The sequence below is a fragment of the Neospora caninum genome, chromosome VI, assembly GCF_000208865.1.
Source record: "Neospora caninum Liverpool complete genome, chromosome VI".
Lineage (NCBI taxonomy): Eukaryota > Apicomplexa > Conoidasida > Eucoccidiorida > Sarcocystidae > Neospora > Neospora caninum.
In genome coordinates, this window is record NC_018392.1 from 1522491 (window position 1) to 1641931 (window position 119441).

General features: G+C 54.8%; 13 protein-coding genes across 13 annotated transcripts; 7 read left to right on the forward strand and 6 right to left on the reverse strand.

Moving 5' to 3' along the window:
• Positions 1-2930: 2930 nt before the first annotated feature.
• On the reverse strand, positions 2931-9643 carry NCLIV_017280 (putative phosphatidylinositolglycan class A protein; the record flags this gene model as incomplete). Its single annotated transcript, XM_003881920.1, has 12 exons — positions 2931-3102; positions 3732-4228; positions 4768-4809; positions 5159-5275; positions 5643-5698; positions 6402-6497; positions 6834-6911; positions 7445-7604; positions 7892-8077; positions 8163-8355; positions 8886-9036; positions 9490-9643. 12 exons carry the CDS (start codon positions 9641-9643, stop codon positions 2931-2933), a joined length of 1902 nt encoding a protein of 633 aa, XP_003881969.1.
• Positions 9644-10823: 1180 nt separating this feature from the next.
• NCLIV_017290 (putative glutamyl-tRNA synthetase) lies at positions 10824-18330 on the forward strand (the record flags this gene model as incomplete). Its single annotated transcript, XM_003881921.1, has 10 exons — positions 10824-11053; positions 11360-11527; positions 12348-12434; positions 12909-12993; positions 13515-13636; positions 14119-14505; positions 15024-15566; positions 15898-16003; positions 16289-17410; positions 17929-18330. The coding sequence occupies 10 exons, from the start codon at positions 10824-10826 to the stop codon at positions 18328-18330; spliced, it is 3252 nt and encodes a 1083-aa protein (XP_003881970.1).
• A 1959-nt stretch (positions 18331-20289) lies between these two features.
• NCLIV_017300 (putative 3', 5'-cyclic nucleotide phosphodiesterase) lies at positions 20290-32713 on the reverse strand (the record flags this gene model as incomplete). Its single annotated transcript, XM_003881922.1, has 19 exons — positions 20290-20944; positions 21103-21235; positions 21761-21891; positions 22322-22458; positions 23511-23774; positions 24337-24442; positions 25055-25165; positions 25385-25491; positions 25825-25878; positions 26042-26235; positions 26568-26742; positions 27072-27123; positions 27711-27796; positions 28312-28404; positions 29112-29214; positions 29834-29926; positions 30145-30356; positions 30642-31057; positions 31756-32713. The coding sequence occupies 19 exons, from the start codon at positions 32711-32713 to the stop codon at positions 20290-20292; spliced, it is 4080 nt and encodes a 1359-aa protein (XP_003881971.1).
• A 5382-nt stretch (positions 32714-38095) lies between these two features.
• NCLIV_017310 (conserved hypothetical protein) lies at positions 38096-41793 on the forward strand (the record flags this gene model as incomplete). The annotated part of the gene is made up of 7 exons (XM_003881923.1): positions 38096-38132; positions 38420-38569; positions 39245-39278; positions 39735-39764; positions 40261-40327; positions 40918-40998; positions 41662-41793. 7 exons carry the CDS (start codon positions 38096-38098, stop codon positions 41791-41793), a joined length of 531 nt encoding a protein of 176 aa, XP_003881972.1.
• Positions 41794-45617: 3824 nt separating this feature from the next.
• Positions 45618-49338, reverse strand: NCLIV_017320 (Similar to uniprot|Q12012 Saccharomyces cerevisiae YOR289w, related; the record flags this gene model as incomplete). The annotated part of the gene is made up of 7 exons (XM_003881924.1): positions 45618-45782; positions 46352-46424; positions 46997-47073; positions 47619-47725; positions 48302-48482; positions 48585-48658; positions 49209-49338. 7 exons carry the CDS (start codon positions 49336-49338, stop codon positions 45618-45620), a joined length of 807 nt encoding a protein of 268 aa, XP_003881973.1.
• A 5053-nt stretch (positions 49339-54391) lies between these two features.
• NCLIV_017330 (tRNA uridine 5-carboxymethylaminomethyl modification enzyme GidA, related) lies at positions 54392-58933 on the reverse strand (the record flags this gene model as incomplete). Its single annotated transcript, XM_003881925.1, has 4 exons — positions 54392-54530; positions 54856-55736; positions 56037-57438; positions 58896-58933. The coding sequence occupies 4 exons, from the start codon at positions 58931-58933 to the stop codon at positions 54392-54394; spliced, it is 2460 nt and encodes an 819-aa protein (XP_003881974.1).
• Positions 58934-59676: 743 nt separating this feature from the next.
• On the forward strand, positions 59677-65317 carry NCLIV_017340 (hypothetical protein; the record flags this gene model as incomplete). Its single annotated transcript, XM_003881926.1, has 4 exons — positions 59677-61889; positions 62332-63182; positions 63784-64066; positions 64555-65317. The coding sequence occupies 4 exons, from the start codon at positions 59677-59679 to the stop codon at positions 65315-65317; spliced, it is 4110 nt and encodes a 1369-aa protein (XP_003881975.1).
• A 1280-nt stretch (positions 65318-66597) lies between these two features.
• NCLIV_017350 (conserved hypothetical protein) lies at positions 66598-76535 on the reverse strand (the record flags this gene model as incomplete). The annotated part of the gene is made up of 13 exons (XM_003881927.1): positions 66598-67398; positions 68010-68472; positions 69038-69123; positions 69803-69988; positions 71275-71412; positions 71803-71907; positions 72652-72872; positions 73262-73442; positions 73775-74171; positions 74702-75067; positions 75307-75401; positions 75644-75802; positions 76191-76535. 13 exons carry the CDS (start codon positions 76533-76535, stop codon positions 66598-66600), a joined length of 3543 nt encoding a protein of 1180 aa, XP_003881976.1.
• A 1948-nt stretch (positions 76536-78483) lies between these two features.
• NCLIV_017360 (hypothetical protein) lies at positions 78484-94151 on the forward strand (the record flags this gene model as incomplete). Its single annotated transcript, XM_003881928.1, has 10 exons — positions 78484-83199; positions 83594-84508; positions 84993-87602; positions 88167-88334; positions 88820-89296; positions 89381-89915; positions 90285-92065; positions 92441-92707; positions 93047-93216; positions 93821-94151. 10 exons carry the CDS (start codon positions 78484-78486, stop codon positions 94149-94151), a joined length of 11970 nt encoding a protein of 3989 aa, XP_003881977.1.
• Positions 94152-96561: 2410 nt separating this feature from the next.
• NCLIV_017370 (putative CAMP-dependent protein kinase regulatory subunit) lies at positions 96562-101781 on the reverse strand (the record flags this gene model as incomplete). Its single annotated transcript, XM_003881929.1, has 7 exons — positions 96562-96957; positions 97586-97942; positions 98266-98334; positions 98945-99040; positions 99434-99498; positions 100607-100761; positions 101762-101781. 7 exons carry the CDS (start codon positions 101779-101781, stop codon positions 96562-96564), a joined length of 1158 nt encoding a protein of 385 aa, XP_003881978.1.
• Positions 101782-107809: 6028 nt separating this feature from the next.
• NCLIV_017380 (Vesicle transport v-SNARE domain-containing protein, related) lies at positions 107810-111109 on the forward strand (the record flags this gene model as incomplete). The annotated part of the gene is made up of 6 exons (XM_003881930.1): positions 107810-108020; positions 108404-108456; positions 109115-109174; positions 109494-109622; positions 110336-110563; positions 110942-111109. 6 exons carry the CDS (start codon positions 107810-107812, stop codon positions 111107-111109), a joined length of 849 nt encoding a protein of 282 aa, XP_003881979.1.
• A 3842-nt stretch (positions 111110-114951) lies between these two features.
• Positions 114952-115986, forward strand: NCLIV_017390 (putative zinc finger (CCCH type) protein; the record flags this gene model as incomplete). Its single annotated transcript, XM_003881931.1, has 1 exon — positions 114952-115986. The coding sequence occupies one exon, from the start codon at positions 114952-114954 to the stop codon at positions 115984-115986; it is 1035 nt and encodes a 344-aa protein (XP_003881980.1).
• A 1093-nt stretch (positions 115987-117079) lies between these two features.
• Positions 117080-118021, forward strand: NCLIV_017400 (conserved hypothetical protein; the record flags this gene model as incomplete). The annotated part of the gene is made up of 1 exon (XM_003881932.1): positions 117080-118021. The coding sequence occupies one exon, from the start codon at positions 117080-117082 to the stop codon at positions 118019-118021; it is 942 nt and encodes a 313-aa protein (XP_003881981.1).
• Between the last annotated feature and the right edge of the window lie 1420 nt (positions 118022-119441).

Genomic DNA, 119441 nt, shown 5'->3' on the forward strand with positions numbered 1-119441 from the left:
CTTCCAAGCGCATGCACCGAGCACCCGCGGAAGCCCTAGACGGGAAAGTCGCGTTTTTGCCCGAGAAAAAAGGCAAGTGCGAGGCCGAAACACAGCGGAAAGAATGAGCGCGTCGCCTTTTGAGAAACACGTAAAAGGCGCTACGCGAGAAGACGAGATGCCAGCGAAAAGGAGTTGCGATGCCGGACGCAAACATCTTGCGCTGGCCTCCAACGCTGCGCGGGGTGACCTGGCCGTGCCCCGCTGGAAGGAGGCGGTGAAGCGCTCGGTAACTTTTTCCCGCGTTCAAAGAAGTGGAAACCACGAGTTAAGGACAACGGAAGTGTGTGGTTCTTTTGCGTCTCCTTCACGAAATGACGCGCGAGAGGATGCCCCAAAACGCGGCCCCGGAGCCGAGAAGCGAGGCAGTGTGTAGCTTGTTTTTCGAGTTAGATGGCCTTTCCGCCCCAGGTCCACCGAGGGACTGCGCGTCTGTCCCCGTTGTTTTTCTTTCTGCGATTTCTGCCACGCTTCGCTCTATGCGCATTGCTCTCCCGCAAAGTGGGCATGCAAAAGGGTAGCTCCGCGAGCACCTAGCCGCGCACGTGTGTGTGTGTGTGCGTGCGTTAGCTTCACTGGAGACGACAGCGAATCACGACGTCTCTCCCACACGAGAGAAAAGACATGAATATGTGTGCTGAGAGCGTGAAAGCAAAGAATCCAACCAAGAGAAGAGGCACACAAAACGTGAGGCTGACAAGAATTCAACGCTCTTCACCGTCCCCTTGTGCCAAGCCACGCCTATCTACACATCTCTTCCCAGACGCAAAAACTCTGTATACAAGCATAAATGCGTAAGCATGCACATGGATGTAGTGGCGCAGTGAGTAACGCAGTCGAAGGAGAGTCGCAAACGCACTGGAACTAAAGACCGACTGGTTGTTCCTTCCTCAGACTGTCTGCCTCCGTGGTCGAACATTTCGGAAGAGAACAATCGAATGCAGCCTCGAAAGCTCCAGTCACCGCTGCTCCGTTCTTTGCTTTCCTACTAAGCGGATTCAAACGCAAGCAGCCGTGGGAACGAACCTCACACCCAGTTACAGGAATCCTGTCAGTGGGTCTTCTTACAAGTGAAAAGTACAGACAATATACGCGTATATACGTCGCTGTTCAGAGTATGCCTGTGCACGGCGGCTCATTCCTCTCAGCTACTTCTATCCTCACCGGATTGTGTGGCAGGCGAAACAGGAGGAAGGCAGTAATGTCATTTTCATTTTCTTAAAGATTCCATAAAGCAATCCTGTAATATTTACATATATATATATATATATATATATATATATGACAGTATGGAAGTGTTACCTGCCTGTTACTTGGTGTCAAGGCTGTATGTGTGCTTCCGCCATAAATGCGCGCCTCTGTTTTTTAGGGTTCTTCTCGGGAGCAGTTGAACCCTCCTTTGTTCCTTCGCTCTAAACGATGAGAAGGCGAAAACAAACAGGCATTGACTGTCTCAGATTGCCGACGCAATCACGCGAGGAAGCACAACACCCAATTTTCTTCTCTCTACCTCTGTTGCCCATTTGCTCCGCCTCTACGCCACCTGCTCTCGTTGAGCGTCTCAAAAAAACGCTATGAAAAGCGCAGGTGCGACGGGCGAGATGAGAGAAGGCAGGCGGCTACCAACATCCGTGCCTTACTTGGCTGTACCCGCAGGTGCACGCATCGGAACACCATGATGTGTCCTATCTGCACGCACGCTTGCGAAGCCGCACATGTGTTTGCAACTGCTACACGCAATTCGCTGGAGAAAAAGGTTCACTGCATTGCGGTTTCCTCTTCATTCGTTCGTAACCGCACAACGCACGAAGCCGCCACAATTTGCCATTTGTCTCTATACATGCATGCCCAGACGGATACAAATGTACACACAGCTACGCAGCAGTCCATGTTTTTTCATCTTTAGGCGAGAAATCGGTGGAGACATTTACAAACCGAGAAGTTAGGCGAAGCTTCTCGCGTCTCTAGATTACGTCTGAAGTCACAAAACGCCCGTCTCTCACAACGCTGGCGGTGGAAAACACAAGACGAATTCTCGGCAGACCAGCGTTTCTAGAATCGAAACGGGGTCTGCGTTTGCACAAAAGGGTACCTCACACACGAAGTGCACAAACACCCGTGTCTCTCCAGATGTGAATGCATGTGGACTTGTGTCTATGCGAGCGGGCGTCTCCCTGTACATCCCTGTCTGCTTCCTTCTTCACCTGCCTATGTGTTTCTGTACAAATATATAAACAAATATGTAAAAATATTTGTATGGAAGTACACCTAGCAGGCGGCTACCTTCCTACAGACAGGGGTTTGTTTCTCCACGCGAACTGCGATGGCGAAATGTGTGCGCCCCGTAGTGCCGACAGGGTCCCGCAAACGGCAGAGACAAGAGAACGGAAACGCCAAAGAACCCTTTTCGACTGGAAAACGCCCGCACAGCATTTCCAGAAACGGAACGGACAAACCCGACACAAAAAACACTGCCTAGGCATGCAACCTTGGAACATTCCGCGAATGTCACCAAAGAGCCAGCTGAGAGTGGAACGATGTGAGAGCACCGAAAGCTTGACGCGACGGCTCTCACTTTTGAGTGCCAAAAGAAGCCCCAAGCGTGAACATGCGCCCCAACTTTGTTCCCGCACAGGACAGCCATTCCGGGAAAAAAGGAGACGGCAGGGACACTGCAAAGGCAATGAATGGACGCTGCGATTCCCCGTTCGCCTCTCGGCACCGGCGGGCACCCCTCCGCATCTTGCCCAGTCCCCTGGCATGTGGCTGTGTGCGTCTCTCTGTCTCGCCTCTGTCGCCTCTCCTCTCTTTGCTCCCTTCCCTCCGATGCAGTGAGGACATCTTCCTGTGCGCGCCACCAAGACGGAGAGAACGACGCGTTGCTCTTGTCCTCATGCATGCGCCCTCGGCCCTCTGCTGGCCCATTCGGCTGCATCTTTCCTCTCGAGTTCCTCGTTTCTTGTCGTTCTCTCTCTCGCCTGTCCATCGTCATCGTCTCCACCTTCACCGCTCAAGTGGAGGAGCAAGTCACAGGGAAAGGCTGGAGCCTCCTCAATCTCGGCACTGAACAAGCAAACCCGAAAACGCGCGCACGCATCTGCTCCAGCAGACGGCACCCTCCGGCACACATCGTTGCATGCAAAGGGCAAGACAAACAAAAAAAAGGTCGACGTGTCCGAACCCGCACCGCGAGTGCCGGGAACAAAAGAACGCGCTGCTGCTCGCGCGACACACGCAAAGGGAACGGCCCAGAAGAAAAACGACAGACTTTTTCGACAATCCCTGGCCGCCGCTCAAACAACCCGGGTCACCGAGCCTCTGACAATATGCCGTTTAAGGTCTTCTCCGTCTCCTGTTCTCCCTCAGTTCCCCCGTGAAGAAAACACTCGCCTCGGTCGAGGCTTATATTCGAGACCTCAGTTCTTCCAGCAACACCACGCACGTGGTATACCTATGCATGCGTACCTCTCCATCCTTATATACATATATACATATGTGTTGGGGTATTGAATATGTATGCATTCGTTTGTATGTGCAGCTGGATCTCCATTGCCATATGAAAGTGAGAAAGGAAATGCACCGCGACACCTACTGCATTTTCCCGGACGAAACAAATGGTGTACACAGACCTCGGCAAAGTGAAAGAAAGCGTCTCTGGTTCCTGGCTCGGTTGGGTTTTGCTGATGGATTACCTTGGCGAGAAGAACTCGAGGATGCGAATGTACACCCAGGTGATGATCGCCACGATGCAGAAGATTTTTCCGCTGACCGGTCCGAGGTCGTAGATTTTCCGCAGCCTCTGCACGACGATGAACGGCGAGGGAAGCGGCGGGGGCGAAGGAGGCAGGGAGAGACACCCGCAACACAGCGGCGGTTTTCGACAGCATTGACACAGACTGTCTTCGTAAAAGCTGTTACCCGGTCGAGAGGCAGGAATCCACGAACAAGGGAGGCTGCGCGTCTCCCCATCTCTGGTAGTCGGCCGCTCCAGTTGTCGCCCGTCTGTCCTCTGTCTCTCCACACATTCCAGGTAGCCTTCTCCAACCGTCTCCGACTCGGCTGGACTCCCGGCGTCTTCGCTGAGGTCGTCCTCCAACGAGAGAGGCGCGTGGCAGCTGCAGGGCGGCGAGGCCGAGCAACACGGCGGATAGGAATGCTCGGGAAAGAGAAGAGAGAAGTAAACCCGCTCCTGAGGTCGAGAAACACAACGCAGGAGAACTCAGCCAAGGCCTCGGACCAGGTGTCTCCCGCACCCAAACGCGAAACGCCCCAGACACGCACTGCCATCCAAACCCTGAAGGGAGACACCGAGACAGACTCGGCATGCATCGATGCAGCGACACGTGCATGCACAACGTCTACCTAGATATACACACAAACATTCACATTCATGAATAGACATAGATATGCTCATATATATATATATATATATATATATACGGCTTATATATATATATATATATATATATATACGTATATATATATATATATATATATTTAGATATGCATATATGTGCAGATATGGAGGGATAATGCGCGTGGGTGCGCAGGTCATGCAAATCCTTGGGTAAAAATGTCTCTGTCTCGCTGGCCTTATCGGAAAGGTGTGCGTCGGAAACTAACTGGAGCGCTAGGCAGAGCGGCGAAGGGCGAGGAAAAACGCCCGTGAGGAAGGCGAAGGACAGAGACAACAGCGGGAAACGACGGGGCAGAAAAAGAGAAACTGACCGTTCGAGCGGCAACGTCGTGCCAGGAGTAATACTCCCTTATCTGCGAAAAAAGCGACAGACGAAAATGGATCTAAAGCGAGACTCGAGGCACACCGCAGTCACTCAGGAAAACAGTGACCGGAAGCAAACATAAACACAAGTATATATATATACATATATATCCGACGTCCTAGTATGCACAAATCTCTCAATATGTGTACGTGTCTTTGTACGAATATCTATACACATCTGCATGCATGCATATATATATATACATACACGTATCGCTTCTCTACATCTGTATGCGTATATACGTATGTACATATATATAAATAACGTTTGATATAGATATATATACGATCGAGAGACGCTTGTCGATTTGCCTGTGGAATGTGTTCTTTTGGGCCTACTTCTTCATGGAAGCGAAACGGATCGACAGTGTGAACAATGGCGATTGCCTCCTCGAGTCGGCGAGTCACCTGGACGTCGTCAGGTTCACTGAGCAAGACCATGTGGGGCGGCAGAACCTGGGAAGAAAATACGCCACACGCCTTCGCTTTCGACCCCACAAAAACACGGAAGAAAAAGGCACCATGCACATGCTCCTGTAATCGTATTTATACGTATATACCCATACATACAAGTAACCATATACATGTATATATATGTATATATACCTTGCACATACATGTATATGCATGTATACGTCTGCATGCGACAGCTAGTCAGACCAGCTGTCGGGAAAAAGTCGGAAACGTGTAGACGGGCCCACGTGGGAAAGAGACGAAAAACGGAAGCACAAACGCCCGTATATGCCTTTCTCTATGATCTTGCATGCGCATGCACTGTGGTGTTTGATAGAAAAAAAAGCCGGACTGCCTGTGTCACACTCACCTCAGGGATGCCTCCGACATTCGTCGAAACAACGAGCATTCCACACGCGGCTGCTTCTGAGACGGACGCAAACCAAAGAAACGAAAACGCACGAGCGTACGCGTAAGGATGCCCACGGGAGAGAATTCCGCATGCGGGCATGACAATATTGACGTGGGCGACGTTTGACTGCGTCGGCGACATGCAGTCGCACACGGATTCATATAAATATGTTTATACGCCTGTGCATACAAGCAAAAATATATATGTATAAATAAAAAAGTGTATACATGTAAATATACACATGCATGTAAATAATGCATATATAAATGCATATATATATATATATATATATGATAGCAAGCGGCATGTGTTGTACGCCCAACTGCAGTTTTTGGAAGCACGCAGTGGGGCGAGTCGATTGGGCAGCAGTACTGACCTTTGCTGTACAATCCAATTTGCACACGTGTCTATCAACCTATTCTATCTCTCTATCAATCTACCCCCCCTATCTCTATTCGTCAGTTTATGTATATCTATGTCTGTTTATCAACCTCTCTGTGTCGATCTCTCTTTGGACATCTATACGTTTTTATAGATGGGCGAGTATGCGAAGCTACGCATGTGCTTTGTCCCGGCGTCGGCCGCGCGCCAGGCGTGCGGGAAATGCGAGGAAGATAGTGTTTGAGTCCACAACACATGCAGATGCCTCGCCATCGCGGCTGCAACCGCTGCCTGCGAGAGAGAAGGCCCACGCTCCGCACAGACCGCAACACTCACCAACAATCGCGATGCAGAAAGACTCCGTGAGTGACGTGTTGAGGAATATGTGCCCAGACTGAAGCAGCGAACAAACTTTGTCGTGGGAGACGGCGCCTGTGAAGAGTGATAGGAGACAGACGCAGGCATAGCCTCAAAAGCTGCGCCGGACCTCGAAGAGGCGCTGTGCACACCCTCCTGCCCACTTCTCCACAGACGACTTCCAGGCGCATATTCACCAGAGACCGATCAGCGCAGCCGCAACAGACGCGTGTCCGGAGTGTCTGCGGCCCCGCGAGAACCAGCATTTCTTTCACCATCTGGACTCTCGCGATGGGGCGAGAAGAACCTGCGCACTGGTTTGAGGGACGCGGCGCCGCAAGCTGCCGGACGAACCGGGATGAAAATGTTCTTTCCCATGTCGCCGGAGAATCCCGAAGAAGGCAGACCTACCGATTAACTCGACGCGGTCCTGCAGTCTGTGCTTTTCGCGCATTTCCTCCAGAATGATGCGCTTGGGCCCGTAGCCCCCTGCAGGCGAGCAACACAGGTGCGAGGAAACAGTGAGGATACGAGTCGCACAAAAACGCCACGCGCAGCTCGTGAGAGTCGACGGCGCCCGAGAGTACCCTGGAAGATGGCGGCGTCGGTAAAAACGCCGCCCCGCATGCAAACAAGTCTCTTCTGCCCTTCGTGGTCCAGCAGCCGCAAGACGGAAAGCCTCCAGAATGGGAGCAGAAGACCACGGCAGCCGCCTGGTTTCGGCTTTGTGCAAGACGGCGCCGCCTGGAAAGCCTTCGCGTGTTTCAGACGATGGCCAACACCCCGCGTCTTCGGCTGCGTGCATCTTCCTCCCTTTAATTCTCGCAGTTCCCGGACCTAAACAAGGCGCTATCGTCCGTCTACGCAACTGCGACTCCAATTCGCAACGCCGCGAATTTCCACAAGTATAAAAGACGATCGGGCGCAACAGAGAGCAGCGAAGAGCTCATGGGTGAGAGACAGCCCCAGTTCCGCGATGACTCGTGGAGCCAGGCTTTTTCGTCGCTCCTCTCGCATCTCACCGATGACAAAGTTGACGTTCGGGAGTTTCTTGCAGATGGGCGGGATGACGGTGACCAGGAGATCGATTCCTTTCCGGTACGTCAGCCGCGAGAGAACAACGACGCGGATCTCCGGAGGCTTCGGACGCTTGGAAGGGTCGGGGACCAACGTGCTGGCGTCCTAGACACGGGACCCGAGGGAAAAAGGGAAAGGGAAACGAGGAAAGATCGAAAAGAGCGAGAAACGAGGGAACCCCACAGGAGAGACAGGTTGAAAGGAAGAAGAAAAGAGAGAACACCAGGGGAGAGAGAAAGAGATCGAAAGGTGAGATGAAAGGAAAAAGACCTGAAACGGACAAACCGAGGACTGCTGTGCCCTACCAGATTTCCGGAGATCGCATAAAGAGGAGATAGCAGACAGTTTCTGTGGCGCCTTCTCGCTCTGTGAAGTTTGGTCTCTCGCCTTACGACTGCATTGTTGATGACGTAAACGCGAGAGGGAGGGACGCCTGCGCGAAGAACGAAGTTTTCCCGGTGCGTGTGCGAGACGCAGATGCATGCGTCGAGGTCGTGGAGAGCAAAGCGGAGGACTTTGTTCAAATGGATGCATGCCATGTCGGCGAAGCCAAACAGGCTGTGGTCCGTGTAGACAACCTGAGAGGCGAGGGCAGAAAAACGCGGGGAAAAGCGACGCGTCACACGCGAGGCCAAGAACCTACACGGCGGCAGCGAACATTACCAGAAAGAGCTGTCCCATTCCCGGCGGCGAGTCGAAGCGCAGAAAAACGAGATAAGAGTTCAGCATCCGAGCGAACGGGAGGATTCCTACATGCATGCCGAGAGCGCGAGCGACGAGGGAGGTCTCGTGCGCCAGCGGACTGGTGGCTTGGTGGCCGTGGACGATGTCGGCTCTCTCCCGCAAGAGGATGTTTCTGGAAAAACGGCAGAGAGTGGAGCCAGGGGAGGCAGCCGCGACAGAGCAGAGAGAAGCGGAGAGACGAAGATGACAGACGCCGAGAGCGACACGAAGAGGAGACAGACCCCACACACACACACACACACACACACACACAGCGGCTGAGTGAAGAAGCGAACAGGCCAGAGCAGGCGAAGAAAGAGACGAGAGGAAAGGGGGAGAGAAGGAAGCAAGAGACAGAAAGAGAAGAAAACGAAAACCAGAAAAAGAAATGCAAACCAGAAACAGAAGCAAATGCAAAGAAGAGGAGCGGAAGAAAGAGGAGGGAGGCAGAAGTAGGAGCCCGAGGAGGAAGAGAAGAGGAAGTGAAGGAGACGCACAAGAGAGAAGAATCAAAAGGACGATTGCGTGCGGTTTGCAACATGACAAGAGCCACAAACGGGAAGCGAGGCAGAAGATGGAAAGGAAGGACTGGAGCAGCAGAGCAATGTCAGAAGAGGCAGCGACTCTGGCGACACAGGCGATGCAGAGGTTTTGAGTGCTCACCGGATAAGAGGGAAAAACGAAAAGAAGGTCGGCAAAGTGGCGTTGTCCAAAACGGGGAGGAAAGGAAGATAGTACACTTTCAGACCGTTTGAGAGGTAGCGGACGCCGTGGCGCTTGTCGGTGTAGTGGGTGATCGCCACAACTTTGTAGCCTGGCGAAACGGAGCGGAGAGAGAAGCGCGCGTGAGAAGGGAGCACTGGGAAAGAGAGGCCGAAGAAACACGGCGCACGAAAGACAGAAAGCACGGGAGAGGCATCAACGCCACACACGGGCACGGCGGAACGAAGGGGCGGGAAGACGCGAGAGAAAAGGCGAGACGAGAAGAGCAATCCGAGAACACGCGCTCTCGAGAAAGCAGACGGAAAGAAGCAGAGGCAAAAAGAGAGAGGAAGACAAACACAAGGAAAGGCCTGAGAGACACAGAGAGACGAAAAGAGGGAAGGAAGGGGCCCGGGACGCAGAAAGAAAGAGACAGACAAGGAGGGAGAGGAAATGAAGGGACACAGAACGGGAGCGACAGGAAGAGACGAAGAGACAGGCAAAGAACGGCAGGAGACGGCATTCATCTGCGGATTGGGAAGGCGAGCTTGGATTTGATCCGTACCTCGTTGAATAAGACACTGGGAGAGGTGGTATATGTGCGTTTCGATTCCACCGAGAGAGGGGAAGAAGAAGTCGCTGACCATGCATATGCAGATCTGTCTCCGCCTCCTCGTCGGGGCTGCGTTCATCGTATCCCCCCCCCGAGCCTCCATCATTGTGGAAAACGGCTTTCCGTGCCAAGAGCCTCGTCTCGATCTCTGCCCGACGTGGTGCGTCTAGATGCGCCTATCCCTGCGTAGGTTTGCCATACTCCAGATAATTTTCCAAAGGCACGTATTTCCACGTGCATGGCTGTGCGGATGCATTTACGCTCATGCGTGTATATATGCACGCACATCAGGACGTTCGTCACGTGCATGCAAAGGCGTTAAGAAAAGACAAGGGGGAACGAGACGAGGCAGACGGACGGCGAGAAAAGGTCGGCAAGGCCTCGTTCTCGACAGACTGAGGCCTGCGTCTCTCCCTCTCCGAGGAGCGAGGCGAGAGCCTCACAGGAAGGAGGCGAGCGCAAAGAGCGCACAGAGAAGCAGAAGAAAAAGAGAGAGGGGCGGAGACTCTACGGGCGAAGAGAAACTGGACAGCGCCTGACTGGATGCGAGGCAAATGCAGGCGCCGCGACGCGTTTTGTCTCACAATCCGAGGGCGAGGCAGCAACGGAGACGAAGAGATGGGCAGGGAGCGCGGCCACGGAAGGGAGCGAAGGGGAAACGCAAAAAAAGATTCTCTTTGGTGGCTCTGAAGAGGAAACGAATCCAGGTGGAGAACGGAGGGAGTCGGGTCTCTCTCCGGTGCAGAAGACTGCAGAGTTTTCGCGCATGCAGCCCCGAAAGCCACCCGATGCATGCCCAGAAAAGATGAGTTTCTCCGAGAAAAGCGGTTCGCCGAATCGCCGGTTTCTTTCTCCTCTTTTTCTCCCTCGTCTTCGCTTCTCCGAAAAGCTCCAGGCGACCACTCGGCTGTTCACGGTCTTCACCCTCGGCGCGCTCGCACTGCAACACACACAAGACACCGCAAAGACCTCGCCACAGCTTTCTCAGACTTGAGCGACGAAGATGGAGAGCGTCTGCGTGGAAAGCCCGCAACAGGAGACAGGGGAGAAAGAGAAGACTGAGAAGACATACAGGAGAGACTGAGAAGACATGCAGGAGAGACTGAGAAGAGGTACAGGATAGATTGAGAAGACATACAGGAGAGACTGAGAAGAGGTACAGTCGACGGGAAGGCGGGGCAGTCGAGGCGGGTGTCTTCTCGGTTCGCGGCGTCTCTGCGGCGATTTTCGTAGGAGACTTGCGACTCGCACAGAAGGTTCACGGCGTCGCTGTCGTCTTTTCCAAGATGAAGAGCATTCGCCTGCTCGTGCTCCTCGTTTCCGCGTGGTCCGGCTGGCTTTTCGAGGCCGGGAGGCAGTCTGAAAACCTCACTGAGACGGGCTCGGACCGGCCGTGGTTTCTGGCCGAGGCCTCGCCACTTCCCTCTCGGCGAGTCTCCTTCTGGAATCTTCCTCTCGAGGCGAACGCGTTCCTCGACTCTCGACATTCTGTCGTTGCCTCTCAGCCTTCGCCGTTGTCAGGTCCACTCCGTTTTTCTTCCGATTCATCTCGCCTCTCCTGGCCTTCTCTCTCTGCTTCCTCTCCCCTTTCTCTGCCGCTCTCCCAGTCTCCCTGTGGAAGATTGGGATCCCGGCTGCCTTCTTTCGTCTTTTTGCGCCCGTCTCTCGCTCTCCAACCGTCGCCGCTCCCTCCGAGCAAGCGACAGGACTCTTTGAGGCCCACCACAAGACACGACAGGAGCCCTTCTCCTCACTGTCTGTCTTCTTCTGGTTGGTATTTTTTGGTCTTTTCGTCTCTCGCTCGCTCTCGGTGTCTCGCAAGCTCGTCTTCCTCCTCGCTCCTTCCACCGTCTTCTTCGGCTTGTTCTTCTGCTCCTGTGCGTCGCGGGTCTGTGGATTCCTCGCCGGATGGCGGATCGGAAGGCCAAGCGTTCTCGCGACAAGGGGGGGAACAGAAAAGGAAGTCGGAAGAAGAAATTCTCGTCACCAGGTTCGCCCCAAGCCCCACCGGTCCCCTGCACGTTGGGGGTGCGCGCGTTGCTCTGTTCAATTTTCTTCTTGCCAGAAAAAGACAGAAGGAAGAGAGGGAAAAAAACAGAGCGTCGGTGCATGAAACCACGCCTAAATCGATGTCGCCTTCCCCAGACTCACTGGCGACGCCTCCCTCATCTTCTCGATCCTCTTCTTCCTCTACCGCCTCTTCTTCCTCTACCTCCTCTTCTTCTGTTTCTCCTTCTCTCTCTCCTTCTCTTGCTTCTTCTCCTGTCTCTTCTTTTCCTTTGCGCACTCGCTCTTCCTTCCTTCTTCGCATCGAAGACACAGACGAGAAACGAAACGCGCAGGCAGCCTCATTCGCGGCTGCTCTTTTGGCAGATCTTCGGTGAGCTCGGGCGCACGGATCGGAGCCGTGTTGACCTGGCACCTGTTTCTCAACTGGAGGAACTCGCATGACGCGTGGAATAGTTGGTCCTCGACTCTTCGAGAGTTTAACCGCTGCTGCTGGGAATGAGAGGCTCTTTCGAAAGCCCTCCGTTTCCTGAGGGCTGTAGTTTCCCTCGGGTATAGTTTTGTCTGACTCTGGTTTCTGCGAGAGAGACAGTCTGCCTTGGCGGGTGCTGTCTCGCGACGCGCAAAAACGCCCTCCACCCCCCCTCCACAGGGGTTTTAGGCGAAGGCCTTTTCTCGTTGAAAGACGACCGGATGTGCGCCACCCGTTCTACTCGATTCTTCTCTCCCGTTCTCTCCTGCTTTACGCCTCAAACTTTCCAGCGCTTAACCTTCGTCTCCTTTGTCTCCTTTTCCGCTTTCAGGTGGCTCGGCATCATGTGGGACGAGGGCCCGGACGTCGGCGGCCCCGCAGGGCCGTATACCCAGTCCCTACGGACGGCCTTCTACGCGTGCGTCTCGAAGACAGAAACGGAAGGCGAAGCGAAAAAGAAGAAACGGGACAGAGGCTGGCCGAAAAAACCTGAGCGGAAAGGCGCGAATGGGAGACACCGCTCAGGGAAAGTGGAAAAGAGAACGGAGACTTCTGAGACGGAGCGATGGCCACGTGGAAGCGAGAACACGTAAAGGGAACATGAAGAAGATGTAGCACACAGAGAGAAAAGAAAGGAAAGACCAGAGAGGGAGAGGAGAGACAGGGATGAAAGAGAAAGGAGAGAGAGAAGGGAACAGAAAGAGAAAGACGAGATGGTTGGGTGAACGAAAACGGAGACATCAGGGAGAAAGACCAGACCGAACAGCAAACAGATGATCCCAGACCGTGGGTGAGTAGCGCCACAGGGGTGACGCATCGATCGTCCCGTGCCTCTGTGCATTTTGTCTCTTTCTCTACACTCTCTCTGCCTGATGTTTGATGTCTCTCCCAGCGACGTCGGCAAGCAGCTGGTAACCGAGGGCTGTCTCTATCCCTGCTTCTGCACGAGAGACGACCTCCTCCGTCTCCGCCGCGCGGTAGGGCTCCAATTCTCGTTTTCACTCGTTGCGTCTCTTCTTCTGTTCGGCTTCTCGACACCTCTAAACTACCGCTGCTCTACCACTGTACACGCGTCTCTGCGGACTCCTCGCCCTCAGTCGCCTCCACGTCTGCCTCGCGTCCTCTTTCCTCTCTTTCTCTCCTCTCTCTCTTTCCTCGCGTCCTCTCTTCTCTCTCTCCTCTATCTCTCTCTCTTCTCTCTCTCCTCTCTCTCTTTCCTCGCGTCCTCTCTTTCCTCTCTCTTCTCTCTCTTTCCTCTCTCTTCTCTCTCTCCTCTCTTTCTCTCCTCTCTTTCTCTCCTCTCTTTCGCTTTTCCTTTTTTTCCTCTTCTCTTGCGTGTTTCCTTCTCACTTCCTTCTCTCTTTCATCTTTCTCTTTCTCGTCCTCTCGCCTTCTGGACTTCTCTCCTTGTCCGCGTCGCCTCCTGTGTCTGTCGGCGGTCTCGTTTTGTTCTGCACGCCGCGCAAACTTCGCTTCTCCTTCCTCTCTCTCTTCACAGGCAGTTGCAGCTGGAGAAAGGCCGCGCTACAACGGGGCGTGTCGGGCGCTGTCTCCTGCGGAACAGGCGCGGCAGCTGGAAGAGGCCCGCGAGAAAAACGCCGCGTTCACGCTTCGGTTCAAGTACGCGAGTGTCTGAGTCACCCGTCTGGACACAGAGCGGACGCCGGCTCCCCAGCCCCCGAACCGCTGCATGCGCGATCTTTCTCTTTGCTTCACGCGCGGGCAGCGAAGGTGCAGAAAAACGAGGCCTTTCCTCTCGGTCCACTTCAAGCTCCCTCGGCGCAACTGCTCGATCTGGAGCGGGGCGGGGGCACCACGGAGACGGTCTGGTGTTTTTCGCATCGTCGACTGGTGTTACGCGAGCGTTCTACTTCTGAAACACTGCGCTCCTGTCTAGACGCCTGAAAGTCGCGCGACAGTCTTCCTTCTCAGCTGCAAGCTCTCGAGAAGACGCGGGGGGAGTGCACTGCGTCGCTCCATCTCGTCAAGATAGGCAGACGCTTTTCTCTCCACAAAAAAACGCTTTACGGGAAGCAGGCGCAGTCGAAACGCTTGACGCCCGGCGCCGTCTCCCGTGTGACGTCTGCTCTTTACCCCTGCAGAGTCCCAGAAAGCCTCGAGTTTGTCCAGATCAACGACGCGCTGCGAGGCCCTGTGCGGTTGCCAAAGAACGCTTTAAGCGATTTCCTCTGCTTTCGTCGTGTCTACTTCAAAACGAAGGAGCCCGGCGTCCGATGCCCGAGTTCAACAACCAATCGATCTGGAATCACCGCTAGTGTTGCACACATTCCGTCCCCTCTGTCGCCCGATTTCTCTTCTCCCTCCGCTTCTTCGCCCTCGTCTTTTGCTTCCCTTTCTCCTCCCTCGTGGATTCATGACTCTGTGGAACTGGAGGCTCCGGTCTACAACTTTTGCGTCGCTCTCGACGACTGGGCCATGGGCGTCACGCACGTCGTGCGGGGCTGCGATCATCTCATCAACGCTGCCAGGTAAAACGCGTGTGCCCCGTAACTTTGCCGCTCCGTGCAGAGTCCCCTATACTTATCCATACCACGAAACACATGCACGTCCACGAATGACATATTTGATTACATACAAATATACCTGCATGCGTATATATATATATATATTGGTATGTCATGGACGTATGCATGGACACTTGTCAGGTGTCCCGTGTGCGTGTGTGTTCCTTGGCGTCGTTCCTTCTAAGGCAAAGTAGCTGTTTTGTTCGTGTCTCCACAGACGCTTTTTCCCGCGTGTGGCTGTTGCGCTTCTGTCTCGTGAAGGCCCTTTGACGGAGACTCCGTCTGCGTCGAACCCCGAAACCGTTGGTGGCCGTGTATCTGGAGAGTGTGGTGCAGCAGGCTGTCTTTTCAGCTGGCTCCGCTTCTCCTGCAGGGAGACGCGTGCGGATGAGAGGCGTTGTGTGCGTGGGGTTGAAAAACGCGGTTGCGGTCGATTGGGCTTCCCTTTGCGGTCTTCTTGTCTTTCCAATCTGTGTTCTCAGCCAAGTTCTGCTCCTGCGCGCCCTGAACGCAACTGTGCCTGTATACGTCCACAGCGGTCTTCTCTGTTCTCCCACCGGAGCGAAAATAAGCAAGCGCAGCGTGGGCGGTCTCAACGGCGCAGGCGGAGAGCAGCCAATTGCGGACCGCAGAGAAGAAGCGGGCGAGGACGGAGACAGGAGACAGAAAGCGACTCGGGCCCATCCTGTGGGCGCACTCTTCGATTTGAGACGTGCACCGCGCCGCCACGAAGAGGGAAGCGAGGAGAACTGCGAAGCCAGAGACGTTGGAGACGAAGAACGGTGTGGACCACACCACGAAGAAGGAGAGGACGGAAAGCAGGAAGGCGAAAGGGTGCGAGGCACAGGTCGATTTCTACATGCAGAGGAGTCTGAAGAGGAAGGCGAGGAGGAACAGGCAGCGCAAGGACGAGCCAGCGAAGTGTGGCGCTTTTCTCCGTACACAGTTGAGGGACTGAGACGGAGAGGCTTCCTGCCGGAGGCAGTGCTTCTTTTTCTCTCGGGTGCTCACGACAAAGTGTCGAGGTGCGTTCGAAAATCGCTGAGAATCTGGAAAGAGTAGAGACAGGCGAGTACGTGTGGACGGGCGCAGACACTGAAGGCAGCCACAGCGGGATTTGACGCCAGCGAAGAACCAAGCGAGTGCGAGGCGGGCCCCGGTGGCCACAGAAAGGACAAGATCCCAGGAAGGATTCTCCTTTAGCGCTGCACACTTAAGCCTGTCTGGAGGGGCGGGGTGGAGACGAGAGCTATAGAAACCATATTTCGTTTTCGTTCACGTGAGATGCGTCTGGCTCTTTTCCGCCCCGCTCCGTCACTCTCGGGGTCCTCGGTCGCCGTTTGCCTGCCGGTGCAGAGTGTCGGACTTGCTCGAGACGTTTTCGGTCGAGGATGTGGGCGCGTCCAACCTCGTCTTTGACGAGGCGTTGCTTCTGCATCTTCACTTCAAATTGATTCGCCAGGTAGACGCCACACGCGGCCGTTCTGCGTCCTTCGCTCTCTCGCGTCTTCCCATCTCCACCTTTCTCCAGTTTGTCTCCTGGTTCCCGCCGTCGTCCGTTGCCACTTCCGCCTACCTCAGCCCCGCAGTGCACGCCTTGTTTGTTTCCTTCGGTGTGTTTTCTCCCGTGACCGGCGCTCTCTCTCTCTCGTGCACGCTTTCTTTCTTTTCTTGTCTCCCCTTTCGTCTCTCTGACTCCTCTCTGGGGTGCGCCCTCCCTCGGTCCGGTTTGCGTCGCTCCGCACAGGCGCTCCAGGAGGGCGATCGCTGTCTCCTCACCCGGCACCTCTGGACTCTCCTGCGTCTGGCGACGACGCCGCCCGAGCAGCCGCGGGCGAAGGCGCAGAAAGGAGCCCTCGAGGCGCGGAGCTGCGAAGCCTCGACGCGACGCGGAGACCGAGAGAAGCGAGCGCCAGGCGCTGGCGGGCCGCCGCAGTCGCCAGCCGCCGCACAAAGAACCTGGGATGGGGACCAGTGCGGAGTGGAGAGAAGAGAACTCAGCGAACGCGCGACAGAGACAGGCGGCGCAACCCCAGACGCACACGACGCCGCTGAAGAACGGAACGAACCAGAAGGAAGAGAACAAGGGAAAGAAGAAGAGGGGTGTGCGATTTCGACGGCTGCTGTCGCAGAGCTTCTGTCGGGCCTCTTTGGACAGCCAATTGAGGCGGTTTCCGATGGGGCAAATCGACCGGAACGGCTTGTGGCGAAGCGCCGAAAATCGAGCAGGCCTGCGCTGAGGCACTTTTTTCTCCTTGCCGCCTCCTTGCTGCTTCCCCAGTACGTCTCCCCCCCAGAGACGCTGAGGGCGTTGTCGCGCCTCCTGCGAACAGCGCTGCCCGCGCCCCGCGCCGGGGGAGAAGAAGTCCGCGAGGAGAGGAGACATGCAACGCGGCGCGAGGAGGCAGGGAAGACCGAGGAGAGACCCCGGGAAGACGCGGTTCCCCAGAGAGTGCTCGACAACATCGAGGCGTTCAAGCGTCTCGCACGCTATCTGTTTCCAGATGAGGCCTCGTATGCGTCGTTTGGAGGCGGACTTCTCCAAGTTGTCGAGGAAATGAAGGCCATCGAGTTCGCGTCCTCCCCAGGGTCGTCTTCTCCGCGCTCGTCTGCTTCGGCTCATTCCCCGTGCGCAGATTCTTCTCGTTCTACCAGCCGAATCGGGTCTTCTTCTCGCGTCTCGCTTGCCGTCGCCGAAGAACGGAACCGCGAGGAAGGCTCGCAAGACAGTCACGACCGCGCCCGTAGACTGTTTGACCACTGGATCACCAGAAGCCTGGAAGCCTGCAAGCTCTCCAAAAAACTGTTTCTCTACCTCCTCCGGTTCGCCCTCACCGGGCGAGAAGAAGGCGCGCCGCTCCGACAGCTGGTAAGGGTCTGTTTTCGGCGTGCGTTCCTCTGCCTGCTTGTCTCTCCACATTCTTCCGTCTTGCGCCACGAAAGGTTTCGTCGGGGGAAGCGCGGATCGAAAAAGGCGAACGCGATTCCTTTGTACCCGAGGCATCTCTGCCAAAAACGCGATGCTTTCCAGACATCCCCCCGTTTCCGCTCATCGTCAGGGTGGTGTGTTTCTTTTCCCCGGCCTTGTGGATGTTTTTCGCCATCTCTCGCTCTTTGCGTGGTTCGTGGACCATATCGTGCTCGAACGCCTCGCTTTTCGACTTGCTCCTGCGTCTCCCGCTTCCTCTGGAGGACACGTGTCTGGATCTCTTTCGCGAGGCGTTTCGCGTCTCCTTGCCTCCTTGCTTGAGAAAAAATGATGCGGCGCCCTGTGCGTCTCCTGGCACTTGAGCCATCTCTTCTCGCCACGAGGCTGGGCCCCCCTTTTTTTGCTCTTGGAGGCTCGTGCGTCATCTGGAGATTGACGTCTGCGTTGCGCGCCTGCAGCTTCTCCTTCTCAGCCTCGCCGAGCAAGCGGGTCTGAGGTCGAGGCCTTCCGTGAGTCTGCGCGCGGCGTCGGCAGAGGAGCAGAAAGTGCCCACGTTTTGTGAGGAAAAGAGAGACAGAGCCGACCGAAGGGACAGAGCCAAACCGAATCGTCGGGAGGCAGCGCGAGAAATGAGAGAGGACGGAGTCGACCTTGGAAGCGAAGAGAAGACTGAACGAGGCCACCAAGAAGCGCAGAAAGGGGAACCTTTGGAAGTCGCAAACGGTGGAGAGAACACGACAGAGAGAAGCCAGTGGTATTCAGAGCCTGCTGCTTCACTTCCCCTTCGCTTTGATACCTTAACGGATAGGCTGAACGCCTTGAAAGACTTCGTGAACAGTTTGGAGAACCGGAATCAATAACTGACTCATCGTGGGAGGGAAACGAGCAAGGCCTCCTTTCGATCTCCTAGTTGGTCTTCGCCTTCTCTTCCTTCTCTACATGCTACAAAGAAGACTTTCCGGTTCTCTCTCTCTCTCTCTCTCTATATATATATATATATGTATATATTGAGTGATATGTAGACGGACATACTCAAGCAGGGCTGTGCCGCTCATGCACTTTTCTCATTTGCCGTTATTCAAACGTAGCTACGAGGGAATACAACGTAACTCGGCCAATTAAAATGTCTTTGTGGGCCTCTTTCTGCATATCTGTAAAGAGACCCATATATATATATATATATATATATATATATGCCTTTGTGTCAGTATGTGTACGTGGATATCATCTCGATGTATATATATATATATATATATATGTAGATATATGCAGACGGATGGGTGCCTTTTCAGGTACGTGCGGGATGTTGGTGCGCAAGGGCGTCGATGGTGTTATTTGGTCAGTTCCCTTTTCGAGGGAGAGACTGTAGATTTGGCTACTCATTCACGACCAATTCACTTGTCAAGTCTTCTCCAACGCATAGCAAGAAGGCGCGAATGCAGCGCCACTGAGAAGCGTGAAGCGTCAGTCGAACAGAGGAAATCGATTTTCAATCGGCGCTGAATCTCAGCGACTTCTTTAAGGTGTACCCACGAAGTGCTAATGCCAGTTTCATTCTAACATGTTTGCTTTTTTCTAAAAACAGGTGCACGTTTCCAGATAGTTTGTAGCTATATTTTACAGTCTGGTTTGAGCCTATAAAAGCATTTTTGTCAGGAAACGAATTTGTTCGCGCACGGCACTAACATGGACACTTGCATTCATTGTTCTCTCGGAGAGAACACCCTCCTCCGTGCCGTAGGTTGAGCCCTCTGCTTGCTGCTTGTACCGTTTATAAGGAAATTCCCCGGCTCAGAGCACAGAGGGAGATGAAAGTCCGCGCCTAGTTGTGCATGCAAACGCGTTCTCGTGGCCGCTCTGCTTCAGGATGGTGGTAGGGGCACAGCCTCTGTGTGAGCGTGGGGGCGGGTGCTGCCTACTGCGTCTGGGCTGAAACGGCGATTCGCATCAGGAGCGAAACGCGAACGCGGCGAGGACGCCCAGCCAGCAAAGCGGAGGACTCGCCGAGGGAAGAAGCCTCGGATACGAGGTGAAAGAGAGGGCTAGCGACCGCACAGGGACGGGGACACTGGGAAAAGTGGAAACGAACTCGACGCGCAAATCGAACAAAGCTGGAGCAGCAGCGGGGTTCGGGTGGAGATTCGAAAAACTTTGGCGAAGCGCAAATACAAGGGCGCGGTAGCAGTCGCCGATCCCGGAAAAAAGTGCTCCAAATCGAACGGCGCTCGGCCCCGCGAAGGGCGACTTCCTCGCCTCTGGCTCCAGCCCTCGCTCGTCTGGTTAACACCAAAATGTCTCCTCTGCCCGGAAGCCCCAGGAAATCAAATCGGGAGACCTCGGCAAAACAATTCTGTAACAACGGGGTAAAAGCCCCGCGCCACGCAAAGGAGAAAAGACAGCCAGGAAGCAAGACAGAGAGGCAACAGGGAGGCAGTCTGGTCCTGTCGACGGACGCGCAAATGCCCTAAAGCCACTCTCCCCCTCTCGGAGAAGTTCGCACTTCTTATCCGAAGACAAACCCGCCACACTGCCTTCTCGCGTTTGCTCTCCCCTGAACTGTGTACACTATATACAAGGCGGTCGACACCCTGGACCCTGGACGCAGGCAGACGGAGTCCGAGAGTCCCCGAGCGCCGCTACTTCGGAGTTTTTGCACGCTCTCCGGGTCCACTCGAGAAGCGTCGCTGAACCTGACTCGTCTGAAACGGAGGTTCTTCTGGCTCTTCTTGAAGTTTCCCTCGCGAGTGCAGCCGCGCGACACTGTTAGCGGCCTCGTCCATCTACGCGTCAAAGTGAACTGTCAAGAGACCCGAAGGACATCAGATGGCGACCCGGGATTCGACATCCAACAGGTCGAACGGGGATTTCTGCTGCGTCCCTCGCTCCCCTGGGCCCCCACCGCCCACTCTGCCTTCGGAATCTGGGGCCTCGTCTCCTCGCGCCGCCTCTCGGCTTGTGCGGTCTTCGGAGCTCTTCGGCGCGTACTCGACGCCGCCCTGCGTGGCGACCGGCTTCCGGTCCAGCGGCGTAGCGCCTTCGCGAGGGCCCTCGCCGCCTTCCCCCCTGGAAGCGCCTTGCCATGTGTCTCCCTGACGCTCTTCTCTGGGCTCGACAGCGCCTGGCGAATCTGCACTGGATTCGCGGGCTGCGTCGCGGGAGACAGTCGACGCGACGCTGTCTCGCTTCTTCTCGGAAGCGACAGCGCGAGGGGCGAACTTGTCGACGGGCGCATGGGCCGCCTCGGGCGTCGGGTAGAAGGCGGCCGGGCCCGCACGCACTGGGTTCTCTGCGCAGGCTGCGCGCAGCAGGCGCTGGGTCGGCGCGATGTTCTTCTGCACGCGCCACTCGAGCCGGTCTTTCAGCACGCAAATGATCGCCTGGTGTTTCGCGTCGATCGCCTCAAACTCCTCAGGCGCGTTCTGGAGCTGCCGCCAGCGCTCGCTGTTTGCGAACGCGTTCTGGAGGCAACGCCCTCTGCACGCAAAAAGACGCAAAAACGCCTTTCTCGCCCATCTCCCGAAAGCAGAGGAATCCGCAGCCCGCAGGAAAAAAGTGTGCGGCCCATGCAAGCTTCTCGAGAAAGCAACGGGGCGAGAGAAAGCGGGCGCGAATCGAGATGTCGGATCGCTTACTGAATCTCGTCAGTTGTGTCGACTGCAGCGATTTCTTCGTAGAGAGGAATGATGATGAAGCGAAGAAAACCTTCTTGGCCCTTGGGAAAGTCGGCGTGTTTCCTCCGGTCAAACATTGGCGTGATGGTGCGGCCTAGCCACGAAACACCGCGGAAAGCCGGAGCGAACAGATCCAGGAAGAAAGCACCGAACGCAAAACCTTCACACCCCACCACGTCATGGCTTTACCTAGATTGCAAACAAGCATTTAGATATATTATTGTTTTTTGCATGTAGGTTCCTTCCCGATGTACAGAGAGTAGTGCACATACGGAGTAAACGCGCGTTCTCCCTGGACACAGGCACGTCGGTGGGTCTCTGTATCTTGAGGGACACACAGGTGGATACTGAAATCTAAGAAAGGAAGACAGAGAAAGACAGACACATATAAACACCTATGCATCATACATACCTATATGCATCCAGAAATATGCATATCCGTATCTGTGTGTATCGGATGGAGAAAGGTACCCCACGTGGCCGCGTTCCCTGGGAGGAAAAGTTCCTACATATGTGCAGTCGCCGTCACGCACAGAACTCGCATCCCGCGAGCTCTGCCCTCTTTGTGTGCACAGAGCAGCGAAGGGGACAAAGTGAAACATCCCTCGAGAAGACGAACCTTGCGCGAGTTCGATGTCGCCCTGTTCGTAGAACTCGGAGGCTGCGCGGTACGACCAGCTGACATGGCTCTCCCACGAGAGCAGGCCGTGGCTGACATCGCCGCCTTTGATGCACATTCGCAGCAGCATCCTGAAGAGGAGAAAAAGCTCGACAAGGAAGTTCGTGGAAAGACGCGAAAAGCAGGCGCCTCCCCACGACGTGTCTTCCGCCAAAGTTCCTTGTCACCCAGCCGGTTGAGAGCCGAGCAGAGGGGGGGGGGGATACCGCGAGAAACTACTCGGAGCAAAATCCTTTCCACGGCCTCTTCTCTCAGTGTCTCCTTCGTTTCTCGCTCTCGTTTCTTCCCCCCTCACGCCTCATGCAGATGCCGAGGGCCCCATCTACCCCCGGAAACGTGGGAAATGGAAATGAGGTAGGCGAGGCGTCCGGGTCTTGTCAAAAGGTTTGAAGGAACTTGTAACAAATAGTGCAACCGTTTTTCCTGCTGTACATACATATCGTTTTTAGTTTTGTTTTGGACTCTAGGCAACGCTTTACAACGGGGACAGCAGTTCCTTACGACACGTCGTCGTCGTTCGTTCGGCAGAACTCCGGCGAATTCCGACGAAGACGGAACTTGGAGAGCGTCTCGAAGTGCATCTTCATGTCGGTCGCGAGAATGAGATCGATCATGCGGTTTCGGACAATCTGAAATTCCTGGAAAACACAATTCCACGCCAGAGAACAGACAGGAGCAACACAAAACGTGACACAGACACCGCGCGCAGAGAGTCGAGAGCCCAGACGGGAAAGGGGGAGGGCGCGAGAGTGTGCTCGAGAAAATGTGGAGATCTTCGACTTGTTGAATTCAAAAGAAACTGTCGAGCTGTACACACCTGCCTGTCGCCGGCTTCTAAGATATCAGTTCTGAGAAAGGGTGAAGTGCAAAACCGGAAAGACCACCGACGGAGCAAGTCGGGACGAGTCATAAAAATACAAGCAGCATATATACAGGCACATCTACGTAGTACACCCTGCGCTCAAACGTCCATTTACACGCAAATCTACATACTTAGGGATAGACAGAGGTAGGCAGATCGATCGAGAGACACACGAGCCTCGCACGCCGGGCGGTTTAAAGCTGCCGACCACAGAAACCGAACGGCTTTGAATCGACAGCGTCGTCGAAGACAATCACAAGATCGTTCGCCTCCCTCAAAGAGCGCATGCAGCTGCATGCACGCATCTATGAATATGCAAGAATACGCGGTTCTATAGGGTGTGCGTCTCCTGTGTGATGGCGTATTCTCTTTAGAAGGGAAAAGAACACAGATTCTTCGTTTCCTTGGCACTCACTTCCGGTGAGAGATGCATGAACAGATTACACTCCGGCCTGAAGAGCAGAAAAAAAACACCGGAGAGGAGACGAAGTGCAGGTGCACGCCGCGGGCCCTCGCACAAAAAAACTCCCCTTGAAGAAAGTTCTCAATATATAAGGCCGCATGCAGATGGTCACGCAGGCAATTGCACTTGCGCCATCATCAATTCAATGCGTGAAACGCATAAATATATGTAACTGCGTGCTGCACACCTGCAGATTTGTATATATGCGTAACTGTGTATGCAACTCCTCGCACATCTGTTTATGTACACATCGACCGACATCGACATATATATATAGAGAGAGAGAGATAGGTACAGATGAGTATGTAGGCCGCATAGTTGGGAAGAGTGCGTATCCGTCTGCTGGCGAGCAGGCGTGCACACACATTGGGAACATCCCAGAGGCAATTCCCGCGCAGGTGGAGTAGTGTGTCGCTGCTGGCTCCGCCTGCGTTGATGCGGCAACTCCATATGCTCAAACGCGTCACCTCCGGCTCCAGTGAGCGCGGATATCCGAATATAAGCCGGTATCCGACTGGGCGCATCTGCTTAGGCGGGAGAACACGAGCAGCGACTTGCCTGGCGAGGATCTTGAAAGTGAGGCTGGCATGGAAGTTTTCGAGGACCGAAATGTCGTTGTAGATGATTCCCTGAAAGAATGCGTGGGAGAATCAACTCTCAGAGCACGTCCGCCTGCTTCGAGGCGAGAATCCTTTCAAACGTGGACGTAAAACCAGCAAATCCCCGAAAGACTGGCGCGCTCACAGATGTGCAAAGGGCCAAAGACAGCCTAGACGCGCACATGCACGTTAGTCGCATGCACACACACATATGCAGGCCGACGCCTGCAGGCCGACGCATGCAGGCGCCGAGACCCAAAGACCGACGTGGACACAGGTGGCGAAACAGGCACCGTCGCAAGGCTTCCATGGACAGACAGAGACAGTTCTGTGTGTCCCCGCTCCGTCTGTGTTTTTGGAGGGTGATCCACGAGAACATCGCCGTGGCGAGAAACATCGACAAGGTAAGCCCCACGTACCCACACTACTACCCCTTTATACAAATATCCCCATATGCACATATGCATGTATACGTATTTGAGTATACATACATAAAAATAGGTATATGAATATCTAGAATTCGGTCGATCTCTCCCGTCAGATGCACGGTTTTCTCGCGCTTGCACGATCGACAGCGATATCCACAACTTACCAGGGGAGACCGACTTGCGATGTAGAACGCGTTATTCTTGCCTTGGTGACCAATGTCATGGCAGAGAGCAGCGACGATCAGAGCGACGAGGTCCGGCGCCGTGAGGCTGAAACCGGCGCAGAAATACAGAGAAGCGAGCCGCCGTGGATGCGCGCGTCGGCACAGGCGACCTCTGGGAACAGGCGTCGGGTCTTCTCACGCGTCCCCCGCGCCCGAATTCGACCTCAGACATTCAATCAGGAGCCTCAGGCTTTTAACACCGTCAAACTGCATGCTCTGCCAGGCACACGCGGCGAGCCGCGGCAACGACGGGCGCGCGTCTACTTTCCCGCAAACACGAACCACACAAAGTCGTAACACCCCGCAAGAGCTCCAGAGAGCACGCAGCCACGATAAATGCAAATACTCATAATAAATAGGAAGGAGGTCGAGCGGGAGAAGATGCATCCACATCGAGATGCACAGAGACGTTTACGTGCGCGAGTGCTGATGCGGATAGACATATACTGGCATGCTGTTTGCACACCAATTCCACGCCTCCACGCACGCATATAAAATACATATATATATATATATATATATATACATGTATATATATACATATATATATGCGCATGCAGAAGCGGCACTTGACGGGGGCCCGGGCGTCTCGACCTCTCCGAGAGGCTGCAAGTGCTCTCTGCATGTCTCGCGCAGACGCTCGGATCCCTTTTCTCACCTGCTGGCCAGCTCCAACTTCCTGGCGAGCCAGACTGTGTTGTGGGCGACCTGCGCTCCGTGGAGGTGATTGTGATAGATAGTCGGCTGGTAGCACATTTGCGCAACTTTCCTGCGAGCGAGGCACAGACGCACACACTCGGCACAGATGCACACACTCGGCTCGGCACAGGCGCGCGCACTCGGCACAGCTGGGGGAGTGGGACGAGTCACGAGTCGCTGCGCTCCGGAGCGAGAACACACGGCAACAAGAAAGCGGGACCACACCACGGCGGCGTGTCGCGAGCTATGTGGTCCTCTAAACGCGCAAAGGTTTTTCGGCGCGACTCACATGAAGTTCTGGACGACGCGCTTCTCACATTCGAAGCCTTGAACTTTGCAGAAAATCAGATCACTTCCCACGCAGTAGAGACACCAGCCCTTGCACTGCTGGTCCACCTGCACGGAACGGGAAGAATCGGCAGCTCTCCACATCTCCACGCATGCGCCGTGGCATGCAAATCGTATATACTTCAGGTGTGCACAGACTATGAACATGCACGTTTCGAGTTGCGGACGAATGTGTGTGTGTGTGTGTGTGGCCCATGGGTTGTGTGTCCATATCTTCTCGAGCGTTTTCCTTGTTCGTTTTTCTCCGTTTGTGGTTTTGACAGGTCTTTGAAAAGGTGGGCACAAACGGCAGCGTCGCCCGCGTGTCCCGCGTCGCCTCGTGCTGTCACGCTTCGTTTCCAGCGCGGCGTCTTCCTTGTCCGAAAGACCAGAGTCACTTACGTCGATCATGCTCAAGTTCCACTCGATGCTAACTTTCCGCGAAAGCATGACGTGCTGCAAAGGACAGGCGCCAACAAACTCGCGCACTCACGCATGCAAACCCCCTCGAAACCACCGAAACGAACGTCCCGGACGCGAGATCCTAGCCACGCCACCCGAGCCACGCAAGCGCTGTCGCCTCGCTCTGTCCAAAGACGACACATCTCCTCTCGCTCACCAGGCGAGCAGCAGGGAACTGCGGGAAATGGGAAAAAAAGATGTTTCCTGCGTCTTGGACCCCTTTTCTCTTGGTTCCATCGCGGTTGTCGGCGCTGTAGGCGAGATCTGATTGCGGATCGCGAATGTCGACAATGGCCCACAAGTCCTCCGGGCACTTCACGTGGAAGCTCGTCATTTCCTGGGCGCCCAAGTCTGGCGCATGCGGAGACAAAAAACAGACGCGGAGACTCGGCGCCAGGATGCATCCGCGGTTAGGAAACGACGTCAAACGCGGTAGAAAAAGAGTGGTGTCGGAGCGCCTGGCTCCAGCAGCTACACGAGCACGCGTTGAACGGGTCCGCCGGGGCGCGTTCGAGTCCGATGGCCAAGCCCGGGAACGAGGGCAAACCGACGCGAAGGCGTAGCAGAGAGAGCGAGGACAAGATGCAGACGACGAGAGAAGAACCAAGAGTGCAAGAGCAAAGCAGAGAACAAGAGTGGGGGCACGAGAGGTCAAGGAAGGCGTCTCCGTTCCACTGTCTTACCAGAGGATTTTGTGAAATCTGTCATAAGGTCGTCATCGTCGTCGGAAGCTGCCGAGGCGGAGAGAGTCAGTTGACCAGTGCTGACAATCCCCCGAGATGTCGTGCCCTCTCCGCGTGAGCGAGCGCCGATGATGTCCATCAAGTTCTCGCGGATGCCTGCGTCGCCGTCCCCTTCCTGTAAAAAAGAGGCAAATCACACAGGATTCGCGCGGGAACGGACGGTCGAAACGCACCAAAGAGGCAGAGGGAGACAATAGAGGAGGAGCGCCAGGAAGAAAGAGGGAGAGAACGAAATTGACGACAACTGGGTCCAAAAACGACTCCAGATGGGTTCGTGGGTTCTCGAAGCAGAGGAGAGCAAAGTGACGACAGATTGTGTCGAGATCCGGCAGAGCTTCGCGTTTCGCCCCGTCTCGTTTCATCGTTTTTTGCAAAAACAACGCGAATGAAAGGCCCTCGGTTTGCCAGTGTGGAGACCTTTTGAGAACGGTCACAAAAACTCACGCCAATGCGGAGCGCAAAGAGATCATCGCCAGCAGTCAGAATCATCAAGCACCTGAGAGGATCGACGAGCCGCAAAACAAGACAGATGCACGCAGGTACACCAAAGTGAGTCCCAATGGGGAAGCCTTCGCCGCCACTCCAAAATCAAGTCGACGCACTCAGTTCCACAGACGTACACACATGTACACAGGCACATGTACATAAAATATGTATAGATATATATATGTATATATTTGCACAGATACTTTGATGTATGTGTACGAAGCTGTATTGACGTATGTATCGCCGTGCGCAAGCACACATGCAACTCTGCTTCTAGTCCTGTTCCGAACCGTGTCCCTGCATGCCCATCAGGTTTTTTCTGTCTCTTGCGAGGGCGTCAAAATGGCCGAAGGATGGATGAACGAGAGCAAAGTGCACGAAGCCCGCCGGAAAAGAAAAAAGAGCAGCTACGTACGTTTGCCGCGCGCGTTTACGGTTTCACGCCTAGAACACAAAAAAGATGAAGTATAACCTTAATGCAGTAGGATACTGAAATCCAACACGCTTAGCTGTCTTTAAAGTGGTGGGCGCCTCTTCAGGCTCGAGGCGCACACAGATTGCGCGTGCGGGTGAGAACAGAGAAGGGATGGAGCGAACCTGATGAGCATTCCCTCGGACTCGATGAGATCGGTGCATTTCTTGTACTTCATTTTCTTCCGAGCCCGCCGAATCTTGAGTCCTGCCTGAGAAAAAAAAGGAACGAGAGCCGCAGAGCCTGAGGACGGTCGAGAACGCGCGCCAGACTCGAAACGTGGACCTCTCTTTGTCGGAGACAGATTCTGTCTTGGTCTTGAAAGCGAAGGGAGAGATCGAGCATGCTCTCAAGGTGCGAGGCAGGAGCAAACGCGAAGTGTGGACTTTCGGGGAGACGCCGCGAGTGTGCGCCGCCTTTTTCTCGGAGTGACATTTCAATAAAGTGGTTAGACCCACGTCACGTCACCGGTACGCCGGCGGCAAAACACCCGCGACTCACGCTGGGAAAAAACAAAAATCGTGACACAACTCGCCAGGCGCGACGAGAGCGGAGAACGGCAACTCGGCAGTACGCATCCCACGAAACGGGAAAACGGAGAGCTGACCTCGGAAGGGGGGGGGGGGGGGGGGACGAGGAAAGTCTCGACACAGAACTGCCGCCCCGCGGCCAGAAAGCAGCAAAGAGTACGAAAACCCAGGGGAGACGGCCAACGAGAAGTCTCACCTCGTTAATCAACAAAATCAGTTCTTCCACGAGAGTCGCCGAACCAGACGCGCCAGTGGCCTCCGCGCCGATGTCTTGTCCATACCGTGCACGCTGGGAAGCGCCACGAGAGCAAAACAGAGAGGGGAACGAAGGCAAGACAAAGATGGGGCGTAGCGTAAGGAAGGGATGAGGGCAAATGCCATGAGGACGTGAAAGTCGAACGGGTAAACGACCGGTATATCTCAGGAGCGGACGACAAAAGCGACAAAAGAGGCGCTCCGGAGTCGACAGGGGGGCGAGGCAGCTCGGAAAACCGGCAGGAGACAGAACGCTGCGCCTTTCGCTTGCCACGAGATTCGCAAACGCCAGCGAACAACGGTGTAGAAAAACGACCTGGGACGTAGTTCTCCCTTCCCCGCGATTCGGTGTATCCGACGACTGGCGGAGACCGCTGAAAACATACCGGGCCGACTCTCATACAGAAAAAAGCATATATATGTATATATATACGTACATATGCATATCTGTACGAACGTTCACATAATTACTACGCATTGAGGCAAAGTGTATCCATATATGTGCGTACTGCGACAAAACAGGGTTCTCAGCAGGGCCAGGCTTTGGACGGCCGCTAAGACGCTGTGGGTACTGTGCATGCAGGAGACTCGAGACAGGAGAGAAGACACACGCAGAAAAATCTCAGACGCGGAGATTACGCGATAGCGAGATGAGGGATCACGAGGAACGCAATTGCCCATAAACAAATGTAGACATAGGCTGATGCATGCGCAGAGAATCGCCGAAAACGGACGCCTCACCTCGCGCTGGAAGAAGAGAAAACGACGTAGACGCTCCCCTTTCATAGCGTGGTACAGAGCCACCGGAATAACGCTGTACGTGTAGAAGACAGAAGCGAGGTACCTGAAAAGAGGAAAAACACCGTGACGGATACGCATATATATCCGGGATTATGACTAAGGAGACCGGAAGTCCTAAAAAAGTCCCGAGGGCAGCGCTCGAGCAGGGAGCACCGTGCTGTCCCCAAGCTCCCCGCCTAGACGGTTTTGCATGCATTGCCCTCTCCTCTAAGGTCCCCCCCACCCGTCTAACGACGAACTCTGTCTCTATATACGTATATTTGCTTCGGTAATGAATGCTTCAGGTCGGCCTATGTAGGAGGCTGGAAACGCCCACACAGTATCCGCGAACAGACTCTCGCCTCTAGAAAGAGATACCGCTTCAAATGGAAACAAGCGGAGTCAACGGATATAGAGTTATCTATTTCCATCTCCGCTCGCAAGAGTGCCACGCCGAGTTGACAGCGTGAACGGAGCGATGAGATAGAGCGGGAGACGCACAGAGAGAAGGGAGTGACGCGCAACACTGTGGTGCACAAAAATAGATCCCCACACGCAGAGTAGCAAATATAGATGCCAGCACTTGTAAAAACAGAAAGATATTCGGCGTCTGAGCCAGGCGCCACGTGAGCGAGGACTGCGCTGGATAAGAGGGGCGAGAAAAAAACGACGGCAGGACTCACAGGGAGTGATCTTTAAAAGCAAAGGCGAAGGCGACCAGAGCGGCAGTGATGGCCACCATGACGCCTATCGCCACGTAGAGGATCTTGCGAAGCCTGAGGAGAGAACACAACGCGGTACCCGATCCAGTCTTCCTCTCTCTCCGCTCCTCTTCTCTCTCCGTTCTTCTTGCATGGTTTTTCTCCTCTCCACATTGCCCCGTAGATCGCCTTCGCGCGCCTCTTCTGCTGCCTTGGCGCTCGCGCTCTGTCATGTGTGTCTTTCGTGTCTCGGCTTCTCTGTAGTTGTTGCAGGGGGGGGGTGTCGGACTCACCTGATTCCCGAGGAAAAAATCGTTGCCGTGATGAACAGAACCGCGAAGGCGAGGTATCCCTGAGACGCGACAAAGCCCGCGAGACCGAAGGAAGTGTCGAGGAGCGGCGGCGCGAGGCGGGAAGTCGACTCGCCGTAGTCGTGGATGATGTACGGATTGAAGCCAATCCACACGGCGACTACCGCCCCAAGGGCGATAGGGAAGATCGTCGTCTGTCGAGAAACAGAGACCAAACGAAAATCACCAGGCGAAACTTCAGCGGCGGCGCACGCGAGCGCGCCCGTCGGGCACATGCACGTGGGAGGTTTCCTATTTAACAGGAGCGCGTCGCCCGCTGGTCGGTGTGGGGTGTTGGAGCTTGCAGGAAGATGGAGTCGCTCTTTTGTCGAGATCCCGAGAAGGTAGAATGCGACGCATCCTAAAAGAGTACTCTCTTCTCGGTTTCTGCCACGCTTCTTGCGGTTTTCCTTTCCTCCGCGGATCTTCCGGTGCCTCACCATTCCAATGGATGCGGTTCCAAAGTCTTCCGTGAAGCAAGGTCGCCAGTGGTACGCCTCGTACATCGGGATGGCGCCTTCTTCAGCTTTGCGGAGCGCCTTCTCTTTGCGGTTGAAGCGCTCGACGGAGGTGCCTCCCGTGCGCCTCCAGAGGAACACGACGAAGATGCTGATGGCGGAAATCACCCAGGAGACGACAAACGGCACGACCATGCGGCGGCTGCTCGCCACGCCGGGCCGCGTCAGCACGCACAGGCAGTAAATCAGAAAGGTGCAGAAGATCCACGCAGCGTGGAAGAGAAGCAAATACCCAGACAGCGCCGGACAGCGGTAGAGCGCGTAGGACCGCTCCAGGTTCTTCGACGAAAAGTAGCAAGGGATCCCCGTGACAGCCATGTCGAAATATTTCCGGTCCTCTGGAAAGGGCCGTTCAACGAAAAGGCGAAAGCGTCAGCGACGCACGCAGGGACAGACGACGGAATGCGAAGAGAAGAGAGGAAGCACGAGGTAGAGCGAAGTGGGGGAGGGGGGGAATCGCCCAGAGAGAGGGTGGCCGAGGGAAGACGCGGAGGAGAAGCAAAAAGAGAGGCACAAGGCAAAGAAACACAAGAACATCACACACACACACACACGGTCCTATCGTGAGTTCTTCGAGAAGGACATCAAATATCTGGACTACGAGTCAGTGGAAACTAGAGGGAGCGCGATCGAAATCGCGTGCATCGCCCTACGAGGGGTCACTGGAGTGTCTTTCCGTTTTAGAGTGGAAGACAGGAGTGCAGAGGAGCCCTTTTTATCTCTGTCCGACTTGTGCTGCATTCTAGGTTGAGATCTTCTCGAGATCGGTTCAGAGCGGTCCCGAGGAGACCGAGCATTTCTTCTCACGCGCGGGATCTTTTCTGCGCGTTTTTCTTTCGTGGCTTCCCCTGACTCTCCGCCTGTGCTCTCTCCACCCTTTCTCTCCCCTCTGTTGTATCGGGGCCAGCAGACCTCGGCGTGCCTGTCTCTGGCTTTGTCTCCGAAAAACGAGCGTATGCAGCTCTCTTTCTCTCGCCAACATTTCGCATCCCCCCTGAGGCTTTTTTGGGTCGGCCCGTCTTTTCCTCGCGTTTACCTTCCGAGAAGAATTTGTAGACAGAGTGTTTGGACCATTTGAGGTAGAGCGCCTCGAGTCTGCCTGTGCCGCGGTGGTGCCAGGGAGTGTCATCCACTTCCAGCGTGGCGTTTCGCTCCTTGTTTTTCTCGGCCAAGTCGAGACCCTCGTTGGTTGCGCGGCGCCCGAGCTCGGCGCCTCCGTCGACCAGAGAGCCTTCCACTCGGACAGGGACGCCGCGTTTCGCGCTGCCGCTTCGCTCTGCTGCGAAGTTGCTGTCGGCGACTCCGCGGATCTTTATCGACATCAATCTGTCGGGTTCGTCTTCCACGCCAAAGGACTGGATCCGCAGACCGCCGTCGCCGTTCACGACGCTTCCGCCGGCCCGAGACGCCGTGCCCATGACTGTTCCTCCGCGGGAGTCAAGTCGGACCGTTTCAAAGCTCAGCTTGTTGCTTAGGTTTCGGCGCGACTTCTCCGGTCCTGCAGCCTGCGGTGAAGCCGCAACTGCCAACAGCGAGAGGCCGGACTCGAGGCCCCGCAGCACGCGGGGAGACGTGCACAGCCTCGCCACCGCGGCGAGGCTGCCTCCCGCCGCACTCTCGGTCTCCTCGCCTTTTCCCGGGTCTCCAGACACGCCGGCAGTGCGCAGCTGCGTCGGGCAGTCGTCGCCCAATACGCTCGACTTGAGCGAGAGCCGCGCCGAGCGGCCGCGGAACTTGGTCGAGGCCAGGAAGTCGGGACGCTCCACGCTCCGGTTCTGGCCGTAGGTTTCTGCGTCCGAACGCGCTCCGGGGACGTCCGGGTGAGAGTCCGGAAGGCCGGCAAGGACGAATCGACTCGCCAGGGTTCCTGCCCCTGCGTCAACTCCTGCTTGCCCGTCTCCCGCGCCATTGAGTTCCTCTGGAGATCCGTCGCCGTCTGCTCGCTTTCCCGCGCGCGCCGCGACCCGCGTGGCGGCGGACTTGAGGCGTCCCATTTCGCGGTGGGCGCGTGAGCTGAGACGCCGAGGCGAGCCGCGGGGCGGAGAGCGGGGGAGAGTGGGAGTGAGCGGAAAAGAAGGGACAAAGAAAACGGAGAGAAGGCAAGACGAACGGCGAGGCGAAACACCGAGGTCGGCGTGCAGGTGTGTGCCGGCCAGAGAACGGCGGCGTGGCACGTGGGTAGCTCGGCTGCTGACGCGAGTCACGGGCGAACGCTACACAGAAAAGCGGGTACGGGAGCGGGCGATGTGAAGAGCGGCATCGTGGACGGTGAGGCGCGGCAGAAGACTCTGCGTGGATCTACGCAAAACTGTTGGGCAGCTCAAAAAACTGAGAACCGTCCTTGCGCAAAGAAGACGTTTCGGACAGCGGTGTGGAGCTTGCCGTTACGGGAACGGCGGACAAACGGAGAAACTGACGAGGCATACCTTCTCCAAGACACAACCGCTATGGGACAAACGCAAGACAACTGTAGCTTCGGCGCTTTCGTGCGTTGGCTTAGGAAACGGAACTGGAAACCCACGACCGGACCAAACAGGGGAACCGACTACAGCCGCCCCGATGGCCCGGTGTATGTACACCTCCGACAACGGCATCCAAATGTCCGTCAACACAACGTGGAACGGGAATGTGCACCGGGAAAGGGCGGAGAGGGTCTGAACGGCATAGAAGACGGGACTCCACGCTGCCCGAGACTCCAACTCAAGCTGGAATCCAAGCCGATCACAACGGAAATCGCATTCATTTGGCCAGCCGGCCTAACAACGACGTGTCCGTGAAAAGCAGTGTAAGCGTGCTTTTTCGGGAAACAAAGGCAGAGGTCGGCGAAAAATAAGCCAACATAAGCGAAGCGCCGGGCATTCGGAGCGCTGTGACGGGAAGAGACTGGACCTGCGATTTCCACGCTCGATTCCAGCTCTGTCGCCAGGAGGGACTCGGAGCCACCGTGGCAAATTGCACAATGAGCAAAACTATACCTGATTTAAAAAATCTATGTCAGTTACAGGGCCGACAAACAAACAGATTGTGAAAGCAGACTGCCGCGCAGACGGGGGCGCTTCGGTATAGAGATGTGCAGCGAACCGGCAAGCGAGCTCTGGAGAGATGCGGCAGAAGGCCGGACGCGGTGTCGCCTAGAGAGGCACAATCTAACGCCTCGGAATGAAGATAGACGAAATGGCTAAAACGACGGAAAAAAACGGGCGTACAGGGGACGATGATGTCGCTAGACAGACAAACGCGGCCACCTAGACAAGGGACAATAAACCTGGTCTTTCGGTTTTGGAGACGGCAGAAGAAAACGGCGTTTGAAATCGTGTTCCACGAAAGAAAATCGAAAGAGAAAGGCTCCTGCAAACACTGTTTTACCTAAGAGGGTCGTCGGGGCTTCGGGTCTCTGGGGTAGGTCCGTCCGCTAGTCGTCTCAGCGCTCCTCTCGATCACGCTAAGAACGAGTGGAAGGGGGAAGGAGGGAACGAATCGCTGGGGAAAGACAGCCACAAAAGACGTGGAAGACGGTCAGGCGAGCCTGTGCCTCTCGTCCTCACTAATAGAATAAGATACAAAATCTAAAAGGAAAGAGACAAGCACGCGCTGCATAAAGATCGCCAGGAGTCACGCTTGGTAGGAAGCCGGGGGAACGATGACCCAGATGGAACCCCACCTCCTTTCGATCGGCCTCCGTCCCAGCTGCTGAAACCGAATCCGCTGCCTGCTCTGAGCAGCTGTGCTGTAGCCTCTGGGCGGTTTCCCTCCACAATATTGGGATAGGCAGCGGGCCTCACGTCCATTTTAAACTTCTGCCCTTAAAGTCTACGACTCCACAAATGGTTTCCACTTGCAGAGAGAGGCCAGAAAAGGATCTCCCTGTCGGGAATTGGGTTCCATTCTCTGCGCGAGAGATCGCTCTAGCCCGGGCCTCACGCAAGTGCAATGGCGTCCGAGGCACAGCTCCTCAGCACCCCACACACGAACGCGCAGTCGCCATGCCAAAGCTTTAACTGCGAAAGAAAGAGTCTGTTCCTGTGTCACCACGGAGTTCCAGTCCTCAGACAGGGGCCATGCTGTAAACAACGGATTCGTTAAACTGCGGAGCCAAGCACACACACACACACACACGAACCGTACACGGATTAATCAAATCGAGCTGTGCATCTAAGTTAATGCTCGGTTATCTATCATAGACGGTAGCTTCCCGGGTAAAGTTTTGACGTATTAGACCAGCATGGGAGAGATGTTGTTGGCCGAGCAGCAAAGCAAAGGATCGCCCAGCCGGTCAGCGGCCACGTACTCCCGATCAACAACGCCTGCCGTACTGCAACGCTCTCAAAGGATCTGCCTTTCCGACACGAAATGGCTGTCATCCATGTCACTCGTGCCTTTCTCTCCAACTCGAAACGTTACGCTGCCGGTCAATCCTACACTCTGTACTCCCGCTGCGCGCAGATCAGTCGTCTCCAGGGTCTTCAGACGCCTCCCGATGTCACGCGTCCAAACGGAATCCGCGGGATCGAAGGATGTGTTGTTCGTGGTGCCTTTCCACAGTTTTAGGGGCATGGGGCGAGAACCTCGTGTTTTCTCCACGTTCGTAATGTTTCAGTTCTCTAAGGCACCAGGAATGCTCTTCTCTGCACTGGAGTGTGCAGCCCTTGGACAGCTCCAAGTACCACGGACACCAAAAGAAACCCCGTAAATTCTCACCTCCAGGGAAGGCGTCTTGGGTTGTCAGCCGGACGGCACACTAGAGGGGGAGACCAAAAGTTAAGATATAGTTTCATCCTCCTGCACATGACCCCATAAAGACACTTTGTACGAAACGCGAATATGGTGTTCGGTACGACAGGAGCCGGGAGAGTTAAGGCGATGCACACAGGGGATCAACGCTGCACTGCTAGAGTAACAACAGCGTCGCAGCCTGCGCATTCACGGGATGAGCGAGAGCTATGCATGTGTGTGTCTGAATCAAGGATAGAGGTTCAATCCGGTTCGCGTCTGAAAACCCGGAGAGAGAAACCAGTGCGTTGCCCGGGGCGCGAACGTCATGACGGTTTTTCCATCATGGGAGCAACAGGCAGCACTCTGCGGCGCAGTAATGTGGAGTTTTCTGTTTCGGAAGTGTTTTCCGGTGGAACCGAAGTGCCGCTGAAACTCGTTCTTCAGTTCAGCACCAGGCACGCACCAAATACAATCAGTGAAAGCCCTTCTGATTTCCCCCGCAGCCCCGACATCCTGACTTGCAGTGCCACGGCACCGCGGCAGTTCGGTCTTTGCGTGTGTTCTCCACTCCTTTCTCTTTGTACAGCAGCGGCTGCGGCCTAGGCCGGCACACCTTTGGAATTTGCTGGAGTCTTCTCTGGGTTCAAAGTGCCATTGCCACCGGCTAGCGTCGAGACGGCTTCACGGCGCTGGACGGCGCCTTCACCACTCGGATCTGCATCACGCTGTCTACAGACACTGTTAAAGACAACTGCGAGTTGGAGCTTGCGATTGACTGGAGGTGACAACGGCGTTACAGGGACAACCATCGTCCAGAAAGGTACTCACGGGCGACGCTTCAGTGTGTTGCGTGGAAGGAATCGACGTCCGCGGCCACTGTAAAAACAGGAATGGTGAATCCCTAAAGCGTAGGGAGAGGCAGGAAGGCGAGATCTTTCGCGAACCAGGCAGCACTTTCCGCGTGTTTCTCTCCAGTTCTCAAGCGATCTGCCGGTACGTGTGAACTTTGCCTCTTGTCATCTGAGGTGCTACGAAGGACTGTCAGCCTTCCCTGGCGCATAAAGCCTGTCCCGTAAATGGCGACGAACTGTCAGCATTGTGGCCTCTCTATGGAAACGTTTACGGTTTAGGAATGTCGGTTTCGGGGGGGACCATTGTTCTCGTGCGGTTGTCTTGTATCCACAGAAAACCCGAATCTGAGCGTGGAAATGACCATCCTCGCCGCCGCCGTGCTTCCCATGCACACGCAAAGGGTGGCGAGCAAATCTTGTTGGTTTCTTCATCGAGGCTTCCAGGCTTCCTTTCCCCACGCCTCGCCTTGCTATCAACTGCGCAAAAAACCACATTCGGTGGAGGAATGTTTTACGCGACTGCTGGGCGTCAGCGTTTTCCCGTACTCTCGCGACATTTTTGGTACTCTCGCAGACATTTTTGCGAAAGTACTGTGCTCACTGCAACTCGAAGTCCACAAACGCTTGCTTTCGTACAGACTCCGCGAAACTGTCATTTCCAAAACGTCCCGTATTCCCGAGTGTTGCGTGCAAAACAACTGTGTGACCTGAAGTGTGAGACTACGTGAACGCTTCCATGAGCTCGGACAGTGACTGCAAACTCGAGCTCCCGGAAAAGCCCTCGGCTTTGCATGCACGCGTTCTTGAGCCTCGGCAGTTTCACAGACAAAACTGGAAATTGCGGATTTTTGAAGCTGGCCACGTGTTTGAAACGCCCTTCGCCATTGTTCCTCCCCATGCCCCGTTCTGTCTGAAGAGAATCACCTCTTTTCTGCACCTGCTTGCGTGAGCTTAATGTCTCGTCGCCGTTTTCCTGGTTTTCCGTGGCCGGGCCCTTTTTGATTCTCTCCTTCCATTTCTCTCCTTTCCTGCGGACCACACCATGCGCCTTGTCGGACTCCGGAATGCCTTCTGTCGGTCGCTTCCTGTTGCTGGAGACATTCACAGATCGGCAGAGCTCGTGCCATCGCCTTGGCCCCCCGCCCACGAACTTCCTCTTCGTCACCAACGTTCTTCTTAGCAGCAGTGCCTGCAAAAACCGAAGAGAGCGGGATGTACATACTTTCCCGTGGTTTCAGGTGACTTCGCTTCGCTCCACATCATGCACATGAATGCCGTTAGTGTACACCTAACTACCACGACCGGAGATCGCACAAACAAGTTTCCCTTGGCGAAGAAAAGGGCGAGGACCTCGCCGTCACCCGTGCCTCACCTTGGCAGGTTGGTCAGACCGAATTCTCTGTCCTCTCTCCTGAGTTTTCCCCGTTCACTTTTCGTCGCGAAAACAGGGGGACACGCGTGGTGAAAAAGCGACAGGGCTCGTGAGAAAAGCTGCCGCCTGGCCCTTCTCTTGTTCGCCCTCGTCTTCTCGATTCCGCCCGCTTTTCCACGGAACGTCGACGAAAAAAGCGACTTCTTTCGGAACTGACAGAGTCTTCTCTTATTTCGCGCCTTCCTCTGTGCCGCCTGCCTCTGGCTCTCGGACTTCTTCCTCGCTCAACTGATTCTTCTTCCTCTCCGACAGACGTAGGGACAAGCAGCACGGAATCAGTCACCTGATGAAGCGACGACTACACATCTCTACAACAAATTCCTCAACCTCCGTCTTTTCGTTCTCGTTTTCTTGGTCACGTTTCGCCTCGTTCATTCACCATGCCCCGAGGGACTGCAGGAGTTGCCTTTTCAGGAGGTACGTCTTGTGGTCAGCCGTGCAAAAGACTCACTTTCCAGCTGCAACTGTCTTCTTCCTTTGCGTGTAAAGGCTTCTGACAAAAACGTCCTTCAAAGGCACGCGGTGTACGTACTCCGTGAGTTCTCGCCGCCTCGTTCACCCACCGGGCGCGCTCCGGACGCCTGCGGGGAGGACACACGAGCCTTCTTTCGTCGCACCGAGAGACAGCAAAGATAAACAAGAAATTTACCTTTTCACGATATAGGGTTTCGAGTCTTTCCTCATTTCCTTTTCTACCTTCGTAGGGCGGGTGGCAGAGAGCGAGGCGTTCGCTGCGCCGGGCGGCATGCGCGCCATCCAAGGGCTCTGGGTCACCGTTTCCCCGGTCGCGTCTCCAAATATCTGGGAGATCAAGAGCGAAATCGAGAAGGAAGTCGCCCCCTGCTGTGATTACGGTGAGATGCTTGCCACGGCTCACGTTCTCCTGCGAGCCTCCAGAGCACTTCTCCAGTTCCGCCTTCTCCGCATGCGCATATATATATATATGCATATACATGCATTTCTGCGTATATCCACGCAAGTGCGTGCATATGCGGTTTGCGTACCGATTCGCACACACAGGCCCTTTGCGGGGGTATCTGGCTTTCTCTGCCCTCTTGTCTGTCGGCTGTCCAACATCTGTGGGTGCGTATCAGTAAGCGCATGCATGCACTTGCATGCGGATGCAGACTCGCAATTTCCACTTCCATTCGCAGTCTTGCGTTTCGTTGGCTGAGCAAGGTCAGGGGCTCGGCGAAGCAGCTCAATGTCTGCCGACGCATTTGTATATCTACATACGCATATATATACATGTGTGTATGTGTCTACATATACAAATACATACATACATACATCCATACATCCATACATCCGTACATATTTATATATATATATATATATATATAGATGCATATATGTATGCGAATGGTACATGTTGGAAATGTGTGTGCAAGCCCTTCACAAAGCGGTACATGTTTTATTTGCACGTGAATACCACGCTGGTTTCTGCGGCGTTTCGTCCCACTGACCCAAAGCTCCTTTGTCTCCTTTCCCTCTTCTGTCCCCGTTTTCCCGCTCTTTTCCGTTAACAGTGTACGACAGCCCCCTGCGAGAACTGCACCTGTGGTAAGCGCGAAAAGAGAGAAGAGGTGGGATTTCTTGGTGCGGGAAGTCGCAACTCTTTCTTAGTTTTCGCGGCGCAGTCCTTGTGCGTGCGTTGACATGCACGTGAGAACCTACGCTGGAGGACCCCTCGCGCTTCATGCACATACGCGCGTAGAGCTGTCCAAGTACGCACACAATCATGCTCTGTTACGTACGGAGAAAGCAGAGCGTGTTGTGCGAAGGTCAGGCATCCTCTGTCACTGGCGTACACATGGAAGAAAGCGGGGGAACGCGCGTTAGCGTTCCTTCTCTCTTTGCTTTTCGTGGTGATGTTTGCGCGCCACGGTGTACGCACTCTGGAGTTCATCGTCCATGTTCCCACAGCGTCTGTCACCCCGGTCGTGCGCGACCTTCCCCTGTCTTTCCTGCCGTGTCTGTACACCGCATGTGCTCTGGCCTGTCTTGCTGCGTGTTCAGCTTTCAGTCGGAGGCCTTGGCAAATGCAGCGTGAGTTTTCAGAGACAAAACCCGCTGAAATTCACGGGTTGATCTCCCGCTGTCCTCGTCGCCTTTCGTCTTTTTGCTCGTCCTCGTCGCATGAGTCCTCCTTTCTCGCCGTATATATATATATATATATATAAGTCTCTGACCCATCGTGAATCGAGCCTTTTATGTAGCTATCTGCCTCTGTAACCAGACGTGTCGACAGGGACTCACCTCCTTTCCATTCGCCTATCTGCCGGTGTAGCTTTTCATTTCTGCCATACCATATGCATAAATATATATGTGTATATGCATCATTAGAGGGAGCGTGACGCCGCGACGTTCACTTGTTCTGATTCTTTAACTACTGCGCCTCGAGGTCAACTGCCACTGGGGCTGTCCTGTCCTTCGTTTATGAGCGTCGACCTGTCGTTTGCTTTCCTCTCGACTTCTAGCCCCTGCATCGCATCCAGTTTTGTCCGTCTGTGAACTTTTTTTTGTGGACAATTGTCTCGTTCAGTATCCTCCTCGGTGGAGGCGCGATTTCCTTCACTCCCCAGTTCTCCATTCGCTTCTGCTCAAATCCTGTGAGTATTCTGCGCAGCGAAAACCAGACGAACGCACGGTGGCACCAGGAGGAAGAGCCAGCAAATGAAGCATGGACATGCCCGACGCATGCCGTGGCCTACCGCCGCCTGAAACATACACCCTAACCCTTGTAGTTTGCATATAGGCTGTGTTGTATAATTGCTCAAAGAAGCACGAGTGTCCTCTTGTTGAACGATAAAAATGGATGTATGTGCATATATATATATATATATATACAATATATGGATTATTTATATATGTGCCTACACAAATGTATATACGCACCTACATGTGTTTATATATGCCTATATTCACTTGTATTTATATAATGCTACTTAAATCCAAGCGTAAATAGATAAATATATACACGCGTACACGGCGAAACAAGACAAGTCGACATACAGTTGGTTACAAGGAAGCGAAAAACAGATTTTGACTCCTCTGTCGCCTGCACCGTGCTGTCGATGAAGTGTTTGGGTTTCTGGTTTACTGGTTTTTCGTTCTTCGTGCTTCGACTCAAGAGCCCCGAAACACCATTTTTATTAGAGTGCCGCGGTGTCTGCATGCATTTTGCCTCCCACGCCATCAGGACATTCTTGGCAGGAAAGTGATCACGGACTTCTCCGACGATTGGCCGATGCGCTGGGAGCAAAGATCGCTTCTGTTCAAGGTACAATCTGCATTTCACTTTTTTTCGCGTGCCACAAGAATGGCCGCGGGTCCAGGAGCGAAGTTCCTTATGCTCCGGCGTTACACGACTCTGTGAAGCCGAGCGTCTCTCCTTTCGTGTCGGTTTGCCTGGTTTCTTCGTATATTGTAGATGCCTCGGTTTTTCTATTGTGGAGCGTCTCCTTGTCTCACGAATACTCCGATATTTACGTGGACGCATGCCTACCGAGGACCCTCTAGAGTGGTAAAGGTACAACTGTGCATAGTCACCTCCTTCTATGTATATGTGATTATATATGTATATGTATGTATATGTATATATATATGTATATATATGTATGTATATGCATGTATAGTTTCATGCTGGTAGACGTCTGGTCTGCCTTTGCGGCGGTCTGTGTGGATCGATTCCTTTCTTCGCGTACCTGGGCCTACGCAAGATAGAGCGAGAACCACAGATGCATGTTTCCGAATGAAGTGTGCCATCTTTCTGTCCTTTCCCACTTCTGGATTTCAAGTGGTCTTTTTTTTAAGTGCTTGCCTTTTCTATCGTCTTTCCCCGCCTTGTTCCCCTCTTGCTGCGTGGGTTTCCGTCTCTGTGTTGGCTGTCGCTGCGCATTTTTGCATGCACCGGTTGTGTCTCCGTGGTGCGTTTTGCGTTCAGATGCCGAATATTTTCTTCGAGTTTTTTGAAGGGTTTTGCGAAGGCGCACGCAGGCTGCTCTTTGGCGTGCAGTGCAAACGGGTTCGGAGTTCAGGCGCTCGAAGCGAAGATCGGAGAGAAGCACGAAAGTAGTCAATTTCAGCAGTCGCTTACTCTCGAAGCGGTCTGGAGGCGGCAGCGACGCACACATGGCAAACTGAGAGGATATGGTCCAGCGCCGCAGTGGGGCGACAGAGTGCTCTCTGAGAAGGCGAAAGAGACACAGGGAAAAAGAAAGGCGATGAGCAAGGTTTAAAAGACAGAGAAGAGAGACTGGAAAGGCATACGCCGATGGAGATGCAGCCAGGCTCTCCGAGTCACGAACACCGGCAAGAAACGCCGACAAGACACACAGGGTGACGATGCGAGCTATGTAGAGAAACACGAGACATATAACTACAGGGAGAGACAGAGCTCCGAAGAGGAATGCACTGAAAAAACGGGAGTTCAGACCAAGACACAAACTCACAGGGCAACGGTAGCGAAGAGGAGGGCAAGGGAGGCTATGCGGCGGAGGCCGAGAAAAGACGAGGGAAGGCACGCGTGACAGTGGCGAGAGAGAGCCCTTGAGGGGTGGCGAGGCTCCGATGGGCTTTCGATCAGCAGGGTGACTCTTGTTCGTAGTCTCGCCTCTGCTGCGGCGAAAATGGAAACAGAGAACGCACAAGGGAGCCTCCGTTTCCAGCTCCAGCTCGCACGCTTCCTGGGCGTCGGCTGCTTCACAAAGGAAATGCTGATGAAGCTTTGCTGCGTATCAACGCAGATGCTGTACGTATAGACGGGAACAGATGACTTTACCTGTATGTGGACAGAATGCGTCTGGAGTGCTACAAATTGACAGATGTGTCTGTGTCTGTATGCTCCCTTAAATAGAGCTACGGAGACACATTTACGCATACGTAATCGTGTGTACATATCCATAGAGAAAGAGGAAGATTTGCAGATGCATAGGTATATCTCTGTCCGAATATATATTTAGATATATTCATGTCTGTATCAGCGCGTATATATATTAATATATAAATATATACTTGTATTTGACTGTATGGGGTGGACCCGAGGGGGAGAGCCGGCAGCGCAAAGAAAGCGTGGTGTATGTCCAGGGTCCTTCAGGGAAGAAGAGGAAGAGAGGCAAGTATCCCTTTTTCTCCGTGATTTTTTCGAACTGAAAGTGCAGCCTTGTGTGGTTGAATCTATGGTTTCTTTTGACAAACGTTCTCACCTCTCCCCTTTTTCTCGAAAAGAAAATCTTTCCGAGGTTCATTCTCCACTCTTGAAGGGCTTCTGACACACTTCAGTCTAGGAAATTCTCTCCTCCTTCAGTGGCGGAGCAGCGCAGCCGTCAACTCAGCACTGTATGATTAAATGTGTCTGCGTATACCATAAGGATAGACGGATACCTCCCACCCACAGAAAAAAACACGTAAATTTATGTTTATATATTTGGTGCACATACAGATGGAGAGAAGACAGAGATTGTCCACATAGAGAAACGCACATGGAGGGGAGCACGTATCCCTAGGTAGTGTCTAAGCAGATGCTCAGAGAGCGAGAAGACTTGTACCACCGAAGGAGACATAGAGAGAGGTATCTCTCTGTCTGTATATTGTACACGCATGGGCATCGGTGAGCACAATTGTATACCAATGCATTTACGTATAATTTATACGTTGATTTCTGCTGAGGAAAGGTTTGGAAGTTGAAAGAGCGGCATTCCCCGCCGGCGTGTAGATATTTTGAAGAGATCGACTCTCCGGTGAACACGCGGGCCCGAGACCAGCAGGTTCTCTTTGTGACTTGCAGATCTCTGGACCACGAAAATCAAAGCTGCCATGTAGAGATGCACTGCTGTTTGTACCTACTTGACTCAGTCTAAGTTAAGGAGTCCTTTTTACAGGTTGTACCATTACGTTCCGGACGTGACCGATGTCGATATGAAGTTGGCATGACTCAAATCGAATACACACAGACATTAGAGTACCAATGATACTGAATATGACTCATTAATCAGATACGAACAACGACGTTCATTATGACTGCTGTTTACACCCCCATACCAAGCGTTGTTCTCTCCGTACGCAGGCTCCGGTGCCGCCCTTCCTTTGGCGCTTACACTTTATCGGTTTTTCTAGGAATGCCGCGAATCGCCTTTCTGTTTATCTTTTTTATTCGCTTCCTTTGAGTATTTAATTATAAATCCCACCTTTATCTGAGCTAGGGCTGGAATCACAAAAAAGGCGTTCAGATCACGTTTCAGCTTCCCGCCGAAAAAAAACTTAGGTCTCGCCCTGTCGACCTCTGAATACATGTGTGTCCCTGCCTACACGTTTGTTCAAGCAGTGTGGATTTATAAATCGTTGCGCTGCGACTTTCCTTCCCAGATGCGACACCCGTTCTAAACAGCTTTCCACAAATCTCTCGCGCTTTGCGACTCCACTTGCCCAGCGCGCAGTTCTCTCTTCGCTGCCGCCTCCCTTCTCTCAAGACTCGCGATCCTACAGCTGCGCGTCGCCAAACGCGTCTTTTTTTTCTCGAAGCATCATGCTCCGGCAGGCATCTTCGGTGCGTCTCTTCGACGCCAACTCTCTGACACTCTCTGTGCGTGGCATTCCGCGCGTCCTTCGTTTCTGGAACCTTTCGGCCGGCAGAGGGGACCCAGACGCTGTGCGGCGTTGTGTCGCCGACAAAGGCGAGCGCGCGAGACGGGGAGGCGAGGAAAGGAAACCGAGAGAGACACGAACCAGGCTTCCTTGCGCGGAGGGCGACGCCAGAGAGAGGCGCCCTCGCATCCCTCAAAGGAAACGAACTGGTTTTCCCCGTCAAACAAAGCCGGAAACCGGAACCCGCGAGTTGCCCATTCGCTCTATGCAGGTGACAAGACACCGGAAAGGACCTTCGAAAAAGGAGGGCCTTTTCACAGACGAGACAGAAAGAAAAACGCGTCACCTCGACTGCTCGCGCAGCAAGCAGATCAGCAAAAATAAACTGTCCCATCTGCATGCACGTGTGCCTGCGTGGAAAGAACGCACCACCCACCCGCTCCAGAAGCGTGGATTTTTCGGTGGAACCGCAAAACTGTCTCAATCCCAGCTCCAGCGTTAAACAGATCCTTTCCCGTGCAGGCGGGGACAAAGACCACATACAGTATCCCTTATCAGATCTTCCCTGCGGAACACCTATCGTCACACCGTTATCAGCCTTCCCAAAGAGCCGCGTCTTCGCATCTGCGTATCCATGACGACATGTGTATTTAGAGATATGTAGAAACATATTCATATAAAGACCCTTTTAAAAAACGCATGCACAGATCTCCCTACACGGATAAATATATACATACACATAGATATATAGCTAGTGAAATATATATATTTATGTATGTATATACCTATATGTATATATACGTATATATGGAAACGTGACTGTGGTCACGGGTTGTGTGCAGGTTTTCCGTATGCAAACCTTTAATGCCTCGCGGCGACGAACGCTTCCACGGTTCTACGTCAAGGCTGAGGGTGGTTTTCAGAAATTCATAAAAAGCTCTCACGCTTGTTCCGGGCGTGCCGCGAACGAAATGTCCTAAGGAGCTGTGCGCGCACTCTCCGCAGCGAAAAAAACTCTCTTACGTACACAGGGACACCTTTTCCCCTCGGATTGCTACACATACACACTCACATAAGCCGCCTTCCTCGCAGATGTGCAGAAGCAAGCACGATTCACACACACGCGCGCGCGGCTCTCGTCCTGTTTCACATCGCCAACCTCATACACCAAATCCCTTCCAGATATACGATCCCCCACGGGCAACGTAAGAGTGTGCACATGCGCATATCTATATATGCATAGTCAAATATATATATATATATATATATATATATATAGTGTTGGAACGAGCGACGAGAAGAGAGGTTCGTGTGCGTTTAAAGGTCAAGCGCCTCTTCTTGCGAAGAGGCGCCGTTGTATCGGCCATATTTCGCCACGTAGGAGTCAAAGGCGAGGCGGGTCTGACTCGACTGGTAACGCGTGAGCGACACGCGGTCGAGGAGCTCGTCAGTCACCGCTCCCGTGTAGCCGGCCTTCTTCACCTGCAGAGGGAACCGCCAGAGCGCAGGCAGCGCCACACAACGAAACGCAACCCCGCACATCTGAAAGATCGAAAGAAATCAAAGTTGGCGCACGAAACAACGAAAACGTGCACTGCATCAAACAACAAACATCGGTACCAAGGGAGAGAGAAATCCACCGACAGACTCAGACACACATGCCCATAGAAAGGTATTTCTGTACATATACGCATGTATACACATATATATACACCGTAAATATATATATATATATACATATGTGTATATGTATGTATATATATACGTATGTAGATTTGTGCGGAGAAAATGTGTGTACGGGGAAAAGAGTTTGTGTACGCGCATGCATGAACGTATACAGATATGAAAGATATATGCGCACGCACACAGACGTTCGCAGTGGACGTCGATTCCTGTATCTATGGAAAATGGAAAGTGGAGAATCCATTTTCCCGCTCGCGTTTCGAGGTGTTCAGCTGGCAGACGCGTCTCTGTGTCGTCCTCGCGGTGTTCCTCGCCTTTTCGTTTCGCAATTTTTTCTTTCGTCCTTTTCTCTTTTCGTTTGTCCTTACCAGAGACGCGATTGCCTCGCGTTGCGTCATCTGCATTTCCTGCGCAATCTCCGGCAGATAGGTGGCCGAGTACCTAGCGCGCGAAAAAAGCGAGGAGACCACGCACAAAAGAAACGTCCAAGACAGCGAACGAAAGCTCAGAAAGGCACCGGCGCCGCCTCGCCCCAGGCACAGGTGTCTCTTCTCTGCTTGTTCTCGACTTTACGTAGCACAGAAAACGCGCACGCATTGCGAACGAGAAAGATGCGTGCTCGCCGGAGCTGTCTCTGGCTCATACATATGTCCATATACATATATATATATATATATATGCTTATATACTTATATACTTGTATACGTCCCTCTATATGTTTATCCACGTTTGTATTCATGTTTCGATACATTATATGGATGAACGTTCGCCTGTATGCAAGTACGTGTGAGATGATTATGTGCGTAGAGGTATTCACATTTGAGTACGGAGGAATGCGCGTCCACAACGGTGAGTAAGTTTTCCGAAGTGTTTGTGTATATACATGGGCAGAGAGGGTCCGCAGGAGAGACAGTCCCGCCGCGACGCAGCAGAAGATTCTTTTTCGCTTGATTCGCTTTCCCAGACGCAAAGACTCTTTTCTCTTGGCGAAAGTGTCTGGAGTGTGCCCTTACTTCGCTCCTCGGTCATCACAAAAGGAGATCGTTGTGCCGTGTAGGCCGACGGTCCAGTCCAGTGCATGCGCCGCTTGCTGGGAAAACGAGGAGCCGAGCAGACAGGGATTCGAGGAAACAGCAAACGAAAGACGCAAAGTTTCGCAGGGTCAGAAGAACGGTCGCGAAAAGCGAACGATGGGGCGAAGAAGAGGAAGAGACAGACAGGGAGAAAGAGGCAAGACAGAACGGGAGAAAGAGGACGCGAGAAAGGCGAGAGATGAAGGCATAGGGGAAACGGAAACCAGAGACGAAGGCGAAGGCGGCATTAAGATGTGGAAGAAACGCGTAAGGCCAGAGAGACGCCACAGCGAGGCGAGACGTTCCTCTCCGAAAACCTTGATACCAACCGAGAAAAGAGGCCAAACCGCCAACGGTTGAGCGTCAGTGTGCGGATTGTGCTTTTACGTGGTCTGGAGGCTCATCAGAACCGCGGAGAGCGACCAATGGCACGAGACGGAAGCAAAGCAAGAGAGACAGGAGAGCGTGCGCCGAGCGAGCGCGTCGTTCCACCCTCTCGTGCACGCACAAAAGAGGAAAGGAGAGCAAACCGCGAGACAGAAGGTACGCATTCTTTACTGACCTCGTAGGAATGCAAAAGAGACACGTGGCACTTCAGCTGGGGGACCTCACGCAGGGAAATCGGTTTGAATCGTCGATCCCTCAAGGCGCTGGTGATCACATAGTCCCCTATACGAAACGGAAAGGAACAGCAGCCTCAGAGAGCCGCATGTGCAGGTGATCCTTTCTTTCCAGCACAGCCAGGCGGTTTCTACCAGCCCCAAAGTGTTTCAAAACACGAAACCGACAAGGCGCACAATTCGCTGCATGCAGACGCGTGACAGAGGGAACCCTTTCACGCAGGCAGCGTCCACGAAACAGGCCGCGAAAACAGTCGATTTTAACGCACTTCCGCATCTCGACGTGTCGCGAGATTCTTTACCTGCCACACACTTGTGCACCTACATCTTCATACATCGCTCTCTCTGTAAATACATATATATATATATATATATATATATATATTTACGTGTGTGTAGGTACAAACATATCTCTATGGGCACAGCGAAGCGCTCGCAAACATGGACTCAGATGGACACATGCAAAACATACACCTTTCCTACGCGCACACGCCGGCACTCGTAAATCCTGACACTACAGCCATATAAATATATATATGTATATATGTAAATATATATATATATATATGTGCGTATGTAGAGTTTCCCTTTCTGGGTCCATGTCTGCGGAGGACGTTCTTCGTACCGACTTCCATGATGGGTATGGGATTGAGAGATCCAATGCAGCCGCGCAGGTCAGCATCTTCGCGGGAGAATCCAGCAGCGCCTTTGCGTCTCTTCATCCACGTGACAAAGACGGGGCACGACACTCCGCATTCTTTGAGGCGCACGATCGACGCGGGGGGCGGCGGCCGCCTCTGGTCGCCCTGAGAGAAGGGAAGCGAAGGAAAATCACGGGTTGCATGCAGTCGCTGCCTGCGGCAAGCGCGCGCTTCTGTGCTGGGTCAGCTGTCTGTCTCCAGCGTTACCTCGAGGTGGGCGATCAAGATGTCGAAAGCCCACGCGCACATTTCCTCTTCGGCGCGCAGAACGACGGACCCATCTGTCGCAGCACAAAGAGGGGAAAGAAACAAATCTGCTCGGACCCGCACCCAGTCACGACAGGGCCGTTCCACGCATACAGCTGTGTGTGCACAGCTGTGTGCCGGGGCATACTGCGAAACTCGCTGCTCGTATTACGGTCCGTTGTGCCTTTGTGTGTCTATCCGCGCGTAGGTGTGTGAAGAGTAGGGGATAGAGACAGGTGTCTCTTCTCTGCATGTGTGGGAATCGAAGCGCCTGTCTCCATGGTCTCGAGCACAGCGGAGAACGCCTTTCCGCAGGTCTAAGTCGCCTCTTTCCACGGGAGAAAACCGGAAGGTGAAAAGAACGGACACAGAGAGTCACGAGAGAGAGAGAGGCGCCGCGTGCTGTGTGAGGCTCGTTCCATCGACAGGCGAGAGGGAGAGACGCCTCCCCGCCGCCGAGGAAGCAAGGAAAGAACAGAAAAAAGGCCTGCGTTTCCGAGGTCGCCGACCTGAGCGGCTACTCGTGAAACGGCACTTGGGATTTTCACGAGACGTAGGGAAGCACACGCTGTCCTGTGCGCTTACTGGAGACACCTTTGCTCGTCGGCGTCCGCGAAAGGGGTGCTTCCTTCGCTGTGCGCTCCTCGAGCGCATCGTCCTCGTCTCCGTTCTTCCCCGCGCCTTTTCCCGGCTTCGCCGCCTCGTTTTTCCCCATTGTCCCGCCGTCCCGAGAGTTCGCTTCTTTGTCGGCTGTTTTCGCGCTGAGAAACAGGACTGCTTCTTCAACTCTGCAGTCCCTGTTTCAAGGGTTCGAGCGTACTCCTTTCCGCGGTGACGCGCTTCAACTTCGCTATTCGTCCGTTCTCGCTCGCCTTCGCTCCCTGCACACGGCTCGCCGGAAAGGCATATCTGATGCGAAACGGCGACAAAAAGTGGAGACTGCGAGGGAGCGGGGGGGCGTCTTGAAAACAGCGAGGCTGCAACGCTCACCAGAGACACTCCGAGGGAAGAAACGGGTGCCCAATCTGCCAAAGCGGAGAACCCGGCTGCCGAGAGAGCGATCGGAAACGAGAAGCGTCGAAGAAAGGAAGAAGAAGAAGAAAAGGAAGAAGGGGAAGAAGATAGGAAGAAGAAGGCGGAGACGAAAAGGAAGAAGAAGACGGAGACGAAAAGGAAGAAGAAGGCGGAGACGAAAACTGAGGGCAGAAGTGGGACAAAACGAAGATTGGGAGAAAAGCCTGTGTGGTCCGCAAGCTCAGTTCCCCTATGGGATATGCCCAAGACGACTTGAGAGGGGAAGGAACGGCAGAGAGGGAGGGAAAGACAAGGCAGAAAGACGAAAAGAGAGCAAACAGCGAAGCGGAAGGCCTGAGTCTTGAACGCCGAGACAGACGAGAGACCGCCGGCTCGTAGCCCCCTCTTGGGTCGGTTCCCGGAAACCCAAAGTGAAGATGCACGGAACTCTGAAAGGCGACACTGGCCGCCCCAGGAAAAGCCGACAGGCTCCTCGTTCCTCTCTCCTCCTGTCTCTCTGTCCCTCGACTTGCTTGTCTCTCATCCCTCTCCTCGCATTGCCTCCGAGGCTATTTTAAGGCGCGAGAGAATGCCGACGCGCTGGGTGCAACGCGAACGGAGCCGGGGACAAAGTGGAAAGAGAGAGACATGCAAAGGACACAAGAGACCGGGGTTTTCTTAAAAAGGATTTCAAACAGCACGAACGCTAACCGCTCGGAGGCTCCACGCGTGTCTCGAGCCTGGCGCTAGAGAGGCAGCTGCGCCGGACACGAGGCACAGCGCGACGTCCCGTTTGAGACGAGAAAAGGAGACGATAATCCAGATTTTGGGGAGGCATAAAAAGCAGGAACACGAAGAGAGACCCAGGCAAGGACAAAAAACGGTTAAATAAAAACCCTGTTCCAACGCGCCTTGTCGCAGGGAGAGCTGGCGGTGTGCGGGTCGCCTCGAACACCCCGCGAAGGGGGAAAAAACGGCACTTTTTTCTCTTCTCTCGGTTTTTCCTTCCTTTCTCGGGGAAGTTTTTCGATTCTCTTTTTTTGAAAGACACACCGGGTCTTGGCCTCGACACACGGGCGAAACAGCGGAAAGTTCCCACTCCGCCGCGACACACGCGGAAAAGACTCCTCGAAAACGCGTCACGGGAAAACGTTCATTTTAGGTTTTCAAATAGACATTGGCCATAAATCGGCAGTTGACCCCCACAGATCGCTTCTTTGCAGAAAATCCAACGTGATTTGTCAGCGAGAACGTGCGACTGTCCGCGCCCCGTTGGGGTGGGTGTCTTGAGAACTGGGTATTCTCCGCGCCACTTTTCTTTGCCGAGAAAATCGCGGAAAAGGGATTTCCGCACCCAGTGAACTCGGAGCATCCCCTCAGCCTTTTCTCGTGAACTCACCTGCTGAGGGGTTCTTTTTCGTGGATTCCTCGTAGAAATCACTCAACAGGCGCCGTGCCCAGTGGGGGTTCAAGACAGGCACAGACGGTTGCGGCGGGTTGAGTCGAGTGGCGAGTGCAGCTCTTCTTCTGAAGCACTACGGTTAAGCGAAAAGGAAAAAGGGAAAGTGACGCAGTCGAGAGAAGCTTTCTCGCTGCTCATCGCGCCTCAAGAACGACGAGAGACCACTGGTCAGGGGGGAAGACGAGCGGAGAGGCGCGAGCGACGACCGCTGGTTTCTCAGAAAAAGCTGCCGTTTTGACGCTGAAAATAGACACAGACAGACCAGAAGGGCCGGTGAACAGCTTCCAAACACCGGAAAACGAAACGATGAGTGCTGGATAAAGTGACGGAGGCGTCGAAAAGAGAAAAAGAGAAACAGGTTGCATAACAGGGTGCCGCGCGATTCATGCCGAATCCGACACAGCGGGAGCCGAGTTTCTGTTCAGACACCTTTGCAGCAAAACGTCTTTTTCAGCGAACGCAGGTACACCTCGGGGAAAACACAGGTTCCCGTTTGCCGTCGGCCTTCTTCGGTTACGACCTTTTGTGGAGTTTGGCGCTGCAGACCTGCCGGCGCCCTTCCTGGTCTCCTTGGTAACCGAGAGGAGCGGTGAGATCCCCTAAAAACAGCCTCTCTCTTTAAGGGAAACACAAAAACGTACACATGGGACGGTCTGCCCAGCATAAATATATATATATATATATCCATTCGTTTACTCGCACATCTCTGTATGCGCAGGCAAGTATACAGACATTTACGTTCCTAAAGGCATATATATATATATATATATATATATATGCACATTTGTGTGCGTATGTAAAGGAATAAATACGCACATACATGTCTACCAAGGGATATGTACGCATATTGTGGGTAGAAGCACATGAATTTGCACGTATGTAAAGGAATATATATAACATATATTATTTATATATAATCCAGTATGGGATGGTATGGATGTGTACACAGAGGCGTGGTCTGCTGCGTGCGAGACAAGTGTCAGCTCTCCATTCGACTACGGACAGGTTGTGATTAGTCGAAAGAGCCGAGGTCTCCGGGCATTTTTGTGATATTCTGCAATGCCGCTGCAGAAAAAGGCGATGCTCAAAACAGTCGCCAGTCCGCGGACATGCGATTGAGGGAGGGAGACGCGAAGATATGTGATGGAGGTGGGCTTTTCGTGCGAAAACCAGAAGCTAGCTCTGAGGGAGGCGTCTTCCCGAGTTGCCTGAAAGGAGGATCCTTTCCCTTCCCTCGTTTCCAAACCAAAAAGTGCTCCAAAAGCAACGCTCTCGTGATGCACGCAGCCAAGCCAATTGCAAGAGCCGACGGCGGTGCGATCGCGCCGTTTCCGGTTTACGGTTTGAGTGTATAGACACCCCGACGCGAGAGGTAGTTTGCGAAGAAACGCGCTTTTCGTGGAAACCGACACATTCAAAAAGCGTAGAGTCTCCATCGAAAAACGCAAATGATTTCTCGACTCATACCCAAACACAAGTATGCAGGCATGCTTCAAGATAGATTTCATATATCTGCATTGAAGCACTTGCCCACATGTGTCTACCCGCAGGCGCTACATAGAAATATATACATCCATATATATATATATATATATGCATAGTCACATGCGTTCAGGTCTTTGTCTGCATGCATATATTAAGAGAAAAGCCGTCCATTTCAAATGTGGATCGGTTGCAGCGTCGATCGCCGCGAAGATTTTTTTTTGGTGAGGGGATTTGCCGTTTGTGCCTCGTTTCCCTTCGTTCCTTTGAGAGCAAGGAAAAGACGACGTGCGGTAACGGCCTCTTTTCGTCTGGTCTTCGGCGACCGTTCCTCCGAGCGACAGTGTCACTTCCTTCCCTTCGACTGGGACAGAAAGCGATACAGAAAAAGCAGAGAGGCCGGATGCAAACCCGGGACGCGCGCAGCTTCTCGGAGGCTCTGAGGGCGGTGGGCCTCCAGCTGCTCTAACTCCTCGGTCGAAAAAGAGGGGAAATTCGCCCTGAAAAAACCATTCAATTTACCGAGCCAGTGACATCAAACGTAACCACAAACCCAGACGAAATATTCAACTACACCACACAGAAACAAATATATCTCTACACAGGTCCGCCCCTGCTCTGCAGTTACACCTATGCCACATATACCTATTTAGACAGAGAGAGATATAAACGTCAATAAATTATGACTGACTCGGACATATACGCATACCTATATATACAGACATACACAAATATATATATATATATATATATATATCTTCCACAGTGTTATAGTTTAGAATAGACGGTAGATGCTGTGCGCTACGGGTCGCTGCCGAGTACCTTGAATATTGGATGGAGGGAGGAATTTTGGTATCGACTTTCCCTCTGATGATTGCGGCCTCTTTTTCTTGTCCTTCAAAGTACGCGCTGTATCGACACTCGGCAGCGGTTGTGACAGCTATGGTTTCCAGTTCGTCCTCCCAGTTACGTAAAAGGCGTTCTAGAGCACTTTTGAGCCTCGCGTGTCTTTCCAACTTTTCTCTCCTCTCAGAAACCCACAGACGCCTGTCGTGACTCTCTCCGATCTCATCTTTCGCCTTCGGGCCTGTCTCATCCTCGCTCCCGCCTTCCAGCGAAACCGGTTCCCCAGTCGAAAAAGACGAAGTCGAAACAGACAGAGAGGAAGATGAAGAGAAAGAAGAGGAAGATGGAGAGGAAGACGTGTGGACAGAAGGGTGTCTGTAGCCTTCATGGAGCAGACAAAGAAGCAAAACAAGTTGAAGAGGGCGCCGGAGAAGAGGAACGAATTTTTTGATTTCTTCGTAGCCCGGACGCGAGAGAGACGCTTCACTGCCAACAGGCGTGTGTCCCTCTCTGTCGTGCGCATTTTTTGTTGTTTCCTGTTCGCTTTCGTCTTGCGAAACAGCTGAAGCCGAGAAGCACGGCAGAGACGGACACGGGGGCAGAGATAAGGACGAAGTTGAAGAAGATAAACCAGGATCAGTAGACGCTGGAAAGAAGGAAGACGGCAGAGCGGATACAAGCTCCGCTGCTTTCCACGACCTTTCAGAGGCTCCGAGCTTCGCGAGAAGATGGAGAAGAGACTTCTCGACGAGCAGCCACGGGGTGAACAAGCATATGCCTTCTGGGCAGGAAGAAACAGAGGAAGAAACAGAGGAAGAAGCAGAGGAAGGAAAAGAAGAGACCAAAGAAGCAGGAGCGGCAGACGATGGACAACACGAGGACGTGGAGGAAGGCCAGGCAGGAGCAGTCGACGCATCCGGAAAGCTGCTCGCTGAAGAGAACAGCGAGCGCCCTGTAGTCACCATCATCCGCACTCTCGCCCTCCACTGAGACGCGGGAAGATGATAAGACCTGAAGAGCGCAAACGATCGAGAGAAGAGACAGGGTACGCAGTGGAAGAGAGGAGAAACGAGCGCTTGCAGGAGACAACGTCGAAGCGTGGTCTGCAAAACATGCCCAAGGAGAGCCGTGCAGTGCAGGGACAGGCCGCGCTCACACCCTGGTGTATGTACACACGCACATCCGCAAGGAGACGAGGAAAGACGAGACGAAACTGAGGTTAACGGGTGCAGGAAGGCGACGTCGCTGAACGACTGAAGAGGAAACATGTCATCGCCGATTCGATCCACCTCTCTGTTCGCTGAACAGCGTGGAGTCTTGCTTTCCACGTCAGTTCTCGAGATTCTCGCGCTCTCGCCCACTCACCTTTTCGTTCCCGCGTTCTTTTCATCCCGCGCCTTTCCCGCTCCTGTCAGCTAGGATTCTCACCTCAGAAAGTGAAGGAGGCTCTCGGCCTTTTGTCTCCGGCGGCGCGTGCTCTCGATCCGCTCCGCATCCCGCACGATCCCGCCTCGCAGTGCGGTGTCTATACACCTGAAGTCGGCGTTGTCGGGCCGCGTCGAGAGGCGACACTCGGATCTGCTTGCAAACATGCGGTAGGGCTCTTCGACTCCCGTTTGTGTGAGGTCGTGGGCGCACACGCCAATCAGGAATTTCTCGCGATTGAGAGAGATCGCCGGCGGCAAAGACGAGGCTGTGACAGAAAACAGTTCGTTCTCACTCCCTTCCTCTCGCGTCTCACACACCGTCACCGCGGCGCGCCTCTCAGCCCCGACAGCCGTCCTTCCGTCATCCCCGTGAACCGGCTTCTCTTTTTGTTTCTCGCCCGCCTCGCTCGCGGATCTGGCCTCGGCCGCCTCACGTTGCATCGCTGCTTTCTCTTCTTTCGCGGCCTGGTGCGGCGTCCCTGCGTCGCGATGTTTTGCGTCCGTTGAGTTCGCGCTCGCGCTCGCGCACCGCGTCTTGTCTCTGAGGGCGCGGAGTGCAGCATTCCATCCTGCGAGCAGACCCATCGCGGCAGCTTCTTCGTAGCCGGTCGTGCCGATCACTTGCCCAGCGAGGAAGAGACCTGCAACCGCCTTCGTTTCGAGCGAAATGGAGAGCGACGAAGGCCACACAAAGTCGTACTCCACGTCGTAGGCGGGCGCCGACATCTCCACGTTTTCCAGTCCCTTTATCGACCTCAGAAGCGCCAACTGCGTCGCGGGGGAAAACGCACCCGACAAACCGTTCGGGTAGATCAGCGGGCTGTCGCGACCCTCCGGCTCGAGCCAGACCGCGTGCCGGGGACGGTCTGGGAAACGCAGCACCTGCACAGACACGACAGAAGAGAACGGGGAAAACGCGGCGGAAAGGAGAGGATGGGAAGGACGAGGAGAAGCGAAGAAGGATAAGACGAGAGACGAAAGGGACGACGGATACGGAGGAAGACAAGCAACTTGGGGGAGCCGACAAAGCCGGGAAGACGACACAGAACGTTTTTGAGGGAGAGGTGGGAGGTGAAACGAGGCACAAGGCTGTTCGGATGCACTGCGGCGGCCGCTCCCTCTGTTGTTCTCGCTGTGTCCTCGGAGTGGGGCGTTTGTTTTGCTCGTTACCTTCTTTCCTACCTTCGTGGCAATCGAGGGGCAGTATCTCGGCCCCAAGCCTCTTCTCCCTTCTCCGCCGGAGTGCTCGGGCAGCTCATCCAGGTGGCTTCGGACGATCGCGTGAGTCTCGCGATTGGTGTAAGTGAGATGGCAAGAAACGGTGGATGGGTGCACCTTCAGCAGGCGCGACGGCGAGTTGAGGAAAGAAAACGGCGAGGGCGAGCGATCTGAAGGCTGTTCCTGCAGAGAGCCAAAGTCGACGGAGTGTCTATACAGCCGCGCAGGCGTCCCTGTCTTGAAGCGCCCCAGAGCGAAGCCCAGACTGCGGAGACTCGCCGACAGCTCAGACGCCGACTTCTCCTGGGGAGAGCTTTCCTCTCTCCTCGCGGGACTGCAGGCGCTCCCCCTCCTGGCGGGTTTCGCTGCCTCCACCGCGTGTCTTGCGCCGGACGAGACTTTCTCCGACGCGGCCGAAGGAAGTGAAGAGGACGAAGCAAACGGGAAGGAAGAAAGACGACCAGCTTCTACAGCACATGAGGGACCTGTGGAGCATTTTCCGTTTAAGAATGTCCCCGCGGTGATAACAAGTGTCCGTGCGAAGATCTCGACTTCTTCGTCTGCGTCTGGGGGCAGTGCAGAGTCTCTGCCGTCTCGGTTCCGCGCACATCTCACACGGACGCCGACGACGCGTCTCCGCTTTCGCCCTGTTCCGCCTCCACACCTCGGCGCCCGGCCGGCTCTTGTCTCCGCGAGAAAGACAGTCTTCCTCTTTTCCCGTCGTCCTTCCTCTCCGTCGAGGTCTTCTTCCTCGGCGTCTCCCTCCGCCTGGCTAAAGCAGTCTGTTTCTGCCGACGCTTCCTCTGCGGCCCATCCTGCAGGAGAGCGGAAGCAGCTCTGCCTCATCGCGCCTCCGTCCTGTCTCTCGTCTCGTGCGCCAGTCCCCGGTCTCTCGTCCTCGACTAGCAGTGCCGTCGCCCGTCCCTCGACGAGCGCAAACTCGCCTCTAGCCACGCGATCTCGGACTTCGTTCCCGACCACGCGCTTGTAGATTTTCCGGTCGATTTGCGCGCGAACGCCCCACGTCGCGGGGCCTCGACTCGCGTTCAAAACGCGCCAGTGAATCGCCGCCTGGTCAGCCCACCGCCCGATGCCGCCTCCAAAAGCGTCCACCTCGCTGACCAGCGTACCCTTCCCGATCCCGCCGATCGACGGGTTGCAAGACAACTCCCCGAGTGTACGTACACTCTGTGTGACGAGGAGAGTCAAAGCTCCCACGCGCGCGGACGCGAGAGCGGCCTCCAAGCCGGCGTGGCCGGCCCCAACCACGCAGACGTCGAAGAGAGGAAACGGAGCCGACGAGAAGAGAGACAAAGGCCACGAAGGTGGAGAGACCGCAAGAGGAGGCGGGGCAGAAGAGGAGGAACTAGACGAAGCAGTGGACACGCGAAACGGAAAAGACGAAGAATGCGTAGAAGAAAGACGGGGCGAGGGAGATGAAAGAGGCGGCAGCCGGCGGGACAACGCGGGGAAAGAGGCAGGAAAAGACGAGCGAGGAGAGGAACAGGACAGCCAACAGGGGAAGGAAGCCAGCAGGGATGTGGACGAAGGAAAGGACAGAAAAGAGAGAAATCGGGACACGTCTGGTGTTCCCCAGCCCTTCGTATATCCATCTTCCCTTTTCTTCTCTTCCCACGGTTCCCTCGATCTTCCTCCTCGTATTCTATCCTCCACTCGCGACCGGCGGCGTGCACGTCTTCTGTCGGGCTGACGAAGCCTTGGGTCTCCTTGGGGCGTCCGTACACTCCACAGTCTGCTCTCCTCTGCGCCGTCTCGTTCCCTCGTTTCGTCTTCTTTCGACGCCACGCCGCCACAGTCGCGACTCCGCCAAGGCCTCGCTGTCTCTCGCCCTTCTCCTGGCGCAGGGGACCAATGATGACGCGCTAGCGGAGGCGAGGCCCAGCGAGGAAGCCAGAGGGAAACCAGCTTCAGAGGTGGGACGTGAAACGGATGGGGAAGGCAAGGCATCCCTTCCTTTGGGCCGAAGGGAATCGCGCGAGGTGTACGGGCACCTGCTTGGTGAGCTGCCGACACCGCCACAGCACCGAGGATAACGCACGGCTTGTCGGGGAGGACATGGAAAATGAAAGCAGAAAAAAAGGCAACAGCAAAGACCCGAGAGAGCACTGTCGCCTTTGCCTTTTCCCCTTTCCCCGTCTCCTCCCCCCCACGGCTCTCAGGTGTATGTACACCTGAACTCGGACTCGGGAGAGAGTTCATGGTCGGGGGGGGAGCCAACATGAGGCAGAGCGACGAAGGCCTACAAATAAACTAAGTCTTCGTTTCATCCATCGGCTCCATTCCTCCAAAGAGGGCCTCTCTAACGCAGAGTTGTTGACAAATCTCGCGGCGCTCCCTCTCGCACGGGGTCACCCACTCGCAGTCCCGGTGTACATACACCTCGCGCGGGTCCCGCCTGAGAGAGGGATCCGTCGGAAGAAAACGGCAGCTCAATCGTCTACAGACTGCCGCCGTTCTCCGCCATTGCTTCAATAGACGAAGGCACAAAGGAGCAAGGTGTGAAGAAGAGGGAAAAGTGCCAGTCTCATTCACGGGTTTCTTGTCACCTGTCTCTCGCACGACGCTTGACCGTCTTGAACTCTCCCTGGAAATCCCATCTCTCGTTTTCCCACGATCTTGCGTACGGCTCTGCGTCTGTTTATTTTTCGGGACGAAAACCTTTAACCGTGTCGAAAGATTACGAGAAACCTGAAGGGCCGCCTTTCTCTCTCCCTCCTCTTTTTCTCCGATCTCTGCTCCGGGAAAGCTCTGAGGAGACAGGCCTGGGACATCTAGTTTGCATGCGGACACTGCCATGCGCACCGGCGCTTCTGCACGGTGTTTCTTCTTGCGGGCGGCATACCCTGTCCCTTTTCTGCACTTCATCGAGAACGCCCCGTTTTCCAACCCGAAACTATGAAAAAAACATGCATTTCGCTTTTCGACCTCCTCTACATCACAAAGACCACGCGCAGCACGTGGCTAGTCGACCTGCAGGCCAGCCGCGCCCGCTCGCCCCGTCTCGCGCCTGTGCACCTCTTCGCGTTCTTTCCAGTCTCCCTCGTCCCTCTTGTCGAGCGTCTTTCCTCTCTGTCCCCTCACAGAAACATGTCGACGTGTGAGCAGTGAACGCTGCTCTGAGCGCCGCGCGTCTCTCCTGTCTGTCTGTCCGTCGCCGCTCTTTGTTTGTGTGTGTCCCCTCTGTCTCCCCTCCTCGGCTGTCCCCTTTCTCTCTCTTCTTCTGGTGTTTTCCCTGTCTTCTAACTTCGTTTATGCTCTTATCGTATCTCTGGGAGAAGACAAAAGATGACTTATGGAGAGACGGATATACAAACGCACCTCACCGGATAAACGTACGGCCCGCCAAAGGGAAGGAGAACAGTTGAGACAAGGGGGGGTTTTCTCCCTCGGCCAACGAGAGTATCTCCTTCTCCGCGGCTGTGTTTTCTTCTCGCGACGGTGGGGTTTTAAAACACGCGAGTGACAACTGCGGCAATTTCCCTCTCTGGCGGTCCCGCTCTTCTCTCCGGAAAAAGCTCTTCTCCCCGCGCCCCGCTTTGTGCACGGGGCCTCAGCGTGGTCTTCCCGTTTATCCTCGGCCGCAATGCGTCCTCGCTCGCTGTTCTTCTCCGCGCTGTGCAAATGCACGCGCGAGAGACCGTCCTCTCCTTCTCTCTTCTGCCTTCTCTCCGTCACGCTCCTCCTTTCTCTTGCCGACTCCTCTCTCTGGCTCTCGCACCCTTCCCTCGGTGACTCCTCGGCCTCGTTCCTCCTCCCCGTCTGCGAGGCCTCCCAACATCCCTCTTCCTCTTCTCGTGCTTCGCCTTCTCCATCTCCTTCCCTTTCTTCTGCACCCTTTCCTGTCGCTTTTGAGCGCGCGACCGCCTGGGGGGCATATCGGCCGGCAGCGTATTTTTCTCTCCGTGCCGCGACGCATGCACGCGGCTTCCTCACAGGCCTCGCGTGGGGTGGCGAGGGCATCGTCTCGTCCACAGCTTTGCACTCGGCGCTCGCACACGCCTCGCACCCCTCGGGCCTCGCACAGACTTCCCCAGACAGCGAAGGCGCGCGCCTCGCCCCAGGCGCGCCGCAGGGCGAAGATCCTCTGGAGTGGGAGAGGGCGAGACGGAAGCGAGAACAGGTTCACCACCTCATCAGGGATGAGGACATCCTGGACGACAGACGCTGCAAGGGGGGGTCGAAAGGCGAGAGCGAGACGACCGTGGCTGTGGATGCATGCACGGAGGGAACGCAGTTCCAGTGGAAAGAACACGACGGACTCTTTTACGGCAGCCAGGACATCCTGCACCGGCGACGCGTTTCTCCGGGGGCGCGGCCCGTGGACACGGAGGACTTGAAGATTCGAACCACGTTCGCCAAGCATCCCGTGCACGCGGACAAAATCTTCTCCTTTCGGCTCTCGGCCTCAGTCGAGCGCGGCGAGCGCGGCCAGGCCGCAGAGCGAAACCAGGCCGCGACGGTCGCTTCCCTCTTTGTCTACTTCACGTCGGAAGACGAAGATTTCGCCGTGTTTCTCCACCCGGACACGAAGCGCCAGAAGATACAGGCGGCTCGTCGCCTGTATCTTCTGGGGCGCGGAGACAGCGCTGCGGAGGACCTCTTGGCCGTGGTCGAGACGAAGCTGCAAAGGCGCGAGCGCGGCGAGGGCGAGAAAGGAGACAGAGACGCCGCGTTTGGGATCTTTTTCGGCAGCTCGCTTCTGTCCTGTGCGGCGACCCAGGCGTGGGATGCCGCCTCGCACATTGAGCACCTGCTGCGCAAATCGCACGAGAAGCCCGCAACCTCGAGAGGCGAGGGGCTCGACGCGTTTCGCCACCTTCCCAACGAAGAAGAAGAAGACGCGAACTTCTTCGCGCTGCAGGTTCTCGGGTCGGTTCCCGCGAAAGCTGCAAAAGAACACAGAGACGAGACAGACGAAGAGGACGACGGAGACACCTGGGAGGAAGAGGCCGAGGAAGACGCACTCGTCATTGACGTTCACGTCTTCACCGGTGGCATTCTGGGGAAGGGAGACGCGCGGATCGACGGCGCGAATCCACGCGCCCAGACCTCGGCTCCTGGCCGTCCGCAACAGGCAAACAGCCGCTGTGACTTTGACTGCCTGTCTTCTCTATCTATTGAAGAAATCGACAAGCGCATCCAAGCGTTCCTCTTCAGTTCTTCCTCTCCGTCCTCTCCCTCGTCGCTCTCTCCCTCTGCTTCCTCTCCCTCGTCGCTCTCTCCCTCGTCTTCCTCTCCCCTGGGTGGTCACCTGTCCTACCTCGCTCGCCTGTATTCGCGTCTTTTCCATCTCCACCTCGAGGCGACCTTTCCCGGACCTTCGCCGCTCGCGCTGCGTTCCGCGATGATTTCGAATCTTCTGGGAGGGCGCGGCTTCTTCGCGGGAAAGCTGCCGGTGTCTCCAGCTGCGCATGAGGCGGCGCCGCTCGAGTCCCGGGACGAGGAGGAGCAGACGGCCTCTGAGGGAGAGCGGCCGGCGAAGCCAGAGCACGATGCACCGGGGAGGCTTCTGGGCGACCTCGCGCTCTTCTCCTTCGTTCCCGCCCGAATGAAATTCCCACGTCCTTGCCTGTGGGATGAAGGCATGCATGAACTCGTCGCCCTCGAGTGGTTCCCCCTCCTCGCAGCACAAAACCTCGTCTCGTGGATGCAGATGCTCAAGACTTCCGACCAAATCTACCCAGGCAAGTCTCGCCTCTTTCTCCTCTCTCGTTCTTCTTTTCTCTCGTTCGGCTCCTCTCTCTTCCTTTCTCTTCGCCTCTGCCTTTGTCTCGCTTCCTCTCGGTTTCGTTGCAGGTGTGTTTTTGCGTGTCCGTGGTGGAGCTTTCGCCTGGCCTCGCGTCCCTCGCTGTGTCAGGCGCGTTGTTCTCGCGCGCGGAACCGCCTCGTGGCTCGGGAACGCCTGAGCCCGTTCGTGTCCTCTTGCCTCCAAATTCTTGTCGCTCCGTTGCCTTTCTCGAGTTCCCGCTTTTTCGAGGCGGCCGTGCCTTCTTCTGTCCTCTCCCCGCTTCCGCTCGTCTTCCCCGAGTCGTCTCCCGGTCGCAGTGTCGCCTCTTTTCGAGGGGACCCAAACCGACCCAGTCTCTGTCTCTCTCTCACTCGTTCGGTGTCTCTGCGGCCCTCCCCACTCGCCCACTTCTCGCACTCTGCGTGTGAGTGTCGCCGTTCCCGCACCTCCAGTTGTCCTGTCTCGCGTTCGCGCTTCAGGTTGGTTGCCGCGTGAGCTCGTGCTGAACAGCGAAATGGCTATGGGCATGCCGCCGGCGTTCCTCGTGCAACATCCTGAAGCGGGGAATCCGCCGACGCTAGTTTTCGCGCTCGAGAAACTCGTGGATATCGCCGCGCAGGCGCCGAGGCTGCGTCACCCGCTCTTCCGGCTGCTGACTCAGAACCGCCTTCCCTCGCGGGACCAGATCGAGGGGATTGCGGCTCTCGCGGTCGCTGGGGGAAAACGACGCGGCCAGAGCGAAACCAAACGCGGCGGCCAGACCCCCGCTTCGCTCCTCTCGGAATTGGTCGCCCTCACAGACGGACCAGACGGAAACTCCTCGGCGGAGGCGTCACTCTCCACAGTCCTCGCAAACTGCATCCAAGCAATTGCTCCTCTCCTCACACAATGGATCAACTACTACGTACACATGCACACAACAATCATTGACGAAGCTCCAAACACCTCTTCTTCGCCCACCTCCTCGTCTTCTGCGCCCACCTCCTCGTCTTCTGCGCCCACCTCCTCGTCTTCTTCGCCCACCTCCTCGTCTTCCTCGCCCACCTCGTCTTCTTTGCCAACTCCTCCTCCCTCGTCTTTGTCTTTGCTGTTGGATCCTCGACGGTATCCAAAGTGGCACGAGCTGCCGCCCTCGGCCCCAGCGGCTTCCTTCAGCAGCGGGTTGGACGACTTTCCTCGTCCACTCCAAGTTTACGACAGGGCGGAAGAAGCGGAACCCCCTGCAGCCCACCTCGACCTGCACGTGTGGTTTCTCGGTCTCCTGCGAGGAGCCGAGCGCGTCTGTGCATTTCTGGAGAATCGGACAGCCGGCGGACCTCGGGACACACAGCGCACAAAGGAAAGCAGAGCCTGCCGAGAAAGTGAGCCGACCGAGAAGGCTGTCGAAGCCGAGAGGGGGAAGTAGCGAGAGCGAAGGACCGGGATCCCAGAGACGCGGAAGTCTCGAGCGCACTGTAGCCGACGGCGAAAACGTCCACCTGTCACGCCACACGCTCAAAAAATTCGAGTCATAAATTGTTGATGAATCAACATTCGGGTATTTTTAAAGCTACCCAGCACGCGTTCTCCCCCATTGTCTCTGCTTCACGTTTCGTCCCCTAGACAGCTAAGGTGGAACAAATCGGCGAGAGTCTCGTGATTTTGACGGTGTCGCTCTGTCGCCTTTTCTGCGTCGCCTCGTGCACTTCTCGCCCTCGCCGCCTCACCGCTCGTGGGCACGTCGCGCCTTTTGTCTTGCCTCTGGTTTCTCAGTCCAGGCTTCCTGCAAGTGCATTTGGACAGGTCACCCGCGCAGCATCAGACTGTTTTTTTCGACGCCTGCAGAGACGCAGTTACATATATATATATATATATATATATATATATGTATATATATATATGTGTTTTGTGTATTCGGAGACAGGGAGACTTGCCTTGAACGCCACGCACTACGACAGGTTTGTTTTCTGTGCTGTTTGCCAGCGTATGGACCAGCTCTCGCTTCTCTCATTGTGAAGCTGCTGGGTGTCGATACACCCCAGTCCGTCTTCACCTCCCTCCTCGTCTCCGACTCGTGCTCCGCTCCTTCCTCTGCTGGAGTGTGCAACTGGAGAGTGCAGCCGCCGACAGCGTCGAGTCTGTACTTGCACGCTGCCGGGATCCTCGTGGACTTTGCGACAAAACAGCCGCTTGTGAAGACAAGACGCGAGGACGAGCCTCAGCGCCTCGTCCCCGTCCCGGTGTGGCCGTGGAGAGAAGACGGAAGGTGAGGCTTCACCCCAGTGTCTGCCCCTCCGTCATGCCTACAGATCAGTGCGCTGGAATGCCCCTCCAGCACTCTCTCCATATTCAAGTGTAAATATATATATATATATATATATATATATATATATATGTGGGCGTGTGGCTGTTTTCAAGACGGCCGATCTTTGTCGCGTCGGACGCTTACTGCTTGATTAGCCTGTTTCCCTGGCTTTGCCCGTTTCTAGTTTTCGATGGCCTCTCGTTTCATCGGTGTTTCCTCTCCACGCGATTGGACTTCACCTTCACTCTTTCTCACCTCCTCGTCCCGGGTATCGCCTTGCGCCTGTGTTCTCTCGCTTCTCTTTCTCTCCCTTCTCTTCCTCTCTTTTGTTCACTGTCTCTTCGTATTTTCCTCTCTCTTCTCTCCTTTTCCTTCTAAGCTTGGTCTCGCCTCTCTTCATCTTTCTCTTCATCTTTTCCTCTTCTCGGTTTCTCTGTTCTTTCCTGCAGGTGCGGCCGGGAGTTCCCGATCGCGACGGGTCGCCCCGCGCTGTGCAACCCGCTCTCTGCGAGCCCGTGCTGCTCGGCGGCGGGGTTTTGCGGGGCGTCTCAGGAGTACTGCGCATGCGCTTCTTGTTTCCGCACGCCGGCGCTCACAGAACGGCGGTTCTGGGGCTACGAAGCCGTCGGACCCGCGCCCTCGTCCTACGTCGGCGTACCGTCGCTGCTCCCCCTCGCCCTCGGCCTGCTGCCGTGGCGCGGCCACCTTCCCTTCCTCGTGGCTTCGGGCCCAGAAGGCGACGCGCGCGCGGCGCGACCGGCGGCGAGCGGAGACACCGGAGACGCGCGCGAAGCAGGGGACGTGCTTCTGCGCCGAGTCATGGACGTGGCTGAGAATGAAGAGCTGGGCTTCTCCAGTGCGTTCGGCCTCCGTAGCCTGCGCAAAGGGGACGCGCTGTACCACCAGGCGAGCGACTACTGGCGAGGCGACGTGTGGATTCACATCAGCGCCTTTGTTCTGAGCGGCATTCGACGCTTCTATTTGAACGGCCTGACTGCGCGGGAGATGCAGCCCGGAGACGAGAGACACACGGCGTTCTTGAAGAACTTTTACGCCACCGTGCGAAGAAGAGTGCTGCTGACCGTCGAGAGAGAATGGGAGAGAAAGCAACAATTCTACGAGAGATACAGCGACATCGACGGAACCGGCAAAGGCCCTTTCCCGTTCGCCGGCTGGACGACCATGTACCTTTTGCTCCTCACGGAGAAATAAAGACAACGCAGAGCGCAGCGACGGGCAAGGCGAGAACCGCCGCCCAGAGAAACCAGACAGAGAAAACACTAGGCGAGCAGAGACCGACGTTTGGGGGGAAGGCGGGGGGGGGGGGGGGGTTAGTGCGTTTTCGACCCGAATCCGCTTTTGCGAGATGTGTTCTCTCGGATACACACGCCGTGCTTTTCACATCCACAGCGTTCGTTGACATGGCACGTGCAGATTCGCAGAGAGGCGTATCGCTGGCGACAGAAAAGACTGCTCAGACACTAGCAGGATCACTGCTCTCGCGCTGGGAGTCTCGGAACCCCTCGTGACGAGAAACGTTCCCCGAGGAGGCGACGCTCCGTTGCGAGGCTCTTCCGTCCGTAAACCTCTTTCCGCCTCTCGCGCGCGGCGCGCCTCTCTGCGGGAACCTGCGTCTCTCTGTCATTCGTCTCTGATCGCGCACGCCCGCGCGGAGTTGAGCGCTGCTCCAGCGAAGCCAGGCGCCGCCGCTGCAACCTTCAAAGGCCCAAATTCACCCGCGTCCAAAACGGCCGCGATTTCAAACCGGCCACGAACTCTGCAGAGAGGACCGCAACGTCCTCTGTGCTCTAATCGGCGGATGCATATGCACTTGCACAGATATCTACATAGATATTCATATTTATATATATATATACATATATATATATATATATTGATATAAGAGAAAAAGCGAGAGCGGAAGTCGATATCTATGTGTGCGGGTATGTGATCGCTTTTGCAGTGTCCTCGCGAAAGAGCCTTCATGTTCCACAAAGGCTTCGCTTCCTCTGTTTCCCGATTCGAAACGTTTGAGGTCGAGAGCGGAAAGCGAACACTCCTGCGCATGCGGCTTCCGTAGTAGCGAAAAACAATGTCGCCTTGCAGATTCCTCCGCCACAGCGGCAATTTCAAAACAAGGGCGCAGGCAGATGGTTACAAACACGAATCTACACATTCACTCAGATCCAAATATGTGCATGCATGTGTACGTGCCTGCAGGGGAGGGATCTCTGTCCGTCTGTTCGTGGGGATCCGCATATAAGCCGACACGCTAAGCAGGCCGTTTAGAAGAAAGGCATGTGCGTGCGAGCCCTTGATACTACCTAGATCTTTGTCTGTGTGGACATGAAATGTTGAAACGATACTAAGGCACATGCATCTAAATTCAAAAAGGGAGGGACGCGGATGCATATCCACAATTGCATATATCGGTACGTGGTGCCCGAGTGCCCACTTTTGTGGCTTCATTGCGTCGGGAGGTTGCGCCTCGGTCAAAGACCCGATTGCGGGAAAACGCCGAGTTTGTACAGGAGAGCCCAGATGAGGGTGATTTCGTCATTTTCTGTTTCCTCGGAACTTCTCCAGAGATCGGAAGCTGGGGAGTCGAGTGCCGCGGATGCAGCGGCACACGCTGCCCAGACGCGCTCGATTTCGCGAGGAGACGCTTCTCCATTTTCGCTTCTTTCCCTGGCAAATCTCCGTCGGACGCGGGCCTCGAACGCCGCGAGACAAGCAGAAGGCGACACACGGCTCTCGCATTCTCTTGCTTCCTTGCCGTCCTCTTTTTCCGCTGCAGAGACGTTTTCTGCGCTTTCGCGTGCCGACTCGTCTTCCGCGAGGAGGGTTTCCAGTCCCAGAAGAAGCAAACCGATCGTCCACGTCGGGCCTCGCTTCCTTCTCTCTCCCACTTCCCTCTCTCTGTCTCCTCTCTCTCGTTCTTCTCTCTCTCCCACTTCCCTCTCTCTTTCTTCTCTCTCCTCTCGTTCTTCTCTCTCTTCTCTGTTCTCTGCCTCGCCTCGCTTGCTGCCTCCTTCGCCTTCCGCGTCCTCGGCCTCCAGTTCAAAAGGCAGGCTTTCCTCCTCCGGGTCGTAGCCGAGAGAGCGGGAGAGACTGGCCAGGTATCTTGTGTCCGCCTGGAGCTGAAGAAGAACACCCTTTTCGACGACTTCTCTCCGCGGCCCCGCGCCCTTCGCGGCGCAAGATGGAAGCTCCACTTCGAGCAACGTGCGGCAGAAGGCGGTGGACGTCGCCGAGAGAAGGCCAGCAATGAGCGGATCGCCTGCATTCTCCACCTAGAGAAAGGGAACACCGGAAACCGCCGCAAGAGAGATGGAACACGCACGCGAGATAGACAGCGACGCGTCTCAACGCCTTGCTGCGTTGCGCAGGGAGAACAAATAGTGTGCGGCGCAGCACGGTTCCGTGCAATGTCCACACGAGGAAAGAGTCGACGCGGCCTCTTGCTTCAACAGGTCGTGGGCTTCACTGAAACTCCGCAAACTACCTTTCCCTGGCTCCCTGGCCACCGTCACTCACACGGAAGGGGTGAGCACAGCCACCGACTCTTCCTGCATTCCTCAATATGTATATAGCGTTGTCTCCCTCTCTGCCTGCAAGGTGTAGAGATATCTGTACACAGAGCGAGGTGTATGTGCAGAGACGTGTTCAGATGCGCGTTGCTGCGAATGCGAGAGCAGAGAGACAACCCGCTTCACATCGCGCGCTTCCACACAAAGAGGCGCCGGCCCCGCTGAGCGAGGACGGGCGATGCACGCATCCACGGAGGTGTTCACGGAGAGAGCGAAATCCATCGCCTGCAGCAGTACTCAAAAGGCTCAGCCGCCCCCGAGTCAAGAGCGACAAACGTTTGCGGCTGGCGGGCCGTGCGCGTGTGCGCGCGTACCGGGTCGGTGTGTGGAGTCTTCTCAGGCGCTTTGCTGCCTGCGCTCGCGAGTTCGATGTGCGGCAGGAGTTGGAGACAAAATTCTCCGGCGGCTGTGGCAACGCTCGAAGGCAGCACCTCTCTGCGGCCTCGCCGCCTGGGAGTTTCTTTCTCGCTGCCCGCCGCAGGCTCGCCTGCGCCAGAATTGCGAGCGTCGGGGTCGGTCTGTGGAGGCGCCACGCGTGCGCGACCAAAGACCAGTGGATAGAAGCGACGAAGAAAGAGAGAAAACGGAGTCGAACAGGCGAGGAGCACCAACGCCCGCGACGCGTGCACCAGACTCGTGTACGCCGCGAAACTCGCGGGAAACACGGACGGAAGCGGCGGGGAAGAAACGGCCGGGAGAGAAGAGTTCGAAGCAGCGAGGAGAGAAGCGCTGTGCGCCACGGCACTTGGAGACGGATAGACGAGCAGGTCGGGGTGTCTGGGAGACGAAAAGTGACAGGAGACGAGAAAACAGAGCGCCTCAACGTCTGTCAAGAAACGCAACACCTCTCTCGTCCAGGGACAGAGAGAAACTGCAAAAAAAGCGATGACTTTTATAAGTGGCGTACACGCACCACCGCAGAACTTGGATCCGGCAAACAAAGGCATTTTCAAGATCTACACCCCAGCGGTCCACCAAAAAGATAATTCTATTTTAAACGGTTTAGATAAACGCTCAGCACAAGGAGGCAGGCACACCCAGCCAGCCGCATGCATATCCCGCACTGAACCCGATATACATACGCCACTACAACTGGACATTTACCTATACATTTTCGTATATGAAGAAAAATACTCTGAATTTTATTTGAACAGGTACTTTATTTACACTAAAATATAAAAGATTTCCTATATAATATGCGTGCGCGCATGTGCTGTGCATAGAATCTGTGCATGCGGTTCAGGGACACGCAAACAATGGCAGAGCAGAACGGGCCGAGTTTGAGATGTGAGAAGAAAACGATAAGCCTGTTCGTGTATGCAACAGCTCCTGTCGAACCTACAAGTTTATCAGCCCGCGGAGATAGGTGTTGAAACGACTCTGGCGCCGGTGAGTCGCCAGCGCCTCCTCAAAGACAACAGCCGCTCCCTGGGAACGCCATCAGGCAACACACATTCATTTACATGTAGGCAGATGCACGCGTGCATAGCTGCATATACATATACGTATATATATATATATATATATATATATACGTATAGATAGATAGATAGATAGATAGATAGATAGATAGATAGATAGATAGATAGATAGATAGATAGATGGATAGATAGATAGATAGATAGATAGATAGATAGATATGTAGGCGCGTAGATGTACGGTACGGATGTAGACGGACACGTAGATATGTATGCATTTTTGCAGATCAGTGTATCTATAAAGATCTGCGTGCACAGATACAGACATAGTTTTACAGGTGTGCAGCGACTTGAGTTTAGATCCCACGCTCAAGCTGGCTGTACAGAAAGGTGCGCAGAGCTCACAGTTGCTACGCATGCATTGACACTCCTGCACTTGACGAAGAACGCCTACAGCGCAGTTTCCATGCATTTTCGCGACTCTCTTTTGCATCTAGTCAATTTCACCCAGGTGCAAAGGTGTATGTCTCCCAGGCTCTCTTCTCTGTTTCTTCTACTGGTATCTACACAAGTCCGCATACACAGGTGCTATCCATGTCTATCGGTCTATCTCTGCATGCGTGGACCGGCCTGTATTGACGTGCACCTATCCACTGAGTTGTCGGTCTGTATCGAGGGAGACCGCTCACTTGCGCCAGCTTTTGGTGAGCTGTGGAGAAAAGCAGGTATTGCTGCATGCACGTGTTGAGGAGCGAGATGTCGAAGGGGAGACATGAGGGCAAGAAATCGAGAGGCAGGAAATCGCTGTCTCTTCCTCTTCCTTGCTCGTCTCTCCTTGCTCCCTGGCGGCTCTGCTCGTCCTGCAGACTCTTCGCCTGCGGCACACAGCGAGGGAAAGACACAGTGGAAATGCGATAGAAAAAGGAGATGCGTACACGCCAGGTGTTCAGTCCTCGAAGCGAGCCTGGACACTGCGAGGACATGCACGCTGGAAAGGCCGGGAAACAGAGACGACAGACGAGGAAGAGAATCAAGAACGGAAAGGAGGCTGCGGCAGAGGACTTCTCAGAGAGAGAGAAGGAAGGCAATGCGTGAATCCGCTGAGTGTGCGCTGGACTAGAACGGTGCCAGAGAGAACGGACGAAACGAAAAAAGACGAGAAACGAAGCCTAGCGCAAACAGGCGGGTGTCTTCTGGAGGTTCCTGAAGGTCGGGAAGCCAAACAGAAGGACGAAAACCGGGCGTTCCCTACAGAATACGCAAGCACATGCAGAGCGAGAAGACGAAAGAGACGGCCAGCGAGAACAGGAGAGATAGACAAAGAGGAGAGAGGACGAAAGAAAGAAGAGGAAGAGACAGAAGACGGGACGAAAAGGACTGAGTGGTGGGCAAGAGAGAAAAACTGCGAGGAATCATGGACAGAAATGTTTCCGTCGGACTTTGTATTGGATGGTATGGGCGAAGGTCTGAAGGACCGGAGAGAGAGACGAAAGAAACTCCGCCACAGCTCCGTCCGTGGAGGAGAGAAGACACGGCGCAAGCGCAGCATGACACGCTCCCGTGGCCAACGCGACAAAGGACGAGTCGGCGAGGCGTTGGAGAGAACGATCTAGACGGCCTTCGAGCTCCATAACAACCTGAAAAAGGAAAGACTTTCTCGCCAAACTGCTTGCCGCATGACGTATAAACACTACTGCCCTTTCCCGCCGTCTTTTCTTCCCTCTTCCCTTCTTCCGTCTCTCTTCGTTTCCTTCTCTGTTCTTGCCTTATTCTCTTTCTCCCTGCGAGGCTGCCGAGCCCCGCCCTGTTTGGATCTTTAGTTCTTCCCCACAACTTTTTCGACGCTTTTCTCTCCTCACTGCTTTCACATGCACCCCTTCCTCTGTTCAGCTTCTTCACAACACGCGGCCTCTCTTGAAGCCAGGCTCTCTGCGTGGGGCTTCCGCCGCTGACACGATCGCTGGCCTCATTCGCTCTTGCCTCCTCTTCTGCTCTCTCCTTCTCTCTCTTTCTCTCCTTCTCTCTCTTTCTCTCTCTCCTCTCTCTTCCTCTCCTTCTCTCTCTCCTTCTCTCTCTCCTTCTCTCTCTCCTTCTCTACCTTGGTCTGCCCGTCCTTCTGTCTCGTAAGTTTCTCCTCTCTCTTTTCCTCTTTTTTCCTGACCTGCGAAGGAGTCTGTCGCTTGTCGAACGGTCTCACGGACGGCGCCTCCTGCATGAAGGCTGCCTTGAGGGCTTCCCAGAGGGCTGCGTTGTACTGGCAGAGGAGCGGGGCGGGGAAGAACAAGCACGTCGACGAGAGCTGCAGATGCGCACAGAAAAAAGCGGAAAGGCCGGCTGATTCCTGCGGCTCCGAGACGACGGAAACCGGGAAACGAGGCTACGGACGGCGGGGATTGCAGCCGCGAGCGCAGGGGAGTTGCGGACAAGCGCCCAGTGGGAATGGTACAAAAAGGCCACGCGGCGCGTACCTATGCCGTACAGTCCTATGCGCGCTTCTGCTCCTGCGTGAAACGAACGCAACGTCGCGCGTGTTTCAACGAGGAAGCCACTCTATCGAACGGCCCCGGAGGGGTCTGCGCGACAGGCCACACGCTCAGCGTCCTTTTCGCTGCGCATCGCCCGTGCTTGCCTTCACTTCGTCGACTGGCGCCGCGTCTCCTCTCTCCATTCGCGGGTTTGCTGCTCTCACCTTCTGCCACAGCTGAGGAATGTGGGGTTCGCTCTCGGCCACGACTGGCGTCGCGCACAGGAGCGTCACGCAGGTCTCGTACGCCTGCAGCAGTTTCTCGATGTGCTGCGGAAGAAAACAGGAAAAGAGGAAAGCAGGAAGAGAGGAACGGCGTTTCGACAAAGTATCAGCTGTCCATTGTTCAGCAATGCGGCGGAAAGACGACGAGAAGGCTTCACTGCAGTTCTCAAGTCGCACGCCCTCCCGCACGCGAACACGCAAAGAAACTTACAGACCGAAAGCTGATAGACACTCCGGTGTCGAGAAATTGACAGTTGCACGCAGAGCCACAGACAGATATACACCTCGGCTGACAGAAAGGGGTACCGAGATCGCTACAGAGAGATACAGCGCCGCAGATAAGCATGCGTAGAGAGATAGAGACAAGAACGAAAGCCTGGCATAGATTACAGGAGGCCAAGCACAGAGACTGATGAGACAGTGGAAATCCAGAGGCAGATGGGTCTCTACTGATCAGTCGAGGTGTCTATACGTAGAAACAGATCCATAACGATAACCGCAGATGGACTGAGAGAGAAAAAAGACAGACGACCTCACACACCTTCCCTGAACTCTTCCAACTCCCATTTTCACCTCAGGAAAACTGGCGCCGCGCTTGGCGTGTCCCCCCCCCCCCACCCGTCTTCCCTTTCCTCCTTTTGTTCTCTCGTGTTCCTTTCCTCGTTCTTCTCCTTCTACCCCTCCTTCTTCTCCATCTTCTCCTTCTTCTCTCTTCTTTTCCTCGACATTCGCTGGTTTCTCCCCTGTTTTCTCTGTCCATGTTGTTGCCCATCGCTCTCTGCGTCTCACCCCAATCTTTTCCGCGTGATCGGTTCCGCTTTTCTCCTCTCCTATCTCCTCCGGCCTCGGGCGGGCGATGAAAGCCTCCATCTCGGCATGCGAGACTTCGCTGCCTGCTTTCAGACAGAGGAGAAGGAGTTCTTCCCAGACGCGCGCATGCAGGATCGACGCCGACCGGTGAAGGCGCGGGCGGTGAGGAGGCTGCAGCGGCGAAGCAGCGACGCCGGTGGCTGCGGCGGCAACCCAAAAGAAGCGGACGGAGAGCGAATGAGAGAACGAGAAAGACGAAGGAAAAAACAGGCGTGCAGCGAGGGGTGTCGGAGCGCCGAGAGAGCCGGGAGACGCAGAGAGTCAAGACAGAGATTGCGACGAAGAGAGACGGGAACAGCAAGAACCCGACGACACGTAATATGAAACGCGAGCGAGAGTCCACAAAGGACCGCCTCTCGTTTGCTTCCCTTCGGCCTCGTCGCCTCTCACCTTCTCCTACCGAAATTTTTCCGAACCGCCTTCCCGCGACTTTTTCTCGTCCGTTGGCCTCTCTGCACTTTTCTTCTTACAGGAAAAACGTCTCAGCTCTTTCATTCCTTCTCCCCAACTTCCCGCAGTGCTGTCTTACCTGGGGCCCCGTCCGTCTTCTCGCCCTCTTCGTCCGCTCCGCGATGCCCTCGACTGAAGCCTCCGCGGTTGGCATCGGCAGGCCGCAAAGACGAACCAGAAGGCGCATCCGCAGGAGCGTGCGAGGCTCGGACCTCCGCCTGGCTGAGCTCGTCGGCGAAGAGACGGAGAAGCGACGAACGCTGGAGAGGAAAGAAACCGAAAGGCACAAACCACGCAAACCACGCAAAAACAATTGGGCGCGAACGTCTTACTTCGGCCCGTATAGGCGTGTCCATACAGGTGTGGGCGTCAAACGCCACGTATGTGTACCTGTTATAAATACATAAATATCTATGTATACATACATAGACTTATGTATACATATATATGTATCCAAGTGTATCGTTATGTTGAGTCGTACGCTTCTTTGGGTGTGGAAATGCGTCGAGTTCCGCGAATCGCGTGTGCGAAACTGTGTGGCAGGCGGCCGCGCGGTCTGTCGGCATTTTCGCTTTTCTGTGGCGGATTTTACCTCTTCAAGCAGTCTGGTGAATTCCTCAAAGTGCAGCAGAAGAGCTTCCGTCTCTCCAATCGTTCTCCGCTCTCTCGCGAAAGAGGCGTCGTCAACGTGGACATTGTCCCGCTCTTCCCGTGGGAAGCCGTCTCCTCGCTCTTCTCGGAAGAGCTCTCGTTCGCCTGCGTCTCGCGCTTCGGGCGCTAGAGCCCACAACGCGTCTGCAGCTGTCTCCACCCGTTGGCGCCGCCCCGAGGGGGTGAGGGCCCACGTCGTCAGCCAGGCGCGCCGCATGCAGTCGCCGAGACACTTGGGGAGTTCGTGGTGAAGCTGCGCGGAGCGATTCAACGTGACGAAAACGTCGACCGCGACTCGCAGGCCTTCCGCGTCGGCCGAACGGAAGGCCGTGCACAACCTAAGGGTACCAACGGCGCAGAAAGAAACAGATCAAGCGGCAGCACAAGGGAGAGAAAAAAACGGGAGAACAATGGAGAGAAAAAAAACTGGGAGAACGAGGGGTGGCCCCAACAGGGACTAACCGAGAGAACCAGACAGAGGATGAGGCAATGAACAAGGGGAAGCAGGGGGAGAACAAGCGGCAGAGCAAGAGGGAGAAGAAGAGAGAGGATACGAGGGAACACAAGAGAGGTAATACGAGAGAACAAGGCATAGAACCACAGAGACCACAGAGAAAAGGCGAAGATGGCAGGGAAGTGAAAGACGGGGGACCGCTAGGGAGCACCCTAACCGAGTTTGACAGGCTCCACCGAAAGGCCAGAAGCAAGAAACGATGGAGCACGAAGCCGTCTTGCACGCATGCCTGTCTGCGTGCAGGGCTGGCAAGGCATCTCCCATGTCACGGTGGATACACGCGACCGGAGCGTCAATGCACCATTTTGTCTCCACGCTATCGTTCCTCAAATCTCTCTCTCGCTTTCTGCTTACAGGTTGCGGGCGACGACGACGACCCGCTTCTCCAGCAACTGCGCAGCTCGCACCCTTGCAGAGAACTCGCCGAACGCCTTCAACTCCTGCACTGCATTTTTCAGAGCCGCTGCATGCAAAGCCGCCTGCACTAAACTCCGCAGTCGTGCGGTGCTTGCTGCATGTTCAAACGAAGAAGAGGAAGAGGAGGCAGACGAGGACGAGGAAGAAGCGGAACCAGAAGAGGCGTCAGCGTCGCCAGGCACAGACCGCCGACGAGAGGGACAGTGAAGGTGCGACGTGCTTTCCGCCACGCTCGAAAAATCGGCGAGAAGAGGAGCCTGTTGGTGTTGGAAGCTGTGAAGAAGGAGTTCGATTTCTCCCACTCTGGAAAAACAGTTGGCCCATGCAGCGTGGACGACGAAAGAGATGAGAGAAGTAAGCCTCCGACGAAGCGAAGGAGGCGGTCAGTCACGGAGAGACAGTGCAGGAAAGGTAAAGCACGCGACTCGCAGCCTTCTCACCTCCCCTGGTTTTCACTGTGGATCCCACCGCGCGGGTTCTCTCCCTCCCCGCTCTCTCCCTCCGGCATTCGTGCGGGTGTACATACACCTGAGCTGGCTCACCTAAAGTCCCATTGGTGGAGAACGAGGAGGACCCGCCGACAGCGCTGGAAATGTCGCTTGAGGGCGTCGAAGGCAGCCAGCCGTCTCAGACTTTCCTGCGAGGAGAAACGAAGAGGGAAACGCAACCGCCGGAATCACAAAAGACCCGGCCGTTTTGATATGGACAGAGAACCTGTGTCCCCGAATGTTCGTCACCGGCCGAGGTGACACACAAGCACTTCTCCCTCTGGCGCGATCCTGCGCAGCCCCGGGACGGGATTTCTCTCCGCTTTCTCTCTTTCCTTGTCTTTTCTGATTGTTCCCCGGCGCGTTGCTCAAAAGAACAGTTTTCGCGTACCTGGTGTTCAAGGTCAATGCCTGTCAAAGCATTTAGCGCTCCGGCCACCGTTCTGTTTGCCCCTTCGATTTTCTTCTCGAATTCCTCTATCTTCTTCACACAAGCTGGAGCCGCCGCACTCAAATCTTGGCTCTTTGCGTCCAGCGCATCAAACGTAGCCTGAAGAAAAAACGTCGAAGGCGAGGAATCGCAGCAGGGAGAGAAAGAGGGAAGAAAGAGGACCTGAGGACGAGGCCGCGCGCGAAGAAGCGGAGACGCCGGACAAGCGGATTTATCAGAGATTCCGCCGCGACAAAGAGGGCACGGATTGAGAAGCGGAAAAGAAGAGACGAGGAGGCAGGAGAAACTCGGGAGCGGGGAGGTAGAGAAGCAGGAAGGAACATGATGAGTGTGGAGACGGGGGCTCAGACAGAGCTCGGAGCCGAGAGGGAGAAACAAGAGAGGAGATGGCAGGGAGAGACGGAAAGAAGGCGTGAGAAGTAGGGAAGAGGAGCCGAAGAAACGGGCGAGAGGAGCATGAAAACAAACGTCTTGGCGTCCAGCTTACCGCAGTTCTCTGTTGAACCTCTGCAAGAATGTCTCCAAGGATGGACTCGAGTGCCTCGGCTAGACGCTGCGTCTCTGCTGTGATCTCCTGGGAAGAAGAGAGAGTAGGCGAGGAGGAAGGTTGCGGCGAGAGCCCGTTTTTCTCGAGACTTGTTTCAATGCACGCATCTAGCCAGGCGCCTGGGGAGAAAGTGGGGACGGAGACGGCATGGAAGGCCGCAGCGACGACAGAAGACTCAGGACGCGAAGAGGAAGAAGCGAGGAAGGAAGAAGTCGCAGGCGTCTCTGCGCCAAGCTCCGGCCCAGGCAGATCATCCTCCCCTGCCCTCGGGCCTTGGAGTGCCATGGCTTCCCAGAAGAGCGAGAGGAATCGGAGAAGAGGGAGGGGAAAACAGAAGAGGAGGAGGAGGAGAAGACGATGGCGAGGAATGAGGATGAGAGGGAGAAGACGAAAAAGATGAGGAAGATGAGTGAGAAACCTTGGAAAGGACTGAACGACTTCAAGGCATCTGCGACAGCGAGACGCCCGACGCTTACGCCAGGTAGAATCCGCCACAAAAAGCCGGTGGCGTATGACACAGGCACTCGAGAGCGAGGCAGAGAAGTGGGCAGGGAACCAAGACACACTCGAAGTGTGCATACACTGGAGGAATGTCGCACGAACTCTCGCCTCGTGAGCTAGCTACGCACTCTGTCACGCATGTTTAGATGCAGGCGATTTCTGCTGTCACGGATATGTGCGTCTTCCGGCTGTCGGGTGTTCCCGTGAATCGAGACAGTGGTTGCCGGAGCCCGCCGTCTCCAGTGTACAAAAATTAAGGCCTCCCAAGCACCTGGTCCTGTAGGCTGTACATACACCCCAGTCCGAGCGGACCGTCCACAGACAGCGCAAGGACATTTATGGGCTGGAAGGAATATTAGAGTGCGTAGACGCCGAGGGAGAAGCGGCACGAGCGTTCTACAGTCGCAAATTCCTTCATCAGCAGTCCGCCGCAGAAAAGGCCTGCGACATTTCGACCTTTGTGTGTTTCACCTCGTGGTTCCCCTCGTTTTCCTCGCTTTCTCCCGCATATATATATGTCTAGTTGCCCAGATAGCTCCTGCTGTTTCAGGGGGGCGGGCGCATGCATGTCTGGAGGCGGAAAAGTTGCTAGGAGAGAGAGGCGCGTCAATTGACTCGGTTTCCTCTCCTTGTCTGACGAAAATCTCTGCGATAAATTGAGGAAACACACAGTTTCAGAAGCGATCATATCCAAGTTTCCACGCACCGCGCGTTCGCGAGACAGAGATGAGAACCTCGGTGCAATGTCTCGCGTCTGCCTCGTTGAAGGAAGCGTGCACGGCATGCGCTGTGGAAGACACGGAGAAAGGACGCGCGTCTTTCCAACGGCCTGGATCGCGTGTCTTGTAAAGTTTTTCCTGTTCGAGGACGTGTAGGGCTGCTTCTTCTCGCTGCGTGCATCCTCGCTTCAGGAGGGAGGACTCTCCCCCGTGGTCGCCTTCGTTCACCTACGCTCCGCGCCGCACGCATCGTCCTGTCTCCGTCTCTCGCCCGCGCGCGACGATCTCGAGTCTCCGAGGCCGGACTCTTACGGTTGCCGAGAGCGTTTCTAGTCTCTTTGGCGCACTTTCCTTCTTTTTTCTTCACCCCCTCCTGCTCGTCCTCATCTTTTTCCTAGCGTGACTCGCCTCTTCTTTTTTTCCCGAGCTTTCCTCTCTCTCCTGTCTTCGCTTCGGCTTGGCTGACGAGTGTCGTTTTCCGCGCGTCCCGGCCTCTCTCTGCTTCTTCCAAGTTTTTTTGGTTAACTGCAGATTCCTTCACGCTCAAATGGTCCTTCACATGCACACGCGTCAGGGCCTGTAAAACGAGCTTAAACGCAGGCGTATATACAAACCAGTGCGCATGCTGTTGTGGCGGTCGATTGGCGTCGGTATACAGAGATGGATGCAAGCGAGGGACAGTATACCTAGATTTGCAAGGATTGCCTGGACGCGTACAAAGGATGTGGCAGTGCAGAAGCAAATCTTTGGGCGCCGGCTTCACTACGTCTTCTGTCGCAGCGACTCCGGAGCTTTTCTGCCGGTGTGCTGGCGCAGAACGTCTTCAAGTGTACATGCACCCCGGAGGCTGTCTGGAGAGACCAGCGCAAAAAGAACGCGAGAGGGGAGAGGTTGCTAGAGGCGAGAGTCGAGCTGCTTGGACACCCAAAGATTCAAGAGTCCACCTCAATGGTGCTCTTTTCCGTCTTCTTGGTCGCCAGTAACAAGGCCGAAAAGACAGAAAGAGGCGAGAAATGGACCACGCCTCCTGGTCGTTCTCTTCTCTTTCTCCTCGTTCGCGCGCCGCTCCGTCCTCATTCTTCCCCGGAAAGCAGCTCCTCCCTGGGAAGGCGCCTGAGCCGGCGAACGTACTGCAGGCACGAAAAGAGATGGCGCAGGGACAGTTTTCTCTTGCAGCCTATTTCCACGAGAAAAAGCTGAAGGCAACAGAAGTGCGAGATGGAGGCGTGCGAACCCTGGCTGCGGAAGACAATCGCCATCCCGCAATTCGCTCTCTGCCAAAGGACCACAGACATCCCTCTTCTCTTCCTGGATCCTCTTTGTCAGATTCGTCGTCTTATCTTTCGTGGTCTTCCTCGTCGAACTCCTCTGCATCTTCTTCCTCTTCCTCATCGTTTGCTTCCTTCTCCGCCTCGAGTTATCTTGCTCTGTCAAATGTTCTGCCGTGTCCGTCTCTGGTGGAGGCGTACAGAGAGACGCGCGGCATCACAGCGCTGTTCCCTTGGCAGTTCGACTGCCTCTCTCTGACGCGCACTGCGTCGCCTTTTTCCAGGGAGGCGCACCCGTCAAACGCATGCAGGTCGCCACAGAACGAGGAGGCGCGGGCAGCGCGTGCGGTAGCCACGCACGGACTTGGCGCCGCTTCTCCCCCAGTGAAAAGCGAGCGAACCGGGAACGAAACGGAAGGCGACCATAGGCGGAGACAGGCACCACGGCCGGATCCTGGGGTGTACGTACACCCCGCCACGGAGACTGCGCCACTGGAGTCCAGTCCAGGTCTTCAGCTGAGGCGACACCCGTCCGAGAGAAGCCACCAGCAAGCGGCGTCCAGAGCGCCTTTTCCCCGCGTTCGCCGCGTCATCGATGGAGGCCTAAACCTTTTGTATTCAGCTCCCACGTCAGCCGGCAAGAGCCTCGTCGCTGAAATTCTCGTCTTCCGCCACGCGCTCGGGCTCTTGGGGCACCCTCTTCGCGTCGGCAAGCGTAGCGGCGACTCGGGAACCGTCTTACCCTTCCCAACGCGTGCGCTACACCTCGCAGAGAATGAGGACGAGAGCGTGGACGCAAAGAGACGGCGAGTGGTGCCTCTGCCAGAAACGTCTTCGATGACTTCACTTCCGCCTTCCGAGGCCGCGTCCGAGTCCGCACTTGCCTCGTGTTCGCTTTTGCCTTCTCTCTCGTCGGCGTCTTCGTCCACGGCTTTCCCCGCCTCGTCGTCTCCCCCGCGTCGCGCGGCTGTGATTGTCCTCCCCTTTGTCGCACTCGTGGAAGAGCAGTTCAGCAAGCTGCAGGCGCTGGCTTCCGCTTCGCCATCTCCGTTGAAAGTTGTCGCGTTCCACCACGGCAGTCCGACTCCCCTGACGGAGGCGTTCGATGTCGCCCTGTGCACCATCGAAAAGGCGAACGCGCTCATCCAGGCACTCCTCGAGGAAAACGCCCTGGCAGAGAAGATCGGGATCGTCGTCGTCGACGAGCTCCACATGGTCGGAGACGCACAGCGCGGCTTTCTGCTCGAAGTCTTCCTTTCGAAACTGTTGTGCTTCAACCAGAGACGCGCCGCGCTCGAGGCTGCGACGCTCAACCGCGCGCCAGACGCCGAAGAAGACGGCGGGGACCACGGAGGAATCGAGGGGCGGGACGAGGCACGAACCAGGAAGAGAAGGAGAGCGAGCGCGGACATTGAAGCGGAGGACGCGCAAACGGCGCCGGGAGGCTCGCGCGCGCCGCACGAAGCGCCCGAGTCGCCCTTGACGGCCTCGTCGCTTTCTCCCGCCCCGCGACTCACCTTCTGGCCAGTCCAGATTGTCGGGATGTCGGCGACGCTGGGGAACCTCGATGAGGTTGCGCGCTGGCTCTCGGGCGTTTCCTTCGTTTCCTCGCACCGCCCTCTGCCTCTGCGCGAATTCTACTTCTGCTGGGATAAGAGCGACCCGGAGTGTCTTCTCCTGGAGAAGGCGTCTCGCCCTTCGGCTTCCCCTGCGTGGGCGGCGGTTCCGTTTCCCAGTGAAGAAAAGGCTCTCCTCTTGAGCCAAGACGAGGAAGGCAGTCCGCCGACGGTGGCCTCCGCGCCTATCTCTGGCAGTGGATCCTGCGCTTCGCGATCGTCTCGCCGGGGCCCTCGAGACTCGCCTCAGTTTCCTCCGCGGCACGCTGGGGCCTTGCTGTCTCTCTCCCTCCACCGCGTTCGCCGAGGCGACAGCGTCTTGGTCTTCTGCCCCACCAAAGTGATCTGCGAGAAAGTCTCTGCTTTCCTCGCGCCGAGACTCGAAGCACCGATTGCCTCCTCCTTCTCGCCTTCCGTGTCGACGCCAGCTGCTCTCTCTCCTTCCTCCCCTTCTTCCTCCCCTTCATCTTCTTCTTCCTTTTATTCCTCTTTCGCGGATTCTGCTGAAGGCGTTCGCGAGGCGCGTTCTCTTCGCGCGGTTCTTTTGTCCCGTCTGGCCGCTAGCGAGGGAGGCTCTTTCTCGCTCTCGCCCGCTCTAGCGTCGTGCTTCTTGGCGGGCGTCGCCTTTCACCACTCTGGACTGACTTCTTTCGAGCGCAGAGCAGTCGAGAAGGCGTACCGAGACGGCCTCCTGCTGGTGCTCTGTGCCACGTCGACGCTCGCTGCGGGCGTCAATCTCCCGGCGAAGCGAGTGATCTTCTTTTCTCCGTTTATCGGCCGCAACTTCCTCGCCGCCGGCGAGTACAAGCAGATGGCGGGGCGCGCGGGGCGCGTGGGCGCGCTGAAGAGCAGAGACGCCCGCGACGGAGAGGCGAAGACGGCCCCTGGCTACCGGGGCCAAGGCGGCCGGTCCGGAGGCTGCGGTGTATCGAGCGGCGCCGTGCAAACGAGGAGGGACCAAGAAGCGAGACGTGGCGGGAAGCGAGAGAGCGCGCACAGGGCGCGGGAGAGCGAGGACGGAGAACAAGGGCGGGGCGGAGACGGGCTGGCGGAGAGGGGAACAGGGACGGAGGAAGACGAAGGAGGGGAAGCAATCGTTCTTTGCCGGGAAGTCGAAGAAGAAGCAGTCAAGCGCGTCATGTCGGCGGGGTTACCCGTTCTCGAGAGTCCCTTGGCCGCGGAGCGTCACGGTCTCCAGCGGCTCCTCCTCGAGGCGCTGGCCTGCGGAGGCGAGGACCGCCTGGACGGGTTCTCGAAGGCAACCGTGCAAGCAGAGCAAGAAAGGGAAAGTGAGAGGCAGAATGGAAAAGACAAGTCGAGCCTCGCCAGCGACAGACCCCGCGGATGGTTTGGCGGCACCTGCTCGGAACTGGTCCTCGTCGCTTCCTGCACTTTGTTGATGATTCAGAGACACCGGCATGCGCTCTGCGCGACTCCTTCAGGCGCGTCGTCCGCTTCGTTGCCTGGTCTCTCTGTGCATCCCTCCTCTTCTCGCGCCCTTCCGCGTCGTTCCTCTGAGGCATCTTGCTCCTCTCGGGCTGCGTCGCACAGCCGCTCTTCTTCCGCTCTCCCGTCTCCAAAGTTCTGTCCTTCTCGCGCCCCTCCAAGCGCTGCCGCCCCTGCCTCCTGCTCGTCTTCGTCTCCGACTCGCTGCTCGGAGAGCCCTCGAGCCACGTTACAGCAGTCCCCTGTGTATCGAGACGTAAAGGCCGCGATGGAGTTTTTGCTAGAGAGAGGCCTCGCGAGGTTCTCCTCTTTTCGAGATGCCTACGAGGCGACACCCAAGGGCCGAGCTATCGCGGCGAGTCAGCTCGCTCCGCAAGAAGGCTTCCTCACTTGCGCCCTTCTCGATCGTCTCGTTGACAAACTTGTTCTCTCCAACGACCTCCACCTCGCGTACCTCTCTGTTCCTCTCCCTTCGTCTCCCCCGCCTCCTCCCTCTCCTTTTCCCGCTTGTTTTCCTTCCTCTTCTTCCTCTCCCGTGTCGTCTCCTCCCGCTTCTTCGTCCGGCTCTGCTTCCTGTTCTCCCTCTGCTTCATCGCCCTCTTTGTCTGGTGCTGCGACGCCGTCGCTTTGTCCGGAAACTTACCTTCCGCGTTCCCTGAAGGGCGAGACGAAGGCTGAGGGCGGAGGGGACCCTCTGCTGGAAAACGACGAGAGGCGGATCGCAGGACGGCTGAGACGAAAGGAACACTCCGGCCACGGCCCGCTCCAGGAAGAAGCCGGTGAAGCCGCGTCGGCTGTCGAGAGAGACGGAGCGCTGGAGGCTCGTGAGCGAGCGCGTCTGGAGCTGGACGGGCGCCAGGCTGAGGACAAAAAGAGAGATGAACGGATGCTTCGGTTCAAGAGAGAACGCGAAGAACTTGCGTTTGCTCTGTCACGCCGAGAACTCCAAACCCTGCAAAAAGTACTGAAAGCTTTCTCGCCTGCAGAAAGTTTTGCACTCGCACAGCTCGGTCTCTCTGAAGTCGACGTCGAAAACTTGGACGCTCCCGGATTCTTACAAAAGCACAGCCCCTCTGATACCAGTCAGACCGCCATCGCTTCCTCTCAATCGTCTTCCTCTGCCGCTTCCTCGGCTTCTTCGTCTTTGCCTCGACCGTCTCTCTGTGCGTTGCAGGGGCGTCGGTTCTTCATTGTGTGGCGCGTGCGTCAAGCTCTGGCCCTCTGTCTCCTTCTGCAGGGCCTGGAGCCCAAGGCGGTCGCGGCGACGCTAGCCGTCTCCGGCGGTCTCTCCGCGGTCTCGCTCCTGCACCAGCAAGCGACGCTCAAAGCGGCGATGACGGGGGTCCTTTGCACGCGCCTGGGTCTCTGGTCGCTCGCGGAGTTTCTGAAGAATTTCCAGGTGAGCAGCGCATGCAGAGAGAGAGCGAGGGGCAGCAGACGAAAAAGACGAGGCATTCCGACTCGCCCTAAGGAAACGCGCGAGAGACAAAGAGTCACGAGCTCTGAAGCGGTTTCCTCCTTTGTGCCTTCAGTACCTTTCTCCTGTTTCACCTCTGACAGACCGCGACTCCTCGGCGCCGACGCGCGCCCGCCGCTCGCCGTTCGTGCCTTTGTGCCTTTGTGCCGCGCTCACGCGTCCCTCTCCTGCAGCGTCGCGCGCCGCCCAGACACCCGGTTCGTTCGCGCTCTGTTGTTTTCTCTTCTTCCCCTTCCTGCCAAAGCGCAGGGACAGGCGTCCGCGTCTCTGACTTGCTCCAGTGGCTTTCGCGTTCGTTTGTCGCCGTTTTCCTCAGACGCGCCTGCAACACAGCGGCCTAGGTCTCCACCTGGCTCCGATTCTGCGCCTGGGTGTCGCTCCTTCTCTCGCACGCCTCCTCCACGACCAGTTGGGTGTATGTACACCCCAGCAACTCCTCGCGGTCGGTCCGGCGCGCGTCGCGAAGGTTCTCCGCAGGCGGCTGAAGCTCAACCTGGGGCGAGCCGCGGGAAAGGGCTCCCATGCGTGCAGGGGTCGGCGGTCGCGCGCGGGGCTTCCGAGAGAAAAAACTGCGCCGATGTACCAGGTCTGCAACGGCGAAGAAACCGAGGCGCCCCTCGCCTCTTTCGCTTCCGCGCGCTCTCCTCGCTCTCCGTCCTTCTCGACGTTTTTCCAGGCAGACCGCGCAGCCGCCGAAGTGACGGCTGACTTGTTCTCGCACGCGCGCACGCAGCTGCTGGCCGAGGTGGGAAGAGCCCCGAGACTGTACCGCTCGAAATCCAACTCTTTGCGCTTCGTCCCTGTCTCTCGCGCGCGTCGTCTCAGCTCCGAGCGCGGCTACTCGTGTAATTTGGGTCCTCCGCGCACTCTCCCTTCGGACGTCGGAGAGCGCGAAACGACCGGCGTTGTGTCTTCGTTTTGTCTGTCAGGCTCGCAAGGCAAGGCCAACAGAGTCGCCGCCGTCCGTCTCTTCGTGGCGTCGGCGTGCTTCGCCTTCGGCACCCAGCCCGTTTTCCCCGTCCTCCCTCCCTTTGGCATTTTCCGGCGCTTCGCCTGGACCCTCTTCTCGCGGCACAGTTCCGTCTATCCCCTCTGCAACCAGTCACGGTTCTTCAGCTGTACCTTGTCTCCGAAAATCTACCAGGGCGTCGGCCTCCCCCCTCGCGCCTCCTTCCGTCTCTGTGTCGTCTTCCTCATCTTCACACCAACGCTCTCTCCCCTCGTCTTCGTGGTCCGTTGTTTCTACTGCCACTGGCTCTTTCTCTTCCTCTTCTTCCGCTTTCTCTTCTTCTTCATCTTCCTCTTCTTCCTCTTTCTCGTCTGCCTCCATGGGACCGCTGTCGCTCAGAAGTGTATGCATTTCTGTTCATTCCTCTTCGCGTTTGCTGTTTCCCCCCGATTCGCCTCTCTCTACTTCTGGCCACATCAGCCTGCAGTCGACGGCCTCGTTCCGCGTTCCTCACCTTCCGCTCCCTGCATCTTCTTTCACCGTGTCTTCGCTCTCCGCTTCTTCAGGGTCGTCTTTTCCTGTCTCTGCTGCGCCGTCTGCGTCTCCTGTTTCTTTTTTTCCGTCACCGTCCTCTTCTCGTCCGTCCTCTTCAGTTTGCGCTGTATCGTCCTCTCTCTCAGCATCGGATGCATTCTGCCTCCCTCCTTCTTCTCGCTCTCCTGTGTCTTCTGCCTGGTCTTCCCCGTGTTGCCCCAACGTCTACCAGGGAGGGCGCGAAGCCTCGGCAGGACTCCGCCTTCCTCTGGTAAAAGAAGCGCGTCCAAATAGGGATCTCCTGTGCGGAGGAAGCGCAGCCCACAGCGTCTGCGTCAGCCGTCGACACGGCCTGCCTCGCTTGAGTCGCGCCCTCGCCGCTGGCAGCAAGGGAAAGGGAAACGCGCAGGACGAGGGAAGAGCGGAAGAAAATCGGGGCCAAGAAGCAAGATCCGTCGCCTACCTGGAGGAAGTAGAGCGACGACGAGCCGCGCTCTCGGCTCCTCGAGTTGGTGAAGACGAAGACCTCGACGCCATTCTGGCAGCCGACGAGGCGAGACGTCGCCGTCTTGCGATGTCTCTCGGAGGCTCTCGAACGCGGGAGGAAGCAGGAACGGTGCGGGGAAGTCGCGGCCTCTGTGGAGGAATCAAACCCCCTGCTGGTCGCACACAGAGCGAATGCACCCAGAAGACAGACGTCGACATTCTCGATCTCGCCGTCGGCGACTCAAACCCAGGCGCTTCCGAAGGCGGACCAAACTGTCTGCTCGACTCAGGGCCGGTCGCCGATCCAAGGGCTCTGCTCCTTCCCGAGAATGCAAGATCCACAGAATCGAACAGAGGAGACAGCAAAGGAGGAAAAGAAAGCAAAGGAAGAAAAGAACGCGGAGGACGAGGAGACAGCGAAGGAAGTCCGGATGCCAGCAGTGGCGGTGGGCGGAGGGTTGGGGGAGAGGAAATCTCTCTGTTGCCAGCCTGTCCGTCGCTTGAGGGGTTGCAACGCGTTGCTACCGACTGGCTACGGTTGCAGGAGAGAACCGATCAAGCGAAAGAAGTAGAACGCGGAGACGAACGATCGGAGGACAGCGAACCGAGAGGCGCGAACAGAGACCACGGACGCGCAGGGGAAGGCGACGAAAGCGAGGGGAAAGGGGACGAGGACGGCGCCTTGTCTGTTTCGTTTTCGGAGGACGGAGCGAGCCTTCGCGAAGCCTTCGTAGGTCGTGCACAGTCGGCCGTCGCAGAAGGCCGGTTTTTTGCTGTTTTTCACGAGGGGAGACAAACTCCGGAAGGCAAGAGTCCTGGGCAAGGCGCGCGCTGCCCGCGCACGTCTTTCCAGGATTTACCGGGTTTCTGTATCCCCGAAGAGTTTCTTCTTCCCGTCTTCGTTGGCAGTGGATGGACGAGTCGAGAGAAGGTCGAGAGAGAACGCGAGTCACGCGTTCCGTTGTTTTCGCGTGCTGGATCGTCCCGGGTCTCGCTGCATTCTTCGTGTGCGCCCGTCGCTGCCAGGCAGCTCCTCGACCTCGTTGAAAAGAGCCCTTTCCTGGCAGTTTCCGTCCTTCATGCTCGAAGACGGAAGCGCGAAATCACGCACAAGCTGTCGCCCCGGCAACACTCAGAACGCCGGCAACCTCCCTTTGCTTCGTTTTCTTCTCCGTGTCCCGCTGCTGTCCCCGATGCATCGTCAGGGACAGAAGCGAAAGAGAGACGCTGTGCGCCAAGTCGCTTGCGGCGCGCGCGAGAGGAAGCGGCGCAGACAGAGACGGACGAAGATGACGCCCTTGTCGGAAATGTGTTCTCTCAGAGAGAGAGCTCGCAAATGCCAAGCGAATCCGACCTAGCGGAGCGTACGCACCGCGAGACAGTTCCACTCGGCCTCTGTTTGTCCTCGCCGTTCTTTGGAACTTTCCTTGTTCCTCTGGGCATCGCCACTGCCCTCTTCACCCGCCATTCTTCATCTTCCTCCTCTCCTGCTTCCTCTTCTTCCTCTTCTTCCTCTCCCTCTTCCTCCTCGTGTGCTTCCGCGTCGTCCACCTCGGCGGTCTGTACGTCTGCCTCGTCGTGTTCTCTGTCTGTTTCCTCTCTTCCTCGCCTCTCCTCCCTCGCGTCGCTCTGCACTCCGCAAAAATGCAAAAGGCGACTCGTGCTGGTCCGCGATCGGCACGCGTGGCTGGAGTGGAGTGACGGCCTCGCAGGAGAGGCGCGCGGTCGAACAGAAGAAAACGCATCAGAAACAGGAGAAAAGGAGGGAGAAAAAGGGGTTGCGGCTGAGGCGCGGATGGGGGGAAGAGAAGCGGAAGAAGCGCACGCAAGCGTGAGCGAGGGTGGCGATCTGCGAGGGACGAATCAAAAGGTGCAATCCCTCATTTCTTTGTTGCGCAACGCGACTGCCGTGGACGTGAAACTTCCGCACCTGCTTCTGAAGCGCCGCGCCCCTCCTTCCGTCCTGCAACGCGCAGAGGCGGAACTCCTCGCTCTTCGCAAACACGAGCGAGAAGAAGACGAGGCGGAAAGTCAGGAGGCGTATTTGCTGGGGTTGTGGGGGAGCAAGGTTCTCGTCAGCGCGCGGCTGTCGGAGGAAGAGAGCGCGAGCCAGAGAGGAACGGAGGCGAAGCAGACGGAGCGGCAACTCGACTCGTTCGAAACGTGGGAGAGACGACGCACAGCCTGGATTCACGCGGTGTCTCGACAGCTCGACGAGACCCGCGGTGGATCGACGCCGAACGCGGACGCGCAGAGGCGAGAAAGAGAACGCGCCGAAAGGCGAAGAATCCGCCGCATCGAGAAAGCGATTGCGCTCGCTGTCGAGGCGAACTGGCGAAGGATCTGCGCTTCTGCGGTACGCGTCTGACAGCCTTTCCAAATCGGGGAAAGTTTCCGAGCGCGAACACGACTTCGAAGAAAAACCTTAGGTGGAGACGACTGACCGTCTCTCTGAGCGCTCTTTCGTCCTCGCCGTGTGCGTGGGGAAAGGGTCCACACGAGGAGGGACATGCTTCAGACTTCGACGGCTTCTCCAACCTTCCCTTCCTCCTCTGCTTGTCGACTTCTCGAGTGAAAATCGATGCCGGTACTGCCTTCGTCTTGGCTCACTGCCGGTTCCTCTTCCACGGCCCAGTTCCTCTCTCAAACCTCAAAAGAGAAAAATGGCCAGACTCGCTCTCACGGGCACACGCACTTCTATGTGCTTTTTCTCATATATAATACCCCGACACAGTCTCAGATCCATAAATATATATATATATATATATATACAAATGTGTGTAGGTAGGCAGGTTGTTTTTTACATAGGGATGGCGATGTGTGCACACACAGATATCCGTCTTGTTTTTCCGCTTTTTTTATTGGCAGACGGATGTGCAGGGGGATTCCGTTCCCCACGTTCGTGTTTCTGGATCTGCAGGTTCTCGCCGAAGAACTCCGTCAACACGGTCTCCTTGAGGTGTATCTACACCTCGAAGCGCCCCTCGCGCGAGTCGTCAATGCGATGGCGCGCCGCGGCCTCCCCGTTGATTCGGCTTTCCTCACCAGCCAGGCGGATCGGTTTCGGCGTCTTCTCCACGCTCTCCAGGTGAAAGGCCTTCCTTCTTCTCTGTACGGTGCACTGGAGATGCTCACTCGTAGCCGGTTGCTCCTGCCGGCGAAATCGCGCGCCTCTGTTTGTGTAGCGATCTATGCACGATATTTTCACACCTCTGTACACGCATCTGTGTACGCAGCGTATATATATCGATGCACTTAGCCAATATGTACATATATCGTATGTATGTGGATGCTTAATGACAGTTATTCGCATATCGTGTATGTATATATATATATACATATATATATATATATATGTTTTCGTGTTCACTGTCTTTCTGGTCACCGCCTTGTTCATCTGTTCCTTTTGGTCATTCATCCCCTCTTCCTTTTCCTAGGGGTTTTCATTCGCGCGTCCGCGTGCCTGTCCACTCTGTCTTTTGTTTGCCGTCTCTTCCGGGTCTCCCTTTTTTCCCCAGCTTCTGGTGTCTCCGTCCTCCGACTCGCTCCTCGCTTTGCGCCTGTGTGTTGCAGCTCCACTTTTGCCGCCTCGCGGGCTCCTCGGTGGATCCCCTGAGCGAGGCGAGTCTGGCGGCTGTACTCCTCCATGTTCAGCAGAGCCTCTCGCACATGCCTTGCTTGTCAGCGCCTCAGAAAATGCTTTCTTCCCCTTTTCTCTCAGGCGCCCCTGGCCCGCGCTGTGCTCTGCCAGGCGTGGCCAACGCGCGCCGGGAGGCGAGCGGGAAACGAGGAGGGGGAGAAGCGGCGCTGGAAGGCAACGGGGGCCGGGGATCGAAGAGCGGATGCGAGCGAGGTGGAGGAAAGCAGAGCCAAGACGAGGGAGAAGCACAACTCTGCGGGGAACGGGAGGGCGAGGCGCGGGGTTCTTCGACGGGCGTTGGGGGAGGACAGACAGGACAGCGTGCGGCGACAAAGTCTTGCCTCGGTTCGCCGTTCTCGGGAGTCGCTGAAGACCTGTCGCAAATGCTGACAAAGCTTGTTGTAACCGTGGTGAGGGAAAAGCGACTCTTGTCGCCTTTGTCTCCTCTTTCCGGGCTTCCTCTTCCCAGTTTTTCTCTTTCCAGTTTTTCGCAGAACGGGGCTGCCAAAGACGACACCGACGACGAACCCGACGACGACCTTCTCGCGATGCTCCTGCGCCGTCTCGACCCCTTCTCGCCCTTTGCGACTGCGCTCTTGGCGTTTTTTGGGGTGTATGTACACCTCACAGCTGTCCAGACGCTCCTCGCCGAAATGCAGGTCAACCGGAGTCTTGGCACAGATGCCTGTTCGTGCGTGTCGAGCTCTCTTCGTCGCAGCCAGAGCGCGCAAGGGCGGCGTCTCTCTCGCTCGCTGGCTCCGGCGCTGGACGGCGAAGCAGATAAAGAGAGAGGAGAAATCGAGAGTGCGAAAATGGAGAGGAGGGCGGAGACAGAGGAGACCCTGACGCTCGCGGAGAATCTGCAAGCGCTAAGGCGGGGCGGCGAAAACAGCGGCGCTGTAGAACTTCGCCTGCCTGTGCGCATTCAAGAGTGGGAAAATGCTGCCGGGCGCCTTTTGCCTGAGCATCCGTACGCTCTCCGAAAGCTCCACGCACTCGTTCATTCCCCCACTCCCTCGGTTTCCACCGGTCCGCTTTTTCGCCTCCCTCGACAGAGAACTGTGCAAGAAGAGTGCGACGCGTTTTTGCACTTGTGTCTTTCGAGGCGCGAGCGTGCAGATGGCGCTTTTTGCGGCGACGCTGAGGCACAAAGTTTCCGTCGATCTCTTCTCCCTCTTCTCGTTCTCTCTCCGGAAACAAACACAGACACTTCAGTCTGTCGTCCTCTCTCTCCCTGCTCCGATCGAAGCAGTCGAGAAACGTGGGGCGCTCAACGCCTGGCCAGCGAGCACAGTCGCACTGCCTTCTCTTCTGTCGGCCCTTCCTCCGCTTTTTCCTCTCCTTCCGCTTTTTCCTCTCCTTCCTCTTCTGTCTCTGGCCGCTGTCGCTCTCCTACAGGCGCGGAGGGCCGGAGAGAAGACGGCGAGTGGAATCTGCAGAGGCGCAACGTGAGTCTCCAAAAGTCGCGAGAACAAGAGTCGTTTGCTGTCAACACAGGCGCTTGTCTCGCAGAAGACGGGACGACTAGATTTCCTGCGAGACTCGAAGGAACTGGGCGGCGAGAAGGCGAGAGCCTGACGGCAGGAGAGGGGAAAACACACAGGCGCGCAGACAGCTGCGTTTCAGGGGCAAGACGAGACAGGAGACCCGCAGACGCAGTTGGCCGTTGTGACGGCGGGAAGCGCGATGAGGAAGGCGCAGCGGCTGGTGCGGGGGAAAGTGGAGGCAGACAGCGAGGAGAGACCCAGCACGCCTCGCTGGAGACCCCGTCCCCTTCACTGGACTTCTCCGTCACGCTTCCGGCCTGGATCGATCCGCACCTCGCGTTTCATCTCTCTCACGCCTCGCAGCGAGAGGTGCCGTCAAGACAGAAACCAGAAGAAGCGAGTGCGACAATGAGAGAGCCAGGGGAAGACCGACCGCGCACGGGTGACGCTCCGTCGACCTCTCTCGTGCACCCAAGAAGACAGACTCAGGAACCCTGCCGCTCTTCTCCCGCTTTGCTGGCACGAGCAAAGGGAGACGAAAAAGAGGGAGAAAAAGACGGAGACGGGCAAGAAGACGCGGAAGCGACAGGACGGAACCCGCAGAAGAGAAGGGAAAAGGCGAAGCAAGACATCTACACTTTGCTGGGTATTCCGTTAGTCGGCCCAGAAAAGGAACCTGTTCGGGTGTACGTACACCCGAGGCGTCCGCCAACCTACAGAATGGACACCCGCGTCGGTGGTCTGTCTCCTCAAGGCCGTGCCGTCTTCGAGAGCGGAAAGGAGCCGGAAAGAGAGGAACGTGTGAGAATGCAGAGCCGAGTCCAAGCCGAAACCGAGACTCTCGCCAACTCCTGCGTGCGTGGGCCACAGAGAGCACCAACGAATAGGGCGACAGAACACAAAACAGAGGTGCAAGGACGAGAAGGAGGAAGAGACACACAAAGCAGAACGGTGGATCGGCTTGCAGCGGCTCGACCGAGAGGAGAAGCTTTTCTTCTCTCTCTTTCTCTGACGGACCGGCGACGCGAGGAACTGCGGGTCTTCAGGTCCAGCTTTCTTCGGCTCCGCGTCTCTCCACCCACGCCTTTTCTGTGTGCGCGAGATGAAGGGGAAGCGGAGAACGGAGGTGCGGAAGCGCACGGGGAAGGCCGCGGCTCTGGAGGCGGTGGTGCGCCCTTCGCTGGACACGCGCGAGTCCCCCGAGAGGACGGGAAGGGAACCTGTCGGCGAAGACGCGTCGACGTCGGAGCTATGGTTGTGTTTCTGGACGACGTAAAACGCCTCGAGGCGCGCCTCGCTTTGCGGGGGCGCGAGCCCAGCGAGACGCCCCTCGTCGAGAAGATGCAGGCCTCGAAAAGTGCGAGACGCCTCCAGAGAGAAATCGAAAGACCGCAAACGCTTTCGGAGACGACGCGGCCGCTGCCTGCAGAGCGCGAAGCGAACCGAGAGGGACGCGGACGGGACGACACTGACACAGACCAAAGGATTCTTTCAGAGTGGAAAGAGAAATGTATCCACTTTTTCCCCGCCTCCCACGTGTCGCGCGTCGACGCGCCGCTTGTTCTCTTCTCTCCAGGGAAGCCAAGTATCGAGTCCCCTTGCAGAGAAGAAGAGGAAGGCGTTGATCTTCGAGATATTGCCGTGGCCAGCGAAGGTCGCGTGCTCATGGCAGTGGAAGTGGAGTATCTGGAGGTGAGTTTTCGGCGAGGAAGAAGGCGCACGGACGCCCCTGTGGAAAGCAGAGGAAGACCAGATAGAAGCCGGTAGGGGAGAGGACGACGAGTTCGGGGGAAAACTGGGGAAGGAGCGCAGCGGTCTCTGGAGCGCGAGGGGAGAAGGGAGCGCTCAAAAAGCCGGCAAAAAGATGAGGGGCCCGGGAAGTTACAGAAGAAGCTAGTCGGCAAAAACGCAAGCACGAAAGAACTGGATTTGTCGTTCGAGACGGTGGCAGTGCGGAGACCCTGGAAAGCGTGCGTCCGTCCCAAGAGCGAAAGGCAAAGTTTACAAAGGCAGAGATGTCCTCGGAGCCTGGCTGTGCTCTGGTCGGTTGTCTCGGGTTCCCTCCAGCTCCTCATCTTCACCTACCTTGCGCAGCGCGAACCTCTCCGAAAGCTGGTCAGTTCGCTTCTCGGCTGTTCTTCCTCCGCCTCGGCGAGCGAGGAAGAGCGACGGGAAGATCTGACTCGTCTCTCCGCCCTGCTGCACTCCCTTCTCTCTTCGTCCTCGCCGCACCTCTGGTGCATGCAAGAGCCGGAGGCGGCGGGAAAGGCGAAGGCAGACTGTCACGAAAGACGAGGGGAGCATCGAGGACGGCGCGACGAAGTGTTCAAGCAGGTGAGAAGAGCGTTCACCGTGGACGGGGAAGCGAGGCGGGGCGGCGCTCGGCCGCCGCACACGAGCCACACCGAGGCAGAGAGCGTGGGGTGTCAAACGGACAGCAGAAGGAGCGACATGAACAGAGAGTGCAGAGCGAAGTGTGGCCTTTTTTGGCTCGAGGACAAACCAGAAGTCGCGCGTTTATGATGGACGCAAAGAAGCCAAGAGTGCCGCGAGGGAAGCGAGAGAGAGGCAGAAGTCTTGGTCTGACGGGGAACGTCGCATCCTAGAAAACGGCGTTGTTTACCGGATCCAAGTTCGATCATGCTTGTTCGCCTTTTCCTCGCTTCCTTCTAGGTTCTCCTCGACGCCCTCCAGGGGTGGCTGGGCGAGGCGCGCGAACAGCCTTTTTTCGCGCCTGCTTGCGCTCCAGAAGGCCTCGCCTTTCTTCAGGCAACCCGGCAGCTGATGACTGTGAAGGGACAGAGACGCGGCGTTTCCCAACGAAGACACCTCCACCGATGTCGGTAAGTCTGAGCCGGGCACAGGCCGCTGCGCGATCTTTTCAGTTTCCCCGTTTCGCTGTAAAGGAAACAGAAGAACGGATGCCGGGCAGAGGCGCTTTCTCGAAGAGATTGTCTCGTTTTTCGACTCTAAGTGCCGCAGTACGGGGCGAAAAGGGCAAACGTTCTGCGTCTTCCCCCACGAAGCGTGTAATCCGGTCTCAAGAACTTATCACTCCTTCGCCTGCGTTGCCGAGCTGCATAGGGGTGAATGTGTCTGTCCAGAAGAGGCTGCGAACAGACTTTGCGAGCTGCCTCGCGGAACCGCCCAAACCGTCAACCCTGAAGGCACTGCGTCCTCAGACCTGGCAAATTCTCTTCGACAGGATGAAGACGTTCTCCAAACTTCCGGCGTTCTCAAGGCCTCAAATGCACATACAGGAATATGAAGATGCACCTGCATGTATATGAAGAGAGCAATGCGTGTCCATCTACGTGTGGACAACGAAGGGAGTGTCTTCGAATCTAGCGCGAGACTGGTGTGTGTGCAGGGAATCTGCCTAGATGCTTTGCTTTGCATGCGTTGTTGTGGCGAGCGAATTTTTTCGGTGCTCGGACACACTCTCAGGCAGATCCTCCGGGCAGCGGAAGCGGAGGCTGTCAAGTGCATGCTCCTGGCGCTGGCATGCGAAGAGGACCAGGATGGACCAGAGACCGAAGAATACAGCGAAGGAACAGACGCGGCGTATGCCGAGAAAAGAGAACTAGGAGGTACAGCCGAGGATCCGCAGGAGGCGTCTCCGCCGGCTGTCTCGCCGGACTCTCGGAGGCGTCGGCACAGCGCCGAGTCTCTGTGCTGGAGACAAAACGGGAGGTGTCTATCCTTCTTCCCCGTTTTGCCTCTCTCCAACGGGATGCTGCTCGAAGTCTGCGCAGCCCATCGAGAAGCGATCAGGTGAGAACGGAACAGACTAGGGCTCCACTCTCCAGGTTTTTTCTCTCAGATCGACCTAATAACCGATCTACAGACAGAAACAGAGGCTCGACTACACCGCGCGTGTATCTCCGTTTCCACTTCACACATTTGCTCTCGATCTATTTGGCTATCCATAGATGCCTACATGTATATACACATATATTTATATGCCTACCTTCAGATACATTTTTAATGATGTAGAGATATACCTTACCTCGGATGGATGTTTTGATATACCTATACATCTAGGTAGAGGTAGATACGGACGTTAGTGGCGCGTACTGTGCGGCGCGTATATTTGTGATTCTCTGTCTCTGGTTACGCGTGAAAAGTGTATGTGCGCAGAAGGGGGAGCGAGAAGGATGGACAAGGCAGTTAGAGGGGGGAAAATGAAGAGCGGACACGGAGGCATCCGAGCGGCGCGAGTGAACCGGATGCTGAGACGCTCCTGTTTTTTCTGCATGCAGTCGAGATCTTTGTGCACGCGTCGCGGGTGTCCTTTGTCCTCTTTTCTTCTCGCCTTCTTCCGGTTCCTCCGTTCCCGGAGACGAAGAGAAGAATGGGCGACGAGTGGGTACGAAGAACGCGATCGGGAAGCGAATGGAAAGACCTACAAGCTCCGGAGACGCGGAGAAAGCGAGGCAAGAGGCTGTTGAGGAAGGAGGCAGGGAGCAAGACGCAAACGAGGGGAGTAACTGTGGAAAACACCACAGACACAGCGAACACTGGCAAGAATGGCCTTTACCGGTGACCATCCGGTGGGGGATATCTTGGCGCGCGATCAGTGGATGAGAGCAGCGAATCTGAGAGCACGAGGGAAAAAGAGAGGCGAAAGCAGAGGGGCGGGAAAAAACAGGGAAAGGAGAGGAAAAGAATCGAGTCCAAGAGGCGTTTCTTAAACGGTGTAACTGCCTGACTCTTGAGACGTGCATATCTACATTCGTGCACATATATACCTACCATGTATATATGTATATATATATATACATAAATGTATAGGTAGAGAGAGATCAAGATATCCTCGCGATGGAAAACACGCGTTGAGCGCATGTGGTGTCGAGTAGAATGAGCACTTTTTTGTTTCCGTGTGTTCACTGTCGAACCTCGAAAACCTGACAGTGGTCACACTCAGCACGCGACGCACTGTACAGAATAATGTAGCAAGCGATCCCGGCGATGTGGGAAACAGCCCAGAGTGCACTCTCCAATCTTTTTTTATAGAGATGACGCACCGCTTTTTCGCGAAACCGAAGCGCCGAAATTTCCGGAGGGGGAAATCCCGGAACTCGTCTTCGCGGTCGGCTCAGCGAGTGGACTTGGACGGAAAAACGAACGGTTTTTTCGAAACACGAAACCTGAGATTTCTCCAAGTCTCCGACAACCAGGCAGCGCGTTTCTCTCGCCGGATACAGAGCAGGGAGAGAAGGAAGAAAACAGAGCGAGATATGTGCACGGATAGAAAGGAAGAGCGACGGTGATGAGAGAGGTGAGAAAGAAACGAGGAGAGATGAATGTTGAATGAGAGAGAAAGGAACGCGGATATGTGTTTATTAGAAAGGAACGAGAGAGGATTAACTCGGTGGGAGAGGAAGAGAAAACGACTGAAACGCGTTTCGTGCCGGTACGTCTTTTTTGGACTGTGGATAACGTGTTATCGCGTGGGCGGAATCCAAAGACTCCCACGGGAGAAGCGAAAAGGTGTCTCGAGTCTCGTGCTTCGCGCATCGGAAGCAGGCAAAGAACCATCGGATGTGTAGCGGCACACGGCGCGGCACATTCACTCTTCTGCTGACAATGGAGCACCACACACTCCTGAAACCTCGGGCGCTATCCCATCTTAGCCCCCGCACAAAACAGAGCTCCGATCGAGGGAATATTGGCAGGTCGTGTTTTGAACCGCATGCATGCACCGGCGACGAGATTGAGGTGTAGACGGGAGAGGACGCAGAAAGAGGCCGAGGAAGAGAAAATCACAAACCTTCGCCCACAATCGTTCCCATCATTTCGAAACCACCTGCCAGCACAGACCAGAAACGGCGTACAAAACGATCCTCTTTTCATCACGCTTCCGTTCTCCGCGTTCCCCTCGGTCAGCAACGATTCGCTCCCGAAAGAATTCTCTGTTTATGCCTCTCCAGGTGCGCCTCGTCGAAAGCGGGGACACTCAGGCTGTCTCCGTCTCTTACTCTTCTTCGTCGCGCCCCAGCGCCCTCCCCGTGGCCTGTGTGTTTTGTGTGTGTCGATCTCGTCTTAAACCAATTCCGCTGTCCCTTTCTTTTTCCGTGATGTCGGTTTTTCGGTTTAATCTTCATTCCTGTCCGTTTTTCTGTTTACTCTTCTTTCCTTCGCTCTTATTTTTTCCGTGTATTCCGTTCTCCTCCCGGTATATTCCTTTATTTGTCGAGGTATTTGGTGTCGAGGCCAAGTTGTTCCATGGCCTTGCGGTAGTTGTCTTGGTTCCTCATCAAGATTTGTTCCACAGGACCAAGGAGGCGCTTGAAGCTCTTTCGGTCCATGTAGGCGACCTGAACGTGGCTCTTCGCGACGACCGTCGCAGCCCGCGGCTGATCCTTCAGCAGCGCAAGTTCTCCGAAGAAGCCTCCCTTCTTGTACTCCATCACCACTTTGTCGTTCTTGATCGCCTCTGCCGTCCCCTCCAACAAAATGTAGAAAGTGTCTCCTGTCTCCCCCTCCTTAATGATCACGTCCCCGTCTTCGTACGTCGCCGTGCGTAGAGCGTCCGACAGCTTCGACCGCTCGTACGGATCCATGTCTTCCAAGATCCGAACCTGAAAAAGCAAAGTTCAAACGCCCAGCGGAAAAAAAATGCACGTACCAGCAGATAGGTAAAACCACTACAACCTACAAAAGACCGATTGGCGATCCCGCAGAAAAAAGGGGCGTGCATCACGGGCGCCTAAAACATATAACCGATGTGGCATAACCTTTATGTGGGATACGGAAATCCAACGCGGTCAGCTGTCTTAAGCGGTGGCGCACGACACTAGGGATAAACGTCCACATACAATGGAAACGTGAGGCGGTCGATGGCCTCGAGGCTGCATGCAGTCTGTAAAGAGGCGCACATGCTTCACAAACAGATGCCACTGAAAATGTCTTGACAGAAGAGACCCACGCGAAGACCTGTACTCAACAGATGCTTATACGCATGTATATGCATCTGTATAGAACGACAGATTTCGATGCACCGATGTATGAACGGCTTACAACGCGCGCATTTAACCCCATCTTCGAAGCAGTGAACTGCACACAGAGTGAAAACCGATATCCATGTTTGCACACACGCTTCTTCAGCTCTTCATAAAGAGAGATAAAATATATATACATGTATATACCCGGACACACAATTCCATAAATATATATATATATATGTTAGTTGTTTCTCTTCTTCCTCACCTCTTTGAGGGATTCTTCAAAGACTTCTCGCTTTTTGGCTGCTGCATCTCGTACAATGTTGGTGAAGGAGTCACGATCGAGAGCCCACAGCAGCATGTCGTCGGCGGCGATGACGGTGGCAGCGCGAGGGGCGTTGTACATGAGAGCGAGTTCTCCAAAGGCATCGCCGGGGCGCATTTTGCACAGGAATTTGTTCTCCTTCTCTCCCGGAAATTTCTTCATCACGTCCACTTCTCCTGTTTCAATTAGGTACAAGCGGTCTCCGTCGTCCCCTTGGCGGATGATCACAGTCCCTTTCTTGACAGAAACCTCTTGAAACGCGTTGATCACAATCTCCAAATCTTCAATGTCCAGCGACTGCGTCACCAAAAAACAAAAAACGAATGTCCACGTGGGTGCACAAAAAGGCACACATATAGAATACATATGCATGTAAGCGTTTACGTATATAAAATATATGTATTTTACGCATTTGTTGGCATCACCATCTTCCGATGTAGCTAGAACGAAGGAGAGAGTCAAGTATAAAGTAGTCGAGAGGTAGACACTTGTTTCTCGCACGAAGGCGCACGCGTCTTCATTGTGCATAGTCGATGAAGAGATCCACGCGCAGTGCCACCGGGACTTGGCTGTCCATACTCTGCCTGGGAGCAGGAACGAAAGAACGAGTCGGGGCTTACGCTGAAAAGAAAAGAACTTTCAATAACCTTGGTGATGCGCTCCTTCTGCTCCGCCGTCTTGGGGTACACCTGAGACGCATCCACACCGCACGCACGAGTCCTGCTGACACCCTGAGCGCAACGCGACTCTGGGTATGCCTGAATCGAGTCTCCAGGAAATGAGTGAGGTATCTCTGTCAAGTAAAAGCTTGGGAAACAGCAAGGAAAAAAAGACACACATGTCGTCACGGACGTTCTTGAGGAACGACTGGAATCGGAGAGGTGTGCGCGGCGTACACACATCACCCGCCCAACAGCTGTGCTGGGACAGCAGTTCCCAAATCCTCTGCTTCTACAGAGATACTTCCTGGCGCACATCCACGCGCGCATCGGTACTCACACGGATGCAGGGGTATGTTGGGGAAACATGCAGAGATATGAGGAGACGTGCTGAGATTTGCGGGCGCATGCAGAGATTTGAGGAGACATGCAAAGGCTTGCGGAAGCACGCAGAGATTCGCGGAGACAACAACGCAGAACCGGCGAAACGAGAGACGAACGAGAGACACAGCAGCGTGCCGCGTGAGGCCGAGCTGCACGCGCGTACTTGATACAGCCGGTGCGACAAAGAATGCAGATGTGTATTGCACAGGTTTAAATGTGTAGAAACCTATAGAAACGCACTCAAGGTGATGCTTACCGGCGCCACGAACTTCTTGCGCTTATTCCATTCGCCGTACGCCTCTGCGCTGACCGACTGGCGATTCTTGGCGCGTGACATGTATGCCTCGCTAGGCTGCGCATACACCCCAAACGCCGCATAAAGGGCAAAGAAAGGCAACAGGAGTTGAACGCCACGGCAGCACGCTTCACTTGATCGAAACTCTGAGACAGACCTCCCTGTCAAGAAGCTAAAAAACCCATCCCTATACAGATCTTACCCCGAATAAAAAGGCATCGTCTGACACATCTTCCCATTTGCGTATGTGCCCATATACATATGCGGGTGTTTCCTTTTCATGTGATGTTAAAGTGGACCTGTATCAACTCCGTTATCCCCACACAAGAATAATCAAAGCATATATACATATATATATTATCGCATATATGCATATGGACACCTGCACAGAACGTCGACAGAGGTGTGTATATGAATCAGCTTTCTTTCGCGTGGGTGACTGCAGCTTACCTGTGGCATGTCTTCTACGACATCATCATCTTTTTCGTCTTCGGTATCCAAATCATCTTCGGTCACTAGGAACAAGCAAACGCATGCAGCGCGGCGATGCCACAAAGTCCACGACGCCCGAAAGAGCAGTCACGCAAAAGACCGCTTGTGGGGCGAATCGGTTCGTGTGCAGAGCCCGGTACGGACTTCTAGCTCTCCACGAGTGGAGATATCTGTGAAACATTCGACTCCGGGGAGGGGAGCAAACTGACACTCTGTGCATACTGCGTGCCTGGCAACAAAAGATGCGAAGGCACAGAGGAGGAGGAAGACGAATGCGCACAAGATACGCGAAGACCGAGACGCACAAGACCGTGGCTCCGGTACTTTCCACAGGCAAGGAAAAACAAAGAAGTCGAGGCTCACAGACGCTGCCGCCGGGGGGACATTTCATGTACAAGCAGCTCGGGCAGTCAGGGAAACCAATAAAAAAGTGCAGAAGAGTTGATGCATGCACGCCGCAGTGCGCGGAGAATCTACAGAGATGACAAAAAAAATGCGTCCGCAAATGAAGCAAACAGCAGCGCATGGATGAGGGACGCCAAATGGGCCAAAACTGAAAAGCGAGGAGCCAGCGTTGTCTTCCGCAGTGCTCGGTTTCCTGCGTGTGTGTGTTTTCTTGGTAAAAAAATATCTCGGTTCCCCCGGGGTTTTCTGAGCTGCAAGGGTGGTGAGAGCGTGCCTCGAACGCCTTTCGCGCAGTATCCAAAGGTCCCTGACTCGACGTTCGCCTCGGCTGAATCCTCTCTCGCGTCCCTCCCTTTCAACCTTTCCACAAAATGGAAAGTACCACCTAGAGAAGAACGCCACTTGCGTTTCGACGCCGAAGGACCCGACAGGACGGAGAATGCACGAGAAAGCAGTCGCGGGCCCGCCACCTTGTCGCATTTTGCCCACAGGTGAGGTGTACATACAGCCCAAGCGATCGGCGGCCATACATATCGGATGTGTGTTCATGTGCATACATTTTCTACGCGTCAGTCAGGGCTACCTGTGTAGGTGTGGAACAGGCACGGGGAGGAACTGCTCGTTGGCTTGACGTCCACTCTCGCCGTTTCAACGAGTTCAGATGTGGAAAGAGTCGGCGCAAGTGATGCACCTCATGACAGAGAGAAGATGCAAAAGAGGGCTTACATTGAGGGACGACCGTTGAGGAGTTGGAGGAGGCGGCCTTGGTTCCTGATGTCTTCTGACCGGACGAGGAACTACCGGTAGTTCCCTTCCCCTTGGTCACTTTCGTCAAAACTGGAGCAGCCGGCGACTCCTCTTGAACAGTATCCGCCTTCTGGCTGAAAATCGCATCCCCACATATACACACGGAGGACCGCAAACACGGATATCCACATGAATTCGGTACTGCCTCGCACGCACGTCCTACGGCTTCCATGTGTATCCCAAGGCCGTGACGGTAGAATGTATGTACATACAGTTGTGTTTTTACGGCCAGCCGAGGTGTTCCCCCGTACAGCTTCAATACCCCCGTTGCTTCCACGTGGCAAGTGGGAAGAGCCCCTAGGAAACCCCTCATCGACTCCACAGTACGAACCGAAACATCCACGCAGAAGACTACCAAACACGACTTTTATTGCCAAGGAGTCACTGTCAGCACATCGAAAAAAAGTCGGCAAAAGATAACGAAAATGTCCATCCGAATTGTTCCCGCAGTGGGTGCAGCCGTGGGGGAGTTGTCCGCCTATCGTCTCTCGAAATACGCAGTAATCGCGAAATGCAGTGTGTTTGTGGATTCCTCCATGTGCACGCAACACGTAAACAGACACAGCGGGCAATTTATATCCAATGGGCATCCTAGAGAAAGGAAAGGTAGAAAGTTTGATTGCGTGAACGGAAGATGAATGTGCACAGATGTGGGAGTCGCTCCGGTAGAAAAAAACGCAATCGCTTGACGCAGGAACAGGTCGCTGTAAAAAGGTTGCAACATTCCTATGGCATGTATAAATCCATGTGTAAGGATCGGTCCCTGAACATAATGCACAACGATGGCCGCAGGTCGCAGTTTAGTGTCGACGGCGCCGGAGTGGTTGTGCGATTCTACCACAGTTGACACAAAAAAGCACACGAGCTGGAAAAGTACGAAATGTCCTGACACATGGAAACGAGAAGTCGTGCAGAATCCATATTGACAGACCGGAAAACGGGTGCCATGACAGATACGGTGAGACAGCGGCCCAACCGAAAAAACAGACGTTGGGTGACCGCAGGAAAAAGGGAACTGGTTCTATCCAAGGGCCTGATTGCAGAAACGCCTGACAGTCCAGAGGATAAACTTACCATTCACAAGCGTTACCCATTTTGCAGAAAACGGACTGCGGAATGTTGCAGGCAAAAAGAGCAGACCGAGGGAAAGGCGCGCGGGAACGGGAGAGAAAGGAGTAAAAGCAGTGTTGGGAGTGCCCAGAAACGTGGCAGGAGAGAAACGGCGAAGAACGCAATAAAAGGATGTCCCAGGAGCGTAGTATAAGGAGGTTTGTCAGAATAAAAACAAACTCCTGCTAAAAAGCTTGACGTGTAACGGAAAGGCTGCAAACCACAGACATGTCCGGTCGAGGACCTCGTAGTTCTCGAGAGCGATCGACGTTCGAAATATAAAGTAAATTTTCCAGGGAACATGTGGAGGCTGCTAAGCGATTCCGGTCGGAACAAACTTTTCTGGCTCGCTAGAGAGAGTTACAGAGAGGAAGAAGGTGGGAGAAAAACGTTTTCTCCTGTTGCCGTGCGCAACAAAGGGAAAAACTGTGGACTCGTGGTTGATGCAGCTGCTCCGGGGTGTATGTACACCGGAGAAAGGTGGAAAACAAGCAACTGAAACCGAGAAAAACGGAAGGACGACAGCGTATCAGTGAGAGCAAAAAACCTTCGGGAAGAAGGGTTGCAAGTATGAGAAAAACGAGCGCCCGCAGGACCCAAAAAAGATCCCTCCCAGTTGCTCAGAGTACAAATCCATCAAACGCCGGTTACTTGCTCCGCTACCTTCCTGGCGGCGCACTCAGCTGTGCTTGCATTGGCCGACAATCCGGGCGCACCGACACCAGAAAAAGTGAAGCCGCAAGAGCGCGACGCAGCAGGCCGACCAACAAGCCGCCCTCCGCGCGTGTTGGCTGCAGGCAGAGCTCACAATGTTGAGACGGAATGAGCACCGCAAGGAGGTCACACCTTTCGCTTTTCTGTCTCATCGTTTACAACTTCATCAAGCCCCTGCTATCTTGGCATCAGGCGGTTTCCTCTCTTTTTTTCGGGCGTTAGGAAGCGGACTGCGTGCGGTGCGTGCTCTGATGCGCAGTTTAGCCTGCGTGTGCATGTCGCCCCAGAATGTCCGAGACGTCGAGAAAGCACAGAGGAGGCCGCAGGGAATAGAAACTGGGGGGGACTGCTTTCTTCGTGGGTGGCGACTTCCGCAGTGGTCACGCAACATAAACATCAGCGCCGGACGTTGTTCGTCTTTTTCTTTAAACTTGTAACGATGGGCTGCCAGTGATTCATGACGGATTCAACAGCCACATTTCCAGGGTGGTATCGTCGCCGTCCTTCTGTCGTGTTGCTCGACGTCGCTAAGGTGAATTCGAGCACGGGCCACCACGTAGAAAGTTGCTTAGCATGTCCTTTGTAGTGTCGTAACGTACAGTCAAGGCGCCACGAAAGTGCTCGGCTTCCCGTCAAGTTTTCCTCAAAGGATTGCCCTTTACTGCTGGGAGATGGGAAGGTCCTGTGTGAAAGGGGGTGCCTGCTGCAGCACGCCACATTCAGAACTAAGTTTAGGTGTGCATTCGGCGTATGAAGCTCCACTTGACAGCGGATGTTGCCTCTGAAGGCAACCGTGCCGCTGGGATGAACTGCGTGTCTCTCTTGGCAAGTATTTCCAATTTCCAATGCCCTCAGGAGGCAAGTCCGTCCATCACTCTTTTGCAGGGCAGTGTACGCGCCGAGCTCATGCTGATGGGTGTGCGGTTATCCATGGCAAGCCTCTTTCTGGATACTGGGATTCTCTACTGGGCACTACTCAATATGTGTCAATCGTAATGTTTCGGCATTTAGGGATTCCTGTAGAACCCGGAACTGCCAGCGGTTCGCCAGAAGAATAGTGCAGACGTGAGCAAACCAATACTAACCCACGCATTGAGCAGAGTAAGGTATGCTTTCAGCGAGATTCGTATACCGGGGCGGTGTAGAGACGTGAGCCCAAGAATGGAACTGTTTCCCCTTAATTATCGTCGGCAAGGAGTCTCTAGATCGTGCAAAAAGTGAGTCAGGTGGTGGTAGAAGTAACTCTTCCCTGTTCACTCACCCTGCAAATATGAGTTTCGATGTAGCGCAGGGGCTACTCATGGAGCGTAGTACGGAGCGGCATACGCCGGTGACGGCTCCCGGGGGCGGTACCTCTTGTCCGATGTCGGTGGTGGCACGTAGCCAAATCTGGCGTTGTTCCAGTTTATTTGACTTGTATATTTTGAGTCACATTTTGTGGATTTCTTAGTCTTGGTTATTTAAGCACAGAAAAGATCCGCGCATCACATGGACGTAGAACCGTGCCAGTCGAGTGAAGCCGTCGTCGGCTCAATATACGTCTTGAGGGGGTTCGAAGCGATGAAACACTCGTCGTAGTAGGGTGATATCCAGGGCTGTTTAGCGATGGAGACGGCATCGTATGCATGCCAGTCGGTGTGATACGGTAATTCTGGCAAGAAAAAGCGTGCAAATTGAAGTCGACGCACTAAGCAAGTTGCCTGCCACTTCAGGAGTAACTGGCTAAGAAGAAAAGAGACGTCCCGAAATAAAGCGGTTAACGGTGGAACCCGACACAAAAAAGAGCTTTGTCACATTTAATGCCTTTTTCTTTGAGACGTCGGCTACGCGGTTGCAATCCATCTTCCACAATTCACTGTAGCTTGCACATACTCGATTCCATTTTTTGTAGCAGAGGCACAGTTCTTTGGTTCTGTCTGGAACATCGGGGGTGAAGGCTGTGATCGCAGTTCCGGCGGCCGCCCCCCCCCCCCCCTCCAATCTCGGCTGCTTAAAACGTGGTCGAAAGCTCGTCAGTGGTACACAAGTCTGCTGCAGTGCCTCGTAAGTCTGCTTCGCGCCAACTTACCGTAGAGTTAGATAACGCCGTTCCACTACGAGCCGCTAGCCGTGATGTTCGTGTCAGGGACGTACTGGCACTGAGGTCATCTACAAAATCCTGCGGCGGCTGTTCAACTGGAGGCAGTGTCTACAACGGAAGGAGCACGATGCCCCACTTGCGTATGAGGTGGGATAGGGCCCCCTTTCTCGAGGGCAAAGAAACGTGTTGGTGCAAGAATTATGATGCATGAGCCAGCAGGGCAGGTATCTCACTATGACGCAATGCTTATAAGCCTACACTGTCTGGCCCTTCCTGACGTGTTGCACCTCCCGGCGCTGCCCTTGCAATCCTGAGCTGTCGCTCTCCGTATACTCGTATCAGTGGAATTCCTGCCTTCAGTCCCTGTAGTACGACACAAAAACCCCTGTGCGTCCTGTGTATGGCATATAGGGCAAACACGGAAAACTTCTGTGAGAGTGCCCCCTGCGTGGGGCTCTCGACTGCCTCCCGTTGTGTCGAAGCCCATTCCAGTATCAACCGCGACAAGAATATCGCTTATCACAGGTACCAGCGTCACCAATGTGATAAAACCACCAGTCTCGTGCGCTACTGGTTCCCCGTTCACGAACATACCGTCGCACAGAATCACAGTGACTTTCGAGAATTCGTCTCATATTGCTCATTAGACTGCAAACGCGGTCGTCTGCGTTGGGGGCAGAAGCGACGGGGAAGGCCTCAATCAGGTTCACACAATTGCTCGTGTATGGTGGTGGCACCAACAGAACTTTTTGAACCGCGAGAGGCAGTAAAGGAGCTCTTCCGTATTATTCACCAATTTGTGTTTGAGTTGCCGGTATACCTTTCACGGTCTTGCGGCCAGGTCGAGGGGTGGCCGAAGCCCTGGGAGACCGGTTTACTGTGCGACTGCATTGGCAGGCTCTATGAGACTATTCTGCGCCCGCAGTGTGACCCGCACTGCTGAGAGCGATGCCATATACGGTCTCCCTCGAAATATTTTTGGCAGCGGCGGGATAGCGATTTAGTGAGTGCAACCTAACTGTAACAATCTTCTGCGTCGGGGTTTCAAGGGAGGCGAACAGAAGGAGAGTTCATGCTTAGAGGCGATGACAATCACAGGTCGGCAGGGAAGAGTGAAGAACAATTTTGGCGGTCGTCGCGCACCCAGTACAAACTGTATCACTGTATCTTTTGTGCTGGTGTTTCGAGGGGGTAGAGACTCGGTGAGCATGACACAAGTCTAAGTGTGCTCCAGTGACCCGTTGACCGCAACACTGTGAACAATGGGTTTGTTCATATCTACTGCAACTCTCGGTGTTGGCGCTGCCACAGCTAGTCCAGCAGACAGATGCAGAAGCAGCTCGCTGTTGTTGGTGGCAGTGCATGGTCGAAGGAGCTGAGCGGGTAACCTAAACTTCTCCATAGTGTCCCGGAAGTAGCGGTAATGTCTGTTTTCTGTGGGAGTTGTTTTGAGTGTCTAGGGCGAATTCCCAGCGAAGTCCTGCAAAAGAGAAAGCAGTCGTCAGCACGCGAGTGTCACGGGAGCGAATTGAGCACACACTCATTCGATAAAAGAAATTCACGAGCCGGGCTGATCTCCAAGACTAAAGGCGGTAAGTCATCCTGTTAACACTGTTAACAAGCGGACCTCGCTCGGTTTCGTACAAGCGCAACGCGTGAAGCTCCTTTATAGATTTGACGGACGGTGTTCAGGCGCCGATCCTGAAGTCTTTATCCAGGCTTTAGTCCAGCATATCGATTGCATCACAACATAAGGGTCAAAGCAGTCTGGTTGAAGTTGCGATTACGTGGATGGATCTCACAGCATCGCTTCGAGAAGTGGATCGATGAGAAGGCTACGTGCTACAAAGGGCCTGCCGAAGGCCAATCGTGGTCATCAGGTAACAGTGCAGAAATAGCACAAAGCAGCCCGCCAGTTCTCGCTTTCGCTTTCAGAATTCACACCCACTCTTAACGACCCAACTCTCCCTTCCGTGTACTATCCGGTCATTCGTGCGGAGCGATCCTCCTATTCCACAAACAGTTGCTACCGTTCCTAGTGCTCGTCGCCGAAGGTGTCACGAGATAAAACCTATGGCATCACCTTTGGGCGAAAGCCCTTCTTACAACAGACACAAATAAATACAGGACATCTTCTCCCTCTGCAGCCTCTTCCAGAAGACATCGGATTCTCGGCCTGCCGAGTGCCACAAACACCGTTTCTTTCGTACGCACCTGAAAATCAGCATGCAGCGATGCCGAATTCGAACAGCGATCTTAAACACGACGCCGCTGGTGTAGAATGACCCGCTTTTGAAAAAGTCGCGTGGTCCTCTTCGTACTTGACTACTACAATACCGCAAGGATGATGCAGAAGAAGTTTTTCTCACACCACGCTTGTTGGTAACTGGGCCTGGAAACGGAGGTTTTTCTGGGGAACTCATCCGAATGGCAGCTTGCGCCGCCAGAGAGGGCCCGTTCTGTTGTCGCTGGCTGTCGCTTGTCGAGGCTTCTTCGACAACGGTACAGACATTTTTTTTATGACTCCACAGTCTCGCTGTCGCCAAATTGATTCCACATCCACCACCGTTTTTAGAAAACACACACAACCGTAGTGCTGCTTTGTCCCTGGGTACTCTCTTGACGGCGATGAACAGCCGAAGGGAGGGCGGGAATATAGATGCACCGCGATGCGGCAACAAACTTGCATGCTGTTTCTCTCTTACCCTGTGTCTCCCTCCAGCTATCACCAGCGACCCGATAAATTTTCAACGGAAAGAAAAGAAGGCGTTGAGCATAAAACCTATTTACAGTAATAAAGTGAATCCTCTATCTCTTCGTCTCTTGCCATGTACAGGAGATAACATGAACTAGAAGTAAATATCGGAGTCAGAGTGTCACTTCCGTTGCCTAGGATCCCAGAACTGACAGGGCACGCGGCGAAAGCTGGCTGTCTTCTTTTTCAGGCAACTGCACTTAATCCCAGCACAACACCTTTTGAGATGTTATCGAAACACTTCCTGGAGAAAATTCCGGCTCTTCCTTTCCTTTGTTTTGGCAGCTGTTCCTTTTTGTTGCGCCTCCTCCGCTCACCTCTCGCGGCCGCTGTCCTGTCCCCCGCCAAACAGCTCGACCGCAAATGACCCGTCCCTCTTCTCTCTCTCCTCCTTTTTCCCACTCCTTTTCCTCCCCCTTTTTATGTACAAGCCTCTTCCCAACGAGATAAAGCGCTGCGAAAGATGGCGTCGCTGCAAGCTGCCTCACTAGGAAGCTTTCCTTCGTTTTCTTCTAGAGACGAGAGATCAGGTCCACGGTCTTCCTCTGTGTGTCAGCACTCCAACTCTGTTTCTCCCCCCTCTCCAGCTTTTCTTCAGGACCAAGAACATAAATGGAGGCGGCACTATGCGTCGCTGACTCTCTGCCTGCAAAGAATGCAAGACGGCGACGCAGGTACTGCGTTGCCCTCGGTGAAAACAGGAGAGAAGCGTTTCGTCAGCACACGGAAGAATGCGCGTCTGCTCACAGATGTTCTCCTGTCCTCCGGCAAAGCGGCATCCCGACGGACAAAGGCTGAACGTAGATGGATCCTATGCACACTTTCGCAGATACGAGTGGACGTAGACAGAGATGCGTGCATGCGTAAATGCGGGGTATAAATATCATGCACATCTAATCGCTTTCTTCTCCACCTTCCAAGGAACGACTTCTTCTTCTGTGTCCATGTTTTCTCGGAACAGGTCTATCTTTCCACACCACTTGGTGCTCTTTTCACACGACTGTAGGGTGTTCGCCGTTCTGCGCGTGTGCGCCTCTTCGTTTGGGTGTATGAACAGCTGCAGAGGACGTGGAAGCCGGGACAGACGCGTGTGAAGGCGCTGACATTAGTGTAAGCATGGCATCCGCCGTAGGTTTCTCTCATCGTTGCGAAGAAGTCTGAACGCTGTTCGCAGTTCACGTTTCAGTCTTCCTATCCATCTGTCCATCCGCCTACCCCTGTAACTACCTACTTCTTTTTGTGCGCGTTCCTGTCTGCGCATCCGTGATTTGCTTTCTCCTCCGATCTGCGCATCTGTCCTTCCGTGATTTGCTTTCTCCTCCGATCTGCGCAGTTCTCGCCTCATCACTGTATGTACGCCATTGTCGACTTGCAACTCTCTCTTTTCTATGAACCTGTTTCTGAGTCCGTCTGTGTGCGTTCCTCCATGCGTGTCAGCACGCCCACATGCGTGCCCACGGACTTTGTTTGTCTCTGCCTGCTGCGTAGACCTGTCTCCCTCACTCTCGCTGTCCTCTTTTTACCCTTCTCGTGACTGGCCGTGCTCCCGCATGGCGACAGCACTGCGCAGTGCTGTCAAGCCCCAGATCAACACGGCTTGTCGTCTGTCTAGGAGAGCACTGAGGAGCGTCGAACCGGATTAAAATTGCTCGGTTTAGGCGACTCAGGTGCCGACCCTTGCGGGTTCTTTGATTAAAACAGCCGTCTTCGCGTTCGCATGTCGACTAGCTTCCATCCGTATCTTTGTCGCTCGCACTGTATCTTTCAGCTGCAACAGTTGGAAGCAGAGGCACGGATGTCTTCAAATTCTCAGGCTCTTCTCCAAGTGGTGAGCGTTTTGATTCCCTCAAACCCGGTTGCTCGCGTTCGCAGGTTCGTGTGTTGACTCCTGTTTTCGTACGCTGTTGGCGCTGTCCCATTTGCGTATACGAAATGAATCGTTTTACGGAATCCGCGCTTGGCAGGAAAATGTATGCCGTCACTCATTCATCTATATAGTTGCGTTTTGTCCATGAAGAAGCCTCCAGCGAAGGGCAATGCACCGTGCATATATATATATATATATATATATATATATATGCATGTCTGTACACGTGAGCGTAGACAGTATATGAGTCGATGAATGTTAGTGACGTGCTACTTTTTAGGTTCGGAGATATCAGTCAGATTTTGAACAGGCACGCTCTACGTTCACTCGCCTTGTGCAACAGTGGCAGCGGCAGCAGCTCCTTCAAGGTTCTGGCCCCCGAAGAGCTCAGGGTATCCACCGGACAAGGGTAAGAGCGTTGTCTGTTTTCCCCCCGTTCGGGAACAGGTACTTAGAAGTATCCTCTGTGTTACTTCAGCTAACGGGAAAGGACGCGCAATGCAGCATTGACAAATCTCGTTATTCCACACCTTTCTCGAATAGTAAATGACTGATTCTTGCCCGCGTGCCACAGGCAAGCATTGCAGTCGGGTTTTTGACGGAGGCGTCGTTTGGATTAGAGGTTGTGGAAAAGGCAGAAACGCGCCGAAAGAAAGCAGTTGGCTATGGAGAAGAAAACACGGCAAAGTGCGCTCGTGGCTTCCTCGGCCGCAGCCGAGAGACATGAGAGACAAATGTACAGGCATATGAATTTGACGGACGGCTGGTTTCTTTTGCGTTTTGAAAGAGACAACCGTAAATTCTGTAACCATGCAAATCGGCATCGTCGACTTTTCTTGTCACGTCCTTAAAACACTATTCCATTCCTGGTGGTAGTGTGTTTAACGTAGCAGCCAGCATTTGTCTGCGAGGTAGGTCAAAATATCTACCAATTTATGACTTCGTCTTTATGCGTATCTAATATCTTTATTCGTATATACATCGTGTTATTGTATGTTCCGCGTGTATCTCTACCTCAGTACACATATAAATGTGAATATACTGCACGACTGGGGCTCCCATCCGTTTTTTTTTGTGTGTATGAATTTTTGTCGTCTCGGCTTTCCTTTTCGCCTCCTTCAGGTCCAAAATTCCGCAGAGTCCCCGTTTTCTTCTTCTTCGACAGCAACCAGCAGCAATCACAGCTTAGACACTGCTAAAGCGGACGAGACGGCGCTCGCTGTTCATTACGCCGGAGGGACGCTTCTCGGAGAAAGCAACAGGCTAGCTGTGGAGTCGGAGCACGTTGGCCTCGCCGTTATGGGGCAACTACGGACGCAGAGGGAATCTCTTATCACTTCCCGGTCGTTGGTAGGCTCTTTTTTATGGCGAAAACGGACGGAAGGGCACACAAGACAGCGAGAGAAGGGATATTTTGCTGGTGTGTAAGAAACGTTCTGCTTCTTTCATACGCATTAGCATGCCTACGCTCCTCTATGTCGGCTTATGAATGTAGATGCATATGGTTTCTTGCATTGGTGACATTCGTGGAGATACAGGAGATGTCATTATCGCTTTTTAAGCGGATCGAAATGACAACGCGTAAAACAGAAACTGACTACACGGAGAAAAAGACGGTGTCTTTCGTCCCCTGCTGACTCCGTAAAGTGTGTTATTATTCGTGCGTGTCGCATGCCCTCCGAAATCAAGAGCGCACCCCTATGGCTGCTCCCTTCCACGTCCCTGCAGGCGCAAAAGACCTACGGAGAACTTCAGGATTCTCGCTCTCTTTTGACAGCCATGTTAAGGCGGACTCTCTTCAATAAAATGGTTCTTGTCGCGATTATCGTCTTCCTCTCTCTTGCCATCATCTGCGTGTTGTTCCAGCGACTCCTGCGTCTTGTACGGGTTCTATGAAGACAAGCAGACGCATAGAACTACATGCGCGTGTGCACTTACCGCCAAAGTTAAGAAAAGATTTATCACTGCACCTGCAAGTGCTCCGCGTGCTCCTCAGAAAACAAGGGAACAGAACCAACGTCAAAATGTATCGCTTCGCTGCTCTGCAATAGAGGTTGCAAACCTGCCAACTGTGTAGCTACCACGAAGGGCTCCTGCCTCCTGGAAGGTGTCGAAGCGGATCCTGACGGCTTCCAGTGCTCGCATTTCTCGAACCATGGCCCAACAGTCTGGGTACTTGCCAGCGCACCTCATCTACTGAGCTGGGACCACCTACCTCACAACGACCTGACCCTCATTGGTGGAGGATCTGTTGACATGCGTCGATCCATTATTCCTGACAACTTTGCTGTTGCTTACGAGGTGGCTTACTTCACGCACCACAGCAGACAGTATGGACAATCGGCCCGGCAGAACTGGGTCAGTGCTCGGCAACGCCTACTCGGCCGTCGTGAAGATCAAAATTCGATGGTCTTCGGGGAACCGGAAACGTAGCTTTCTGCGTGAGTGGCGAATCTGCATAGATTTTGACTTTTGCGACTACGTAAACTGTCGCAGCGACTTCTGTCTGTTGGCTACTGTCCAGCACTCACGTCAATAAAAACCCATATTTCCTACCAAAAAAATCTGATTCCCTTTGTGCACCAGCACCCGTTAGATGATAGCCTAACCTGGGCCCACTTCCCAGTCGTGTCTCTGGAACTACGTGTCCACGTTGCAGCGTGCAACAGCCCTGTCCTGCTATGCCCAACTTTGCTAACCAGTACCAGCCGTCATTGCCTATCCTGTATGGCGGATCTTGAACGTAGCGCATTGATCGAACTGAAAATCTCCCACATGCAATTGCATTCGCGGCGACAGATGCCCCATGGAGAGATGGCGCGGCGCGCGTGGAACTTGTTTTGATGATCCCGCACACCTCAGTACGCTTCTCGCCCGACACTGTCCACCGAGTTAACCCGAACAATCATCCATTACATCGTGTTTTTCCTACTTTCACTTCGACTGTTAGCCACAGGAACCCTCTAGCACACAACAGTACCTTGGCATCGCTTATCATCATGCAGAACGGGTGTTCGGAAGCCAAAGTATGTAGAACGTGGTGTGCGCCGGCGCAAGTTACGCTTGTAACTGCGACATCACCTTGACCCTCTTTCGTCTATTGCCGCCCTCTCTCCACGTGCTTCATACTTTCCCTGAAGGGCTCGAACCGCGCGACCCCATTTTGTGGAACCACCCGCCAACCATTACCCACCGTCGGAGAAACCGTCACACACTGATGCGTAGCAACTCAAATAATGAAACATGCTGCTAAACAACGGCTCTGGGTGCCTCAACAATTCTACGCACGAAATTGACGAATCAGTGACACGCCTCCACAACGGTCGACAACGACGAACCGCCCATTATATATCCACTTGCTCCCTTGACTTCAAGTCACATTCCGATGGGCCCTGTCGCTCGAGAATTCCACGCACTGTCGCTCCCATACTCTTCGGTGAAACAACTAATCTGGCGGCAAGGGAAATACTTTGTCGCCATGCGAACGTTACGGCGTCTTCAACGGTGCCGTTCCGGACGACGCATCACCGTCTTCTGTAAGTCCACTGAGCTGCTTGAAACCCTCTTCCCCCGTGTTCACGTGAGCAACCGCTTCCGCAGCTTCAACACGCGACAGTGGCGCGCGCGCCGACAGAAAATTTGTTCCGCTAAAAAGCAACTTTTCTGACAGTCACCCTTTGTGTGCGTATACGCCGGTGGTAGGCCTAGTCACATCGGGTCACGATTGCCTCCACGGTTCATTCAGGCCCATCGATCTCTCAGGGTTCACCATCATTCAGGTTCGCCTGGCGGGCAGTGGGATCCAGTGGTCATTCCCCCCCCAGTGAACGGGCTGGGTAATGGTTCGTGTCATCGCTCCAGCAGCTTTTCCTCCCCGCACTAGCTTGTTCCAGGGTGGTCCGGGACTTGTGACGTCCTGGTCCACTGAGCCACGCGAAGACGGCTGCCCTGCTTTCTTTCAATCATGACTCGTTTTGTGTTGTCGGCGTTGTCGAAGTGTCCTAACTGACGCGTCAGTTACATTTTTTTCTGTGACACTTTTCGGCATCTTATTTGGAGCATTCGTCAGTGAAGAGAGGACATTTTCTGTGAATCGAGCAGCTGCGACCGAATGTGTCCCTGCGGCATGGTCCCTTCTTAAAGGCAAACGGATGTCTACTCTGTTTTATTTACAGAAGAGTACATACAATACCCTCACATCTCTCGTGTGGTATTTCAGGGAGCAGCTGCACTCGCATGAGTTGCAGCTGCGAGAAGAGCCATGCCTCTCCCTGCTCTGGAGTGTGAAATACGTAGTAGTTCCAGTAAGGTGTGCGCGGCAGGCGTAACCAAGGTCAGCTCTCTTGCTTCCAGTCCAAACGACCCGTCGCGTCTCGTTTCAATCCCCACGGTTAAGAGCCAAGACGTGGAACCTGTGTACGTATATGTGATTTTTTTTTCCAACGATCCGACGGAGTTTTTGACTGGTTGCAAGATTTGTGAATTCGTCCGTCTTCTTTAAGAGCTTTGGTCGCTCTTACATTTCCCTTTTGACACGCGGCCTCTCGATAATTTTTGGAGTTTATTTAATCTGGGTATCGGGCCGCGGAGCAATGTGCTGGGGCTACCTTACGAACTTCTTTTGCGTACATAAACGTACACGTTTAAACAGTGTTGAACAAGCTGAAGACTTGTGAAACGCTAGTTGACGTTTTAGACGCAAGAAAAGGTTCCGTGATTGAGAAGGTATGATGGTCGTCGATCTTCAAATAGAACAAGCTTTAGCGGGCTACAGTTTAGTTGTATAGGTGACAAACTTGGCGGATGAAACGAGTATCTCGTACGGTACATAGTCCACGTTTGTATATATATGTCTTACCATTTTGAGACTCGAGTTCGAATGCTTGTGGAAATCGGAACAGGGTGCGGTGGAATAGTTCACGTCGTGTGGAGGGGACCTAGTTCTTTGTCTTCCGGGCGTTTGCATTGGCCCGTTTTTTCTTCTCGTAAGAGCCGGTCTGTACTCGGCAAGTTACTTGCAGTTCCAATAGTACACGGGGAGTACGGAATTCGGTGGTAAATCGTTGTTTGAGTTTTTTAGGCTGCAGTCAGAGATTCTACGTTTATATCACAGGCTTTTGTGAGCTGTCACACATCGGTGCAGTGGGATATCTATACATTCGCAGTTTGAAGCCGAAGGTTTCTACACAGAAAAATTGGAATGCGCAAGCTGCTAGCAGCACTCAGTCGCGCAATGTACTCGCTTTGGTAGCCTTCAGCAGATCCGTTTCGAAAAGCTATTTGTTTTCCGAATGGTGTCCGGAACCAGACCCGGGAGAGACGAGTGACGGTGGGGTGGCAGAGGGCAGATCTTCTGTTTCGAGCGTCTGGAAGTTCGAGTATTATCGGTTATTTCACAAACAACTACCAGCGGTATGCTGTTGGTGTCTTAGTAGCCTTTTCGCGGGGGGACAAAAATTCGTGTCGGAGTACAGGTATGTAAACCCAGTTTAGTGCCAGGTCTGAATCAGGTGGCGCACACAGTTTTGCATATTTGTATTAAATAACCTTTTTCTCGATTATCGTTTTGCCGTTTTCCCAGTTTTCGGAGACCCGATCATTTGCCAGATGAAGGTTGCTCCTGCGACACCTCCTCGTTATTAAATATACCTGTGTGAAAGGTATACAACTTCTGTGAGGGTTCACGTCGCGCTCGACTTTTTTTCCATACAGAGCATTAGCGCGACAGTGTCTGTACTATGGCGAAGACCCAAGGTCACGGCCGTGTTTTGGAGGCTTTGCTTGCGTCTTCTGAGTCCCCTGTCGCGGCCGCACAGTCGCTGTTAGATTCAGCCGTAGCAGCGGGGAGGGCATTCGATGTGGTTTCTTCTGGCGGCACTCTACACATGAGTACCGCATTTGATCAATCGTCTGCATCAGGGATGAACACTGAGGACGGCGATGGGTTAGCCTTTCTCGTGTCTCTGTTGGGCTTGGATGGACAAGGATCAAAGGGCGAGGAGGGGGTGAGCAGCGCATCCGAACCAGTCGATGGGGAAGGCGCGGAAGCGTCGGTAACCGGTATTGCGGGCCTGGAACCTAGCAAGGCAACTGAAGAGAGGAAGCATACAAAATGTGATGCTGTTGACGAAATAACTTCATCCGGCAACGTAGCTTCAAATGCACTGTCAGGAGTTACGGTGGGCTGTGGTTTCGAACAAGGGGGCGCAAGTGGGGCCATGGGCAGCGGCAAGGTATTCACCAGAGGCATGTCAATGTTGGCGAACATGGGTGGGGGGGACTGTAAGGGAGGAAGTGGTAGGGTTGGTGGAGCTGATTATGGTGAAAAGAGGTCAAGAGGACATGAAGGCGTTTCGTCAGAACTAGGCGGTGCCGGAGTCTGTTCTGGTGGGAAGGGCAGGACATTGGACTGTTTACGTTCGAGTAGAGGGACGCAAGATGGGGGGTGCGCAGTACAACACCGGAGGCGCAGTGTGGCCCAAAGTATACCAGGGCGACAGGTTTACGAGAAGAAGGGTTACCTTCCCTTTACATCCGAAGAAGGTCGTGGTGACGATGCCGGTCTCCAGGGTACATCGAACCATGGCAGCGGCGCCTGGGGGGTTGGTTTTCTACCGAGTATCTTACTCAATGACAGCGCTCTTGCTCTACAGACAGCGCTTGTTGCGCTGCTCCAGTTGCAGAAACAAGATGAGGAAGGAGTGAAACAAGAACCAGTTATACCGAGGAGGTACGACCAACTGTCAGTCATGAGAATAAAATGGCTGAAGTAGCAAGAACATACCCAAGAGGTGCAGAGGATTGATTTGTATAACGATGATACGCTACCTCTTAAGACCGGCGTGTTGACCTGGGGCGGTGCCACGTAGTTACACCGAATGGACCCCCCCCTTTCACGTGCTCGCTTTATTTGTTCGTTTGTTTTCACAGGAATTTGATGTGCACTGCTTTCCTCAAGACCGGTGTGTGCAACAACCCAGAAAGGTGCAATTATGCCCATAACATGGTGGAATTGCAGAAGAAGCTGGAATTGCGGAAAACGTCGCTGTGCAAATATTGGTTGAAGGGCAAGTGTGAGAACGAGGATTGCAATTTCGCACATGGAGAACATGAACTCCAGTCGACTGAGGGTGTGTACAAAACTACAATATGCAAATATTGGAAGCAGGGATCTTGCCACAGCGGCGGCAATTGCCGACATGCGCATGGTGAAGCCGACTTGCGACCGGAGAAGTACGTCAGACGAACGGGAAGTAGCTGGTCAGCATGTTGAGAATCACGAGTGAAATGCTTCTCGTTCAGAAATGGGAGAGGCAAGAGGTTGCAGGATTGGGTGCAGGCGCCGTGAGTTCAGTCGCTGTCGTGTGAGTGGAGGCTTTGGTGGCACAGTAGCATTTATATGCGGGATAGCAGGTAGAACTGGCTGGCGGTCACGCTGAATAACTTGACAAATCTTCCCATCTTTTACGATTGTGACTGTTTACTGACAGGCTGCCCCCGCATTTGGAACGAAAGAGAAATCACAAGGTGAAGCACCAGTGGAAGAGTGGGAGTGGCTGCACCTCAACCGCACCATCCGCTGGCGTTCCCGTTGGTGTCGGGGCGCGAGGGAAGCAGCAGCCGGCACACCCCGTGACAGGGACCCGACTGCCATGTCCACAAGACTATTCATTTGATTGCAAAAGGGCTGAACAGTCTTTCGAGAAAACATGCGTTGTAATTCAAGGCACCGGACGCCGAGGTACAGACACTTCATTCGGTTTAGACAGTTGCAAGGATTTCTCACTGGGAGGCTATCGCAATTGCACAGATGATGTCTTGAGGAAGCATTATCTGTCTCCGGAGGAGCGGACATACGAACCAAGTATGATCCGGACAGTGGGTCAGACCAATGGCAGCGACAGGTTGGAAGGTTTTCCTTCTAGTCTTGGAAGTGTATTCGGTGGAGGTACGCCAGGTGTGAGGCCAGGGCAATACGAATTACCGTGCGGGAGATCTGCATGGGGTGGTTTAACTGTGGGTGGGAGAGCCTCGGATGAGATTAGCGATATGTCTACGGCGTCGGCGACAAGCTCACGGTGGGGAGGAGCGGACTGCCGTTCATCTTTGCCATCTTTCCAAGAGTTCACTCGAGAGAATAGTGGAGGAAGTGAAAGCCTCTTACGTTTCTCCAACAGTAGCATTACTCGAGTCAGTAGTCTTGCAGAAGAGGAGTCATGCCATGGCACGACGTGGCGCCCAGGCGGTGTTGCGCCTGCGTCAGGTGTCTCCGATGTGTCGCCTATGGCGCCTTCCCTCACTCTAGTAGGGCATTCTCCAAGTAGTCCTTGCGGGGGGGGGGGTCTGATTTTTGTGCCGCCACCAGGTCTGTCTTTGCACAACGATTTCGGTCGTCTTGTAGTAGGCAGAGGGTCGTCCCACACAGCGACAGTACCTCAGCAGGACGAGACAGTACTTGATGGGTATCAGGGGGGGTTATCGTCTGGTCGATACCCGTATGTTAGTGACGCAGTCCTGAAGACCTTATCCGATTCTGTAGCTGGATTGGCTGTTGATGAAAATAAGGTTGACAGGGCGAAGACAGCTAACGATGACTATTTGTCAAACGAGACAGAAAGAATGTCTGTGCCAACACTTCATTTAGACAGAGTTGCAGCCACGGAAGAAGTGTGTGGGCGTGTTGCCACCTGTACTCCGTCTAGTCAGAACTTGGGCTCGTCTTCTCGGGCGTATGATGATAGTCGGGTACAGAGTAAGGGGAATGTTTCCGGTACCGGCGTCCGAATTGTTTCTGTCTCACAGGTGTAGCAACCTGGAACCTTTTCGGTCCTCCGTGGTGGCTGAATATCAGAGAGACTTGGTGGGGAAAGTAACGCTGAAGGGAAGGGGACATAAATGGGAAGAATAAACGTGTTAGGTTTGTCGTTCGATAAATGAGACAGAACATCGGTACACACGGAAATGTCTGTGTACTGTTGATCGTAAGGGAGGAAATTGTGTTTGATGCTGTTCGAAGACACGACCCAACAGAGATTACAAGGGAATGGGCTAGACGGTTTCATGTTGCCCGCCCGTAAGAGGATGAACGGTCTGCCTATCTTCTATGTCCGCGTAGAAACGACGTGAGGGGAAGGTGTGACCAGAGAAGAAAAAAAAAAGACAGCGGCGATTTGTTTGCTTTCGTTGGAGAAATGTTGGGACGTAGTACGCTTCATGCGCTGCGTTCGGCCCCCGCTTCGCATATGCACTTCTTTGGAGTTAGGGATTGGGAGACCCAGTATACGAGAGCTGGGGCAAGGGCGAGGGTTTTCTCGTTTCAGGTGAGAAGTGGTTTGTTCTAGGCGTGCGCCGAAAAAACCCAGAAAAGTAGTGGTATGCGGAGGGGGTGGATATTTCTTGCGACATTCACACAGGCGCCTGGTCTGTCACGGGAATTCTCGTCAGTACTCGAGCGGGGCATCTTAACTGGCATTTATCCTCATATGGGGCACTCATTTATTTTAGTGCGAATGGCGAAACATGATGAGAGCAGGAAACGGAGGTTTCCTTGGCTTTTAGCCAATGGGCAGTTCCTGAGCAAAGCAGCGACTGCTTTTGTCAGTCGTGAGAGACATGCAGTTTTCTGTGCCGTTGATATACCGTATGACTAAGCGATTTACTGTTACGTGGGTATCGAGTTAGATTCAGAACCGTGACGTTGCACGCGCTCGTATCTACTGTCGCTTTAGTGCAAGGACGGCAATAAGTTTGTGCTCGATAGATGGACAGCGGAAAGATTGCTTTGTCAAACAGCTAACATCCAAGCCGTCTCGGTTTTCACAGAATGGCGATGCAGTGCGTCGCATGTGGAATAGCACAACCAATAAGAACCGTCAATGCCTCGTGGTACAGTGTCGGATGCTAGGTGTTCGAACTCATACATCAGAGAGTCTCATGGTGGGGATAGAGGATGCAGTATGCGTACCGGGCACATCCTGATGTGAAGAGGTTTGGCAGTACGCCCAGTGGCAACGGTCTGAACGAAAACAGAGAACCTTCATATGGGAAGAGAAATGCACTTGGACTAGAGCTCCGCTCATAACCCCGGAGGCGGACGGAGTAGTGTGGAAATACTTGTTCTACCGGGTAGCTGTATCAGCATACCCAGGCAGCTCATCAGTCAGAGGACTTGGAATTGTCAGTATCTTGATATTAAGAGAGCACAGCACGTAGCGGATACGGAAGGTGT